Genomic DNA, 136302 nt, shown 5'->3' on the forward strand with positions numbered 1-136302 from the left:
AGTTCCTCTATTCTTTCGGATGTTTGTGGTTCCCGTTTCCATTCTCAGACCAGAAAGAGAGTGTTTCTCTTGGAGTTCTTTCTCTCTACCCGTGGAGCACAGTTCTGGGTTTCAGTCTCATTTTGATTATAGACCCTGGGGGGACATTGTAGGAGGGGAAAAAACATGGGAGACTCACCCATGAATCAATCTTATTTGGACTTTTGGCTTTCCTCTCCAATCTTCCTGCTACCATCCCTCCCCCGCTCCCCCCCCCCCCCCCCCCCACCACCACCACTCTAAAGTCCTTAATAGCACCTTCAGATATTTTGGCTGTCATTTTTAGTCAAAAATGGGAATAACAGGGTAAAGGGTACTTATGCCATTTTAATCGAAACCAGAATGAGTAATGGCTTTTGATATATATGAATTTACTTACAAAGGTATTATGCTAAGTGAAAAGAGCCAATCTCAAAAGTTTGCACGGTGCACGAGTCCATTAATACGGCATCTGGAAAAGGCAACACTATAAGGAGGTGTATTCGTTTTCTACTGCTTCATAATAAAGTCCCACAAACTTAGTAGCTTAAAACAATACACACGGATAGGATCTCACAAGCTACAATCAATGTGTCAGCCAGGCTGCTCTCATCTGAAGGCTCAACCAGGGAAGAATCTCATCCAAGTTGTTGGCAGAATTCATTTGCAGCTCTATGATTGAGTGCCTGGCTTCTTACTGGCTATTGGCTGGAGGCCAGCCTCAGGTTCTAGAGACTGCCCAGTTTCCTGCCACATGGCCTTTTCCTAGGCAGTTTCACATAATTGTTTGCTTTTTCCAGGCCAGCAGGAGAGTATCTCTTGCTTTAGTCTGCTAGGTCTAGAGGCCTGGTGCATGAAATTCATACATGGGTAGGGTCCCTAGGCCTGGCCGGCGATCAGGGCCGATCAAGGCCTTCCTTCCCCTGGCTGCTGGCTGCTGGCCAGGGCCTTCCTTAGTTCCGTGTCACCCCTGGTGGTCAGCGCACGTCATATCGCGTGGTCGAACTCCCGGTCAAACTCCTGAGGGGACAATTTGCATATTGGCCTTTTATTATATAGGACTAGAGGCCCGGTGCACAAAAATTTGTGCACTGGGGTGGGGGGGTCCCCCAGCCCAGCCTGTGCCCTCTCACAGTCTGGGACCCCTCGGGAGATAACGACCTGCTGGCTTAGGCCTGCTCCCGGGTGGCAGAGGGCAGGCCCAATCCCTAAGTGCAGCCCCTGGTCAGGCTCAGAGCAGGGCCGAATGGGGAGTTGGGGCGCTGCCCCGTCATACACAGAGCAGGGCGGATTGGGAGGTTGCAATGCCACCCTCAGTCATGCTCAGGGTAGACTGATTGGGGGGTTGGGGCACCGCCCCCTGTCACACTCAAGGCAGGGTCAATGGGGAGGTTGCGGCGCCACCCCCTGTCACGCACAGAGCAGGGCCGATCAGGGGGTTGGGGCGCTGCCCCCTGTCACTTACAGAGCAGGGCCCATCAGGGGGTTGAGGAGCTCCCCCCTGTCACTCACAGAGTAGGGCCGATAGGGGAGTTGGGGCACCGCCCCCTGTCACACACAGAGCAGGGCGGATCAGGGGGTTGGGGCGCTGCACCCTGTCACATTCAGGGCAGGGCCAATGGGGAGGTTATGGCTCTACCCTGTCACACACAGAGCAAGGCCCGTGGAGGGGGGTTGGGGTGCCACCCTCTATCACCCACAGAACAGGGCCGATCAGGGGGTTGGGGCACCGCCACTGTCACACTCAGGGCAGGGCCGATGGAAAGGTTATGGCTCTTCCCCGTCACACACAGAGCAGGGCCGATCAGGGGGTTGGTGTGCCGCACTCTGTCACACACAGAGCCGCAGGGCGATCAGGGGATTGGGGAGCTCCCCCCACTACCAGGCACAGAGCAGGGCTGATCAGGGGGTTTGGGCGCTGCCCCCTGTCACGCTGATCCTGGTGCCGGGAGCCTCGCTGCTCCGCTGATCCCAGTGCTGGGAGGCATATTACCCTTTTACTATATAGAATAGAGGCTTGGTGCATGGGTAGGGGCTGGCTGGTTAGCCCTGAAGGGTGTCCTGGATCAGGGTGGGGGTCCCCACTGGGGTGCCTGGCCAGGCTGGCTGAGGGGCTGAGGGCTGTTTTCCGGCTGGCAGTTGACTAAAAGCTCCCAACTGCTCCTTGTTTTCTTTTCTTTTTTTTATTCTGGGCCAGCTTTAGCTCTGAGGCCTCGCTGCTGAAAACATGGATACAATGTTGCGGTCCGGGGCTGACTGACAGCCGGTTTTGTTTAGCTTCTTATTTGCAACATAGTAATAGTTGCTTAGAGTTGCAGTTGAGAGTCCGGCAAGTGAGGCGGGAACGTTGGAGTCTGCAGTTCCTGGAGGAAGCAAGCCTCCCTGCTCGCTTCAGTGCATGGCTGCCGGCCGCCATCTTGGCTGACAGTTAATTTGCATAAGGATACGCTGATTAGCCAATGGGAAGGGTAGCGGTTGTACGCCAATTACCATGTTTCTCTTTTATTAGTGTAGATAGTATAATCAGGGGACTGACCTTTGCTATGTAACACAACCTACCCAAGAAAGTGACACTGTATACGTTGGCCATATTCTGTTGGCTAGAAGTAAGTCACAGGTCATGCCCACACCCAAGATGGAGAAGATGATTTAGGGTGTAACACCAGAGGACAAAGGTCATGAGGACCTTGTTAAATTTATACCTACCAGGAGAAGAGAGAAGTGGTTGCAAGAAGTTAGGGGTAAGGGAAGATTTGACTACAAAGGAGCAGCCAAGCACATTCTCCTAGATGATGGAACTGTTTGTATTATGATTGTTTTGGTGGTTACATGAATCTGTACATGAGTTAAAACTCATAGAACTGTATACACTTGCACACAACAATTTTAATGGATATAAATCTAAGAAATAAAGATGGATGAATGTCTATTTTTCTCACAGTTCTAGAATCTGAAAGTCCAGGCTCAAGGTGTCAGCAGGATTGGTTCCTTCGAAGGGTCATAAAGGAAGATCTGTCCCAGGCCACTCCTTGGTTGGTATATATGATTGTTTCCTTCCAGTGTCTTCACATCATCTTCCCTCTGTTGGTGTTTATATCCAAATCTTCCTTTTCTTACAAGGACACCAGTAGTATTGGATTAGAGCCCACACTAATGACCTCTTTTAACTTAATTACCTCCATAAAGTAATTTTTACTCTAAATACAGCCATATTCTGAGGTACTGGGAGTTAGGACTTTAATATATGAATTTTGGGAGGATATGATTTAGTCTATGACACTGATCTGGTGCAGTGACTGGAAAAAGAGGGCCCAATAACTGCTCGTTGAATGTATCAAAGACTGTTAGAAGACAGCAGCTGGACAACAAGACTGCTGCCTGAACCCTCCACTCTCCTTAATGTCTTCTTGCTGTAGTTTTAGTGATGGAAGTCCTTTTTCTCTAGCGGGAGGGGGGAGTTTGTGGCTGTGGAGAGATAGTTAGCAGAAAAACAATGCAAGACAGACCAGCCTAGAGTTGGGTTTTATGGCCACCACAGGTCTGGCAGACTCTGTTATAAGCCCTGATTTATTGGAGCATAGTTAGAAGTAAAACAATCAGATAAGTATGAGTACATTGCTACAGGCAGGGTCCACTGGGACCTGGCAGGCTGGGCATTCCTCAGATAGGGTGCGTCCTCCAGCCACAATTTTCACTTAACCTCAAAGTAATGAGTACTCAGAACTCAGGCCCTCAAAAGTAAGGGGGAGACACGAGTTTTCATTAACAGATGGGAACTCCATTGAAATGTTAAAAAGCCAAGAAGGCCTCTTTAATTCAGCTTTACACATTAATAACCAAAATGAAACAAGAGCACATCTAATAAAAAATGCAAAATAAAATCCTTTTGGTCTCAAATATATTTAACTACTTAACTATAGATCCATTTATTCCTATGATTTCTGCCTACGATGTAAAAGAATGAGAGAAAATTAACCAATTCAAAGTTGTTGAATATATGACCTAGTTTTAATTTCTATCTAAAGCCTCAAAATGAGGCAATTACAGAAACAGTAAACATTTAGGATAAATGCTGTTTTGCCAGGCTATTCTTTCCTTCTAATTTCTGGCTTTCAAATTTTAAAAAGGCATTTTAATATTTTGAGATAATTTTTCCTAATTATAAAGGTAATACATATTCATCAAAGAAAGTTTTAAAGACACAGAAAAACATAAAACACATAATCCCACCCTCAGAAAGACCCATTATTAACCTTTCAGTGTATTTTCTTCCAGTCTTTCATTTACATGTTTAAGGTAATGTTGCGATTATTCTCTATATAGTATTTTGATTCTGACTTGGCATCATACCAATCTTTTCTGCGTGGTATTAAAATTCCTTGTAAACATCATTTTTTCTTATTTACTTCTTTAAAAAATACTTCTTTTAGGGGGTATTTCTTATATTCAGCGAGTACACAAAACTTAAGGGTACAGATTGATGAGCTTTGGCATAGGTATACACCCACATAACCACCATCCAGATGTATAAATAAATATTTACAAACCTCAGAAGGCTCCCTTTTGCCCCCTCCAATGTTGCCTATTCTTGAGCTTGATTTAAGAGGAGCCATATCGCAAGTGCTTTTTCATAGCTGACTTCTTTCACTAAATATTAGCTCTATGAGATTTATCCATGTTTTTGAGTGTTCCAGTATCTCAGTGTATCAACACTTATTTTTATTATGGAGAGGCATATGTGTGTATGTTTTTTAATTTGGGGCTATTATGAGTAAAGCTACTACTAGCATTTTTGTACCTCTTTTCAGACATAAGCATGCATTTCTGTTGGGTATATATCCAGGAGTAGATTTGCTTTATTATGTGGTAAATCTATGCTTACCTTTGGTAGATATTGCCAAATCATTATGCAAAGTGGTAATCAATTTACCCTCCCACCAGTGTCATATGAGAGTTCCAGTTATTCCCATTCTCAGCAATATTTGGTATTGTCAATCTTTTCATTTGAATAATTCTCCTGAGTATGTAGTGGTTTCCCATTGTGGTTTTAGTTTGCATTTTCCTGGTGACTAAAGATGTTGAGCAACTTTTCAATTTGGATATCCTTTTTGTGAAGTGTCTGTTTGGATCTTTTGACTATTTTTCTATGGGTTGTCTGCCTTCTTCTTATTTATTTGTAGTTCTTGACGTTATATCCTGGACACAGGTCTCCCATCTGTAGTTGCTGTTTCACTCTCTTAATGGTGTATTTTTTATGAATGAGCATTCTTAATTTTAATGAAGTTCAATATATTCATCTTTTCTTTTCTGGTTTGAGCTTTTTGTGTCCTGTTTTTAAAAACCTTGAGTCATGAAGATAGTCTCCTAAAACATTTTTAAGTTTATAAACCACCTCATTATCTACTCTTAAAATGATTATCTCCTCAAGATAAATTCCTAGAAGTGAAATTTACTGGGTTGAAAGGTAAGACCATGTAAATACTCAATGATCAGCGACCTCATGCATGCCCCATACTGGGGATGGAGCCCACGACTGGGCCATGTGCCGTGACCAGGAACTCAACCTTGACCTCCTGATTCATAGGTCAACGCCCAACCACTGAGCCATGCTGGCCGGGTAAGTTATACTCAGAGTAATGATTACTGTGATTTTTCTTAAGTTTCCAGTTTTTGGAGGTTAAGTCTGGACCAGTCACTTTACATACATGTTTTTTTCTCATTGAAAACCCACAACCATCCTGCTCTTAGCATTTATAAATGCACAAATAGGGTCAGAAAGAAAAAGGAGTTTGCCCAAAGGCATATGGTTAAAAAGAAGCAGACTCAAAACACCACCTAATTCCTGTGCTTTTCGGCTGTTCCCCACCTGCCAGCTTGGTAGGTGTAATAGAAAGCTTCTGCTGGCTCCTTTCTCCAGCCTGTCCCTTCTGTCCCCCTGCTGTGTGCCCTCCCCTTTCCCTCCTCCCTCACCAGGCAACCCAAGTCAACCAGCTCCCTGGCTTTCAGAGCTCAGCCAAAGGGGAGGGACCAGCAAGAGATTAGAATGAGGAAGGAAGAGTGTGAATTCCAGGTATTTTTTCTCCTCCCTATGTACCTCCTGACAGAAAGTCTCAGTTCCTGCCTGGAGCTCTCTCCTCACAGCCAGGTTCTGACAATTAAGCTCTCCTATTGTCCCTTTAGTGGAGTGATGTGCCTGCTGTTTCTAGCCAGAATTCTAGATTCTTTGTAGTTTAATTGGGACCTTGGCTGGAAGAATCACTTGAATGATAGCAAGTTTCAACACTGTCCCATCAACTCACCAATATATCAACTACTTCAGCTGAATTCTTCTTCCAGGTGTGTACTCGGTCCACCCACCCCAGGTAAGGGAGTGGCCCTCTCCCTGCAGGTGCTTGTCTCTCCTATTTGGTTACTGTGCAACTTGGACTCTCCAATTGGCTTCAGAAAAGCTTTGACTTTGAAGTTAGTCAGCCTCTTCTTGTTTTAAGAACAGGAGTGATGCTCCTTCCAGCCCTCTACATCCTGGATGGAACAAACATTTTATTCTGACATAGCTTCAATTTTTCAGAAACGTTGCAATTATATGATGCAGAAAACTCTTTTGTACTCTTAACATTTGGCGACATTTGTTCTGTTATTCTCTATCTGGCTATTTCTATTCTGAATCATTTGAGAGTAGGCCACATGCCTCGTGCCCCTTTACCTGTTAATTTTTTGGTGTTGATTTCCTAAGAATAGGGTTATTTTCTTATATAATTACTGTAGCTATCGAGTTCAGGATATTTAATATTAGCACAATACCTTTATCTAATCTATAGTACATATCACAACTCTGTCTGCTATAGCAGCCCTTGTGAGAGAGGCAAGGCATTTGGCCTAGATCTTTTCCCCCTCAATCTCTCAGATGAAATAAAAGCCTTAATGTGTGTGTGTGTGTGTGTGTGTGTGTGTGTGTGTGTGTGTATGTGTAGTGGGGGGAAGGGGATGAAGACAACAAGCACTGCTTCCTTAGGGCATTGTGAAAACCCATTGCCGCTGGGAAAGAAATCCCTGTCTGGGGAGGGACAGGATTGTGCAGAGCCCACAATTGCAGCTGGAAAAGGCCAGGTGGAAAACTGGGAAAGCTCTTCACCTCACCCCTATACCAGAGACATGGTGCATGCCTAAATCTGAGGCTCTATGCCCCCCACTACCAAGTTAAAGGTTTTAAATAATAAGTAGCAGAATATTAGGAGAGGAATAGGAGAGAAACGACATGGTCAACTGACCTAAAGCTCAGGATTGAACAGATATTGCTCTGATAAACCAACCCTCATCCTAAACACAAAGTGTCCTTACTGGAATTTGCAGCTTTGGTACACCGAAGGTAACTATAGTCACAGTTCACCTCAAACCCAGTCTAATGCCTATGTATGTTACTTCCAACCCCCACACTAACGCTAGCTCACGGATCTAAGAAACTCAGAAAACACCAAGCTGGATACATACCAAAACAAACAAATAACAGAGAGAGAAAGAGAGAGAGAGATTATATTCAAATTATTAAAACAAAAGAAAGAGGAAATCTTAAAGTCAACATTACATACAGAAAAACAAAAATAAGTTTTAAAGCAGATTTCTCATAAGATAATGGAGTGACATCTTTAAAGTGCTGAAAGAGAAAGCTTTCAACCCAGAATCCTATATTCAGCAAGAATATCTTTATTAGAAGTGGGAGAAAAAGAAAAGAAAGAAATACTTTCTCAGATAACATGCACTGCAGAAATTCATTGCCAGCAGAACTACTCTACAAGAAACATTAAAGGTAGTTCTTCAAGCCAAGCAAATACAACAGACAGAAACTTGGATCTACACAAATAAAGCAAAATAGTAGTAATGTATTTATTATATGTTTAAAGTATATGTAAAACAAAACATGTGACAAAATAACACAAAGGGTGGGAGGAAAAACATGAAAATATATATATACTAGTATACTAGAAGCCCGATGCACAAAATTCATGCAAGAGTAGGCTTCCTTCCCCCTACTGCTGGCACTGGTAGCCCTCTGGCACCCAGGACCTGGGCTTCCCTTCAGTCGCCGGCAGGCCCCGGGACCCAGGCTTCGCTGCGGCCCTGGCTTTGTCAGGAAGGACGTCCAGAATGATGTCTGGTCTAATTAGCATAGTACCCTTTTAGTATATATATATATACATATATATATACACACACACTAGAGGCCCGATGCACGAAATTCGTGCACTGGAGAGAGGGAGTTCCTCAGCCCAGCCTGCGCCCTCTCCAAGTCCGGGAGCCCTGGGGGAGGGGGGGATGTTGGGCCTAAGCTGGCAATCTGACATCCTTAGCGCCGTGGAGACAGGAGAGGCTCTTGCCACCGCTGCTGCCACTTGCCAGCCCCTGAGCCCAGCTTCTGGCTGAGTGGGGCTCCCCCTGTGGAAGCACACTGACCTACAGGGGACAGCTCCTGCGTTGAGCATCTGCCCCCTGGTGGTTAGTGTGCATCATAGCAACCGGTCATTCTGCCCTTTGGTTGATTTGCATATTAGCCTTTTATTATATAGGAGATATATATATATTTTCCAACCACTACATTTTTTTAAATCTTCATCTAAGGATATGTTTTTTTTTTAATTGATTTTAGAAAGAGAGGAAAGGGGAGAGAGAGAGAAAGAACCATCAATCTGAAAGAGAAACATTGATTGGTTGCCTCCCATGCACACCTCCGGGGATCGAACCTGCAACCTAGATATGTGCCCTGACTGGAAATCGAATCCACAACCTTTTGGTGTATCAGATGGTGCTCCAACCAATTGAGCCACCTAGAATTTTTATTAGAAGATCTTGGATTCTTATGTTAATCCTCTATTTTTTCTCATATTATTTCTCCTACATTTCTGATTTCCATCTTTTTAATTTAACTTCTTGGAGATTTTTTCAATTTTATCTTCTATGCAGTCTATTAAAGTTTTATATTATAGTTATATCATATTTTAAATTTCTAAATGCCCTTTCTTGTTCCCTGATTATTCTTCTTTTTTATAGACTCCTGTTTTTATTTCAGAGTGAGATGTCCTCTTCTAACTTTTTGAGAATGTTATTTTTGTTTAAGCTTCTACAGTTTCCTTTATTGTCTCTGTTTTCTCTGGGTTCCTTTCCTCCCCTCCTATTTGTTTTGCAATCTGACTTTCATGAGACCTTCCTTGACTGGAAGGGACTATTTCTATTTAAGAGCTAACTAAAACTTCAGAGTCCTGGAAAGATGGACTTTATTATAGAGTGCCGTTGGCCTTTCTGTGGGTTACTTTCAAAGTTTTCTAGAAATTTCTAGACCCCTTTTCTTTGAACCATTCAGGTTGTCCAGAAGTGACTCCATCAATAAGCATGAAGGAGGACGAGTGGTGACAAACCCAACCCATACGAAAAGAATGGGGGTGGAAGGGGGGACATGCAATAACAGGATTATTGGAATCAAAGAACATGGTGGAGTAAATGGTAGAGGGTAGGAATTTCTTCAACCCAAATAAAGTGATAAAAGTTGGGGAAAGTTAGTATAAAAACTGGGGTATGGCCCGGCTGGCATGGCTCAGTGGTTGAGCATCAACCTATGAACCAGGAGGTCACAGTTCCATTCCCTGTCAGGTCACATGCCTGGTTGCAGGCTCAATCTCCAGTAGGGGGCGTGCAGAAGGCAGCCGATCAATGATTCTCTCTCATCATTGATGCTTCTCTCTCTCTCTCTCTCTCTCTCTCTCTCTCCCTTCCTTTCTGAAATCAACAAAAATGTATTAAAAACAAAACTGGGGCATGGAGAGGTATTAAATGTGAGGTTACTTGTGTTGTGGAGACAGGGCAGGGCAGAGGGGAAAGGGCCTACAGCTCAGCCTATGCTGGTCACTTACTTTCCCTATTGCCAGGCCTGCGCTCCACTTCCGGCCACCACTGCACCCCAAATCGCTACATCTGAGCCTTCACAAGACCAACTACATCATTTGTGGGACCCAGGGTGAAATATGCAGAGGCCCTTGCTCAAAAATTAGTAAGAAATTTATGGAGAAAATGGGAAGATGTTGGTCAAAGGCTACAAAGGTGCAGGTATAAGATGAATACATTTTTCAGCTGGGTTTGTCACCACAACCCTCCTTCATGTAGGGATCTGCTTAAAGCTTGTGAACTGTTCTCACTTTGCTTTTTATAGCTGCTGACTGCTTTGTTTACCAGGTTGACCTTGGCCGGGAGGCTGGAGAAGCAGCCACTATTTCTGTGTCTGAACTGTTTGGTGAGCTGCCTACTTTTCTCTCCTCCCTTCTGTTTGAGCTGCCAAATTCAGGCCTGCAGGTTTGGAGAACCCAGATCTGAACCCACCTTCCCAGGAGTCCCATTACTAACAAGGGCTCTCAGTGACTGGGAACCCACTGGGAGAAGGGGCACACAAGCTGCTCCAGGCCTTTTGGGCACTCATGACAGAAACCCAGACAATAGAAGGTTAAGCAAGAAAGTCTTGGCTAAGGTCAATAAGCCATGACAAGGCAAGTAGAGCAGACCTCAGAGACAGTAACAATGCATTCTCTCCATTCATGTTTTGGTTTCTTTCTTTCTTTCTTTCTTTCTTTCTTTCTTTCTTTCTTTCTTTCAATATGTTTTTATTGATTTCAGAGAGGAAGGGAGAGGGAAGGAGAGAGAGAAACATCAATGATGAGAGCGAATCATTGATCGACTGCCTACTGCACGCCTCCTACTGGGGATGAGCCTGCAACCTGGGCATGTGCCCTTGACTGGAATTGAACCCAGGACCTTTCAGTCCGCAGGCTGGCGCTCTATCCACTGAGCCAAACTGGCTAGGGCCATGTCTCAGTTTCTGCCTGCACAGGGCTCTCATTCTCTCACACGCATGCACACGCCAGAGGCCGTGGCCCACAGTGTCAGAACCCAAGCAGAGCAGCCATTGTACTGTCTTCTACACGAGGATGTCTTTGGCTTTGTGAAGGTATCTAAGCTATTGTTCACAAACCTAGAGGTATATACATACATGAGGATTAGTGGTTCATTTTATTATATACATATATATATATATATATATATATATATATATGGTGTATTTTTTATTGATTTCAGAGAGGAAAGGAGAGGGAGAGAGAGAGATAGAAACATCAATGAGAGAGAATCATTGATCAGCTGCCTCCTGCATGCCCCCCCACTGGGGATCGAGCCCACAACCCCGGCATGTGCCCTTGTCCAGAATTGAACCCGGGACCCTTCAGTCCAAAGGCCAGCACTCTACCCACGGGGCAAAACCAGCTAGGACTCAGTGGTTCATTTTAAAAGGCAAAGACCAGCTCTGTAGTGCTTCTGAGAGAGTGCTTATCTCCTTGGACCTTGAGTGACAATAAGCAAAGTGTGAATGACGTCGGAAGGAAACGCAGAGTACAGCAGAATGCCGTCTGCATGGACCTTTGATCCTAGTCCACCTGGGCCAGCTTTGAAATGAGCTAACTCACAAACATCGGACATACTCTGGAGCTGAGGCATTTTTTTTTACTGCACCTGAATAAACAAAGAGTCATGAGATCGCTTCCTCATTTCCCCTCCATCAGAGGTCGATTCCTTTCTTAATAGGCATACTCATGTTTCCAAATTCATATTTTCCCTGCCCACTATTAAAGAATGATTTAATAGTATTCTGATGCCACTTGACAGAAGAGGTAAAATTCCTAGACCCATTGGAAGAAATAATACATACTCCAGAAAGAAAAGAAAGTAGGAAATGAAAAATTCTGAGGAGGTGACTAGAAATAAACCTTGAATCAAAATGTTCTTGACTAGAACAAAAAAGTAGCAGAGAAGAAAAAGTGAAGAAACAGCGTAGTATTGGAGAAATACAACTGAATGAGAATCTATACTGCCTTCTGGAATAGAAACATGGATGGATGGATGGATGGATGGATGGATGGATGGATGGATGGATGAGATAGGTAGGTAGGTAGGTAGGTAGGTAGGTAGATAGATAGAAAGAGAGAGAGAGAGAGAGAGAGAGAGAGAGAGAGAGAGAGAGAGAGAGAAAGAAAGAAAGAAAGAAAGAAAGAAAGAAAGAAAGAAAGATAGAAAGAAAGAAAGAAAGAATTAATTAGTGGATCCAGGCATGATCAATGGCTTCTTATATGGCAGAGTTGAGTGAACATTATCTCAAACCCACTCACAGATGTCCCCAGGTGCTGACTTACAGGAAGACAAGTAGCCCTGCTTAAAAGAGAACAGAAACATTTTTTACTATTTGTAAATTATTAGGCAGGAGACAGAAGCCCTAAGGAGTATACATGGCATTGTTGCTGCTTCTTGCAAGCTGTCTATGGGACTCTGGGAAAGAAATAAAGAAGGGGACTGGTTTTGTAACAGATGGCACGGGGGCATTGATCATCCTGGACCTTAACATAAAGGGCCAGAATGAGAATTCCCTAACTAGAGAGGAAGTGGATCCCACAAAGATAGGGCAGAACAGAGATTAGTTGAGCTTCTCAGGAGAATTTTTAAAATAAAGTGTATTATTTTTGGTTTGAGTGGAGGAAGATGGCGACTCCGGGCAGCTCGGGGCCGGCCTGCTGTGAGGAACCCCGAGTGCGGCAAGCACGGCTGGAGCGTTTCTGCTCTGGCCCTGCCTGGGCTCCCTCACCGCTGTCCTCAGCGGAGCTAACCCGAGAGTGTGGCGCGGGCTGGGCCAGGTGAGGTCTCTCCCCTCCCGGGGCTGCGGCAGGGTGCGTGACCTGAGCAGGATTCTGATGGCGCTGGATGAAGATTCAGACCCATTACCGGTTCTCGCTTGCTGGCAGGGACCTTGTCCTATGCTCGTTCCTTTTTGAAAAAACTTTTTGTTGTTCAAATGCTCATATAAAAGGCTGGTGTCGTTTTTCTCAGGAGGGAAGTCGGCTTAACGTCTTGTGATCTTTTTCTTTTTAAAAAATATATTTTATTGATTTTTTACAGAGAGGAAGGGAGAGGGATAGAGAGTTAGAAACATCGATCAGCTGCCTCCTGCACACCCCCCACTGGGGATGTGCCCACAACCAAGGTACATGCCCTTGACCGGAATCGAACCTGGGACTGTGGTCTTTTTCTTGAGGGATGATGGCCTCCGTTGGAATTGTGCTGTGGGGGATGGTGGAGGGGATGGCTTTGGGTTGGACACTCCAAACATCTTTTGTAACTTAAATGTGTTTTGCTGTGCTTAAAATAATGACGTCATGTGGACAGCTACTTTAAAGGGAAGTGCCATCATTTGGATTTAAACATTCAACATTCGCTCTGTAGCTTCTACAGTGAATAATGATGCTCTGTGCCAAGTTCCTAACTTTGAGCCTATTCATCTGTGTAATCTGATTGGGCATCCTTTCATTTGTATGTAGTTATTTTATACCCTGTGACTGCCTTCGACATGCCTGGTATAAATATATTACTCAATCTACATTGAAAAATAAAATAAAGTGTATTTTTTGTTGTGTGTTTTTTAAAATAAAGAGATTTACAAAGAGGAAAACTAAAGTGATTCAAAAGTCTACTGTGTAGAATAAATCTCAATGTTAAACAATAAATAAAGTAACCTAGACACTTGTGAGAAAAGTTTAAACAGTACCTTAGAGATTTTTAGACAAAATATGGATGAGGATGGAGAGAAAAAAGCAAATATGGCATAGAAAGAAAAATAAGAGGGCGGGAGGTTCCCAATGATTCTCATGAGGAAAGTAGTTGAGAAACAAAATTATTACAGCCTCGGTTTCCCTTACAGGGAAAAACCAATAAGGGAAATGTACAGTTTTAATAAAATAAGACAGATATGATAAAATATATTTTACATTTTTATTTATTTGTTTTTAGAAAGAGAAAGAGAGAGAGAATCATCAATTTGTTGTTCCACTTATTTATACATTCATTGGTTGATTCTTGTATGTGGCCTGACTGGGGATTGAACCCTTGAACCTTGGTGTATCAGATGACACTCCAACCAACTGAGCTACCCAGCCAGGGTGGTATGATAAAATTTAAAAACAGAACATAATGGAAGAGCTTACTTTATTCAACAGAAACATATATCAGATAACATATCAAGAAAATGTGCAGTGACCGTCATGAAGTGAGTATATTTATCAAGCACATAAAATGTGTTAGAAACTGGTCTAGATGTTGGAATCCAACACATGCTCTCAAGGAGCTTAGAGTCTACAATCTCAAATGGCTTTTCTATTTCAACCACATATAAGTCACCTCAAATTGTTCCAGTGACTAACTAAGGACATACCTAGGAGAAAGCTGTTATTCTCTGAAAGCACAGTCTTTTTGAGAACACACACAGAAGAGGGAAAGAAGGGAGCACAGTTAGACAGATGTGTAAGAACACATCAGGAAGAATAGAGCCCAAAAGGGGCTGGATTTTTTTCTTAGTAAACACTCTTTAACTACAGCATACATATCCCAGAGCACAACAATCACAATTCTATTGCTCAACTCATTTTCACAAAAGGAACACACCTATATAATAAGCACCCAGATCAAAAAAACAGGACACAGCCAGCATCTCCAGAAACCTCATGGCTCCTTTTAATCATTGCATACCCCGAACCCCACCCCTGGCCAAGGCTACTATCTTGATTTCTAACACCATATCTTAGTTTTGCCCAAAACAGTTCACTTTCTTAAAACTACTTTGCTTGGGTGTAACCTACACATATTTAATGTGTAAAATTAAGCACCACCAAGTCCAGGTACTGACCATTTATTTCTATCATCCTTAAAAATGTCCTGTGTCCTTTTATAATCCAGCTCTCCTTCTTCCCCTGTCCCCAGGTGACCTCTGATCTGTTTCTGTCAGTATATGTTAGTTTACATTTTGCAAAATTGTAAATGGCATCATCATGGGGCAACATGGGATTGTATACTCTTTTTTTTGGGGTGGGGGTGAGGGATTCGGCTTCTTTTACTCAATGTAATATTTTAAAATTAATCTATGTTGTTTTGTAAATCAATGGTTTGTTGCTTTGTATTGAAGAGGAGTATCCTATGGTATGGATATACCACAATTTGTTTATCCATTCACATGTTGAGGGATATTTGGTTTGTTTACAGGCTTATGGGTATTACAAATAAATTTGCTGTGAGTATTCATGACCAAGTCTTTGTAGAAATATAAGCTTTCATTTTTCTTGGGCAAATTCCTAAGAGGGGAATGACTGGGTCATATTGTAGGTGTGTTTAACTTTTAAAGATACTGTCAAACTGTCTTCCAAAGTAGTGTACCATTTATATTCTCAACAGCAATGTATGGGAGGTGGCAGTTGCACCACATTCTCACCCATACTTGCTATTACCAGTCTTTCAGAGTTCAGTTATTCTATGGGAGTATAGGAATGTCATTGAGGGATTCATTTTTCTGATTACTAGTGATGTTAAGCACTTATTCATGTGCTTCAGAGCCATTTTCATATATTCTTTTCTGAGTGACTTTTAAAAAAATATCCCAGATCAGCAAAAGAGAAAAAATAAATGTTCAGAGGCAAGAGAAGGAAGAGTGGATAATAGATGCAGTGTTGACTGATAATAAGGACAATGCAGATTCTGTAACACCTACTTTGCTTTAGTCCTCTATTTCAAGGAGAAAACTCTTCAGGTTCAAAGGAGGAAAGGCGATCTCATATAGGAAGAAATAGCAGATCCATAAGACAAAATGGAAAGTGAGGAAATGACCTAGTGGTCTACCAATAACCATTTCCCTCTTTTTTTCTTTAAAACTTCCAAATCTTAGCTAGATATAGGGTAACCAACCTCCCTGTTTGCCCAGGATGCAGGACTTTCAGTACTGCTACTGGAAAAGACTTGGGTAAACCAGGATGAGTTGGTCACTCTAGGTCCTTGGTTACCCAAAATGAAGATGGTTATTTCCCAGCCTCCCTTTCAGCTAGATGTGGCAATGTGATTAAGTCATGACCAATGAAATAAAAGCCAAAGTGATGTCTGAACTTTCTGGGTTGTTCACATTAAACAAAAGAACATGCTTTGGCCAGTGTGGCTCAGTTGGTTGGGCACCATCACGTGTACCAAAAGGCTGTTGGTTCGATTCCTGGTAAGGGCACATGCCCGGGTTGTGGGCTTGATCCCTGGTAGGGGGCGTGCAGGAGGCAACAGATTGATGTTTCACATCAATGGTTTCTCTCTCTCTCTCCCTCTCTCTTCCCCTTTCTCTCAAAATCAATAATAAAAAATCTTTTTAAGAAAGAACATGCTCTCCCCTTTCTTCCTTTCTGTCTTTCCACTAGCTCAAGTGAAGAAGTGAGAGAAACCATCTTAAATGTCAGATAGAAGCAGCCCATTAAGAATGCCAGAGCAACAGGAGAGAAGGACACGGAGTCCCTGGTTATTATTAAGCTGTCGTAACAACCAGATGTGCTTACCCAGTTTTTATTTGAGAGAGAAATAGACTTAGTTTGCTTAAGATCCTGTATTTTAGGCCTCCTTTTACAGCTGCCTACCTAATGTAGTATTTAAGAGCTCAACCAGGTAGGCTACATTATTTCAATAGATTTAAATATTTTTTATCTTCAAAAGAGGAGAGAAGGAATGGTCCATAAACCCCAAACTGGTGAGTTTCATGGCACTCTTGGGTCATTTTCTAGGATTGATTAATAAAAGAATGTTGGTGAGTCACTTGAAAAAGGCTGCAGAGATTGCTAGGCTCTAAAATGGTTGTACCAAGAACAAGTCTTGTTGAACTGGTCTTGGATTCACTCTTTTGCGATGGTTGCTATACTGGTGGGTCAACAAAACATGCACTTGTAACAAGGCTACTGACAAGGACATACATGACATCCATGCAGATTTGTTCTTGGTACAAGTACAACAAAGTTCATTAATAACTGGTTGAACAATCACACCCATAAGGTATTGGGTAATACATGAACATCAGCATGGAAGCACATTTCAAGAGGTAAACCTGATCTAGCTGAACATTTTATCTGTGATTTGGATGAATAGATAGTGAAGTACTCATCAAGTTGTCAGACGACAAGAAAAACCAGTAAATTCTAATGTGGACAGAATCAGGACTAAAAGTTCTTGCGGGCTAGAATGGCAGGATGAAACTATCAAAGTAAAGTGATAAATGTGCATTCATGCACTCAGACTTAAAAAAAAACTCACACCCATCCAGTAAGATAAGAAACCAGGGAGATATGAATTAGTATTAGGTATGGAGAAGAATTTTGACAGTTTAGATGATGACTCAAAATGAGTCAACAGGGCAAAGCTGAAGCAGCTCTGACTGACTGCATTAATGGAGGACAGTGTCTGCCATGGGAGGTATGGCTCTGCTAGCAACATTCAAAGTGGTGGTTCTCACGCCGCAATGTGAAAGATACAGAGACACAGCTTGAAGAAGTGGGGACATGAAACTAACCTATGCAGCCACAGTCCCTTACTCTGATGCTCACCTTTCACTCCTCTGTCTTACCTGACTAGCCTCCTGCTTCTGACTTTTCGCACACCACTCTGTTCCCGTTACTTACTCTTACGTATTGGTTCTTCCTGCTGCTCTCTGCTTTGGGAACTCTGTCTTGCTGACCTGAGACCTTGATGTCAGGGAGACTGGGTGGACAAAAAAGTGGAGGAGCTAAGGGTGAGAGTCACAAGCACTTCCTCTTAAAGAGGTATCTGTTCAGATTGTGAGATGCATCAAGAAAGTAGTCAAAAGTAGCAACTTTTTAATATGTTCTTTCCTCTGAATTGTAGAAGTTGCTGTGCTTCTGAGAACGAATGGGTAAAATGAGCAGTATGATTTACTACATACCTTAAATAACTCTCCTAAAGAAACAAACTAACCCTGCTGAATACAAATTTAAAATACATGTATTTATAAATGCATCACAGAACTTACAGTAAAAAAGCCTCACAAGCCCTGGCTCAGTAGTTCAATTGGTTAGAGTGTCCTCTTCACACGCCAAGGTTGCAGGTTCGATCCCTGATCAGGGCACAGATTAGAGTCAACCAATGAATGCATGAATGTGTGGAACAGCAACTTGATGTTTCTCTCTTTCTCAAATCAATTTTTAAAAATTATTTTTTTAAAAGCTTCACAAGCCAAAAGTAAAATGAAAGTTGAAATCCAAGTGGGAAAGATAGCCTGGGGGCTGGCTTTCCTTTTGAGGCCACCTGCCTAACCCTGGTGACCTTGAGCTTTCATTGGATACCACTTCAGGACACAATGAACAGAAAGCTCAAATTCAAGACCTATCTTCACACTACCCAAAGCAATCTACAGATTCAAAAGCTCTCTGGAGTCTCTAACCTTACATTGGAGGTTAGAATTTCAACATATGAATTTGGGCGTGGGGGGCAACACAAACATTTAGTCTATAAGAGACACTAAGACAGTTCAGTGGAAGAAAGAATAATCTTTTCAGAAGTTTGTTCTGGGCCAACTGTATATTACATGGAAAAGAATGAATTTGGACTTTTATTTCATACCATATACACAAATTAACTCAGAATGGATCTAAGACCTAAATGTAAGAGTTAAAACTGTAAAACTCTTATAAGAAAACATAGGAGCAAGTTTTTGTGACCCTGGGTTAGGCAATAGTTTCTTAGATATGACGTGAAAAGCATAAGCAACAACTGAAAAAGGAGATAAATTGGACTTCACCAAAACTAAGAAATTCGTTCTTCAATAAACACCCTTAAGAAAGTGAAAAGAGAACACACAGAATGGGAAATATATTTGTAAATTGTATATATGATAAGGGACTTATATTTGGAAAATATAAAAATCTCTTACAACTCAACAATAAAGACAAATAACCCATTAAAAAAAAAACGGACAAAACATTTGACTAGACATTTTTCCAAAAGAAGACATGTATGTACCAATTAGCACATATAAAGATTTTCAATCTCATTAGTCATTAGGAAATTTTTAGTCAAAACCTTAAGGAGATACTACCACTCACACCCACTAGGATGGCCATAATAAAAAAGATGGAAATAAAAGGTGCTGGCAAGGATGTAGGAAAATTGGAACTCTCATGCATTGCTGGTGGGAATATAAAATTATCCAGCCACTTTGGAAAACAGTCCAGTAGTTCCTTAAATTATTAAACAAGACTTACCATATAACCCAGTAACTCTATTCCTAGGTATATAACCAAGAGAATTGAAAACATATGTCCACACAAAAACTTGTACATGAATTTTCATAGCAGGATTATTCATAATAGCCAAAAAGTGGAAACTGCTCCAATGTCTATCAACTGGTGAATGGTTAACAAAAGGTGGTGTGGAATATGGTACGTACAATGGAATATTATTTCACAATAAAATGGAATGAAGTACTGATACAACATGAATGAATCTTGAAAAAAATTACGCTAAGTGAAAAAAAGTCAGACACAAAAGGCCACATGTTGAAGGATTCCATTCATATGAAATGCCCATAACAGGCAAATCCATAGAGACAGAAAGTAGATTAGTGGTTCCCAGGAATTGGGAGGAGAGGGGAAAGTAGAGTGACTGCTGATGGGTATGGAGTTTCTTTCTGAGGTGATGACAATGTTCTGGACATTGATAATGCTGGTAGATGCACAACTCTGTAACTATACTAAGAAACACTAAATTCGTGCACTTCATAAATCCTAAAAGTTTTCATCACAGGGAGAAAATATAGCTTTTATTTTTTATTTTCTTCTTTCTTTTATTCTTATTGTACCTATATGAGAAAATGGATGTTAGTTGAACCTATTTGGTAATCATTTGCAATATATGCAAATCAAACCATCAAGCTGTATGCCTTAAACTTATACAGTATTGTATGTCAATTATTTTTCAAAAATACTGGAAAAGACAAAAATATATAAATTTGTGCACTTTAAAAGGGTGAACTTTTTGACTTATGAATTATATTATAATAAAGTTGCTTATAAGAATTATGATTGATATTAAAAACTCAATAGTTGTGGGTAAAACTACTGGAGGGAATAACTGAACTGGAATATCAATCTGAATATATGACCCAGAATACAACAAAAAGATACAAGAGATGGAAAATGTACAAGAAAAGCTGAGTCATGGAGGATAGAGTGAGAACATCAAATGTGATGTCCAATTAGACTTCTAGAAGGAAAGAAAAGAGAGAATAGAGAAAGGCCATATCAGAAGAGATAATGGCTAAGTATTTCCCAAAACTGATTAATGGCATCAATTCTCAGATTCAGGGATCAGAACAAATTCCAAGATAATTAGGGGAAAAAGAAAAGAAATTAGCACCTAGGCACATCATAGTTAATCTGCAGAATACCACAGACAAATCAAAGCTCTTAAAAGCAGCCAGGTAGAAGGTTTCTCCACAATATAGATGAACTATTGATACACTCAACAACTTGGCTGGATTTCAAAAATGTTATGCTGTGTGGGGGAAAAAAATCTCCAAATGTCACATGAGAACATTAGTCCTTTAGGGCTGCCATAAGAAAATGTCATAGACTGGATGGCTTAAACAACAGAAATGTATTTCCCCACAGTTTGGGAGGCTAGAAGTCTTAGATTAAAGTTCAGCAGGGTTGGTTTCTAATGAGGCCTCTTGGCTTGCTGCTGGCTGCCTTCTCATTGAGTACTCACATGGGGGTGCGCGGGGGGAGGGGAGAGAACACAAGCAAGAGACAGATCCCTGGTGTCTCTCTGTGTAAGGACATTCATTTTATCAGAGTAGGGCGCCATCTTCATGACCTCATTTAACCTTAACTACTTCCTAAAGACCCCTTCTCCAAACACAGTCACATCAGGGTTAAGGCTTCCACATACAAGGGGATACAATTTTGTCCACAGCACATAATATGATTCTATTTGCATAACACTTAAAAAAAATAGAGAGATGGAGAAGAGATTAATGGTTGCCAGAGGTTAAGGCTTGGGTGTGCCTATAAGGGGAAGCACAAGGAAGATTTTTATCATGATGGAACAATTCTGTACCTTCAAACATGTGGTCCTTACAAGACTCTACACATATAATGAAATGACACAGAACTATGCATACGCATTGAACCAATATCAACTTCCTCCTTTTGATATTGTACTATAGTTATGTAAGCTGTAACCATTGGGGAAAACTGGGGGAAGGTATAATGGGCCTTTCTGTACTATTTTCGCATCTTCCTGTGAATTTGTAATTCTTTCACAATTAAAAGTGCTTTAAAAAGCAGCCAGGAACAAAAGGCAGGTTACTTATTAATAAATAGAAATTTGACTTAAAAGTAATTTCTCAATCGTGCAATGGAAGCCAGAAAATAGTGGAATGCTAGCTTTAATGTGATGAAACAACTATTAACCTAGGATTGTATTTGCATTGAAACTGTCAAGAATCAAGATGAAATAAAGATGTGATCTGACAAACAGAAACAGTTTGTTACCAACAGATCTTTTTGGTTTTTTGTTTGTTTAATCCTCACCTGAGGATATTTTTCCATTGATTTTTAGAGAGAGTGGAAGGGAGGGGGAGAGACAGAGAGAGAGACACACATCGATTGGTTGCCTCCCACATGCGTCCTGACCGAAACCAGGGATTGAGCCTGCAACCGAGGTACATGCCCTTGACAGGAATTGAACCCAGTGCTCTAACCACTGAGAAAAACTGGCTAGGGCCAACAGGTCCTTTTTAATGTTAACACTAAAAGTTGTATTTCAGGCAGTAGCAAAAGATCTCAAAGAGAAGAGCTTAGATAGAAGAAAGTGTTAGAAAAAAAATTAATAAAACTGTCAGTAAATCTAAATGTTAAATTTTCTAGAAGAAATAGAAATAGTGTATATAATCTATAAATACTAGAGAGTAAAAATAAAGTGAAGGAGAAGCAGGATAAATTTTTAAAAGACAAGAAAGGAAAAAGAAACAAAAACAGTAAGATCGGACAAATAGAATGCATAAAGTAAGTAGTAGAAATAAATTCAAATATAATTCTAAATAGAATAAACTCCGTTTCAAAGACAAATTTTGCTGCACAGATGTTTAAAAATCTCATTAAATGACATTTTCAAGACATACCTAAAACATAAGGCACAGAGGGTTGAAAATGAAAGGATGGGGAAAATGCCAAAACAAAAAAATTGGTGATGTAACTGTATTAATATCAGACAAAATAAATGTTTAAGATTTCCTGTAGATATAAGAAAGAAATTTCTCAGGAAGCTATAACAAAAGTGAAATGAGTGACTCCTAGAGCCACTGAATTCCCCATCTCCTGAGAAACTCAAATCTGAGATAATGACCGATTGGTCCGTATGCCAGGGAGGACATTAAAACACCACAGGAAGGATAGGACTTAATGAACATAGTTTCTCTCATGGCTAGATTTCCTGACTAGTCATGTATCAGAAGGAAAGCTGTGACATTCCCACCTCATTAAGACTTTTTATGTCTAAAGTAAAAAGTCTGGTGCACATATGTGTATATATATGTAAGAGTGTATGCATGGTTTACACATTGTATGCGGGAAACGTATTTATACGTTTTACGTTGACTGGTAGTAGAGCGCGGGGCCCGCGCCGCCTGTTAGCGCGTGATAAAAACTACCCACAAACAATGTGTTTAGTGTATATGTACACAATCACATCCATTGTTAGGACGTCAATTTTCTCTGGTGTAAGATTTGTCTTCCAACCATTTGTTGGAGAAGGGTATGTTGAGAAAACTCTCAAAAGGAAATTGTACTGTGCTATCTCATCCAACTTAGTCAATAACAGTTAGCTGTCTGAGTTACTAATAGATATGCAAAGAAAGATAAATAGTGCAAGGCCTTGAGAATATGGCAATACCTTCTGAGGGTGGGGTGGGTGGCAACTGTTTGGCAGTAGCATTCAGCTGCTGTTTCGCAATACAGATACTCAGGTCTTTAACTGATGGATGATTCCATCCAAAAATCACAAAAAATTTTCTGGAAGCTCTCAGTACTTGAAGTGGGGAGAGCCAGTTCTACCTGTTCCGAGATACTTCCAAGGTGAGGCTCAGAGAGTCATATTTTTAACAAGCATCTCCAAGGAATTCTGAATCATACTAAGGACTGAGGAACACGAATTTAAGGTATCTCAAGGCTTTAGTAGAAAAGAAGAGGGCTCTTTTTCTGTGCTTTAAAATATTAATTTCTCTAGAATATCCCTTGTGGTTTTTTTAAAATTTATTTTATTTATTTTCCCCCTTTTTTATTGAATGTATTGGGGTGACACTGGTTGACAAAATTATAGAGGTTTCAGGTGCACAATTCTACAACACATCATCTGTACACTATGTTGTGTGTTCACCACCCCAAGTGTAGTCTCCGCCCATTACATTTATTGCCCCTATAGGCTCCTCCTCCTCCCTCCTTCCCCCTTCCCCAGGCAATGACCACACTGTTGTCTATGTCCATGAGTTTTCTCTCTTTTTTAAAATATTTTGCTCAAAACCCCCGCCCCCACCGCTGTCAGCTTGTTTTATTTTATTGTAGACATAGAGATTACAAGGACATTTGGAGATGGTATTCTCACTTTATTATTTTTTTAGACCATCTTGACTCTATTCCCAATCATCTCTCATTTATTCTCATAGACTTTGAAAGGAGATCATGTCATTACTCACTGTGACAGCAGGAATCTGGCCCCAGTAGTCCAGGTGATCTACAAGTGTATGTACAAGAAAAAGACAAAAATGATCATGGTTTTATTCTCCTTGCTGGTGTAGATACCTAGGTTAGGCGATGTGCATTCTATGATCCTAAAGGAAAGTATAGCAATGGTCTCAAAAGGACAAACCAAGCCAGCAAGTAGCTCATTGTAGATGTGATCAAGTACAGGACAGGCCAAAAAGAAGAAATGAAAATAATTCATTTCAACTTCTATGTCATTTACTAAATAAATGGCCTCTTATAATATAATTTGAAATATTTATTTAAAAATCGTTTTTAAATGACAGGAGAAGGGCTCGTAGAAAAGGTAACTTTAAAGAGGCAACAGAGCAATGAAATGGCTGACTTTGTTCCCCCCTCACAGTCACAGAACTTAATATTTTCACCACTAATGATGAACAACATAAACTGATGAACAAAAATAGACCCAGAGACATAGAAGCATCGAACAGACTGTCCAACCTCAGAGGGAAGGCGGGTGTGGGGGTGGGGGTAGGGTGGGGGTGGGGAGGGGCAATAAGAGAGCAACCAAAGGACTTGTATGCATGCATATACTAGTAAGCATAACCCATGAACACAGACAGTAGGGGGGTGAGACCATGTGCTGGGTGCTGGGAATGGCTGGGGAGAGGTCAATGAGGGGAAAAGGAGACATATGTAATACTTTAAACAATAAAGAATTTTAAAAAGTAACATTAATAAAATATATATATATATATTTTTTACCACTAGGTGCAAAAATAAATAACGTCTCCTCTTTATAATCCCATCAGGCACAAAACAAATGGCTGAGTTCAATCTGGTTTATTAAGAAACATTATGTAAGAGCCATTTAAGAATTCATTCTTCAGCCCTAGCTGGTTTGGCTCAGTGGATAGAGCATTGGCCTTTGGACTGAAGGGTCCCAGGTTCAATTCCAGTCAAGGGCACATGCCTGGGTTGGGGGCTCTATCCCCAGTAGGGGCTGTGTAGGAGGCAGCCAAACAATGATTTTCTCTCATTGTTGATGTTTCTATCTCTCCCTTTCCCTTCTTCTCTGTAGTTTTTTAAAAAAAGAAGTCATTCTTTAAGCTAGAGTGCAAATGTCCTATAGATTGAAGCTCTCTGAGAAATAATTGTGTTCCTTGAAACTCCATGAAAACTAAAAAGCTCTATAGCAAAGTCATGGCCTATATAAAACAAATTACATGCAGCATGGTTCAGAATAGCACGTGGAGGGTAATGAATGACTTAACATTCAAACTTTGTTTTCAAAATATTTGTTTTTGAGCTACATATATTTAGAAAAAGGGTTTCATTTCCTTCTTTACAAGTCCAACTATATTTCTTGATTCCACAGAAAATAATAGTGTTTTAATAGTACATAATTATAGTATTTTAAGTGTCCTTTATTGGATTTAGTTTTTTGACTCAACTTATATACAGAGCATAGACGACTTAATTATAGTTCCAAAACAGAAATGAAATGTTATAAACCTTCACAATGTATGAGTTATGAGATAGAAAGGGAAGAGAGGGAATGAAAGTATAAGAGCGTACATCTTTTTTTTATTATTATTATAAAGGTTTGAGAGATACTGTTTAAAGTTGAATGATCAAGAAAGTACTTTCTCTATGATTTAAGGTTATAAAGTAAGCAGAAGAACTACTTATAAGATGATATAAGCCTCTAACAAAACTTTGAGAAGAGAGAGATAGAGGTAGTGTTAATAGGCTCAATTCCTTATCTACATATATAAAAGCCAAGCAACTGGAATGACCAGTGCTACATTGTGCACTGCGGTCAGCCAACCAGCCCAATTGGGGGTGGGGCCGGCGGGCCAACCTCCTGCAGCCCCTATCCCTGGCCGGCTGGACCCCACCAGTGCATGAATTCATGCACTGGGCCTCTAGTTTTTGATAAGGGAGAATCAATAGAAACGTATGTGATAGATTGCATCATTGTTCCCAACTCTGCTCTCTCTCTGTAATTGTAATAGATTATACATTCATACTCATTGTCATATGATTTCTGCTATGCCTCCTGGTGGGGCCTATATCTGTAGTGTCATTCCTGCCCCCATTGATTCTGGACTTGGCTGTGTGAATTATTTTGAACAATGAAATGTGGGTGGAAGTGACAGAGGCTAGTTCTGAACAGAGGCTTCCAGAAGTATCATGTGTTTCTGTGGCTTCTCTTCAGCTATGGCCCTTTGCCACGGGGAGAACACACCCCAAATAATGATCACTTCTTTAGCCCAAGTCCAAAATGAGAAGACACATGGAGCCACACCTAGCCAAGTCAGCATTGAGGCAGCAAATGACTTGTGAGCTTGCAATATGTGTTTATTGTTATAAACACATATTGGGTGTGTTTTTTTTATGGCAGCAAAATTGACAAACACATTCTCTAAAGTTGATAAATTAAAAACTGGAACTATAAGTATATTATTTAGAGTTAGGGAGATATCCACCAGGAGAGGTAAAGGTGACAACCACGAAACAGAGTTAAAGGTAGTTTTGGTGATATTCTTGGGGGAGAGAACTAAAGTTTTTGTTTCACACCTTCCTGTCCCATTTGACTCTTTTAATCATATCTATGTATTACTTTTATATTTAAATGTACAAGTACAGTGCATACCATCCAGGAGGTAATACAAGCCTTAAATACATGAAACATTATGACAACAATATGATAAGGCAGCTAATTTGTGTTGGAAAATAAAATGCTACGGGTGATTAAATTATAGGAATTTAGAGGAAAAGATCAACCTGAATGAAGAGGTTGTGGTAGGTAGAGAAAATTACACTAGAATAGAAGCCTTAGGGCTTAAAATGGGTGGAGAAAAGTGGGCAAAGAAGAAACAAATAGCATAACAAATAGGAGAGTGAAGTGGTGGTGTGGCTGGAGCAGAGAATTCTTACAGGTGAGCTGTGGGCAAGAGGTCTGGGACTGGTGGAATGGGACCAGACTGTGCCGGGCCTGGAATGCTTGACTAATGTGTGCAGACAGAAACTGGCTTCACGAACTAGGTGTTTTAGGAAGACCAATATAACAGGGCTGTGTAGGACAGATTGCACTGGACAAAAACAGTCCTCAGAGCTAAAGCAGAAACTATCTCAAGGGTCATTTAGGCATGTGTTCTGGCATCTGCCAAAGTATTGCTATTAGTCAGGTGGCTTCTCTTACCACATCCCTTGGGCCTACATTTATAAAAAGCAGCGTTTCGCTCCCTTACTAGAAATATGTAGAATCATTATTTCGGTAGACTGGTGCCCTGTAGGACTAGAAAGATATGACTTGAGGAAAGAAAAGGCTAAGAAAACGTATTTCATAAATCTCTAAAAGCCACTGTTAGCTGGAAAAGACCTGCAGTCTTCTCCCCGCCCTGTGCTACTTAGAACGGTTTTATTGAGTCTCCCTAAAAGCCATCTAACGATAGCATTAATTGGTGTTCGCTCATAGTTAAACGTTTGGTCAGATTACTCTACATCTCTTTTGAACCAAAAACCTATCATCTCTCCAGTTCTCTTTATTTCAGGTCAATACCATTTGATTTCCTTTTGAGTAATGATGGCCCAAATCTAATGCCCACCAAGACTTGCTTCCATTGTCCTAGAGTATTGTACCTTAGATTTTCCTTCTATTCTGACTCCTGTTTTCCTTAAAATTACAAAAAAATTCATATTTAAGACTTTTCTTTTATTTTCAGTTTCTTAGGTTCATTTCTGCCAACTACCTTCTTTTAAAAAATATACATATATATTTTTTATTGATTTCAGAGGCAAAGGGAATCATTGATCGGCAGCCTCCTGCACACCCACTACTGGGGATGAGCTTGCAACCTGGGCATGTGCCCTGACCAGGAATCAAACCATGACCTCCTGGTTCATGGGTCGACACTCAACCACTGAGCCACAACGGCCGGGCTACACACTACCTTTTCTATTCATTGGCCACGGTCTGAACTGTGTATCCTGAGCCTCATCAGTTCACAGCCAGTTCACCTGCATTGCCTCAGGCCTGTTCTCACTTTCTCAACTTTTTCATTCCTCCATTCTTGCTGCTTCAACTCCAATGTGTCTCTGATATAGCAGTTCCCACCATTCCTCCCATTTTTTCTATATGTTAACATTATAGCCCATATAAATCTTCAGAGTACATGTGTGAAATTTCCAAGGAACTGCAATAGGTCTTCCTTTTCCTCTCTGTCTCAAGAAAACCTACTGGAATGCAAGAAACAGGAAGGGACATTTTTAAAAGCATAATCTGAAATCTGATCTAATTTGTTTTTAAACTTTATTCTCAGCTTCTGGTTCCAGACCAAGATGGAATCATGGATGGAGTACCCTTCAATTTTAAGAACCACTAAAAGTTCTGGACATGGCGCATAAAGCAAACATAAGAAGACTCTGAAATGTGGAGAGAAGAAGGCAAGTGACTAAGGACCTTGGGATTGAGGAATGACAAGGCAACATATTCCCTGAATTTTCTTTTTGCCTCCTGGACTGAGTGTTGGAGAAGCTGGCAACTGGAAACACCACGGGGACAGGTGTTTTTTAAAAAATCTCCAGGGTGGTGAGCACACAATACATTGTTCGATGGTGTATTAAGCACCTGGAACCTGTATAATTTGTTAACCAGTGTCACCCCAATAATTCAATAAAAAGAAAATAATAAAATAAAAAGGAAAAAGAATCCCCAAGAAAGGCTTGCTTTCTAGAGCCAAAGGGTCGGGAAAGAGGTTCCTAGAAAACTTTTATTTAAAAAAATTAAAAAAAAAATGTTTTCAGAGACAGGAAGGGAGTGGGAGAAATAGTCAGAAACACCAATGATGAGAGAGAATCACCAATCAGCTGCCTTCTGCACATCCCATGCTGGGCATCGAGCCCGCAACCCAGGCATGTGCCCTGACTGGGAATCGAACCGTGACCTCTTGGTTCACAGGTAGATGCTCAACCACTGAGCCACACCGGCCATGGGGCTTTTAGATATAACTATCCTGTATAGTACTACAGCTATTAGTGACCATTACCTGCCCATCCCTCACAAATGCCTACAATGTACTGCTCTTATCACTAGATCCCAAGCAAGGTACCTTCCTGCTTTTGATCCACCTTCAGCCCCCAGCCCAAGACTGCCCTCCCTATGCTGATATACCCTCCATGCCTGACCTTACCCATGATCACCACCCAATGGATGAGTGGACCAAGCACCTACCTCCCTTCAATTTGCCCCTCTTGCTGCTGGGTGTTAGAGCAGTGCCGTGGTCACGACAATGATGTTGTGTTGTGGGCAGGAGAGCTGGGAGAGGAGGAAGGGCACCCAGGTTCCTGAGGCTTCAGTCACAAGGCAGGGATGTCAGGTCTTAGGTTGGCAAAAGCAAAAAGAAAGAGTAAAAAAAAGCCTATCTAATAAAAGAATAATATGCAAATTAACCATCACCCCATCACTCTGTCACAAAGATGGCGTCGGCCACGGAGGTGGAGCGAGCAGGAGGCTTGGGTTGTACCTGGCAATGGAGGAAGCCAAGCTTCCCACCTGCCCTGGCCGGCACTGGGCTCCAATCAGGCTACAAAGTTTCAATTATAGAAGTTAAACAAATCCCAGGAAAAAAAAGAAAAGAAAAAAAGGACAGGCTGGGAGCTTGGGTAGCCAGGAGGGCGTGGCCAGCCTGAAAATGGCCCTCAGCCCCTCACGCAGGCTGGCCAGGCACCCCAGTAGGGACCCCCACCCTGAAGGGGGTGTGGCCAGCCCGAAAACAGCCCTTAGCTCCTCACTCAGGCTGGCCACACCCCCATGGGGTGAGGGTCCCCACTGGGGGGCTTGACCAGCCTGCAAACAGCCATCAGCCCCTCACCCAGGCTGGCCATGCACCCCAGTGGGGACCCTACCCTGAAGGGGGTGTGGCCAACCTGAAAACGGCCCTCAGCCCCTCACCCAGGCTGGTCAGGCACCCCAGTGGGACCACCACCCTGATCCGGGACACCCTTCAGGGCAAACCAGCCGGCCCCCACCCGTGCACCAGGCTTCTATCCTATATAATAAAAGGGTAATATGCAAATTGACCCTAACAGCAGGAAGACTGGGAATGACTGGTCACTATGACACACACTGACCACCAGGGGGCAGACGCTCAACGCAGAAGCTGCCCCCTGGTGGTCAGTGCGCTCCCACTGGAGGAGCTCTGCTCAGCCACATGCCAGGCTGACGGCTGTCAGCACAGTGGTGGTGGCAGGAGCCTCTCCCGCCTCCTCAGCAGCACTAAGGATGTCCGACTGCAGCTTAGGCCTGCTCCCCGCTGGCAAGTGGACATCCCCCAAGGGCTCCTGGGCTGCCAGAGGGATGTCTGACTGCCAGCTTAGGCCCGATCCCCCGGGGAGTGGGCCTAAGCCAGCAGGTGGACATCCTCCGAGGGGTCCCAGACTGCGAGAGGGCATAGGCCAGGCTGAGGGGCCCCCTTCACACCCCGAGTGCACAAATTTTTGTGCACTGGGCCTCTAGTCATATAATAATAGCGTTTATGCATTCTGCATCATGATCACCTGCTTCATGGCATCTGACTCCTATGTGGGTTTGTGTTTGCCGGTCCCTCTTTCAGTGTCACCTTCTTCTGTTCTTCCTCATCTGGTTGGCATGTTTGACCCACAGTTCTGCGTAACAGATCCCTTCTCTCCTCCTCCTGCCTACCAGGTGGGTCAATTATTCTTGGGCAGTTTACCCTGCTCTAGGCAATCTCCCACATCCCCCATTATAACCAATCAAGCCAAGGCACTATTCTCTCGCTTTCTAGCTAAGTGGGGACAAACAACCAGTTCTTATTCACAAGGTAGAAGAATATTAGTATTACTCAGATAACCATCATTTTAAAGAGGGCCTGATAGAAACAATGAAGGGAGTCAATCGCTCACCCAGAAGAGCAGATCGGTGTGTGTGCTTCTTAGGGGCTGTAGTGAAGAGGTGTCAGGGCTGGCTGACTACTTCCTGTGGGATAGTCCACCTTCAATGTGTCTCCATAATTAATCTTCAAGGGATTGAATTCTTCTATGGTAAAATCAGATATCATAAAAATCCAGGCATGAGAACAAATTATAAATCATACCATTACCCAGCCCAAAGGTAGTGCTCCCGCTGAAGCACACCTGCACTAGAGGAATCCCGTGGGTCAGGGCACAGGGCCAACGGAAACTAGAATAACTTTGGGAAAGATTATGTCATTGTCCTTACTTTGGATTCCCAATCTGAGCCCTTACACCCCCCACCCCCCACCCCCCACTCCATTGTAAGGCATCCAGTTCTTTTCCTATTTTCAGACATGCTTACCTTTTCTATCCCATTTCCAATTCTTTTAGTAAAGTGAAGATACATTTTTGAATAAATAGGAATAGACTTGAGTGAGAGGTGGAAGAGTAATTGTGCTTGGTTATACAACCAGTTGCAAAAAGCACATTTTAGTACCTTGTATTGTGCTACCAGCACACAATTTTCCACTTGTTTTAAAAGGATTTAAAAATTTTTATTGCAAAGAACTAGTTCCAACTAGATTAGGTACTATTATCCTGGGCTACTTGATGGCATACAGACCCCTACTCTCCCCCAAATATTTTGAAGTAAAATTTACATACCATAAAATTCACTAGTTCCAAGTACACAATTCAATGATGTTTAGTCAATCTATAGTCCTGTCACCACTACCACAATCTAATTGTAGTGTATTCCCATCACTCTGAAAAGATCTCTGTGTCCCTCTGTAGTCTCTCTATTCCCATCAGCCCTAGGCAACCACTAATCAACTGTCTGTATAGATTTGCTTTCTCTAGACATTCCATATAAATAGAATCATACAACACGCGCTCTTCTGCAACGGGCTTCTTTCACTTGGCTTAATGTTTTTAAGGTTCCTCTATGTTGTATCTTCTATTACTATTTCATTGTTTTATTGCTGAATAGCGTTCCATTGTCTGGATATATCACATTTTATCTACCCATTCACCAGGTGCTGGTCATTTGGATTGTTTCCACTTTTGAGGTACTATGAATAATGCTGCTATGAATACATATGTATGTGTGTTATGCACATTTTCAATGTTTTTGGGTATATACTGGTACTTAGGAGCGGAATTGTAGGATCATACAGTACTTCTATGTATAACTTTTTAAGAACCTAACAAATTTTTCCAAAGTGGATGTACCATTTCATATTCCCACCAGCAATGTATGACGGTTCTAATTTATCTCACCCAAACTTTTTTATTTTCAGTCTTTTTTTTTTTGCAGCCATTGTAGTGGGTAAGTAGCTTTCTCATTGTGGTTCTGATTTGCATTTTCCTAGTGACTAATATGATGAGCATCTTTTCATGCTATTTTTGCCATTTAAATATTTGCTTTTTTAAAAATATCTAGTCAAATCTTTTGTCCTTTTCAATTGATTAGTCTTACTGAGTTTTAAGAGTTCTTTATATGTTCTGAATTCAAGTCCTTTATCTGATAGGTGATTTGCAAATTTCTTGCTCCCCAAGATACAGTATTTCTTATTTAGATGGGTAATTTTAAGAGACACAAACTTCAAAGTGAAGTTTCCTTGTGGTATATTAACAGGTCAATGATTCATTTTGTCTCAAAATATTATATAAGTACTTTTAAAAAGCAACTTTTTACTTTTATTTTAGAATACTTGAAAAATGTATTAAGCACAAAACAGGATAGAAAAATTCCATAGATAATCTTTGGCAACATGTTTTGCTTACAGCCAGGCTGTGTGGTAAACACAGCATTTATTTAAAAATAAAATAACATTTAATTAAATTTAAATAACATTTTAAACACTAGTCTTATCATTCCAGCTCTTGGCTGGCAAGCAGACACATAAACCACTGAATGACTTAAGTAGACAGTTTATTAGAACAGTCGTTATGGCTCCTGTGAGTGGTGAGGGCCAGGGTTGGGTCTTCTCATCAGGGTGAGACACAACTAGGTATGGGATCAGTACCAAAGAGGAGTGTTTCCCACGTGGGCACAGCGAAGGGCTCCTCTCGGGGCAGGAAACACTTCGCTGAACTGCCCCCCTCTGCAGGCAACCGGGCGCTTTAGTCCCCCGAGGCCTGGCTGCGCCTTCCGGCGGTGCCAGTGCCGCTCGTGACCTCCCCTCTGGCCGCCCACCCGGGCCCTGGACCTCCAGCATCCCGGGCGCCGGGTGCAGGGCTCAGCAGGGCCGGCCCCGGCGCCGCCGACAGTCCTCCGGCTCCAGGTCCGCGGGGCGGCTGCGGGCGGCCCCACCCGGGTCAGGAGCAGCCCTGAGCTCGCCGCGGCCGGTCCGAGGGCCTCCTCCGCGCGGTGAGGGCACTTCATTTCCTCCCAACCCGCGATCTACTCGACGTGCAGCGGCGCGAGTCCGGTTTTTCTTGCTGCGGCGGCCTCTTTGTCTGGCGCGGGTTCAGGTGCAGACCCCCCGCCCCGGACGGCACGCCGAGCTCGTCGTACACGGAGCCTCCCGCCCCGGTCCGCGCCTTCCCGCGGGTCAGGGAGGCAGAGGTGGAGGCGCCGAGACACCGGAACCTCTCCGGTCCCGGGGGAAGCGCCGCGGCCCCGAGGTGGGCTCGCCGCAGGGGCGGGGGCGGCGCATCCGGGTGAGCGCGGCGCCCCCGCCTCCCCCGCGTCGCGCACGGCCCCCGCCTCCCCCGCGCGCGCCCCGCCGCGCCGAGAAGACCACGCCCGGGCGGTCGGAGCGGGCGGCCCTGCGTCCCGGCCCGCCGCGCGGAGGCGCCCCGAGCGAGCGGCAGTGGCGGCGGCGGCGGCGACCGCATGCGGTGCGACCCGGAGTAGCGCGCCCAGCCCGCGAGCCCGGCGCGGGGGCGGGAGCGGGAGGCGGGGCCCGCGGCAGGCCCGCCCGCCCGCCGGGGGAGCCGCGGGCAGTGGCCGAGGAGGCGGCGCGGCGGACGGCGGCCCGAGAAGAGCGCCCGCGCTCGGCCCGCGGGACCGCGCCGCCACCGCCCGGGCTGGCCCCGAGGAACGCCCGCGCCGCCGCCGCGCGGACCGAGGTGAGTGCCCCCGGCGCCCGGCCCTCCCGGAGCCGCGGCCGCCTGCGCGGGGCTGGAGGGGGTGGTGGGGAGGCCCGTCCGCTTTCGCGTCCCGCGTCCCTTTGTGGCCGGCGCTGCCGTGGCCGGGGCCGGGGCGCGGGCGCGCTCGGCACCGGGTCCGGATCGGGTCGGGATCGGGTCGGGGACTCCGGGGCTGCCGGCCACGCGGCGTCTCTGGCAACTGCGGCGAGCAGCGAGTTTCCGTCCTAGTTTGACATTGAGTTAGAACCGTTTTTCTTTAGAAGACGGAAGTTTGTTTTATTGACCAAGAATACAGCTAAATATGGCTCCTAGGTTCGGCCGGGTTGTGTGGGACTTGGAGCCCCGCTGCCAGGCTGACCCTGGTCGGGTCGGCGCCGCGGGGGAGGGGAGGGGAGGGCACGCGGGCCCCGGGCGGGGGCTTCCCGGCCCGCTGCGCGCCAAGGGGACCCGGCCCCGAGGAGCAAGGGTCTGTGGGTGGGAAGTAGCGGGCGTTCGGGAATGTGGCGGTCCTTCCTGGAAGAATGAATGAATGAAATGTCACTTGCTCTTCTCTGAGCAGTACAATGCCCACTTCAAGATTTGCCAGGAACTGTGATGACTTGCATTGTCATTGCCGCTCTTACCTGTTCATACTTGTGAAGTGAGGGTCCCCCCCTCCTCTAAACTTATGACCTTGGCCTGATTCTCAAAGCCATGGAGCTAAGCCCCGGAGCTAACCAAGCCGCGCCTCGCATTTTCTGGCTAAGTAGTCTTTGTGATTGTGAACTGTTTCTGGAGGGCAGAGGATGGTACCTTCATCACACCTTATGCTTAATACATTGACTTATAATTCTTCCTTCAAGAACCCTGAGAGGTGTGTGTATAGGGGGGGGGGGCGGGGGGGAAGGGGAGCGGTGTCTTTCCTCATTTCGCAGATGAAGGAGTTGGGGGTCCTAAGAAGTTGTAATTTTCCAGGTCACAGACTAAGCAGCAGAGTTGGGATTCACACCCAGGCCTTACTAATCCAGCACTCTCTACGTCACATCTGTGTCTAGACCTGGGTCGTCTATTGTGGTAGGCACTAACCACATGTGGCTAAATTAATTAAATTGAAAAAAATTTAGCTCTTCACTTGCACTAGCTACATTTCAGTAGTTCAGTAGCCAAATTTGATCAGTGCCTACTATTGATCAGTGCTTGTCTAGACTACATATCCATTTATTTACTCAGTAAATAAATATTTATTGAGTGCCTCCTCTCTAGGAGGCAGAGTCTTAAGTCCTGGGTATACTGTGGTGAAAAAGAGAGACAACATGCCCTTGTTTTTATGGTGCTTGCACTTTACATGATAGTTGAGGGATGTTTCCATGGTATTTCGGAGCCTTGCTAATTCAAAGTGGTTTGTAAACTCGCAGCAGCAGCCCTGTCATCTGGGAGTTTGGAAGAAATGGAGAATCTCAGGTCACAAACCACATTAACTGAATTAGTATCTGTTAAAGTGACTTAACAGATCACAGATGATAGAGCAAAGATCCATCTCAGCTGATTTGTGTTCACATTGAAAACTTTATTCAAAATACTGGTGATAACTGGTTGAGGAATGTTCTGATGGATTGTTTGGTGGGGCTTTTAAGACTCTTGGAAGCTTTCACCATTTATGCAAATACTTGTTAAATGCCTGGCTTCTCCAATAGAGTATAAGCTTTATGCGAGCAGAGATTGTCTTCCTAAACTTCAAGGTGCCTGTTAAGCAATGGGGCACTCAATAAATGCTTGTTGAGTACAATCATGTGCCAAAGGAAGTTTGAGTCAACAACAGACCACAGATATGATGATGGTCCCATAAGATTATAATGGAGCAGAAAGATTCCTTTTACCATAGCCCTCGGAAATTGTAGCACGACACGTTATTCATATGTTTGTGGTGATGCTGGCATAAGGAAACCTGTGCTGCCAGTTGTATAAAAGCATAGCACGTACAATTATGTACAATACATAGTACTTGATAATAAATGACCATGTTACTGGCTTATGTACTCACTATACTGATCTTTTTAATCGTTATTTTAGAGTGTGCTCTTTCTGCTTATAAAAAGTTTGCTGTAAAACAGCATGGAATGTTAAGACGGCAGCATCATCATACATCTCGTGTTCACCGCATCTCTTGATTGCATCATTTTCTCTTGTGCTTGTTTTCATCTCGTGTTTTGTATAGTAACATGCTGTAGAGCAGTGGTTCTCAACCTTCCTAATGCCGTGACCCTTTAATATAGTTCCTCATGTTGTGGTGACCCCCAACCATAAAATTATTGTAGTTGCTACTTCATAACTGTAATTTTGCTACTGTAAACAATATGTAATTATATGTGTGTTTTCCGATGGTCTTAGGCGACCCCTGTGAAAGGGTCGTTCGACCACCAAAGGGATCGCGACCCACAGGTTGAGAACCGCTGCTGTAGAGGCTTGTGGCCTAGGAGCAATAGACTATACCATATAGCAAAGGTGTGTAGTAGGCTATAACACCTAGGGTTGTGTAAGTGCACTCTATGATGCTCAAATATGACAAAATCACCTAAGGACACATTTCTCAGAATGTGACCCCATCCTTAACACATGACTGTATGAATGAGCATGCTAAGGAAGTCAAAACTAAGTAGTTAATTTCAAGCAATTGCAGGCTATGTAATTCTCATGTCATTAGGTAAGAGCCAAAATGAAAATAGATCTATATGTAGCTTTTCAGCTTCAGGTCTCAGCTACCCTGGCCTGAGTTGCACTCCTGACTGACTTGCCCAATCTCTCTCTTTTATAGTAACACTAGAGGCCTGAGACACAAAATTCATGCAAGAGTAGGCCTTCCTTCCCCCGGCTGCCGGCACTGGCTTCTCTCTGGCACCTGGGACCGGGGCTTCCCTCGCAGCCCTGGCTTCATCTGGAAGGTCGTCCGGAAGGATGTCTGGTCTAATTAGCATATTACTCTTTTATTATTATAGATAAAATAATAGACTTGAATCCTAATCATTTTTTAGTACCATATATATTTTTAACTAAATTCCAGACTCTATTTGGATTTCACCAGTTTTTCCATTAATATGTACTTTCTGTTCCAGGATCCAGTCCAAGGTACTACATTGCATTTAGTCATTGTGTCTTCCCAGTCTTTAGTCTGTGACAGTTTCTCAGTCTTTCCTTGTTTTTCATGACTTCAGTAGCTTTGAGTACAGCCAGATAGGATCATTCAGTTATGGGAAAGACTCTCGTATTCAGGAAAGTAAGGCAACAGGAATAACTCTATTTCTTTAAAAAAAATTTTTTTAAATTGATTTTAGGGAGAGGAAGGGAGAGGGGGAGAGAGAAACATTGATGAGAAACATCAGTCGATGCCCTCCCTACTGGGCATCGAGTCCATAACTCAGACATGTGCCCTAACCAGGAATCAAACTGGCAATCTCTCTGTACATGGGATAACACTCACCCAGCTGAGCCACACCAGCCAGGAAGACCTCTATATCTGCTCTTGTTTGTTCATGTAATATATACCTACATCTATTATGCTTATGTAACAACATACAACCTTAGTACTTTGCCATAACAGATTTCTTGGGTACCAGTTTCTACGTGGTTGTGATTCAGAAGGGTGTTAGAACATTGCAATTCTGAACCACGGTTTTAATATATATATAGTTTTTATTTTTATAATGGGTTAAGAGCTGGGCTGAGGTGAAAGAGTAAGGAAAAAGGAGAGATTAGCTAAAAGAGGCAGTAGATCAGAGAGGGACCAAAGTGAATGAAATGACATATAATGGAGGAAGAGTGGGGTAGCTGCATAGAAGAGAAGTAGGAGTGGATACTTTTTATTTGTTCATTACTTTAATGAATACTTTATTGAGTGCTTCTGGTGTGGCAGACCCAGTGCTAAATACTCAAGATAACTGGGGGTAGGACAGCACTAAACAAATGAACATGCAGATAAGTACATAATAATTGTAATTTGTGGTTAGTTCTATAAAGAAAAAGTAAAATGTGCTGGAGAGATTATGAATGGGAGGAGCTGCTGCTTTTGGTTGGCTGGGATGGTGAGGAAGGCTTCTCTGAGTGACACCGAACTGTCCCTGGCTTTTGGGCACCCTGCACACTTTCTGTTGTTTCATAGCACACATGTGCCTCTTTCTCCATAGGCACTGTGCTTATTTCTAGGTCTGGGTCTTTATATATGACTAGAGGCCCAGTGCATGAATTCATGCACTGCGGGGAGGGGCCGCGGGAAGATGGCCGGCTGGCCCTGCTGCCCTCAGTGCATGTCATAGCGACATGTTGTACCAGTCGCTTAGGGTTTTATATATATAGATTTCTTCCCAATATGCCCTCCTCTTCACCTTCACTTGTGGAAGTGCTACCTCTTACTCAAGGATTTACTCAAATCCCATCTCCTTTATGAAGTCTTCACTGTTGATTTGTGCCTGTGTTTGTCAGTCTATGGTGTTTGAGCATATGGTGTTTGAGGGTAGGGATATTTTCTGTTTATATCTGTGTGTCCTCACTTAGTCCAGCACAAAGCCAGAATTAATAAAGGTTAGCGTCGATCTGTTCTGAAGTGTTAACATTTGGATGATGGATCTTAGAGCAGTCGGGGAAGGTCCAGTTTTTTTGTTTTTGTTTTCTTAAATCTTTTTGTGACATAATTGTAGATCCACATGCAGTTATAAGAAATAATTCAGAGAGATCCCATGTACCCTTTACTCAGTTGCTCCCAACATATGGAAACAGCATGATTTTTCTTCTTTAGCCTATTTATATGATGGATTGACTTATTTTTGAAATGAGACTGTCTTGCAGCCCTGAAGTAAACCCCACTTGATCATGGTGTATAACTCTTTTTATATATTGCTGAATTCTATTAATATTTTGTTAAGGAGTTTTTGCATTTATATTTATGGGAGCATTTACACTATAAATTTCCTTCTCAGCACTGTTTCAGCTCTGTCCCACAGATTTTGATATGCTCTATTTTAATTTTCATTCAATTCAGTGTATATTTTTATTTCCCTTGAGACTGATAGAGTAATTAGAATTTAGTTATTAAGTTTCCAAATGTTTGAAGATTTTCCTATTTTTCTGTTCTTGGTTTCCAGTTTGATTCCATTCTGATTGGAGGACACACTGTATGATTTCAGTTCTTTTAAATTTGGTGAGCCTGCTTTATGTAAAGCTCAGTATATACCTGTCTTGGTATATGTTCCATGGACACGTGATTAGAATGTGTTTTCTGCTGCTGTTGAATGGAGTATTCTGTAAAGATCAGTTAGATCCTTGATGGTATTGAGTTCTATACCCTTGCTGCTTTTCTGCCCAGGTAGTCAGTCCATCAGTTGTTGAGGAGGGGTTTTGAAATTTTCAACTACATTTGTGCATTTGTCTGTTTCTCCTTTTAAGTTATATCCATTTTTAGCTTTACATAATTTTGCAGGTCTCTGGTGCATACACATTAAGGATTGTTGTGTTTTGGTGGAGTGACTCTTTTTATCATTATATAATGTCCTCTGTCTCTAGTAATTTTCTTTGCTCTGAATTCCATTTTATCTGATGTTGACAAAGCTACTACTTCTCTTCCCCTTTTAAAAAATATATTTTAATTGGTTTCAGAGATGAAGGGAGAGGGAGAGAGAGATGGAAACATCAATGATGAGAGAGAATCATTGATCGGCTGCCTCCTGCACGCCCCCTACTGGGGATTGAGCCTGCAGCCTGGGCATGTGCCCTTGACCCGAATCGAACCCAGGACCTTAAGGTTAAACAGTGAATGAAAACTTTCTGGGAATGTTGTAACATATTTTTCCATTCCTAGGAGTTAGCATGTTTCTCTCAATAAACGCTTTACCAATTTTTACAAGTCCCCATGCATAGCAGTGACTTTTAAAGGGTAAGAAAGTAGTAGCACTGTCACAGTGGGAGGCCTGACCACTTCAGAGATTGAAGTCCATATTTTGCTCATAATAAGACTGCAGCATTAATTTTAATTATTTTAAGTGTTTCCATGAAAGGGAACACTACCTGAAGTAATTAGGGCTGTTGTAGGGAGAGGACCCATGAGAATTTCAACAGAATTACCCAGATTAAGGGCATAAGAGAACTGGACTAGAAAATGGTGGTAAGACGGTCTCTGATCTGAAACTTGGGTGGGGAATAAGAAAGTAGAGGGAAGAAGAGTCTTTGACCAGGGCTGGAAATCCTTTGATGAGCAACCTTTGGGTCATTTCTGATAGAAAAACACTCCTGGAGAAGAAAGAGCTTTGTGGCAGAGCTTTTAACTGGAAACACCCTTAAGTTGGTGGAGGGAATGCAATACTGGCAGCTTATCAGCTGGTGCTCCCCCTGCTGTGGGCTGTTGCTTCAGAAGGGAAAGTTTGAGGAGGGGGAGTAACAGAACAGTGAGCTGGGTCTAAGAGGCTGGGATGCAGGCTATTGGTAATTGGAGATGGGGTTACAAAATAGTGTGTATAGCAGTGACCAGTGCCAGGCACCGTGCTGAGTGTTCTACTTATATTAATTTAATCTTTGTGACAGTATTCTCTTATCATTAACCTTGCTGTCCAGATGAAGGAACTGTAGCACAGAGAGGCTAAGTGGTGAGGCTGAGATCTGCACCTGTCCCTGTGTATTAACATGGCAGTCTGGTCCCAGAGTCCATGGTCTCACCCACCAAGCTAGATGGACTTGCTAGGATAGTTTTGGCAAGATTGCTAGGCTGTGAATAACAAGCAGAAGAGGATGGATGCTATTTGGAAGGCAGTAGGGAGCCGTTGAAGGGTTTTGATAAGAATATTGATTATTATGATCAGAATTAAGCTTTAATGTACATTTAAATAACATGATTGTTACCTTAAAAGACTAGGTGTAAGAAATGAGTCTAAAGCACTAGTTCAGTTGACTGTGTGTACAAGAGCATACATGTGCATGTTTAGAGATGGAATCAGATGTTCCTTTCAATGGGTCAAGAGGGAAGGCAGTCACTCGACCTCCAAGAAAATGCCATCATTAGCAGCAATGGAAAAAAAAAAGGAGAGTTTGTTTAAGGATATTAATGAACGTGTGTCTTGAGACTTGTCCAGCTGCAGGTGCCAGAGAGAGACTGTAGGTGGAACTAACCTGTAGGCATCATAGTTGTGGAACTCGATCTTGGGAGTCAGCAGTGAGATGATGGAAATAGGGAGTGGTAAGGAGGGCTGAGAAGTAGACCTGAGGGGATGTTTATGGTTGGGACAGAGGAGGAAACAGTCTTTTACATCCTCATACACAGTGAACAAAAGAGACCCGGTGCCCGCCTTGTTAATTATACAACCTAATGGAACAGAAAAAGGAGAAACAATTACGTAAATGGGGGAAATGACATTCCAACAGAGACCAGAGGTCAAAGCACTAATACAAAGAGTGTGGGCAAGAGGATTCCAGGTAAAAAGAAGGGTATGTGCAGAGGCCATGTGGCAGAAGAGAACTGATTCTGTTTAAGGAACTGAGAGGTCAGTGAGGCTGAAAGGGCACTGGTAGAGTCAGATGAAGGGAGAAAAGTCATTATGGGGCAGAGGATGCAGGACCTATGCTCAGTGCTAGCAAAAGGTTCTGAGCACCAGAGAGCCCTGTTTGGAATTTTGAGCAGGTCACCCCTCTGTCCCATGGAGAATGGATTTGGGGAGGGTAGGATGGGTGAAGGGAGGCATGTAGACCAATCAGGAGACTCTTGGACTAAAGTGGTGGCAGTGGATCTCTGAGGCCGAGGAGGCTCCAGTGTTTCTCTCAGCAAGCTGCTCTGCTGTCCCTGGCCTTCCCCTGAATGCTGCTGTTTTTCCCCTCAAGTCATGGTATCATGTTGACACTGTCAGTTTATCCACCTGTGTCCCTTCTGGACTGACAGTGAATTCCTTTGGCAGGGACCATCTCTTAGTGGCCTCTTAAGCACCAGTACTACCACCCGAGAAGTCATCAGTAAATGGTGAATAAATCAGTGTACTTACCTTCAGAGATGCAGGACGAACTCTAGTCAGGTTTTAGACCGAGTCTTTTACCTGTTGTTCTCTCCCCGACCCCGCACCCCAACCCCCAAACTTCAAGACATGAGTTGGCCAATAGCAGTATTACAGGGAGGATTATGATGACTGCTTGGGGCCGCATGGCATTCAGAGATGTTCTCAGATGTCTGACCTTTGGAGGGTTTACATGATTTCCTCAGGAGGAGAATTAGAAGAGGCAAACTCAGGAACCCCAAGGGAGGAGACCTTATGAGGAATGACTGGCATTACCATCCAGCGCTGCTTCCTCTGCTCCTGTAGTTTTAGCAGAGAGGGAACAGCAGAAATCTACCACAGGGGGGCAGGAGTGAGGGCCTGGTGGCAAGTGGTGACCACAGACTGGTCCTTAAAGTATTGTGGGGAGGAGGAAGAAGGAGGGTGTAGCTTGCATTGTGGGTAGTTGAGGAAAATATTTTTTAGAGTAGGTAGGATCAGAGCCAATTATTTGTAAACAGTAGGGTGTGACCAATGAGAGCCAGGGAAGTCAGGTGGATGAGAGTCAGTGTGGGTCTGACAGGGAACAAGGAGAGGGTATGGTGATGCCCTGGAGATGGCAGATGCCCCACTGTAGGGCTGACCATATCAGCTCCTAGGATTTTGCTGTTTGGGTGTGCTCACTCACTGCTGGCAGAGGATTCTTTTCGTTTTACCAGAGAAGCCAGAAATCCTGATTATCCAAGTGAAATGTCCTGATTTTTAATTGTTCTATGAATATCCAAGTTCTATGAATCTTTTTGGGGGCGGGGGGGAGAGGGACAAAACCTTCATCTCTGGGCACAGTTTGGCCTGAAAGTGACCCTGGGAGGAAGAGTTGGTGGAGTTGGTGAGAGAAGGGAGGAGAGGAGTATTTGTGGAACAAGACTTCCAAGGCTCTGGGAAGGGATGCAATTAAATGCACAAGTGGAGAGCATCCTTAGAGAAGGAGGAAGGGCTCCGAGAGGAGCCGAGGGACTGAGGTGAAAGTGAGGTGAGGGCACTTGAGTCTGAGGAGGTGAGACTTGGTAGAGTCAGAGGGCAGGACTGTGTTAGGTGGTCAGTGAGAGAGTGCATGTGTGTGGGGTGTGAGGGGAGTACAGGAGAAGAATGAAATGTCCTGAGCAGTAAGGGCTCCACCGGGCTAGTTAGCTTAGGTTTACAGTGGGCTCAGCCAGCCTTGTTTCAAAACTTTCTCTGTGGTGTTAGTGTCCTGGAAATTGAAGCAGAAAAAGTGAGTTAGTGGGACTTGTCTAGGGTTAGAAATTGAAAGGCTGAAAGGTCCATTAGGTAAGGGATTTTTTTGTGTAACTTCTCAGTTGGTAGCTAAGCACATGAAGCCAGAAACCTGCTTAGGTGGGAGAACAGAAGGTGACGAGGAAGCAGATGGAGAAGAGCAGGTTTGTCGGGGCCAGAGAATCTAAGTACCATATGGTCAGAGACTATGGTTGGGTTTGCGTCTGGGTTTGATTTTGACTGAAGCGTCAGTTTAAGATATCCATAGGCAAGTTGGTGTTGGGTCCCGGGACAGAAGACATCACCAGGTTCTGGCTGCTGAAGACAATAACTGTGTTAGAAGGCAGCTTAAGAGTTGCAGCCAATAGGGTGGGTAGGGGGTGGAAGTGGGGAGGAAGATGGTGAATCTAGTGCTGACATCAACACACTGGGAAGGTGGAAGGTGCTTTCAACATCAGACTCAGAATATAACGATACATCTTTCGGGAGTGTGATGTAGATGAAGTAGCAGATTTTGACTAATCCATAATTCTAAATTAAGTATTACAACATGCTATTATAACATTACTAGAGGCCCAGTGCACGAATTTGTGCACCGGTGGGGGGGGTCCCTTGGCATGGCCTGTGGGGATTGGGCCGAAACAGGCAATCAAACACTGCCTGACGCTCCTGCCTGCCACTTCCGCTCATCCCGGCCCCAGTGCGCCTGCCGCGGGCTCGCGCCCAGTCAGTCCCAAGCAGGAGAGGCTCGTGCTGCCACAGCGGAGCTAACCAGCCGTGAGCCCTGTGTCTGGTGCCCGTAGGTCAGCTGAGCGGCGCTCCCACTGTGGGAGTGCACTGACCACCGGGGGCGGCTCCTGCATTGAGCACCTGCCCCCTGGTGGTCAGTGTGCGTCATAGTGACCGGTCTACCAGTCGGTTGGTCGCTTAGGCTTATATATAGAGATGGGAAATATCCTACATAAAACACTCTCCATACTTAACAAATAAATAATACGTGAGAAGATTTGGAGTGATCCATTTTGCTTAGGGCAGGCAGGGTGGAGTCCGTGTGATTCACTTCAGCCACACCCACAGAGATGCTCAGTTACAGCCCTGACCTATTCTGATCTGATTCACCAGCAACTCCCAGACTGTGAGAAATGGCAGTGACTAACCCAGTCGTGCTGTCACCTGGGAACTGGAAGTACATGCAGAACCACTTGCTGAGGAGTCAGGGGCTTGGAAAAGGTCTTTAGGTTTCCCTTAAACTTTCAGCAGTGGAAGAGCATCATTTTGTGTAGTAAACTGACCATAAACCTATGTCAAGAAGCTGCTGCTGTTAACTCACCACCCTCCTAACAAAACTAAACAAAAATGATTAGGAATTTAGGGATGCTGTCATCTCATCTGATGTTCACATGCATAAAAATACTATCCACAGAGTAAGTAGAGTGTAACTTTTTTTTATGCATTATTGAATAACGGGAATTTTTTTTTAAATAGAAAAAGTAATGTGTATGTGGGAAAATATGCTGATAGTATCAAAAGGTATACAGTGAAAAGTAATTCTTCCATCCTAGTATTTATTTACTTAAACATAAATGGGAGTCATAGGTAGTTTTGGGCCAGATGAAAGTAGCTTCAAGTGTGTGTATGTGAGAACTGGAATATTACGAAGATATATGATTACTGAGCTAGAGGGGAAAGAAACCATCATGTGGTTTGCTGGTAAGCATTTTTTTAAAAGTTAATTTTGCGGTGCATTTTGAGAAATGGAAGAAGCTAAGGAAGTGTACTTTGGAGAGCGGGGGTGCCGTGAAGATCAGGGAAAAGAGGAGAGAGTTTAGGGAGAAGGTAGGACACTGGGTGTGTGATATAGAGAGAGGTTAGGGTAGATTATGTCAGCAGAGAAAAGTATGAAGTCAGGTAACGTGTGTATCTGAGTCCTGAATTAGAAAAACTTCTCCAGAGAGCTAAAAGCAGTAGCTTGGTCAGATTGGGTGTGAAGATACAAATAGGTAGACAAGTCAAAGTAGACTAGGATCTAGTGATGTGGACTGGGATAGTAAAAATGGAATTCCTAGAAAAAATTGTTGAGGACCTTAAACCCATATAAGCCACCTGGATAACTTTTATACTGTTCTCTGATGAATCTCTGTCCTTAAATACTATTGAATTGTAATAGAATTTCATTATGAATTTGAACCTTCTATGTGCTAAAGTGTAGTGAACTAGGAAAAAGGATTTCTACCAGAGTCTGAGTAAGGTGGGGAAGGCCTCCCCTTTTGTATCCTTGTATAGATAGCAGCATTGAACTTGAACTCTATATCGTAGAACTCTTTGAAAGAGGTCTCATAAAAACACTTACCCTAGAATTTCACCAAGCAGAAAGTTTCAGTGCGAAGTAGGTGGGCTCTCTTCCTCCCATGTAACTTGCCCGGGTTCTCCAGACCTTTGGGGTAGTCTCTTACATCCGTGCACGGGAATAAACCTTATCCCGTTTCTCATCACATCTTAGCCTTCTGCCTTCTTGAACTTCTTCTTGAGACTTACCTTTCTCATCTTCACAGAGCCCCACTTCCATTCTTGAGTCCCAGTGCATTCATGCTGTACTCCAGGGACTGATCTTAGTTCACTTCTTATTTGGGTTCTTTGGGTGAGGCAGCAGAATCCAACTCTAATTTAAGTAGGTAATTTATTGGAAAGGAATTGGAAACTTACAGAACTATCCCCACTGCTAGGGAACAGGTGGAAACTTAAGGCAGCTTCAGGGACCTGCGAAGCAGAATTTTAAGAATGATCTGATGAGAAGGTCACCCCTGGGATGAATGACTGTCCCCTGTATCTTTCACCTTTGCAAATTACTTGCTCATGAGACTCCTAGAGAGCACATCTGATTGGCTGAATGTAAGTCATGGTAGATAAACCAGGGATTTAGTTTAAAGAACCTCTAGGAATCCTTTTGGCCTCTATAGTGGGAAGAGAGATTCATCAATTTACAGTCTCAGCAAGATTATATAAGGCAGTGCAGAGGTAATTCTCCAGAAGGAAATTAGGAAATGGGGAAATGCTGGGCAGCTAAAAAGAAATGCCTCCTTTTCAACATCAAAAATTTCTCCACATCATAAGTAATTTACTTGTGTGAGACAAGTAATAGCTAGAATTTACTTAGTGCTATCCTCAGTATTTATACCGTGCCTGGTCTCATGCCTGTACATGCTGCCTGTTTTGTTGCACTAATCTTGTGATGTTTGTAGGTAACCACTTGGGTGAACCGCTACCTGATAGTAGGTATCAAAGCCAGGCACAAACCCAGGTAGTAATCTGGTACTGCATTGCCCTATGCCATTTAAAAAATTATTATGGATTAGTTGATACTTTTAAATAAGTTTGGATTTTATTAATTTTAGAGTATTTGTGTGTATTTTAAAATAGTAGTACCATGTTTCTCTCTTTCTCTCTCCTCTCTCCTTCTCTCTCTCTCTCTCTCTCTCTCTCTCTCTCTCACACACACACACACACACACACACACACACACACAATTATATAATTCAGAAAGAGTTAGGCTCTTTCGGCTGTCGATTACCGATCACTGCCTGTCCTTGTAGTACCCTGTGGTTCTCTCCCAGTCCTGGCCTCTCTTCTTCCCTGCTGTGTGGCAATCAGTGGTGGACCAGAGTAATCTAAGGTAATGATGGTAGTCCCATCCCCCTTGCTAAGAATTGATTTAGAAATAGGCATGTTACCATTTTAGACTGAGAAAATTTGCAGAAGCCTCTGGAAAAGACTTTTCCTTGTCCAAGGCCACCTCTCTTTGTGTAGACCAGTGGTTCCCAAACTTATTTGGCCTACCGTCCCCTTTCCAGAAAAAATATTACTTAGCACCCCCTGGAAATTAATTTTTTTTAAAATTTTAATAGCAATTAAACAGAAAGATATATGCCCCCAAATGCACCTGTGGCCATCACTGCCCCCCCTGGATCGCTGCAGCACCCACCAGGGGGCGGTAGCGCCCACTTTGGGAATCACTGGTGTAGACATTGTCATACATGAATGTGAGGCTCTGAGCTGCTGCAGTAATCTTGTTATCAAACCCACGGAGGAAACCAGCTCAGGAAGGTGACAGAGCTGAGAGAATCACCGAGGGATGGAGCTGGAGCTGTTAGGTTAAGCCAATCCTGAATTCCACCCCACTCCTGGACTAACAGTTATGTGAGTCAGTAAATTTCCGTATGTTTAAGCCATTTTGAGGTGTGATTTCTGTTCACTTTATGACATCCAGCTGATGGCATAAAACAGAATTGCAGTGGGAAGAGAGGTTTCTTCTGCTGGATGTTTAAAGTAAAATCACCAAAATAACATTAAATAGGCTAGTAGCCTAACCTGGAAGAATTAGAGTCAAAAGACCTGGGCTTAGGTCACCAGACCTAAATTTCCTATCGGTAATAACAGGGCTGCCCTGGATGAGCTGTAATGTACTTTTCATCTAAAATGTTTTCTAATTTTGGAACCCATGAAAACTATCTGGTAAACTTAATTAGGATTTAAGGAGATGGTTTTTAAAAACCAGTGAGCCATCTCAGCTTTTTACTATAATCTAGTAGCCCCAAAACACTTCATTTCTACAACTTGTCTCTAAGTAGCACTGGTAAAGTCCTTTTAATCCTCACTCGAGAATGGGTTTTCTATTGATTTTAAGAGAGAGTGGAAGGGAAGGAGGGAGAGGGAGGAGAGAAACATCGGTGTGAGAGAGAGACATCAATTGGTTGCCTCCTGCATGTGCTCTGACGGGCTGGAGATTGAACCTGCAACCTAGATACATGCCCTTAACTAGGAATTGAACCTGTGACCTTTTGGTGCATGGGCCAACGCTCTAACCACTGAGTCTGGTAAAGTCTTTTAACAGTGTTATTAAAACTTTTTTCTTTCTAAGGGCTTAAAACTAGTAGCACTTAAAAAAAATTGGTTTCATTAAGATTTTTCAGATTTTGTTCTTTGTCTCTCTGTTCCTTTAACTTTTTGTTGTGAACATTTTCAAATACATATAGAAGTAGAGAGAACTGTGTCATGAACTCCCACATACTCACCTTCTCACCTCAGTAACTGTCAACACTTGGCCGTCTTTAAACAAGTGGCTGTAAGTGCTTACATTCGGCTCTTCTCAGCAGGCTTTTTTCCAGCTAAACTTCAGAGCTAAAGCAGGTCTCCCTTGTTTTAAAGTTTCACTTTATTTAATGCTATCTTTTTTAACATCAAAAGAAGTTGCAACACTGAAAACAAGTCTTTATATTAGTAGGTGTGGTCAAACAATCCTCCTATATAATAAAGAGCTAATATGCAAATGGTCGTCATGCCCTCATGCCGTCACGCCATCACAGCTCAGACACTCAACACTGGGGAGAGAGGAATGGGGACCAGCCAGGCTGCAGCCCAGGAGAGGAACAAGCTGCCTGCCCCGCAGTCCCGGGCGCCTGCAGCTGAGGCCTGAGCGAAGCCGCCCGCCCACAGTCCCCTGCAGCTGTGGCCGGCCCGGGGGGAAGCTGGCCAGGGTCCTGGATGCCTGTGGCTGGCCATAGGGAGGGAAGCCTGGGTCCTGGGTGCTTGTGACTGCCTGGAGGAGGGAATCCTGGGTCCCGGGTGCGGGGTGAGGCAGAGGCAGTTTGGGGTGATCAGGCCAGCAGGGGAGCGGTTAGGGGCAATCAGACAGGCAGGCAGGCAGGCAGGCAAGCGGTTAGGAGCCAGCAGTCCCGGATTGCGAGAGGCAGTTGGACATCCCCCAAGGGGTCCCGGATTGGAGAGGGTGCAGGTCAGGCTGAGGGACCTCCCTCTTCCATGCATGAATTTTGTGCACCAGGCCTCTAGTTAGGAATATTTAGGCATTCATATTTGTACATGTCAAGGTGGATGAGTTATACTGTCCTAACATACATTCCCCAAATCTCAGTGGTTTAAAGCAACACAGCTTGTTGGCTCTGTTACTGGTTGGCTGTGGACTCTGCTCTGCCTCAGACCCAGCTGGGACCCACGCTGAGGGAGCCGTGACTGTCTTGAAGGTTGCCAGCACTGCCCCAGAGGGAAACAGAGCGGGGTAAATTGTGCAGTCTCTTAAAGCTTCTGTATGAAGTAAGGCATGCCATTTTGTTCACATGTCATTGGCCAGAGCAAATCACAAGGCTAACCCATTCTTCAGTGGGATGGAAAAGTGCAAATCTACCATGTGCCTGCAAAGAGAACCAGAAATACAGGGTGTCCCCCAAACATGTATACACACTGTAACAACTGATAGCTCAATTTTGAAAATGAAATATATTTTAATAAACATTGCCTTTATAATTATTCAAAATGGGTGTGTACATTTTTGGGGGGCACCGTATAGTTGGTGATAGCACTAATGACTCACACTATCATGACCAAATGGAAAATCTCATCTGCCTTTCACCTTTATGTGTAACAGCGAAGGCCTCAAGACTTGTTAACACTCTCATGGAACAAATGCAGGTGTTAAAATTAACCTCATTGTTTTTGTAGCTCTTGTTTATTTAAAAGCCACTTTTAGACCAGTTAATTAGAAAAAGTCCTCAGGAGAGGCAATTCCAGTTTCTAGATTGGATCCGGTTTTTTTCTGGAAGATACAGACTTTTCATTTCTCTGAGGTGAGGCAGTGTACCAGGGGAGGGCAGAATAATTTAGCTTCTTTATTTCCCATTAGAGGATGACCTTCCCCTCATCCTCTTTATTTATTTATCTATCTGTCTATTTATTTATTTTTTTAATGTTTTTCTTGATTTTAGAGAGAGAGAAAGGGAGAGTGAGAGAAAGAAACGTTGATGAGAGAGAAATATGGCAATGGGCAAGAGGCTTTCAAAAATAATTAGACAAGCTGATATTGAATGTCAATTATAATTGGAAAAAAAACCACCAAAAAATTAAGGCAAGCTGAATTCAGTGAATATAAAGGAAATACTGCATATTGAACAAAGGGTTTCTTCTAGGCAGGCAAGCTTGTTTCTGCATCAAAACAAAACCCAAAAAACCCATATCACCCAAAAAGATGCAGAAAAAGCATTGATTAAAATTCACTCTTTTAGGATACAGACTCACCCACACTAAGGAGAGAAATTTCATAACCTGACAAAGGACAGCTACAAGAAAACCTACAGCAAACATCATACTTGATAATGAAACGATAAAAATATTCCTTCAAAACTCAGCAAGAATATGCATATGTTCCTTGCTACCCCATCTCTGCAGCATTGCACTGGAGCTACTTATCAGTTAGTACACAGCAAGAAAAGTTATGAGACTGGATTGGCCGTAAGGAATGAGCAAAAAGAGTCAGTATTAACACTTTCATAGAAAATTCAAGTTCATACATACATTGTTAGGATTTATAATAGTTAGCAAGTTACTGACTATAAGATCAATACAGTAAAATCAGTTCTATTACTCTAACCTAGCAGCTCACAATAAAAACTGTAATAAAAATATTTCACAACAGTGTAAAAAAAAAAAAGAAAAGCTACCTAGGAATAAATATAAAAAGAGGTACCAAGATCTTTGTATAGAAAATTGTAAAGATGTATTGAAAGACACTAAAGACCTAAATAAATGGGCATATCATGGTTATAGGGAGAAAGACTATCTCTTGTAAATATGTCAATTAACCTGTCATTAATAAATTTATTGCTATTTTAGTAAAAACCCTGAAGGGTATAGTTATATTTGTTTGTTTTTGTGGAACTTGACAAGTTAATTCTAAAATATATTTGGAAAAGCAAAGGGCCAAGAATAGCCAAGATATTTCTGAAGATTTTAAGTTAATGTAAACTTTAATTGAATTAGTGTAGTATTAGGGCAAGGAGAGACTTACAGTTGGCAAAGGATTTTTTAGTCACTAACATACACACACGGCTTGTGTGCGAGGCAGTCAGCGAATGTCTCTCTCCCTCCTTCTCCCTTTCTGTCCCTTTCCTTCCTCTTCTTCCCTCTTCCTCTCCCCTCCCCTCACTAAAAACAAAAACCCACAAATAAACGTGTCCTTGGGTGAGGATTAAAAAATAATAATAAAATAAAAATGAGAACTTTTTTTAATGTAGCCACAATATATTAATCTTGATAAAACTAATTCCTTAATATCATCTAATACCCAGTCTATAGTCAGATTTCCCCAATAGTCCCAAAAGTGTCATTTGACTTGGTTTGTAGATTTAAAACTCAAACAAATCTACACATTACATTTGGTTTCTATGAAAAAAATCTTATGAAGAAATAAAGCAATAACTAGATTTTGTTATTTCTCTCCCTTTTCCTCCTTTCCAGTTTTTAAAAATACCTCTCCCTCCCTGAAGATTATGGTTCTTTATAATAAGACAATAAATTTTGCTATATCAGATAAAGGTTTCATCTCCTTTAAGACTGCTTTGCTGGATTCTTTTTTTATTTTAGTAATCAAGCAGTTAACATTTATAGGGCAGTACTACAGTTACAGCACAGCGGAAAGACAGTTACAGTTAAAATTAACTATCCCCTCAGTACTGTTAGGACTTTTCATTAAAGCTGTAAAGTTATTTTATATTCATTAAAAAGTGTATGCTCTTTGTTAATATTAAATGTATCATATTTTATAATTATTCCTCTTGAATTTATGGTTATAAACAGGAAGCTGTAACACAGTATGTGTGTTGGAAAATTTTGCTCATGACTTGATTTTTAAATTTTCTAAAGCTAAAATGGAAAAATGCCATTTGCAAAAAAAATTATCTTTTAGTTATAGTTCTATTGGTAATAAAGACAAATGTGCAACTGTTTAGTCTATGTAAGGAGGAAAGGAGGGATAACCCAGGTGTTTAGAGGTTTTAGCAGATTACAATTTCGAGAATCAGGTAGAATTTTAAAAAATAATGGAGAAGAAATGTTTTGAGTTATTGATGTGAATTAAATAGTATTATTTTAGGGACTTTAAAAACAATTTTCTTGTTAATTTTCTATTATTAACATCCTCATCACAGTGGTGTTTTGGGTTCTGAGATCAGTAAATAAATCCTATAATCTGCCCCCAAAGAGCAAAAAAAGTTCCAAGAAAAAGGCACTTGGGATGGTACATTTAGTGTGGATCTTAACTAGTAGCAGTGCAGAAGCAATCTGAGACTAGGGCAGCCGTGGGCAAACTATGGCCCTCGGGCCAGATCCTGCCGTTTGAAATGAATAAAACTAAAAAAAAGAAAAGACCGTACCCTTTTAGGTAATGATGTTTACTTTGAATTTATGTTAGTTCACACAAACACTCCATCCATGCTTTTGTTCCGGCCCTCCGGTCCAGTTTAAGAACCCATTGTGGCCCTCAAGTCAAAAAGTTTGCCCACCCCTGTACTAGGGAAAGACTGAATTGAGGGAGTAGAGCCTAGAAGAGCCATTCACAGAAATAAAAGGTAACAGACCAGAAAGTTGAATCAAATCAGCAGGAGAGAATGCAGAACAACCACTAAAGTGGTAAGCTAAGAAAATAAGTTAAATGTCATTAGGATGAAACCAAGTAAGAAAGAAACCAAATTAGGAAATAAAAAACCACAAAACAAAAATGGATGTACCAAATTGCTGACTAGTTAAGAAGAAAAGAAAGAATATATGTGTTTTGCAGTGTGGTACCTGTGATAAATCTATTCAGTAGAATTCATGATTAACTGGAGCACAATCTTTCTGTAATATACTAATAAATGGATAAGGATTTGTTTTTTTCACAGGGTAATTAAATATTTCAGATTATTACCATAGGCCAAAATCTACCCCATCCCAAATTTCTATTTTTATTTGGTCTGTCAAGCAAAATTTAAAACTTTTTAGATTTCAGAATACCGCTTCAGTTAATATCCAAGTAACATCACATAATGTTTCAAGTGAAATAATTCTCAAAAGAACCTTCAAGCTTGCAATTGTAAAAGACAAGTAACCTTCCTCTTAGGTACTTACTGTCCTTTGATATTTTTTCTTCTCTCCTCCCAGATGATTCAGTTGTGGAGGAGAAAAAGTATGGCACTGAACTGGGGGAATGCAAGGAGAAGGGAAAATGGGGGAAAGGGAATGACAACAGAGTTTCCATTTAGTCTGCAGATTGTTTTTGGTCTTTTCATCCCTAGGCCAGAGCCAGGAGACTGTGGTGTCTTGCAGTCTTGCTTGTTATCCCAACTGGCAGCAGCAATGCTGGAGGCGATAGTATAGTGACGGCTCTCTCCCGGTGCGGTTGGCCAATTTGTAGTGTGGGGGTGAAAAATAAGTTTCCCTTCCATCTTTCTAAGTTCTTCTGGCTGGACTAATAGTCAAATTAACATGAGTTAGGTTAACAAGAGAAAATGTCCAAGTTAGTTACATACATATATGTATGTGGAGGTTCCATAAGCACATGAGACTGGAGGACAGATTGGGCAATTGAGGTCTGGAACTGGGAGTTAAAAAGGAAAGTAGGGAATGCATGGGTAAACGAGAAAGCGAACACATGTGGTAAACAAATTCTTACTGGGCCACCTGAAACAATAGGACACAGAGGGGAGTCCTACAAACAGGCTTTGCCCTACTTCTCCCCTCTGGCACCGTTAGGGTGATGCTGCCATCTTTAAGCAGGCTTTTCTATCTGAATTCCTGAAGGCAGGTAAGGGGGGAGGTCAAAGGTTCTTTCTGAGTCTTGTGTTTTAATGAGCAGCTTAAAATCAATATTCCGAAAAGCATATTTTAGGGTGGCAAACTATGGTCCCTCACTAATGGTTACCCACCTCATGAAGTATATGTGTTGCCTTTTTGACTTTATCTGTTGGCTAACAGTTGTCTATGGGTAACATTTTAGAATTTGTTTGAAATCAGAGATGTAACAGATATTTTTTAATAAAGTTAAACATATGTATCTTTTACAGGTCACCCAGTAAGAGAGAAAGAGAACTCTTCTTTGTTCCCTGGGAATTATATTATCTCGGGTTTGGGAAGAACCGGGAGGTGTTTTTTTAAAATATCCAATCAACTTCCCAATCTTTCCGGGCTTCTGATGGGTCCATCCCCTAACCAATGATCCCTTCTCGGGTTAGACTGACAGGCCTCTGTGGTCAAGCACCTCCCTGTGCCAATTTGGCTTCTGTTGTGCATGTGCTTATCTCCCTCTGCTCCCCTCTCCCCCCACAGAAGGGCGGGGAAGGGAGGGGTGTTAATCCTGGGTGGGGCACTGCTGTGATCCCCTGAGTGTGTGTGAAGCTGTAGCTTCCTGGTGTAGCCAGCAGGCTTGTGCTCCCTAGTTGATTATGCTTAATAATATCTGATCCCTTTTGTTTCCTCCCTTTACTGATATCTAGCTACCTAGGGCAGTGATGGCGAACCTTTTGAGCTGAGCGTGTCAGCATTTTGAAAAACCTTAACTTAACTCTGGTGCCGTGTCACATATAGAAATTTTTTAATATTTGCAACCATAGTAAAACAAAGACTTATATTTTTGATATTTATTTTATATATTTAAATGCCATTTAACAAAGAAAAATCATCCAAAAAAATGAGTTCGTGTGTCACCTCTGACACACGTGTCATAGGTTCGCCATCACTGACCTAGGGTAACACTGACACTTGTGTTTTGGCCAATTTGATGAGGTCAGATTCATTTCCCTGAATACTACTGAGGTTGAGCATATATTTATATGTTCATTAGTTATTTGTGCTTTGCCTATTCATATCTTTTGGCCATTTTTACTTATGTGTTGTTCATTTTGATTTGGAGAAGTTTTTAATACATTCTGATTTTTTGGTTGATTATTTTTATTGTGGATATTTTCCTAGAATCTTTGGCTCTCTATGATGTCTTGGGTTGTATAAAAACTTTTTAATTTTCAGTTAAACTAGAAATTACTCATTTTTTTATGGTTTTTGCATTTTGAGTATTTAAGAAATTCTTCCCTACCCAAGTACATGAAGATATTTGCCTATATATTATTTTAAAATTTTAAATTGGTGTTTTGTATGGTGTGAATTAGGAATTTTATTTTATTCTTACATATGGATAAACATTTATTAAATAGTCTATCCTTTTCACATTAATTTGTTGTGCCATCTCTGACATATTGTTATCGGAGAATTGAGTGGACTGCCATTCTCCATTGCTAGTGGGAGTGGGGTTCTTGGGCTACTGAAGGAATAAGGATTTCCGGAGGACCCCATGGGAGGATGAGATGTGGCAGAAAGCTTTATTGCGTGGAATTATATCCCTCCGTTTCCAAAGTCCCCATTTCCCTTAAAACAGTCCTGGAAAGGGTGCAGCCTGGGGTTCAGCAGAGTTAATAGCAAAACCAGTGTCCAAGGTTTCCATTCCATGGTGGAGCGGGGTCCAGCAGAGCATCAGGCTAATTTTAGTCCATCAGTCCATTGTGTGTGGGGTCCATGTGGCCGTGAGCCACGTTGGGCGAATGCGGGAGTGTGACAGCCCCACTCCCTGCAGCAAGAGTCCCAAGAGAGCAAAAGGGCCAAGAGAGGGATCTCCCTTCATTCAGGAGTTTATGTATCTCAGAGTTCACACCCTTGCGGTGGCCACGCCTAGTCTGGCCAGTGGCCTGCTTCTAGGTGTGATGTCACCTAGATTCCCTGGGCATGTATATAGTCTTTTTTTGTCCAGTCCCTTTCCCTAGGATCTATGAGAAAAGACCTGGAGAGTGTTAAACTGCAACTTTCTGGCAAAGCTGTACAAATGGCATGCCTTTATTATCCAGCCTTCCCTTTGCCCTTTTTCTGTTAATTAATAACTGGGTTAATTACAGTGGTATCTATATATCCAGTCTGTATATTCATGTGGGTCTGATTCTGGACTCTCAGTTTCATTGGTCTTTTAATCTATCTTTGCCATTTTTTATCACACTGACTTAATTATATAGTTTGATTTATGGTAGACACTGCTCTTTCACCTTGTTCAAAATTTTGGTTTTTTTTTCTCTTTGCTCTTCCATGTGATTTTTAGGATCTGCTTTAAGTTCAATACAACGTTAAGTTTTAAACTTTAAGTTCAATTAAAAAATACGTTGAGATTTTGATTGGAACTGTATTAAGGTAGATCAATATTGAGAGAATTTACTTCTTTCTGTAGTAAACCTTCCATATGTGAACACGCCCTCTCTTCATTTTTTTTTTTTTTTAGGTCTTTCTAAACAAATTTCTAGTTACTATTGGCAAAAGAATTCCATTGGATTTTGTATGTTAATCTTGTATCCAGCAACCTTGCTAAACATTCGCATTAGTTCTGATTGTCTTTATTTTATTGGATTTTCGATCCTCCCCTCCCCCCTTGGTTCTTAAGTGTGTTTCTTTTTCTTGTTTTACTGTTCTGCATAGGACTTCTTGACAGGAAGAAATGATAGAAGGCAGCTTTTCCCTTTTTTCTAACTTTATAGGAATACTTCTATTACCAAAATGAACAAGGTTCCACTCACCCAATGAACAGCAAAGCCAAACACTGAACATTGAGGTTTGCAATGAAATAATTTAAAGCTGTTTTATTTGCAGATCGCCAAGCAAGTAGACAGAAAGTTATCTTAAAACCCAAACTTCCTGATGGCTTTTAATTAATTGTTTTTTTAAAGGCAAAGCTTGAGGGCTCTGGGGAACAGGCCAATATGTGGAAGCGTTGGTTGTGCAGTTTTTAATTGGAGGGCTTTGGAATGGGGCCATTTTTGGTAAGATATAATAAGGGGCTTCAGCACCAGATCTTCCTGCACCAGGAATCCTTCACTTCTGAACGGGTTCTGGTGTTCAAGTTTCAGTCATGTTCTGGTCCTTTGTATCCATGACTGGGATTAGGGGTTATGTGTCGGGGGGAAGCTAGACTTTGGTTCCGGGGGCAGCTGGAGGTCAGCATTCTCTCTTCTGCACATGCTTTCTTACCTGCATGAGGAGGTTTTGGTCTGTTGGCTGTGAAAGGCAACTCAGTATTTTGTTAGAAACAGGATAGGACAATTTTGAACTGGTTCTGTGGTTATGCTTCACCAGTATGTATTTTGTTTACTGTAGGCTTAGGGTCCCTATCCTTTATCAGGTTAACAAAGTTCATTCCTGTTTCTAATTTGCAAGGAATTCTTTGTTTTTGTTTTAATTATCATGAATGGGCCCTGGGTTGTCCTATTTCAATAAAATTTAAGTCTCTTGCAACTATGTAGTTCTACTTACCTGCCACCTCTATCCTTTGCTCTAATTTCATGTGTATCACATCTTTATATTAATAAGTTTTAATTACTTATGTTTTGAGATTTAGTCCTACCATTTCATTTTGAGCTTTCTATATTTGTGGGGTTTTCTGATTTTAAATTTGTTTTTTATTGTTCTTCCTTCTTTTTTCAACTTTGATTTTTTTTAAGTTCACATTGTCTTTGCTTAATTAGTTAACTTTTAATATTTGATCTTAAAAAGTCTAAAGTAAATTAAATATTTCTAACCTATACCTAAACACAGCAACCTTAAAATGCTTTAATTTCAATCACCATTATTCCTTCTTACATGGCATTGTTTTCTGGTGTTTTTATTCATTTAACAAATAATTTTTAACTCTTCTACCATGTGTCTGTCAGGTACTATTCCAGGAGCTGTAGAAATAGCATTGAACAAAATAAAGTCTCTGCACTCATGAAGCTTACAAGATAATTCACAAACTGATTCATATGTTATGGTACAAATTAGTGTTTGGTGTTAGAATGGAAAGGAAAACATTAGGAAACTAGAAAGAATAATGTTGGGATGGAGATATTGTTTTATATATGAGTGTCTGCTATCTTCAGACATTCCATAAAGTTTTTAGGATTCAAGTATGAAAAACATAATTCTCATTCTGGAGGAGCTTATAGTCTAACCAGAGAGTTCCAGGAAGAAGATACAGATATGGGAGCCATTAGTGCATGGCGGGTGAAGCTTTACAACTGACGAATTTCCATGGAGGGTGTGTAGAGTGTCAGGTCAGAGTGGAATGAGCCGGTGAAGAAGACAGAAGCATGGTTAGAAAAGTTGAGGGACAAGAAGTGACGCCGGGAGCCAGGAAAAGAAGAGATTATATTTTATTTATAGCCTTCCTATTCCAAAAGTAATCGAGGAGACTGAGATTTCAAGTAGAATGAGTCTGAAAAGGAGATTGGTTTTGGTAGTTAGGACATTACAGGGACTGATCAACAAACGGTTCTGTTGAAGTGAAGCCAGACTACACTGGGTTGTGGAGTTGAGAAGTTAGAGAGAGAATAAAGACTACTTGTTCAGAAGATGGTGAAGGAAAGAAGAGAGAGAGAGTTTGAGAAGAAGAGAACTCCATTAGAACTCAGGGCTGAAGTTGGTGTTTTGACAAAAATACAGAACAAAAACCTTGGAGATTTTGAGGATTTCATGGCCAGAAAAGAGCGTGGGCCCCTGGCCTGGAGGAAGTTCCTGCGTGGTCGTTTACTTGCCAGAAACTGCTCCCCAGGATCCCTGGGGGTTTCCATTGTTGATAGTGGCAATATATTTCCTAGTGTCTGAGTTGGTGGTTGAACTGAATACTGAAACCACAGTATTCTCTTGTAATTATTTCAACATATTCAAGAGATAAAAGTACAAACATGGGTAAACTCCCCCTGACGGTTGCTCTTCAGACTCCTTAGCGTGATAGTCAAGATTTGCCCTGTTCTGAACTCACCCCCTCAACCATATCTGCCGTGTTTGTCTGTTTGTGGTCCCCTAGACACTCCATGCATTTTCCTGCCTCCCTATTTATTTTAGCTCACATTGTTTTGTCCACTTGCAATATCCTTTTGTCTTTTCATAACTGAAATCAATTCCCCAATCATTCTCCCTACCACTTTCACTCCTCTGTGCAGTATAGCCTCTCATCACTTGGAACCTGTCGCAAAGATACGAAAGTATTTTGTAAATAGTGAAGTGCCACACAAACTTGCCTTGTTATCTCTCCCCCTCAACGGCAAGCTTGTTGAGGACAGGGACTGAGTCTTTCTTTAACATGTTTTTAAAATTGATTTGAGAAAGAGAGAGGGAGAGGGAGAAAAGAAGAAACACCGATTGGCTGCCTAATGCATGCTCCCTACCAGGGATCAAACCCGCAACCCCAGCATGTGCCCTGATCGGGATTGAACCAGTGACCTCTTGGTACATGGGATGACACTCAGCCAACTGAGCCACACCAGCCAGGGCAGGACTGAGTTTTTTTTCACATTTATCTACATCAGATTTTACTTGGCATAGTGCTTACATATGCTTGATATTTATTAAAGTTTGAATAAATTTGGATATGTGATTGTGATAGATTAATGCTGTGTCTAAGATGGGCATGTTATATACCAAGTTCTAGTTTGTAGCTATTAAATTTTTATTGAAATTCTGCCTCTAAGTAATCTCCTGTAAAAGTAGACTCCTTAATTTGGGTTCTCCACTGATTCACATCTTACTTTTTTCCTTCACAGAATAGCTGTCTGTCTAAATAAGTAATTGTAGGTTACAGAGTGGTGTCTTAGGATGTTTTTGACTATGGTTAAACAATGCAGGCTTTATCATCGCATCTAACAAGAGGTCCAGACATAGAGATTTCAGGGTTTGTCTGCTCAGTGACTCCATGTCATCAGGTTCCCATGTGCTTTCCATAGTTCACTTTGCCATCCTTATTGTATTTGTACAATGCCATGTACAAATAGTTTAGGCACAAATAGTTGTTTCCCTCATGACCTCAGATGGCTGCAGCACCTCGGTGTATCCAATGCTAGCAATTCCCAAAGGCGGAAACGAATAGGTTTTCCTCCAGCATCTCTGACGGAGCGTAACTGTTTCTGAAAGCTTCCCACCAGACTTCCCCTCAGGTGCCATGGGTTGAAATTTGGTCACTTCACTGGCAAGAAGATTGATCACTTGAATTCAGTTGGGGGTCTCATGCCTTGAAAAACATAGGGTCTGAGGGTGAGATAAGGCATAAACAATATCTGCCACAGGTGCTGTTTATGTGTCTTTGGCTTGCCCATCTGGAAAGTTAATATCCTCATAGATTTGTAAGAGGAGGCAAGTATTTCCACTGAGCTTGGTGTTGGTTCCAGTAATAATACTTTATCCATTGACTCACTCATTCATGGACTGGACATTAACTGAATGAATGCATTGTGTGCTAGGCATCATGCTCAGCATTGGGAGGTACGGCTGGTATAGTCCAATGGAATAGGGTGGCTGAGGTAAGGGGGGAGGGTAGAGTTATTCTTTAATAAACTGATTATAGGAAATTTATTTTTTAACAGGAGATGTGGGACATATGGATTTGGGATATGAATTCATTTGAAAAACCACTTTGGGGTAAGTTGAGAGCTGAGAGTGAATGACTTCAGGATTCCACTTCTTTTTACATTAGGGTTTGTTCTTTTAGCTCCAAAGGTTTCAAACTTTTGTTGATTGTACTTTATGCTGCACATACACACAAGAAAATGGGTTGTACTAAAATTCCAGTTTAGTAATTTGAGAAGTTGAACCACCAAGCATAGCTCAGTACTAATTAATTAGTGCATTCACTTTTCAGTAGGGAGGTTAATTTGAAGACTAAATGAAGACCAGGTTTAGAAATGAAAAGATATTGATTATATAGGGTTTAACCTGCTTGATCTTACCCAGTAATCCTGCCATGCGGACTGGTAATCACTCATAGAACCAGTGTTGAAGATAGAGGGTTAAAGTTTGTCTTAGAGTGTCCCTTTTCAATAATCCAAGTGGCTGTTTGAATTCTCATTGCATCCGTACAAATAGAAAAGGTTCCCAATTTTTGTTTTATCTAAGAAAGTGCTCTAAAATACTATTTCACATTTATTGACTGTGTACTATGATATCTGAGTGTGTTGTGCATTACTTCATTTGATTTTGTGTAATGGGACTATAAGGTGGTTATGGTTTTTTCATTTAGAAGCACAAAGAGGCCCACATTTATAGAATCATAATACATGTTGGAATTGAAACCAAGTTTTAATATGCTGATTGTGTAGTGGGTTCCCAAGATCACCCTCACAATCAATGATTCGCTAGGGGACTCACAGGATTCAGCATATATCATAATGATGGCTAAGATTCATTACAGTGAGAAGATACAAAGCAATATTAAGTGCGGGGGCGGGGATTGAGGGGTGAAGTCTGGGGGAACCAGGCACAGGCTTCTAAGAGCCCTCTCTCTTCTGTGGAGTCGCTCAGGTTTGCTTCATTCCTCCAGCAATGAGCTGTGACAGCAGTTAAGTGCTGTCAACTAGGGAAACTCCTTAGACTCTTTGCCAATGTTTTATTGGGGCTCGTGATGGAGGCACCCTCTGCCTAGCATGTACCAAAACTTCAGGCTCCCAGAGGGAAAGCAGGTGTTTTGCATAAACCACTGTTTGTACAAATAGTTTAGGCACAGTAGGGCACGCTTGTCCTTTAAGGTGAGTTTTGTGTCAGTGTAGGGAACTGTTTATCATTCAAGTTTCCAGACACCAGCCAAGGACCAACCTACAACCAAGTCTTTCTGAGGATAGCAGTCTCAGGCCTACTCTGTTAACTTTTATCCTGTACACCGATTCATTCATTTAAGGAGATTGTAATTATGATCATTGTAATTATGATCATTTAGCTTCTGAAAAATGAGAGAAGCAAGTAATGGCCAACCAAATTCTTTAATGGTGTTTGTTTTGTGGATCCCATGATTTGCTGGAAGGACTCACACAACTCAACATCATGTACTCAGGTTCAGGTTTAATACAGCAAAGGCTACAGTACAGGAACAGCAGGAAAAAGATGTATGGGTGAATGCTCCAGAGATCTGGCACAGACTTCCAAGTCTTTCTGCTATAAGAGTTACATGGACACAATTTCCTCTGTAGCTGTGAATGATCGAGACATATAAGATGTCTCTGGCAAGGGAAGCACATGAGTATGACAGTCCAGAGTTCTTACAGGAAGCTGGTCACACAGGCACATTTCTGCCATCTGGCCAGCCTGTTAACTGAAACTTAGAACCCAGAAGAGATACCAGGCACACATCATAAATCTTGATGATTACTTTGTACATTGCTAACATCCTGGTACATACTGACCCACTGCCTCTAACATCCTTAACCAGTGACTGAACTTTTTAGGAGTTCAGTTCTCAGTCTGGCCAGGGTTCGTTGCTATGGCTCTAGGCATTCCCCCAGGATTAGCAAGGACTGAGTAAAACAGAAATGCTGTGTTAACTCCTTCCTCACAGCATCCTACCTGAGATAAGGCTGCATTTGCTGAATGTAGTATTTGTGCTGATACAGTCTTTAGACTATGATATTCTAAATTTTAAGAAAAGAATTGACAGTAGAAATATTTGACAAATTTCACTTCTCTGAGAAGTTTGTAGAATATTTTCTTTTAGGGATTTATATAATGGTGACTTTTGGATATCTCATTTTTGTCCACAACTATTTATATTATATTCAGGTATGTTAAGGAACAAAACAGAAATAATGAAGTTAAAATGGTTAAATCAAGATATTAGAATTAACCTTTACTTCATGAAGGCCTTTTTTGTGAGGGACTTTTAAACAGAATGGGATTTCTTTTTTACAGAATTTGCAGATATACAGATATAGCAGTTTTGCAAAAAGAAAGTAACCCATAGTTTAAAAATTGCCTGATTCCAGCATTTGAAACCAATCTCTACTACTTTATTTATTGCTATTTGAAACCTGCTTTATATTATGCAAAAAAGAAAGACAAAGTATATGGAGAAAGTTCCATGCCTGAAAAAGAGAAGTTCTAAGTTAATAAAGTTAAGTAGGTTCCCTTATTGCAGAAATTCACAGAACCTTCAGTGCCATAATATACAGTATGAATCTCCCAGGGCAAAGAGAGCACGTAGCATTCCCCTATTTATTTGACCATAGACTTTCTTTAGCAAGGACTCTTAGGTTTGAGTCCTGCAATAACAGTATTCTTTAGAAGAACAAGGGAATCCATAAATGGTTTTAGGTAGAGGAAAGACAGAAAACAATTACAGAAAAAATTTACTTTAAAGAAAATCTTGTTGCAGAAGGTTTAGTGTCTTATATTGCCTTCTGAGAAAACCTGTTTAGAAACTTCCCTGTCTGGATGTCTTTTCCCTGCCAAGTTAGCTGAATTGATGTTTCTCTTATAATGTGAATGGCATGTCTCTTAGACTGGTGATTAGCAGTGTGATAAGAGCTTCTGTGGTGTGGATCATTGCCTTTATGCTTGTACCATACACAGTACCCGACACGGTATGAAGAACATAGTTGGCCAAGACTCAGTAAATATCTAGAGAGCATGTAATGAATTGTGACTCTAAAAGACTGAAACTGTTTTTAAGAAACAAAATATAGTAGACATAAAAGTTATTTTGAAAATCATGTCATTTTGTAAAATTTTTGGAACTTAGCTATTAGACTTGAGTTTAATTCCTCCTTCAATGCCAACTTCTTTTTTATGGTCTTTGTGATTTATTAAATGTACTTTCTCAAAACAGTAGAATTGTTCCACCCTAGTCATGTAAACAGTTTTAACTACTAGGTTTCTTTTGCAGTGGATGGAATTTTAAGTAATTGAGTGGTCAGCGTAGCTAAGGAAGGCCAATGAGTCAAGAGTAGCCAAGGCATTCCTCAAGAAGTAGTGAAAGGTGACAAGGCTTGCTTTACCATATATCAATAATTATTTTAGGCACTGTAGCAGGATACAAAATTAACACCCAGAAATCTATGGCCTTTTTATACACCAGTAATGGACTCACAGAAAGAGAAATGAAAAAAACAATCCCATTTACCATTGCACCAAAAAAATTAAGATACCTAGGAATAAACTTAACCAAGGACGTAAAAGACCTGTACTCGGAAAATTACAGGACATTGAAAAAAGAGATAGAGGAAGACCTAAACAAAAGGAAGAACATACCATGTTCATGGATTGGTAGAATCAACATCATTAAAATGTCCATACTACCTAAAGCAATCTATAGATTCAGTGCAGTACCTATTACAATACCAATGACATATTTCAAAGATCTAGAACAAACTCTCCAAAAATTCATCTGGAATAAAAAAAGACCCCGAATAGCCACAGCTATCCTGAGAAAGGAGAACAAAGTTGGAAGGATCACAATACCAGACATCAAACTATATTACCAAGCCACAGTTCTCAAAACTGCCTGGAACTGGCACAAGAACAGACATATAGACCAATGGAACAGAATAGAGGACCCAGAAATTGACCCAAGCCATTATACTCAATTAATATTTGACAAAGGAGGCAAGAGCATACAATGGAGTCAAAACAGCCTCTTTAATAAATGGTGCTGGGAAATCTGGTCAGATACATGCAAAAAAATGAAACTAGATCACCAACTTACACCATACACAAAAACAAACTCAAAATGGCTAAAGGACTTGAATGTAAGATGGGGAAACCATAAAAATCCTACAAGACTCCATAGGCTGCAAAATTGCAGACATCTTTACAGACATAGATCCTACGGCCAGAGAGACTAAGGAGAAAATAAACAAATGGGATTACATCAAAATAAAAAGCTTCTGCACAGCAAAAGAAACCATCAACAAAACAACAAGAAAGCCCACTGCATGGGAGAACATATTTGCCAATGTTATCTCTAATAAGGGTTTAATCGTCAACATTTACAGGGAACTCATACAACTCAACAAAAGGAAAATGAACAATCCAATCAAAAAATGGGCAAAGGACCTAAATAGAATCTTTTCAAAAGAGGACACTCAGAAAGCCAAGAGACACATGAAAACATGCTCAAAGTCACTAATCATCTGAGAGATGCAAATCAAAACGACAGTGAGGTACCACCTCACACCTGTCAGAATGGTTATCATCAACAAATCAACAAATGACAAGTGCTGGAGAGGATGTGGAGAAAAAGGAACCCTCCTTCACTGCTGGTGGGAATGCAGACTGGTGCAGCCATTGTGGAAAACAGTATGGCATTTCCTCAAAAATTTAAAAATGGAACTGCTATTTGACCCAGTAATACCATTTCTAAGAATATATCCCAAGAAAACAGAAACACCAATCAGAAAGGATATATGCACCCCTATGTTCATAGCAGCACAATTTACAACAGCCACGATTTGCAAACAGCCTAAATGCCCATCAACAGATGAGTGGATTAGAAAACTATGATACATCTACACAATGGAATACTATGCTGCTATAAAAAAGAAGGAATTCTTACCATTTACAGCAGCGTGGATGGAACTGGAGAGCATTATGCTAAGTGAAATAAGCCAGGAAGTGAAAGAAAAACACCACATGATCTCACTCATTTATGGATAATAAAGAACATTATAACCTGATGAGCAAAAAGATAGATACAGAGTCAGAGAAGCATTGAACAGACTGTCAAACTACAGTGGGAAGGCTGGGGAGTGTTGGGAGCGGGGGTTGGGGGGAAGGTAAGAGATCAACCGAAGGACTTGTATGCATGCATATAAGCATAACCAATGGATACAAGACACTGGTTGGGGGGGGGGGGGTGAGGTCATGTGCCGGGGGGTAGGGGAGGCCTGGGGAAGGTCAATGGGGGGGAGAAAAAAAAGAGATAATATGTACTACTGTCTGTAATACTTTAAACAATAAAATAAAATTTTAAAGAAGAATTCTTTTAAAGCTGTAATAAGACATCAATGTGGTGTAGGGATAGACAGACCAATGAAACAGAAAGTAGAACCCTAGAAACCAGGTTTGTAACAAAATTGGCATTGCACACCATTAGGGAAAGGATGAATTTTCCATAAATGGTACTCGACAGTTGGTTATCCACATGGAAGAAAATGACATTGAATCTCTACTGAAACCTAAAGCGTAAAACTTTAAAATGGTCTCTACATAGAGAAGAATTTTAGACTTAGAAAATGTGAACCATAAAAGACAGTTCTTATTAAGAAGATAAGCTATAGCCTGACCAGTGTGGCTCAGTGGTTGAGCATCGACCTATGAACCAGGAGGTCACAGTTCAATTCCCGGTCAGGGCATGTGCCCCGGTAGTGGGCTTGATCCCCAGTGGGGCGTGTGCAGGAGGCAGCCGATGGATGATTCTCTCTCATCATTGATATTTCTGTCTCTCTCCCTCTCCTTTCCTCTCTCTGAAACCAATAAAAACATATTTTGAAAAATTAAGAAGAAGAAAAACTAATTAGACTTCAGTAGGCAGAGGAAATGGGATGGCCAAGAAGGTCAGAGATGGTGGGGAAATGCAAATTAAAAGTATAAGATACCAACTTCACACCCATCAGATTGTAAAAAAAATAAAAGTTTGACATCAGTAAGTGTTGCCAAGGATATAATACATCCAGAGCTTTCATTTTGCATTGTTTTGCTTCAGCCATCTGGGTAAACAAATTGATCATATTTAAAATATGCATATCCTGCCCTAACTGGTTTGGCTCAGTGGATAGAGCATCGGACTGAGGATTGAAGGGTCCCAGGTTCGATTCCGGTCAAGGGCATGTACCTTGGATGCGGGCACATCCCCAGTGGGGGGTGTGCAGGAGGCAGCTGATCGATGTTTGTCTCTCATTGATGTTTCTAACTCTCTATCTTTCTCCCTTCCTCTCTGTAAAAAATCAATAAAATATATTTAAAAAAATATATGCATATCCTGTGACCCAATACCCCTAGGGGTATTCTCTAGATCAGGGCTCATAGTTAAAGGTTTTTAACAATTTTTAAATGGTTAAAAAAATTAAAATAATTTTGTAATTTGTGATATGAAAATTATATGACATTCATATTTCAGTGTTCCTAAATAAAGTTTTATTGAAATACTGTTGCATTTACTTGTTTACATATCATTTATGCTGCTTTTGTGGTACCAGATTAGGATGGTTGTGACAGAGATGTCCCACAGAACCTAAAATATTTACTATTTGACCTTTTGCAGAAGAAATTTGCTGGCCCCTGCCCTAAATAAATATGTTTGCATGTGTGTACCAGGAAATATGTTCAGGAATGTTCATAGCGGTACTGCTTGTAATAACAGAAACCTAAAAAGAACCAAATGTCCATTAAAAGTAGAATGGATAAACTGGGGTATGCTAAGCCAATGAAAATGAAGTAACTACAACTGTGTGCAACATATGGATGGATCTTGGGAACACAGTGTTAGAAAAAAAGTCTCAGATTTTTTTTCTATTTATAAGCAGTTCAGAAATAAATGTAAACAAGGCATTGTTAAGAGATACTGTGAGGTAAAACTATCAGGAAAAAGTAGAGTGATAAGTTCTGAATAAAGGTTGGCAGTGAGGAGCTGGGGAAGAGATGGTATTGGAGATGGAACTAAAGGTTATGTTCTTTATTCTTCAGCCAGCTGGTGGATCTGTGTTGTGTTGTGTTGTGATCCTTTGTTTCTATGATGAGTTTTTTACATACTTAGGATTGATATGTTTTTGTGATTTGGGGCACTAAAAGGATGAACCAGGACCTGCTTGGTTTTACCTATATTAGTAAGTTCCACTTCCCCACCCCCGCCATCCCAGATGTTCTGGCTATGTCAGGAATCCAATGGAAACTCTCATAAGCAGAAAAGGGGATTAAAGGAAGGACTCCTGGGTATTCACAAAAGCCAAGGAAGAGTCCAGACCCTCTGCCTCTTGATCTGTATGCCTCTGCTTGTCCTGCTCCTCTTGGACTGCAGAGTGTTCAGGAATGTTCATAGCAGTACTGCTTGTAATAACAGAAACCCGAAGAAAAGTGTGTATACATTTTTTGGGACACCCTCTATACTCTTGGGCTTTCTCTGTGTGCTGGGCAGTGTTGGCAGTCCTAGATGCACAGGCTCCTAGCTCTGTGACTCAAGAAGCCAGGGATGAGGTTCTGTGGTTGGCCTGGCTGGGTCATTTGTTTTGTGGTCAGGGGGTTGAGTCTGTTACCAGAAGAACCCTTCGGGGAGGACACGGAGAGCAAAGGTCAGAATCGTGAGGGGCAGGGAGCCACCTCAGTTTGTATCCATTTATGTCTATTCTTTAAGTGTTAAACAATATGTGGCATTTTGACATAGACTGTGAATATCAGTGCTAATTTGAAGCGACCATTAAGATATTTGATGTTGCCTAAGACATGATTCTCAGTGGCAGGGGTGGAAAGAGGGGTTAGAAATGTCTGTTGAGCATATTACTTTAATTAAAAAAAAAAAAAAAACCACATCAAAATACAGCATCACCATGAAAATCTCTTATGCTAACCCTTTATAGTCACACCCATCCCTTTTCTTTCTGATAAAGGCTTTTAAGACACAAAAATGAGACAAAATAGATATTACAGACTTACTTTAAAACATAATATTTCTACTATCTGTTCTGAATGACTGAACGGACACTTAACCCATTGGTAGTAGTAGTGTTTATTAGGGTTTATAGGTGGTTTTCTGTGTTTCCTAAATTCTTTGTATTGAACATGTATTACTTTTATAACTAGGAAAAAATATAAACTTTTAAAGGTATTGCTAAAAATTAAGTCAGTTTTATTACCTTAGAAAGTGACATTCCACTTAAGATACCAAACATTGAATGCTCTACATTGAAACATTCAAGCCCATAAATTTTGTAGGAGTCTATACCATTAGTATCCAAAATGATAAGCCTGTTCCCCCAACCTCTAAACTTGGGGTGACACCTGAGAAATAGAGTTAGAGAAGATCCATGTTTATATGGAATGTGGACATCATCTTGTGCAGGGGTTTGGGATTGGTTTTTACTAAGTCTTTGTTATTAACGCAGGTAGAATATGAATATGCTAATACTTGAAGATTTTTTTTTTTTTTTTTGCTAGTGAATAAGCCGCCTCAGTACTAAATTTTAATAATCACTTGACTCAAAGACAGTGGCAGAAATGTTGGCCTAAATACTTTATAGGAAGTGGAGAATACAGGTGTGCCCCCAAAATGTATATGCACTTTGAATGATTATAAAGTCAGTGTTTATTTACAGTTCATTTTCAAAATTTAAAAGAAACTACAGAAATGAATAATTTTCATTATCAATGCCTGTTTTCAAACTGATGATTGTTCTGCTAACTCGAAGCAATAGAATAGCAAACATCAAGAATCATTTCGTTTGGTATTTGTGTGCCCTCAGTTAGTTGACTGTTGCTGGTTTTGTACCGTAAACTTTATCTTTTATGTAACCCCACGAAAAGTCTAGTGGCACTTTAGGATTAATTTTCTTTGTTCAAAACTTAGTTTGGCTTCACCCATTATTTCAAATCAGTTAAACTTGAACTGAAAATGAAGTGACTTTTCAGCTGTTAAAGTGTGTGTACATTTTTTGGGGACACCCTACATACTATTGAAACCTAGGGGATTGTTGCCATTCTGACCTTAGCCAGCCAGTAGGTAATTGGCCAAAAATAGCTGCTCCTTTGTTTGAACATGATTGGCTTCAGTTATTGTCTATGCACAGATTTACTTTTGTTGGTATGAGGTGGGATCTAAATTTATGTTTTACCATATGGAAAGCCGTTTGTCCCTGTGCCAGTTTTCTACTCTGCTTTGTTGTAGCACCTTTTCAGTATTCCACACACATATGGGCTTTTTTTGAGTACCACATGGTTTTAGATACTTCTGCTTTATAATAAATCCAGTCCCCCAAAGCTTCATTTGTGTTTCATTTGAATTATATTAATTTATAATGTTACATGTTAATTTTACCTCAATAAAAAAAGAATTATACTAAATTTATAGATTAATTATTGAAGAGGCTGGGTTTTTTTCCCTGAACATGGTATATCTCTTCATTAGTCAAATGTTTTATATCCTTTGATAAGAGCGTCATAATTTTCTTCATGTCTTGCACATAGTTTAAATTTGTTCCCAAATACCTTAATAGTTTTTATAGTTATTTGGAATGTGATCTGTTTTTTATAGTCTCATTAGTTATGACCATACAGGAGCATGGTTAATGTTATGTTCATCTTGTGTTCAGCAACATTAATGAAATCATAAATTAGCTCTAATGGTTTAGCTATTGATTCTTTTAAAATTTTTGTATAGAAATCATGCTATCTGCTGAGATAATTTTGTCTCTTTACTTTCTAATTCTTACTTTTTTTTTCTTATTGCTTAGACCTCCAGTACAATGTCAGATTGAACTGAGAGTGCTTAAGTCATCATATTTATGTTACAGAAATTCCATCATTAAATGTTTACTATAGTTTAAAGAATTTCCTTTCTAGTCCTAGTTTGCTCTTGAAATTCTCTGTTGATAAACTCAATGGCTTTAAACAATAAATATTTATTTTCTCATATTTTTTGGATCAGGAATCAGGAACAGCTTAGCAGAGTGGTATTGACTCGGGATCTTTCAGGATGTTGCAGTCAAGATGTTGGCCAAAGCTGCAGGTACCTGAAGGCTTGCCTGGGCCTGCTTCCAAAGTGTTCATTTCCATGCCTGGCAAGATAGTGCTGATTGTTGGCAGGCTTCAGTTTCTCACTACGTGGACCTCACAGTAGGGTTCCTTGCGTGTCCTTCTGACAAGGCGCTGGCTTTCCCCAGAGCGTGTGATCTGCGGGAGAGCTAGGAGAATGTTTCATGACAAGCCTTCAAATCACACACCATTACTTCCACCATAGATTGTTGGGTAGAAGTAAGTTACTAAGTCCAGCCCACACAGTAGGAGGGAAATAATGCTCCACGAAAGTTCTTTTGTGTGTGGATTTTTTTTAGCCTCTTTGCCCCCACAAAGTTGCATCAGAGTAGAGGTTTCAGTGTGTATATCTTTGCCTTAGACCCCTCCTTTGAGCCCCAAACTTTTGTATCCAGCAGCTGTGGTTAACATCTCTCCTTGAAGGTATCAAAGGCACCTCATATTCAACAAGTCCAAAATCAAACTTAGGTTTCTTCCCATCTTGATTCTCTTCCTGCCCCAAAATTGGTCTTCATTTACTAGCTCATTTCTGTGATCGGCACCACTCTGTATCTAGTTGTACAAGCCAGGATTTCTTTACCCTCAGTAATCATCCTTAATCCCACTTAGTTTGTCCCTTAATATCTTACATCTGTCCACTTTTATCCAGCTCCACCTCCATCTCAAACAGTTTCCTCTTGTTTTCGATCCACTGACCTTTCAGTGTTGGGCTCCACTTGCTATCGATAGAGCCTTTGCTACCCACTGTCTGAAATGCTTATTTTCCCCTTAAATCATGTCTTCCTTAGGGAATCCTTTTTGACAAAGTCAGGTCGATTACGTATGTTTATAATACTGTATACATCCCTTCAAAGCATTTTCACAATTGAAACATCTATGTGACCGTTTGACTAATGCCTGCTTTTCTATAGCCAACTGTAAACTTTACCAAGGGCAGGGGGGTGTGTATTTTGTTCACTTTTCTATTCCTTGCATTTGAAACATTCCCTACATTTATAGAGTTTGTGTTTATTGAGTGAACTAATAAGTGAATGAGTAAGTTCTGTTTGAGAAACGGAACAAATGAAGTATATAATTAGTATATAAATAAAATATCCTAGGCTCTCCTTACTGTGTTAGAGGATAACTATAATCTTTTTGAGTCTTTTAGTTCTCCTGGAAGAGAGTCCAGCTATAAATTAAATAAATAGATCTACTGAAGGGTCTCCTATCTCAGACCTCTGCCTGGTCAGTAGATACAAAGTTAGTGACCCTAGGTCTAGGTGCCTGAGAGTGCTGGGTTTTGTTTTGTTTTGTTAAAGAATAGTTTATTGATTTTTAGAGAGAGAGGAAGGGAAAAGAGAGAAACATTCATGTAACATCAATCTGCTGCTACCTGCATGCCCCCTACTGGGGATCGAGCCTGTAACCAGGGCATATGCCTTCACCGGGAATTGAATCAGCAACCTCTCGGTGCACTTAGATGATGCCCAACTAACTGAGTCACACTGGCCAGGGCTGTTTTTTTCTTTCCTTTTTTTAAAAAAATATATTTATTTTATTGATTTCAGAGAGGAAGGGAGAGGGGGGGAGAGAGAGAGAGAGAAACATCAATGATTAGAGAGAGTCATTGATTGGCTGCCTCCTGCTCGCCCCCACTGGGGATCGAACCCGCAACCCGGGCCCGTGCCCTTGGCTGGAATCAAACCCAGCACACTTCAGTCCGCAGGCCTATGCTCTATCCACTGAGCCAAACCAGCTAAGCCTGTTTTTTCTTAATTTTTTATTTTTCAATTACAGTTGACATACAATATTATATTCGTTTCCGTTGTACAACCCAGTGATTAGACATTTATATAATTTATGAAGTCATCTCCCTGATAAATCTAGTACACATGTGACACCATACATAGTTCAGGTAAATACATCTGTGCTGCCCGCCATGGAGCATGCTACATAAAGTTGCCCTTGTAAGGGGCTGGAGCATTAACCTCAGCCTGGGCCTTCCGAGCATATGCTCATGTGGCTTTCATGTGGGTCATATTTGCTAAGTGTGTGTTTCCTCCATCTACCTCCTCTGAATGCACACCTCATCTGAATGCACTTGGCCAGTCTCCTAATCAGCAGTGACACAGGCCTTCGAGCCTGGTATCAGCTGCTCAGTGGGTGACTATACCTCTCTGAGGAACCCCAGGCTGCTCCAGAGCTCCCCAAGGTGAACTCCTTATGTACCAGAAATCTTTCTAGTCAAACTATCCCAAATGACTTTCCAAATTTGGTGACAGTTCCTCAAGTCATTTTTGTCATATTTTAACAGATGGGGGTGTGGAGTTTGGGTGGGAAATAGAAACTAAAGATCAGGGAAGTCTGTAAAATTACTGTCAGAGCCAACACTAGGCCTCAGATTTTATGATACTCTTCTTTTTCAATATTATTTCCATGAATCTGTTTCTGAATGGCTGGTGACTGTAGCATTTTTGGGATGGGACTCAGTGGCACAGAGGGACAATAATTAGCTCAATAAACTGCTGTAGTATAGGTTCCTAGGAGAACGCATATGTCTTTGGGCCTTGGGAACTGAATGTGAGTAGTTGAAATGAACTGGGAATCACTGGTTTCTTAAACTCCTGTGGCAATCAATGGCTTATCTTTGCCTTAGCATTTAATATAGTAATTGAATAGCAGACAGTTAAGCCTCCTGTGTTTGATGGACATGATATAATAGCTCACTTTTAATTTGCATTTTCCTAATTAAAGTGAATTGAACACTTTTCTACATGTTTATTGGCTATTCAGATTTACTTTCTACAAAGTGCCTGTTACATCCTTTACTTATTTTCCTGCTGGGTTGTTGTATATTGATCTGTAGGAGTTATTTTTGATACAATTTTAATGTTTACAAATATTTTTTCTAAGTCTGATCTGTAAACTTACTCTCCATAGTAAAATTTCATATGCATATTATTCTTACAATTCTTTACATTCTGAATTTTTAAGTTAATGTGGTTTTTTCTTTTTCTCTCTCTAGGTTATGAACGTGATTTTTGATGAAACTAGATTGGAAACATTTTCATGATCTTTGTATATTTATATATATGTATTTTAAAATTTTGCATTTGACTTAAAGTGCCATGAGAAAATTTGCATATTGCAAGGTGGTCCTAGCCACCTCCTTGGTTTGGGTACTCTTGGATATGTTCCTGCTGCTTTACTTCAGTGAATGCAACAAATGTGATGAAAAAAAGGAGAGAGGACTTCCTGCTGGGGATGGTGAGTGACATTTTATAATAGAACACTCATTTTGATAAGTATGTCACTGTTTTGTTTTTTTGTGGGTTTTTTTGTTAACTAATTTGGATACTATATAATTTTAACATTTTTAGATTAATAGTGATCCCTGCTTTCCTATATATGATGATCATATTTCCAAAAACTCTTTGATGGTTCTTCCAACAGTTAAAAGTGTTAAAGTATCATGCATAGAATGGCTAAATAGCTATTGTATAAACTTACACCCCTTTATTCTACTCCCATGAGAAAAACATAAATTAGTCATTTGTAAGATTTATTAAAGTACATTCAAAATTATGTCATCTGGCTTATATACATTAATTTTATTTGGTGTCATACAGAGGGAACCTATAGTTTTCTTGATAATTAAGTTTTCTAAAAGACGAAACATTACTACATTGTCATGTAAATGAAGTTTAACAGAAGTATAAAATATCTTTGTTCTCATATAATACTTTGGAATAACACCTTAGTCACTCCCTTATCAACATTGATTTGATTTTTATAAATGATTGGCATATAAAATTGTATGCCAAGAAAATAATTTTTTTTTTTTTAGTTCAGAAAATTGATGGTATCCAAACCCCATTTTAGTTACTTTCAAACAAAAATTTCACTGAACTCATTTTAAATTTACATAAAAGACTGGTAAGTAGAATACATAGAAAGTTAATGCTTACCATCTTTTTTGTTAAGTTGATTTTTTAATACTGCAAATGCATTCATAGTAAAAATATTCACTAACTACACACATTTTATCCTAGCCTTTTTGCCAAAGAAAAGTAATTAGTCCATTTAATTTATCTGGTAGATTCTGTAAGTCATATAGTAGTCATGTAACTTTTGATTAATAGTAATTTTAAATGTGGCTTTGAAACCTCAAGTTACCAATAAGTTAAAATATGTAATGTGGGCACTATAAGTATCAGATGATCAAGTTTGTAAAATATTGCAGCAGCAGGATTATATATGTTGTATAATTTTCCCTGATTCTTTACTATCTCAAGGCCAGAGTTTTTTACTTCATAATGATGGGAAATAAAAGTAGAAAAAAATAAACAATTTAATTTGAAATTTTAATTCCCAGATGCCTATCATTTGGCTTCAACAGTTGTCACTTCAAGGCTAGGCTTGTGGCATGGATACACGGATAACTCTTTCTCTTTGCTCCCTCTCCCCCTGTTGGTTATTACTGAAGAAGAAATTGGGTTCTCTTTTTCTTGTTTCCCAGAGTCAGGAATTGTATCCTTTGATGTTTTTTATCATGTCCTTCTGTGCCTCTGTTTCCTGTGAATTTGTAGTAGGTTCAGAGGCTTGATCAGATTCAAGAGTTCCTCTTCGTCCCCCGGAAGAATATGTTATAGATGGGGTTCTGTAAACAATACTCCAACACTGAGCATCATGAAAACATTCCCATTTTCACTTTTCTGTAAAGCATCATCTTAAATTAAAACAGGGCACAGGATATTTATAATCAGGGCCACTAGATGTCTCCCACTTACTCTTTGTTGCCTATGCCATGCACGAAAGATAATTATCAGGTCCAGAGCTCTGCTGCGTACTCTTGACCCCTGAACATCCCAGTCCCCAAACCTGCTGATTGCTCTTCATTTTTGGAGACAGGTAAGTAAGCTGAATTGATTTTAAGAATTAATAAAAAGTAATAAAAAAAGTAATGCCCCAGACAGGAATTTTCATCCCATTATTGTCGTCACTTCATTGTATATCCATCCCTTTTAGGTGGGAAGTTTAACACCCTTTTATCCAAATTTAATAAATCTAGAACCTATTCTTGGAATGTTTTTAACATCTCAAAAGCATATAACAAAGAATAAGATTGTGGGATTATGGATCTGAAATACTACTCTTTATGTATATATCAAGGTGTAACATTACTTCTGATAAGAATTATCTTTCATGATGCTCCACCTTGCATGGTGCTTATATTATGTCTACTGTTATCAATTATAGGATTTCACTTTTACTCACATATTAGTTCAGGATACAGTTATAAAACTCCTATAAGACACTGCTAAATTCCACAGAAGGTACATAAATTAATTTTAAAAACCCAGCTAAAAAGAGATCATAACCTGGTGGGGTATGATAAGGCAGGTTAAGCAATCATTGTAGGAAGAAATAGCAATTGGGCCCTCTCTCTTTTGGAAGCACACCTACAACTTTCTTCCCTCTGAGGTACACATCTTTACTTTTCTCTCCTAAACTCTAAGGGTCTTCATGAAACCTGTAACTGGCGGAGCAGCGGCAGCCCATCTCAGGCCAACCTCCTGAACCTGTCTCCACGGCCCCCTTTTTCTGACTTTTCAGTGAGCTAAAGCAGCCCACTATTGGCTCATGTCTTTTTATTTTTTTTTTTTTTTTTAATATATTTTATTGTTTACAGAGAGGAAGGGAGAGGAATAGAGAGTCAGAAACATCAGTGAGAGAGAAACATTGATCAGCTGCCTCCTGCACACCCCCCACTGGGGATGTGCCCGCAACCAAGGTACATTCCCTTGACCGGAATCGAACCTGGGACCTTTCAGTCTGCAGGCCAATGCTCTAGCCACTGAGCCAAACCAGTTAGGGCTTGGCTCACTTCTTTACTGTGGCATTTCTAGAGCCAAAGCAGCCCTGCATAGGTCTCTCCTATTGCTTCCATCCTAAGCCATTCCTTGTTTCACTGTCCCCAGCTTTAATAAATAAAAAAATACTAAAAATCCTATATAATAAAAGGCTAATATGCGAATCAACCAAACGGCAGAAAGACCGGTCGCTATGACGCTCACTGACCACCAGGGGGCAGATGCTCAACGCAGGAGCTTCCCCCTGGTGGTCAGTGTACTCCCACAGGGGGAGCGCCGCTCAGCCAGAAGCTGGGCTCACTGCTGGTGAGTGCAGTGATGGTGGCAGGAGCCTCTCCTGCCTCTGCCGGTAGTGCTAAGGACCCCTCTGGGGATGTATGACTGCTGGCTTAGGCCTGTGCTTCCCTGGACATCCCCCGAGGGGTCTCGGACTGCGAGAGGGTACAGGCTGGGCTGAGGGACCCTGCTCCCCCCTGCCCATGCATGAATGTCGTGTACTGGACCTCTAGTAAGAAAATAAAGTAGTAGCAGTTGGTTAGAGACATAAGAACTCTTAGATGAAATGATGTGGTAGCCAAGAGTAGTAAATGCACAGATTCAGAAAAGCTAGAAGCTAGGGAAGCCACTTTAGCTGGGCCTTGAAAGACAAGGTGTTGCAGAGATAGGGTGGGAAGGAGACGTCAATGGAGGGGGACCTGTGTCAGCAAAGGCACCAAAGCAAGAAAACATGAGGCATTGGGGGTTGGGGGGAGAGTAGTGAATTGCTATTTGACTGAGGATGAAGAACTGGGGAGAAGAGGGTGAAGAGCCTAGCAAGTGGTTTGTTTGGCAGGTTAGGTTAAATTTCACATAGAAAAGATTGGACTTTTGAAGACCATGAGAATAATAGTGAAGCCTATGCTTTTAGGGAGGTTAATGTGTAACAATATTTGAATGGATGTGCCACAGCAATGCAGTGATTCAGGTGTGTAATGCAGGTGAGAAGGTCTCAAGTCATAACCCTGGCATGAAGTGGAGGACAGGGCAGCTCCCAGGAGGTGTTGCAGGATGGGAGACCTGAGCTCAGAAATGGCTCTCGTTGTTGAAGGCACTGTTTAAGCTCAAATGTTATTAAAAAGAAGCATGAATTGATTGTTCTAAAATTGTTAGTTAAGTTTCCTCCTTATTCTTAGCTTTAGAGCCAGTACAAAAGCCTCATGAAGGTCCTGGAGAAATGGGAAAACCAGTCGTCATTCCTAAAGAGGATCAAGAAAAGATGAAAGAGATGTTTAAAATCAATCAGTTCAACTTAATGGCAAGCGAGATGATTGCACTCAACAGATCTTTACCTGATGTTAGGCTAGAAGGGTAAGTATCCAGGATGGTCCTGATAGTGTTTAATTTGAATGAAAAGTAGGTTCTGAATTCCTAATCAGTTGCACATTAGTGTTGACTGCTCCTAGAGTGAATGCTATATCACTGACTTACTACTTACCCCACTTAAAAATAATTAAACGCTGATAAAATAATACCTCAAGTTACTAGTGATCATTAGGACCATGTATTTTAGGCTTTGGAAAATAATTGTTTATCTTAATAGATTAAGGTGGTAGGGGGTTTTAAACTTCATTATTACCAAAACAGTCATAGTATCAACTTTCTAAAAAAGATTCTGTTAAGTTTTCTGCCGTTTAAAACAGTGAATTATGCAGTTGGAAGTGTACAGTTTACTGAATCTTTACATATGCATATACCTGTCTGTCTTCCAAATCAAGAAGCAGAACATTTCTATCACCTGCGAGTTCTCCCGTGTTCCTTTCCAGTGCTCCCACCCCGAGAGGCAGCCTTTGTCTTGACCTTTCTAACCATAGATGATTTTTGTCCTTTTCTGGTACTTTTCATAAATGGACCCATACAGTATATATTCTTTTGTGTCTTTGAAATCCATGTTGTTGTATATATCAGAAGTTTATTCTTTTCTCTGGCAGTGTAGTGGTTTGTTAATGTGAATATACCATAGTGTGTTTACACATTGGTAGACATCTGGGCTGCTTCCACTTTTGACTATTATTAATTAAGCTGTTGAGAACAGTGTTTAAATGGTATGATACATAAGCTGGTGCACTGAATTTCGGGCTTGCTGAGGACCCCTCATACTTAAAAAGTCTGTTTCATGCAAGCTGCTAATACACAGTCCTGGCCAACCATTGGGTGCTTATGGGAGAGAAGGGAGCACACAGTCACTACTACCTCTAAGTAGCCCTTTTATACCTTCTTGCTCCATCTCTGTGTTTTTATCCTCGTTTTAAATATTTTATCATGGAAAATATCAAATGGGTACAAAAACAGAGATAATAGTATAATGAACCCTCATATATTCATTACCCTGCTTCAACAATCCTAACAGTCTTGTATTATACCCTCTAAGATGTCCTCTGATAATCTCCATCTCTTGGTATTGATACCTGTGCCTGTCTCTCCATGTTGTACAAGTGTTGGTCTGTATGACCAGTAGAACACAGAACCAGTGATAGAGTATCACTTTCGGGATTAGGTTATAAAATGCACTGTGGGTTCCAATTTGGTCTTTTACTCTCACTTGGGTCACTGGCTCTGGGGTAAGCTCGCTGACATGACCGGAGCAGCCCTCTGGTGTGTGGCCTTTTGTGATCAGCCAGGTGAGTGAGGTTAGAAGTAGACTCCCCAGGCCCAGGCCAAAGGCCTAGCATGGTAAATATTACAGTATGTGTCTCTGAAAGATAGGGACTTATTAAAGAAAAAAAGAAAATCATGGTACCATTTTCATACCTAAAAATTCTTAACGTGATTCCTTCATAACATCAAATACCCAGTTAGTGTTCAAGTTTCCCTGGTGATGTCATGTACCTTTATTTTACAGTGTTTGTATCAGGATCCAAATAAGATCTACACATATCTACAGCTGGTAGATAGGTCTCTTAAATCTGCAGGTTCCCTCTCATCTTCTTTTTCCCCTTACAGTTTATTATTTGAAGACCAGGTAGAGTGTCTTGTATCTTTTTCTTCTTCTTCTTCTTTTTTTTTTTTTACTAATGATCTATCAGAAATTTTTTTGGAAAAAGTAGACTTCTCTTTCCTTATTGTGGATTTGACAGTATCTCTAAGTCATTCTGTTAGTTTATCTTTCAAGGCTGCATCATTGAATGCATTTAAGACAATTCATGGTATTGGGTTTTTTTAACCCCGTGTTCACTGTATCTTTATTAACTTTCTTTCCCCCTGGTTTTCGTAGTGCTATACCACTTTTAGTTTGTTTAATATTTTTCTGGTATGTCTATTTTTTTTCCTATTTTTTTACTTTCAGCCATCTGTATGATTTTGTTTTAGGTGTATCTCTACTAAATGGCTGGATTTTATACTTTTAATTCACTCTAATAGTCATTGTTTATAATGGGTTGAATTTGATGCATCTATAATTATTGTGACTATTTAGGTTGAACCATACAAAGTTGATATTCATCTTTTTTTACCTATGAAAGTGACAGTTTCATAAAGTTCAACCTAATAAATCTTGTTTTCTGCTTACCACTTTTTCATTTTCTGTTCTGCTAGTATTTGTGTTTTTCTGTCTCTTAGTTTGGAACCTAGCTTTATCTTTAGCTACATGCTTGTGCACATAGTGTACTTTTGATCTGAGCAGGCGTATTATTCTTCAGTTCTAGGACAGTTCTAGTAATAATCTCAGATGTTGCCACATCACTGTTTCCTCTGATCTATTCACCTGGAACTATTCCTATGTATATACTACAGCCTCTTAACCCATTGTTATTCTTGTCTCACTTTTTGAATTGTATCTAGATGAGTTTCTTATTACTGTCTTGATAGTGGCAAGGTCTAGGTCTGGCTCTGCTGTTTACTGGCTCCATGGCTTTGAACAAGTTGCTTGACTTTTCTGTACCTCATGATCCTGATGCGTACCCTAAGGAAAATAACAAGGGTTGCGTGAGGATTTGTAGTACTTTGAATACTTCCTGGCACCTGCAATATAGGCCTCCATTCAGGGAGTGAGCTGCAGTTCTCAGGAGCAGCTGACTCCAAGCATGCTTTCCCATCTCCACTCTCTTTTACTAAGCGCTGTCTGACTTCTGAAGTGTATTCACGATGAAATGTTAACTGAGAAATAGATGGATACTTAGCTATCTGTTGAAGCTGGACACAGCTGGCCAGCAGGTGATTTTCAGACTAATTCCCAGGGATAGAAAGATGAAGAGTGTGGGACAGCCCCTAGAGTGCAGCTCTTCACCTCTTTTCTGAATCCAGAAAAGCCTCACTTGTTCTCAGCCTGGCCTGGACCGGTGGTGTAGCCGGCCATGTCCAGGTCACCCTATGCCTGCCAAGAGCCTTTACTGCTTGCAGGGTCTCCGAGGGCATATTTCCTGAAGGAAAAAATAACACTGCTCCAGTGTTAAGCATTAAATAGAAGTAACAATCAAAGAATAACTTTTCTAATGTGTTAACCCCCCTAAGCAGGTTTAAGACAAATTCCAAGTCACTTAATAAGGCAATTTTATTCTATATAATTAGTCTCAGATGTTTAAAAAGTGATATCATTTATTGAATGTTTATTATGTTCTAGGCACTATACACATGATCATATTTAAGCAGTTGAGCAAAACGGTAGTAGCGTGCCCAGTTGCCGGTGGGGAAACTTGGAGAGATTAAATGATTTGTACCAAGGATGATTAATAAGTGACCCACATGAAATCTGTCTGTGACAAAAATGCACTCTTAACCAGTGTGCTTTGCCTTCACTCTTTTTGGGTTAGCTCTTGCCTGAATGAGCGTACGCAGAAGAGAAATTATGTAACATTGCAAAACACTGTCAGGCAGGTAGCCAGACATCTTAAGAAATACAGACTTGGCCTTGGTGAGTGGTAGTGACAGGCTAAATTTAGTGGATGGCAAAGAATACCTTGAAAGTCTTAGCTCAAAGGGACATGAGTAGAGGATAGATTACATGTATATATTCACTTCGCTAAGCCTGTTTCCTCATCTGTAAAATTGGCATAATACCTCTGTCTTATGTGTTGTTGTAAGGATAAAGTGGGATGATGTATATGCAACTCTTAGTGCCATTTCAGGCTGTAAGATGGTTAGGAGAAGTAGAGCGGGACTTGAACAGTTGAAAAATAATAGAAAAAATAATTATCAAGGGACTTCTGTTGTTCTACATTCCTGAATTATTAGGTATTTACGTGGATTCTATGGTAAGCCCAGTCTTGCTGAGATGAACACTATCCTAAGCAAATTTAATCTCTTTATTCCCTAAAACACTCCGGCAAGAGCTCAAGCTAACTCTCAGACCATACAGTGAATTTCCTGCATTAGAGTTTACTCAGTAATCCTTTCATTCACATATAACGAGTGTGCTCATTGTGTAGGCCACTTTTTAATCAGTGTTGTACATAGGGGCCATAAATGAAATCACTTGTGTTTTGACTCATTCTTTAAAAAACAGGGATTTTCAGTCAACTCCAACTTCACTCCAGTATATAACTCACTTCCATTAATAGCATCAGCCCACTGTGGTAGTGATTCTGTGTGCATATATTTTTGAGTGTGTTTGGTCTTTCTGATGATTGCATTTCTAGACATTGTCTTTACTAAACAAGATGCACGTTGATATTTCAGTATTGAGGAGGCAGCATTATGAGCTTGGCCAGCAGAGCATGGACTGTGGAGTCCTCAGCCAGGCCCTGCTATTCCCTGGCTGTGTCTGTCCGCTGGCTATGAAATGTAGCTCCAAGTACCTCACAGAATTATTGGGAAGCCTAATGCCTAGTACACCATAGATACTCAGTAAATACTAGTTCTCCTCCTTTGTGGAAGGTATATATTTGTGTAGATCCTAGTGGTTCTGTTGTTTTTTTGTTTTGTTTTGTTTTTTTTGTCCAATTGGATTCTTGAGATAAATTCAGTTTGGGATTATGACACAGCCTTAAGTACATTCTCCGTTAAACTGAATCAACAGAAGACATTCATCAGGAAGAGGTGCCTAATTGTAAGCATACAGTTGACCTCTTTAAAATAATTTTAATTTAAACATATAGCTTTAAGTAGGCACTGTTCTTTAAATATGCAACATTAACCAAAATCTAAATAAATGAAAAGTTACCAAGAGTCCCACCACTAGAGCACACTGTTTTTATTGTTCTATTGCCCATTCTAGTCTAGATTCATTCATTGTGCTATCATAACAGTTACTTTCTATAAAGGCATTTGCTTTGTCTCTAGGTGTAAAACAAAGGTGTATCCAGATAATCTTCCTACAACAAGTGTGGTGATTGTTTTCCACAATGAGGCCTGGAGCACACTTCTGCGAACTGTCCATAGTGTCATAAATCGCTCACCAAGACACATGCTAGAAGAAATTGTTCTAGTAGATGATGCCAGTGAAAGAGGTAAATTTTAAATTGTGACACCAATAATATCCTACACCGTTTGTCATTAATGATTAAAAAACTAGTTGCTATCATTTTCAACCCAGTAACTTTATACAAAACTTCTAATTTATCCTAAAAATAGTTGTGGCATTTGGACTTACTCAGATATGCAAAAAGAATTACACACTGTGAAACTTTAAACATTACTTTAATTAACTTTTAATTTGTGTCTCTTAATCTTATTTTAAAAAAGAAATAATGCTATATAATATAGACATTTATGCAGAATAGTGAATAAATCCACATAATTTTAGGATTTTCTCTGTGAGAAGCTGCAGCCCCGGGTCATTGGAGAGAAACTGGGTCTTACTTAGAACCATGACTGGAAAGCGTCAGTTCTGTGTCCAGTGGGAAGTATCCCAGGTGGCAAAATGAAGCCCTAGCGGTGAGCCTTAGTTCCCCCGATCCCGCTTAGGTTTTCCCATTTCACTCCATTTCCAAGTTCATTACCTGTAGCGAGGTGCAGAAAAGGATGAGGAAGGAGCCTGAGAAAAAGTGGTGTATGACTCTGATCTCATAATAAGACTATATTCTTCCAAGAATCTCAGAATTTTCCACAAACTTAGAATCCCTCAAACTGTTTCATGAAGTACTCTTTTGGAAAGGTATGTTAATTAAAAGTACCTTGGCCCAACATTATTTATTCTGCATCCTTCTTAGAGATTTCACACTACAAGCTAATGTAGGAAAGGCTTGGCTTAGTCCATCATTAAAACAGCCTGTTAAGTTCAGAGTTATCTGGCCTTTCCCAGACTCCCCCCACGCACATCTATTTGGGATTATTGTTGTCATGTATTCCCCCAATATTCCTAAACTCACATGAGAAAAACTTGGAGGGAACTACCAAAAATGGCTTCCCTTCCTTCCTTGATTAGCCTTAAACTTCATGACCTGTCACTTCTACTCTCTTGCCTAATCTTTCATTGCATCTGCTAAGATAGTTTAGTCACATATTATACCTTCTCCTTCCTGTGCTCACACTAAATATGTATATATAACCATGATTAAATTTAATCATTTCATACCCTAATTATTGGGAGCAGTTTGCCCATTAATAACAATTTAAAGCTTATTAGTTTGCTAGATTATAGTGGTATAAAGAAAGAATAAGTTATAGTCCTACCTTCTCACATACCTTATAGTTTATCTACCTAATCCAATTAAGGAGACAGTTTATAATCATGCAATAATAGTATAATATATAATGTGATTAATGTAAAAATTAATGAGAGCTGTTATAAATTAAGAATACACTTAAAACAAATAATTATTGTTGACGAAGTATAAACCTTAGGTGGCTAATTGATGCTAGGAGTTAATTAATCCTTTAAGAAAATTAACTGAAGTTCATTTAAGCAGTGATCTACACAAACATCTTTACTGACAGTGACTTGTATTTGGTTTACTCATACGTTGATATTTGCTAAATTAAATATTCCTCAAGGAGAGATATTTTTCTTCAGATGAAATGACTTACTTTCCCATTTCCTCCTTTGGTTTCTCTGTTACTCTATTGGGTGCCTGAGAAGGCTGTATGGAATAGTAAGTTTCTGTAGGATGTGGCCTAATTAGGAAGACTTGCCCAAAACTCTATAAAGTGGCAAAGAAAGTCACATATATCAGTTATTATTTCCCCTTCCTCATCTGTAGGAGAAAACATGGGGGAGGGGGCGGCTTTTCCTCACTGCTATACCTGAGCTCTTAGTCATTCAGCGGGGTCCCTAATTGTTACCAGCGCCCCCAGCAGGGATCTGCTTCTCCTTTATCATCCTGCCTAGAAAGCTCAGGAGCTTAGGTCACCATTTCTGATATTTGGGAACTGCTAGGCATTGTGTTTTTGTGGTTATAATTGTGGTCTTGCTATTCAGATTGAGAATTATCTAGTACTAGAAGTCTGGTGCACGAAATTCATGCAGTCGAGGGAGGAGGGTTCCCTCAGCCATGTTTGCTAGAGGGTGCAGGCCAGGCCAAGGGACCCCACTGGTGCACGAGCAGGGCTGGGGAGGGACCACGGGAGGGCTCCAGGGCATGTCCGGCCCCTCTCGCTCAGTCCCAATCGGCTGGACCCCAGCAGCAAGCTAACCTACCAGTCAGAGCATCTGCCTCCTGGTGGTCAGTGCATGTCATAGCGAGTGGTTGAGCGGCCTTAGCATATCATTAGCATATTACGCTTTGATTGGTTGAACGGAAGACCGGACACTTAGCATATTAGGCTTTTATTATATAGGATAATTTCCTTTGGCTCTCTTGTTTAGGTGGTAACTGTTGGGACCAGGAACCCCAGAGCAAGCTCTTTATTTTTAAGTAGCTCTCTAAGTTTGCTTTTTCCTCTTCATAAAGCACATCCAAGAACCGTCATTTCTCACCTGGATTGGTAAAATAGACTAGTTTTCTCAAATACACTCATACCCTCACCCCCATCCGCTCCCCATGCTGTGCTGCATGCAGATCAAGCCTTCAGACATGCACATCTGATCATGCCACTTCTCTGAGAATCTTTCTTCAAAGGTCTTTATGACTGGCTTCTTCCTGCATCTTCAGTCATATCTTAACCATTCCCTGCCCACCCATCCCCACAGCACAGTTCCGATGTTTACTCAGAATCAAGTTATTTTTAGAGAGGCCTCCTTGACCTCCCAAGATCAGGTTCTATTCTGAACATGTCTTGGAAGACTGTCCTCCCCCACAACTCTCACCAGAGATTTAATTGTTTACTTGTCTCCTGTTCCCCCACCTGTCCTCCAATTAGACTCCACACTCCAGGTCTGTCTGTACACTATGATCTCCTCATTGCCCACAGTGCCTATTACTTAGTGCACAGATTTATTTAATGAATGAATGAGTAAACTACCAGTCCGTTAATCCTTGCTTTTATGGCCTGTATGTACAAGCTTCCTATTGTGTAGCATGCATAGTCTGTTCATGGCCTCAGGACACTTGATTTCATAGCTAACCTGCTGAGTTGATAGTAGCTCCATTTATTAAAGAAGTATGAAGTAGACCAGTGATGGCGAACCTATGACACGCGAACTCATTTTTTTGGTTGATTTTTATTTGTTAAATGGCATTTAAATATATAAAATAAATATCAAAAATATAAGTCTTTGTTTTACTATGGTTGCAAATATCAAAAAATTTCTATATGTGACACGGCACCAGAGTTAAGTTAGGGTTTTTCAATATGCTGACATGCCGAGCTCAAAAGGTTCGCCATCACTGAAGTAGACTCTATCATTATTTCTATTCTATTGATGAGGAAAATGACACTTAGCTTTATAAACCAAGGGCTTGACCTCTGAACTGCTTTGTACATCCCATCTGTTATAACTTTACTGTTACAGGGTCTCTAGTAAAGACAGTCTAGATCAGTGGTTCTCAACCTTCCTAATGCCGCGACCCTTTAATACAGTTCCTCATGTTGTGGTGACCCCCAACCATAAAATTATTTTCGTGGCTACTTCATAACTGTAATTTTGCTACTGTTATGAATCATAATGTAAATATCTGATATGCAGGATGTATTTTCATTGTTATAAATTGAACATAATTAAAGCATAGTGATTAATCACAAAAACAATATGTAATTATATATGTGTTTTCCAATGGTCTTAGGTGACCCCTGTGAAAGGGTCGTTTGACCCCCACAGGAGTCGCAACCCACAGGTTGAGAACCGCTGGTCTAGATGAATCCCTAGTTCATGTCAGAAGTTAATGTAATTGTCATTTCAGGTTATCTTAAGATTCAGAAGTGATAGAATGTTCCTCATCCAAGATGACTATTGTGTTTTTCTCATTTTACACAAAAGGAAAGGGAGGTTCTTATTTAGTAGGGACTAGGAGTCAGATTTATTAGACTTTAAATTCCTTGCTCTTTCTAAAGTTCTGGCTAAGCTTTCTCATATTTTGCTATGAGCAGTGAAATTTCCCCTGCCACTCCCATTCTCTGACAACCTCACACTCCCTGGTGGAGAGATGCCTAGGCATCCATTTGTAGGCTAACAGCTATAAAGATATTCTAATCAACAAGATTCTCTTATTTTTAGATGACAATAGTAGCTTCTAATCACAGTCACCTAACATCCCCACCCTCCACCCCCTGTGCTCATTTTTGTAAAATGAGGCTTGAATAGTTACTAGTCCCCCACCAGCTCTGAGTCCATACTCAATGTCAACTGTTAGGAAGACACCTATTTCTTAACATTATTGCATGAAAGCCACAAACATGTCAAACTAAGATGTCAAGAAAATTTGTGGAATAGTAACTTTTTTGAGCTGCCAGACCAAAGAGTCATTTATTTTTCATTTTATTTATAGACAGGACAGAGCTCACACCCTTCCACAGGAGAGTCTGTCAGACTCTGGACATACAGTAATTCAAATGTGTGTCAGATCAGGCAAGTCCACAGTCCTAAGTTGTTCTCTCTGTAGCTTCCTGCTGGGATTTCTTGCTATGGATGAAAAGATGGGCTTCAAAGTCAGACAGACATGGCTTTAAATCTTAAATTAACCTCTTGACAAGCTGTGCCACCTTGATCCATTCATTTAATATTCTGAGCCTTAGACTTCCGAATCTAAAATTTGTGACAATCTCTGGGATTGGCACTACCCTTACGTTTTTATTCAAAGTATATCTTTTTGACTATAAGATTTGATTCATAAAATCACAGTATTGATCAGATAGGAGTTCTATTCCAGATATTTTTCAGATACTCTTTTTAGCCCAAATATATCAGGAAATATATTAGCAGCAATGGAAATGATGGCTCGTCTGGTGCAGTGGGGCATATCCCTATTTATTTCCATATTGAGTCATTCTGGTCTTCTTACTAGTTAAACAGACAAGATCATTTCACTCCTATTTGTCTTTCCCTCTCCATTATGTAGGAATCCCTTAGGATCCCCACTTTGAATACTTAGAGAACCCCTTATGATACACCTTGATTGACCTGTGACCTTCCCATTATTAGAGTCCTATGGGACAAAGCTAGTCATCGGAGTTCCAGTAGTTCCAGCTCAGGTGTTTCCTTCCCTAGAGAGATTATCCTCACACCTACTGTGTGGGGGCTACTTGGAAGGACATTGGGCCATTCCACCATCAATAGGTTCTCCGGCATGAATACCACGGAATAACCTGATCTGAAAAATCCTCTTTGCTTTCTAAAGTCAATTATGTACTTTGGAGGCCGGACATCCTTAGCTCAGGGTCATAACTCTGTCTGCATGGCTCTAGGATAGCTGTTAATTTCATATGCCACTTCCTCTCCCTTTCTCTTTTCCCCTTTTTCTCCTCACTTGCCCTTTCCTCTTAAAACCACTTTTACTGATGCCTACTTGTCTGTTAAGGATCTCTCTTTGCTCTTGCAATTACAATCCACCATTTCCCTTCCGAGCTTGACTTCATTATTATCTCCTGATAAAAGAACTACTAATAAAAGACTGCAGTAATCAATATGACAATTAGTTTCTACCTTGGAAGAAATCCCAAAATTTTCTGAACTCTAACAGCTATTGCATATGCGTTCCTGTTCTCTGTTGCGGTCTGGATTTAATGCTCTCGAACTATATTCTTTCTATTCCTGATCCGTATGCACAACTAGAAAAAGTAGCACTGAGCCTGACTAAGAACTGCTTAGAGAAATGTGGTAACGTGCCTGTCTTTGAGCCTGAATTCCAAGGCTCCCTCCTGATTCCTTGTGTAAAAAGGGAGAGGCAGCCCTGGTACTTTCTCTTGGGAGATAAAGGGTTTGGTACCCTCTCGCAAAGTGGGTTTGTGAGTCAGAGAGCCTCACTGAAGTGCTCAGGAAATATTTGTTGAATGAATATTGCAGATCAAAATTGCTTTACATCTAGATAACGCCAGTTCAGTTTTTCATGTTATTTTTGCTTTAATTTTTCAGACTTTTTGAAAAGACCTCTGGAGAGTTATGTGAAAAAATTAAAAGTACCAGTTCATGTAATTCGTATGGAACAGCGTTCTGGATTGATCAGAGCCAGGTTAAAAGGAGCCGCTGTGTCCAAAGGCCAAGTGATCACATTCTTAGATGCTCACTGTGAGTGCACAGTGGGGTGGCTGGAGCCTCTCTTAGCCAGGATCAAACAGGACAGGTAATTTTCTGGAGTCTGTAAACATGTTTTCAGTGTGTTTGTCCTAAACTACATGGTAAGTTGCAAAATTCTGTATTTGTGAATAATACAAAAACAATTTCCTCTGAAGTTTCCTTTAAGATACCCTTGAAGAGCACTCTAAGCTAATTATGAAGACCACATTCTAAAGTCTGGAAGGAATGTTTGCAAACTCTTGTTAATGAGGCTGGATTAGGAAGCATGCTGTTAAGATGTATACTGTGTATATACTCTGTTCACTGAGCAGGGCCAGAAGAGATGGACAGTGAAGTCAGGAAGAGTAGGGTAAAACCCTTTGCTTGTCTCTACTCTGTGAAGCCAGTACTGGAGCAGGCAGGATGTCCCATCTCGGTTTAGGCATGTCAAACTCATTAAATGAGGCATGTAACCTGCTGGCCAGGAGTTTGACATACTTGGTCTACATGTTTCCTGGAAATGTAGGACAGCAAGAAGTAGAAGAGGGTGGGGAGATACATGTTACATCCTGAAATGCTGAAAAGCACTATAATCCTATACAATAAATAGGTAATATGCAAATTATCCCTCACGCCCTCACAATATGACTGCCTATGACTAGGCCGGCAGGGGGGTTAGTGAGGGACGACCAAACGACTGAACAAGCAGGCTATGTGGGGCGACCAGGCTGGTGGGGGGGGAGGGTTGCAGTTGGGGGTGATTAGGCTGGCAGGGGGGATGTTGGGGGCAACCAGGCTGGTAGGGGGTAGTAAGGGGTGACCAGGATGGTGGGGGAGGGGGGCTTTAGGAGCAACCAGGCTGGCAGGGAGGGCAGTAAGGGGTGACGGGGGCGGGGAGGGCAGTTAGGGGCGACCAGGACGGCAGGAGAGGCTGTTAGGGGTGACCAGGCTGGCAAGGGGGGACAGTTAGGGGCGACCAGGCAGGCAGGTGAGCAATTAGGAGCCAGCGGTCCAGGATTGTGAGAGAGATGTCCGACTGCCAGTTTAGGCCAAAACCGGCAGTCAGACATCCCCCGAGGGGTCCCGAATTGGAGACTGTGCAGGCTGGACTGAGGGGACACCCCCGCCCCCACACGAATTTCGTGCACCGGGCCTCTAGTCTTAGATAATACAGGAGCAGCATTGGGTGCTGTGGATGCCCATGATTGTCTTCTTAATGCACATTTGTTAAAGAATATCTACTATTGGGCTCTGGCTTGGTTCTTGTATATCAGGAGAGCACCTGACTCTTCAGTTTGCTAGACCTCTATTAGTTGAATTTCTGCTTGTCCTCGCAGTTTGAGCTAGAGCCTGTCTGTGTCAACTTAACATTGAGGTTTAGATTTTAGCAGGCTAAACTTTTACTGGTCACGTGGAGCATAGGGCATGTCACAGCCATTACATCTATTCTGTTTGTTAGCAATTGCTGGACCTCAATTTCTACCCATTCAAAGATGAACAGGAAGCACCTACATTGGCGATGAGGAGATACAACAGCTTTAGGAAGTAATAGGTGACTGACTTAGGAAATACTTGCTTGCATAAAGACAACACATAGCCTTGATGAAGCAGGAGCCGGGATCCATGTAGAGAAGCACCGTGAAGTGACAGCCGAAATAAGAAAGGGGATTGGCTGAAATCATCACAGCAGCTTCCAGGTCAGGCTGTGTGGTAGATTAGGGATCCCAAGTAAGTTTCCCAGCTGGAAAGCTAAATGCTGGGTAAAATACAAAAATCAGTTTTAAATGCATCACTGACTTGGCAGCAAAGTAAGAAATTTTGCAGGTCTCAAAACAAAGTGAGAACAAGTGAGTAGTTCAAACACAAAAGCCAGCTTTCACTTGTACGTTTTCCGCTGAACTTGGGGACACTGAGCCTCTGCCTTGAAAGACAGGACAGGAGACAAAGCCTGGCCCTGCCTGAGTAGGAAGGTGAATAGCAAACACCTGTCTAGAGCCAGGACCCTGTCACCTGTACCTCAGTGTAAGTGAGGAGGGGAAATAAATCCCACCACCCCAGAGAAAATGTGCCTGCTTCAACCTTGGCATGGGTGGCAGAGGGGAAACAAATCTCTCCTAAGAATTTATACACAGAATATGGAAAATAGAGAACCAACTCAACTCGTTTTATGAAACTAGTATAACCTTAACAGGAAAACCAGAAAAGATATATGTTGAAAAATATTCAAACCTACTCATGAATGCTAATACAAAAATATCACAATACCAGCAAACTTGAGTCCAACTTAGAGGGAGACAATTATATATATTATATATGCACATATATATTAGTATGTACAATATTTTATATAAACACATACATATATATCATAGCATGATCAATTCATTTAGTTTAATATAAAGCCAATTTATATAATACACCCCATTAACACATTTCTGAAACTGATTAAAACTCTGGGACCACTTCAGTAGGTACAGAATAAGGGTCCATTTATAATTAAAATTACTTAGTGAACGGTTATAGAATGGAAGTTTACTAATCTGAGAAAGGACATCTTAAAAACAACAACAAAACTTTAGCAAGCAAACATCATGTTAATGGAGAAATGTTGAAAGTATTTTTTAGAAGATGTGGAACAAGATAAGGATGCCATGAATTACTACTGTTCCTCAGGATTATTAAGAAGCTGTAGATTTTACAGTGATACAAGAAGTAAAAGGTGTCAGGGTTGGCAAAGAAAAAATCAGTGCGCTGAGTTGTAGAGGATTTTTTTCCGTTAAGAAAAATAATTTTGCTGCGCAACTAATTGGCTGTGAGGCAATTTTGCCATTAAAAAGATGAAATAACAGGTTGACAGTTTGGAGTATTTTTGTTTGATTTCATTTCTCCATTGACAAATCAATCAACTGTAGTAAAAAAGATAACTGCTTGCCAGTTTTGGTTTGGTTGGTTGGTGTCATTTTCTTATTGACAAAGTTCTTGCAGTAACTCCCATTTTTATATAACCTTTAGCTAGCCCTCACATGTTTGTACAGTGACAAGTAGACATGGTAGTCTTAAAATAGTTAGCATTTCGCCTGGGGCTGGGGGCAAGTGGGGGCTAGAAGGGGTCAATGAGGGAAAGGGGACATCTGTAATACTTTCAACAATAAAGATTAAAAAAAAAGTTAACATTTCTTTCAGATGACAGTGGTTTGCCCCAAGAGTTGGTTTCTTATTTTCAAGCATAGCAGTAATTCAGGGCATCCTTATACAAAGCTAGCGCATGTGAGAATGTTCTGATTATACCAATCTAGTGCACACTGCAGCAGGAGAGAGGCGGAGGGCCCTCTCTGAGGTCGCAGGGTTGAACCCACATTTCCCCTGGGTCAAATCCACAACATAAAACCAGTTATTTGCACAGTATTGCCATGAAACTACACACATTTTAAACAAAATGTTTTAATTTTTGTATCCACACTTTCATGTTTATGTCTTGTTTTAACGTCTCTTTCTTGTGATTTTATTTTCATGGCCAATTCGTTATACATTGAAAATGCCTGAGGCAACGTTTTTAGCAGTGCTCACAGCAAAAATACTAGATGGTGGTGGTTTGGTGGCAAATAATGTAAAAGTATGAATGAAAAAGGGATGGAAGGTTATCACAACTTATGATGCTAGCTTGGTAGGATATAGCAGGTATCCCCTTTACTTCCCCATTGACCTCCTCCATCCTGCTCTCACCTCCTCCCCAGGCCTTCACTGCACTATTGTCTGTGTCCATATATGCATGTAAGTTCTTTGGTTAACCTCTTCCCCCCACCCCCTTCCCTCTGAAATGTTCTTATTTTAAAAACACTTAGTGTACTATTGTTATAGTAGGCCTCAAAAAGGGAAGTTTTGGAAGATTTTTAAATTTGCCTTTCTGATTTCAGGAAAACAGTGGTGTGTCCCATCATTGACGTGATCAGTGATGATACTTTTGAGTACATGGCGGGTTCTGATATGACGTATGGGGGATTCAATTGGAAGCTCAATTTTCGCTGGTACCCTGTTCCCCAAAGAGAAATGGACAGAAGGAAAGGTGACCGGACTCTTCCTGTCAGGTAATTAATTTGTCAAACATTTTCCCTAGAGTGTTACTGGCAGGGGATTGTGAAGCTTTGGGAATTATAAGGATTATAAGTATATTTTCAGAGACATGAAACATATGGGTACCTTATATGTAGTTAAGAGCCATCTTTCACATATATCATTACTTTAAAGAGGTATTTTTCCCCTTGATCAATTAATAAAATTAGAATTTTTTGCTTATACAAATCTAGTGCACACAAAAAATGTTGGTGACATGCATATATTCTTTCTTTCCTATATGAACATTTTGCAAATCTATAAGTCAGAATTTATGCTTTAATTCAGTTGTTAAGGATAATAATATTGATCTTAAATCAAACTACCCCTTAATTATAAGTGTTAATATGTGAAAATATTACTTAAAACTGGGTTCTTGTACCAAAATATAAGATTTTAAATTCAGACTAGCACCATCTGGATGATATTTACTGACTGGTAAAGTTTAGAAAGCTTGTTTTAAATATAAAAAGGACTAGAATTGACATATGTGTAAAAATGAATTTTCATTAGTGCACTTCTGAATTTCTTTTGTTCTACATTTGGTCATATATAGACTTTTTTTTTCCAGAAAGGGATAATAACCGTCCTGCTATTCACACTTTTTAACCTGAGAGCCTGAGCTTTCTGAGCCTTCCTAGGATTGATCCACATGCAGTTGCCGTAGTCATCGAGCGTGCCATCACAAGCAGGCTTTTTATGTTTCCCCATCCTGGGCTTCTCAGATCTGCCTCCCCTTGAATTCAAGCCCTGTCCTGGCAGAGTACACAAGAGGTGTCAATGATTCTGACCTCCTTCCTCTGGCCTGCTGGAGTTCTTTCCTAGTAAAGGAATTTTCCACTCCTACACTGACTAGTCAAATCACCATCTAAGCCAAGGGTTCCTAAACACTTGGTAAATGATGGACTTCTCTGCAAATCTAATTTAAGGAGGGGAGTGCACATATACAAACCGAAGATACAGCATATAATTCTAGGAAACTTAGAGATGCCCCAAACCCAGGTCAAGAAACCCCTGAACTAAATTCTCACTCTGGGTGTTGGTCTATTCCCTTTGACTCCTATGATACTAGACTTTCTTTTTCTCTTCTAAAATCAAACTAAGTCCTAATTTTTTGTGTGTGTGGAAACAACTATTCCTACTGGAAAAACAAATATGCCAACCTCACTAGGGCATGGAATGAGTACATTTTAGAGTTACAGAGGCGCCCCAATTCATCCTGAAATTTGACCTCCATGGTGTCTTTCTCCCTAAAACTTCATAGTTTTCTTCTAGTTGGAGCCTAGTTTTTCTTCACACTCATTCTTCAAGGAAATCAAATGTTTGGTAGTCATTTAATTAAACCTCCTTCTTATCATGCCTCTGCTTAATTCCATATTCCCACCTGTTCTGCATATGGGGGCCGTGTTTTGCGGAACAAGGCTCCTCTCTTGCCAAGGATATACCATACTTGGTGGTCAGGATGATGATCCCCGAAGGATGTATAGATTTTATTCTGTACTTCATCTTCTTTCCTTAACAGTTCCAGTCAGGTATAGGGAAAGGGCCCCGTGTATTTCAACCTGTTTAGTCTTATGTTTTTGCAGTATTTGCCTTCCTTTAGAACAGCGGTTCTCAACCTGGGGGTCAAACGACCCTTTCACAGGGGTCGCCTAAGACCATCGGAAAACACATATATAATTACATATTGTTTTTGTGATTAATCACTATGCTTTAATTATGTTCAATTTGTAACAATGAAATTGGGGGTCACCAACAACATGAGGAACTGTATTAAAGGGTCATGGCATTAGGAAGGTTGAGAACCACTGCTTTAGAACCTGGTGTGTTAGAGTTGCTCACACGAGTCTAGTGGGTTACCATAGCCGCTTTTAGAGTGGCTAGGAACTGTGGCATAGGTGGAGAGAATTTTGAAAAATAGCTTCAGTTTAAGGAGTTTCCAGGTGGATGCTGAGGAAGAGCCTGTGGGAGTGGAGAGGAGGACTGTGACGGCCTGACCAGGGTGCAGGTCATGTCTGAAAACCAAATAGCACAGCAAGAAACAGAGCAAGCCCCTGGAGGCTGCTATGAAAATCCCCAAGAGTGTGAGAATAAGCATTTATTCTGTCATTATAAACAGTTATAAAACAACTTTTTAAAACAAAAACTGATTGTGAATTTAAATTGTAATTAACGGTATAGTATTACGATTGAATTTTAGAACACCCACCATGGCCGGAGGCCTGTTTTCAATAGACAGAGATTACTTTCAGGAGATTGGAACATACGATGCTGGAATGGATATCTGGGGAGGAGAAAACCTAGAAATTTCCTTTAGGGTAAGTTCCCTTTGAAAAAGTAATCTACTTAACCTTAAGTATGGATATGGTTTAATTATTCATGTTATTGCTAAATAAAAAAATTAATCTTGTATGAGTTCAACCAGACTTCAGAGCCTTCAGTTCATAAAAAAGTTGGCGATACTATTAAGCGTTCATTGTAAACTATTTTAAGCAAGTAATTCAGTTATTTTAATAGTCTACCTATAAAACTTATACAAGATTTCCTATTTGTTTATAATTTCTGTTACTGAAGTAATTCAAGCCAGCTCTAAAAATAGTCAACATGTTATTCAAGTGACATTGTGTATTTCTGCAAATAACCTAGTTTTAGACACACAGCTTACGGTGGAAACCACACCGACTGCACTGTAATCTGAACCCGCTCGCTCCTTAGTGGACATCTGCCGCTTATATAAGGGGAGGCTCGGACTCCGATCCTCTGGAGATCCTAGTCAGCTTTCTCACTTTATGATCCTGGGAAAAGTGAAAGTACACACACTGAATATTTAAATTGTAAGCAGTTGGTAGATTTTTAATTTATGGAAACACTTTTTTGAAAGGAGCAAAAGGATAATTTCATTAACCCTTTGAGTGCCAACCAATATCCTAGGAACTATGCTAAAATTGCCAAGGCATTTTTGCTGATTTTACATCAGTTTAGGAAAAAAATTGTGAATCGCAAGTAAATGAAGTTACATATTCAGTATCTTCCACAAAACCGTCATCTTCACAGCAAGAATTGACATATTTAGCAATATCATCCTCACTAATAAAAGCAGACTTAGAACTGGACACTGCAGGAGTGCGATAGCGCTCCCGGCACTTTTGGCGAAAGACAGGATTGCGCTCCCCGGCACTCTAGGGTTAAATAAGCATGGGAAACCATACTTGATCTGTCTTTTAGCCCCTTTTTGTTTTTGCTTACAAGGACAACAGAGTGTGTTGTCACGGAGATTCCCAGGCTGTGTTTAATGTGCAGGCTGTGACACAGGTTTGGAGGAGGAGGAACAGACAGGACTCTGGCTAAATACTCCGTGGTCAAAAGTTTTTTTGACCATGAACCATATTAATAAATACATTATTCATTATACGCACACGGCACATAAACATTTCATGAAACAGTATGTCCTTGTTAGCAAGTACTGGTTGCAATTCATCAAATTTGAATTTATGATCCTTTTATGAGTCATGGTCTGCAGTTAGGAAAATACTGCTCTAGAGCTCATTATCGTTTCTGTATTAAGCCTTTAGCCTATCTTTTCTGAATTTAACCTTCACCTTCTGGTTTAATCAGAACCAAAAATTAGAGAAAGGTTTGCTCCTGAGGAAACATGGTTTTAAAAAGATCATGTCACTGGGGCTCTACTATACGCCTGTGAAATTTCAAGTATGAGATTCAGCAGATGCGAACAGATTTCTTTTTCAACAATTACTGTTTAAAACGAGTCTTCTCTGGTGTTGTGTTCAGATTTGGCAATGTGGAGGCACCCTGGAGATCGTTACTTGCTCCCATGTTGGACACGTGTTTCGGAAAGCTACACCTTACACGTTTCCGGGAGGCACAGGACAGATTATCAACAAAAATAACAGACGCCTCGCAGAAGTGTGGATGGATGAATTCAAGAATTTCTTCTATATAATTTCTCCAGGTTAGCATTATTTTACATTAGAAATACAAGTCTAACTTGCTTGTCCCTGATCCTAATGCCTTCTGAGGAGATGTAAGAAGAGGTAGAAAAGGCTTTGCGCAGAGGTGAAACACTTACCTACATAAATCACTGTAAGAAATAAATGAAATCACACACAGTATAAAAAGCACGTAGCAGCCCTGGCTGGGTGGCTCGGTTGGTTGGAGCATTGTCCCGTACACCAAAAAAGGTTGTGGGTTTGGTCTTTGGTTGGAGTACATACAGGAGGCACCAATCAATGGTTTCTCTCACATCACTGTATCTTTCAAAATCAATAAAAGCATATCCTCGAGTGAGGATTAAAGAAAATAGAGTGTTTAGCAGAATGCCTGGTATAATATATTATTAACAATAACAAGTTATCCAGGTCAGTATTGTAGAAATTACTGTTAGTCCAGGTGTTAACGTGTGTTGTAACCTAACAGCGATATTTAAAGTTGATGTGAAGTGCTGAGAATCTCCAAGCCAGTCCGAGCCCAGTGGTAGCATGCCTCCAGGGACTTTTCTCCAGACGTTTGTCTCATCTTCAGTTTTGTGGGAATAGCTGTTCGATGAGCTGGAAATCTGCCTGGCAGTGTTACCATTCCCTCCTCGACATTTATTTGGGCAAAATAAATCTTGATTTTTGTTTTTGCCTTAACATAGTAAAGTTTTCTGATCCCATATAACTTACATTTGTATTATTATTAGCAAGTATACCATTCTCACATATATTAGTACATTTTTTCCAAAGAAAAATTAAATTTATTTCCTCATTTTATACTTTGGGAAGTGGATCTATGGTATATCACTTGAATAGTCACACATCACCAAAATGGTGCCACTTTTCCCATCATCTGGCTTAGTTAGATGTAATACATAAATAGAAATATGCTACCGATAGAACATCAATAATTCAATCACTCATTTCTTTTAACAGGTGTTACGAAGGTCGATTATGGAGATATAGCATCAAGACTTGGTCTAAGACACAAACTCCAATGCAAACCTTTCTCTTGGTACCTAGAGAATATTTATCCTGATTCGCAGATTCCACGTCACTATTTCTCTTTGGGAGAGGTAAAAAAAAAAATAGTATCCTATGTGGTTATTATATTCTCACATATCAAAATCAATAGAGGTTAAACGTCCAACAAGAGGTACCTTCATATTAAAATTACATAATCATAAGTGTGGCAAAATTCTTATTAGTTGATAGTCTACCACATAACTTGAAACCTTATTGTTTTTTTATTGTATTTTCTTAAAATAAGAATGCTCTACCCTTAGCCTTTCATAGTTGGACTCTTGTTACAACATATTAGTGTCTTCCATAGACTTCTAATTTTAACAAACTGACCCATTTAGTTGAAACCATATACTCCTAAAGCTAATGTCCTAATGTTAATTAGCCTGAATCAAAACTTGAAGAACTTCAAAGTAAATATAATAAATTATAAAGAACTGACAAGGAAACTTGCAAGGCTATTGATAATTAATTGTATTTTTAATCTCATTATTTTTCCTTTGTGAGTTCTAAATCTCATTTTGGGTGGGGCGATGGAAAGAATGTTGGTAGCATGTTTGTTTCTGATGATGCCTTTAGTCATTGCTCTTAGAATTCAGCAACAAGTTTTCTTGAAACCTGAAATAATGTGCTTCTTAATGCTTATAATTAACACAGTTAGTTGTGCTTTGGAGTTTGGCCTTTGTATCTTTATGGGTGCCCATAGTATAGGTTTGATGTGAGAGAGACATGTGCCCTATTCCACAGTATTCTTAGTGTCCCATTCTGCCTCCAGCCCAAACTGTGCTCTGTGGATGGGAAATCCAGGTCCTTTTCTTTAACTGAGAGGTCTGGTCAAATCAAGGAATCTGTTTCAGGAGGGGTCCCATGGAGATTGGTAGGGACAAAGTCCCTGATGGCTTCAAGGGATCGAGGGAGAAAAGGAAGTTGAGATCATGAGTGGACAAGTCTTGGAAGAAATTTTGTTACAGAAAAAGCAGAGTGATGGGTGGTTGCTGGAGGGGAATATGGGGTTAAGGAAGAATTTTTGTTGTTGTTTATTTTTGCTATGATGAAACTGTGCTAATGCAAATGACCCCAAAATGAAAATGTGAATATGCTCAAATCAAGCCACTGATTGCAGGAGTTATGTGGGAATCAGATGGGAGGGATGCCTGCAGTGCACAGGGGAGGGAGAGTGGGGCAGTGGAGAAGGCAGTTCATCCATTGGTACTGGGAAGAAGGTAGAGGGAATGGGCTAGTGCCGGCCAGTTGTAGATTTCGGGGGAGAAGAAGCTGGTGGTTTGTGGTGAAAGTGTGAGGAAGTTCTAATGACTTGTTTGCTCATATAAGAGGGAAGAGGCAGCATTGGGGATGGGGATTGGGGAAAAGATGCCAATTAGAAACAGGATGTGGGAGCAGATAGATCCCAGAGGGAGTCGATGGTGGTGAGCTAGAGCAGTTTCAACCTGGTTGTGTTTTCTCCCGTGTCGTCCTTAGTAGTTACTGAGGCTGCTTCGGGGCTGAAAGTTCCCTACCTCTGAATGTCGTTGTGCTTTAAGGAATTCACCCTCAAACAACTGATGTGGAGTGTCTTGCCTCATTAATGAGCATCTGTTCCCTTTGCTGTAGCCTCATTCAGGTTGAGAAAGGCCCAGGGAAGGTGATGTGCCATGGGAAGATTCATAGCAGTTGCTCCTGCCACTTGCCTTTAGAATAGATAATGAAAAGGTGTTCTTTCCCTTTCAGCTGACCCAGTTTTGGACAGCACCTGGGCGTTGTTAGCTGAGCCAGAATATAGGTGTATTACAAAGAGCCACTTGTCTAACCCATAGCAGACGATTGCCAAAGCAAACTTGCCTTTTACCTGCCTCTTGCCAGCTGGCTTTCTCTATAAGGAACAGATTTAACCCTCTGTGGCCTGCTTGTTCTTAGCTAAGCAGTTGGCTTACTCTTGTGTACCCTTCATGGCAAGCTACACTACGCAGATGAAAGCTGATTGCCGGGCCGGGGCCAGGCGTTCTCAAGCTTGTGATCAGAGCTCTGCCTGCGTGAACCTCCTTCACGACAGCCTGGAACCTAGCCTTCAAGGGTCTTTTGTCAGACTCGGGCCCGGGAGACCTGGAATCACAGGCTTTCAGAGTAGGAAGGGAAATTGGAAAGTGTAAACTTCGTCTCTGATTTCACTGAGCCCAACTCTCCTAAGCTCCTGTAGGGCCTGGAACTGAATAAATGTGTTTCATTGTGATATCTAATAGCTGTTAATCCAGGAGATGAATATTCTAAACAACCACCACAAAAAGCAAGGAATTCCGACCCCTAGTGGGTTAGCCAGCCTCTAGACTGACCGTAGCTTCTCCAGGCAGATCTGACGATCCTAAGGTTCAGTGAGCATGAGCTCCATGTCTAGCACCAACCTGAGTGCTTCACAAATATTAACTCTTTATCCTCACATTAACACTATGAGATATAGGTGCTGTTCTCCCCACTTCACAGTAAGTAAGTTGAGGCATACGTAAATGGTTTAAACAACAGGGCAAAGGTCACAGCCACAAAATGGAAAAGACAGGATTCAAATGCAGGCAGTCTGGCTCAAGAGCCTGTATTCTTAGCCACTGATCTCATACTGTTCCTCACATCTAACCAATCTTTACCTTATGGCAAGGACTGAAAAAGTAACTCCATATTCTATTTTACTAGATTCCAAAAATCCTTTAACCGCTAACGTTGTCCCCCCTAATGGAGATGGCAAGATTTGTGAGGAGGCTAGAGTAGAAATGAAGGAACTTAGCTCTGGTTCTTACCTGTTTCCCAAGACTGAGTGCATTCACAATTATTTTCAACTCTTAAAGTGAAAAATAATATTTTAGAGATAGCTGTGTATACCTAAGTTGCTACTTCAGAAGGAACTAAAGATTTGCCTGATCTGTGGATAAGGAAGGGAAACAGACATTTATTGTGGGCCTACTATGTATTAGTTCCTACTAGGCTCATTGAGAGATCTCAGCACCCCTGAGACTGGTATCCCTGTTTTACAGGTGAGAAAATGAGGTTTTTACAGCAACATTTCCCATTACTGAGTAAAGAATGCTGCTATCTGCTGTCCCTCAGGGTGCTCACTCGGTTAGAAAGACAGGGGTGGGAGAGAGGGAGTGGATTTTGTGGCCCAAAATGTTTGGGAAATGCTATTTTTTTAATGTCCTCCTATACCAGGGGTGGGCAAACTTTTTGACTCGAGGGCCACAATGGGTTCTTAAACTGGACCGGAGGGCCGGAACAAAAGCATGGATGGAGTGTTTGTGTGAACTAATATAAATTCAAAGTAAACATCATTACATAAAAGGGTATGGTCTTTTTTTTTTTTAGTTTTATTCATTTCAAACGGGCCAGATCCGGCCCGCAGACCGTAGTTTGCCCACGGCTGTCCTATACTATCAGGCCCCTACCCTACCAAGAGTCACAGCATGTAAAAGGCTTTGAGAAGTCTTTTAACAAATAAACCTATTTAAACTTGTTTAACCCAGTATTTCCCAAACACGTTTGATTTTAAAATCCTTTCAGTGGCACGTGTATCCAAACCTGGCCAGATACTGTTGTTCAGATCGTGGTTTGGGGCATCACTGTCTTAGGATCCCGACCTGCCGATGGTTTCGTGGCATGTAATAGAAGGGTCGGAGTGAGGCCCAGGTCTGCATCCCCAAACCCACTCTCACTCCCACCCATCTGCCTCCAGACACTGTGGAAGTGCAGCTAATTCCCTGACCACCACAGTTCAGATATTGCTATGATTGAGGTAGAAAACTTCCTACTTCTAACAATTCCTCGCCCTTTGGCAGTCTCACAATTAGTTGTACGTGGTGCCTACAACTGTTTTGGTTTGGCTCATTGGCAGTTCTGGTTCTATGACTGGTATTATTCAGTCATAAAGAAATCCTATAAAAAGGACCATTCGTCTACAAACCTTCCCCTTTGACATAATTTAGATCCCCTAGGATGTCTACTAACTTGGACCTTCCATGTGCCTCCACAGAGGGCCCAGGCTGTGGTAGCAGCTTCCTAGCCGGCTTGTGCACAGTTTCTCTCATTGACAAGTAGCCCTCACAAAAAGTGGAAGACTTTTTCCTGTGTGTCAGCATGTAGTCCTGCACAGCCAGTGTTGTAGCCAGTAGCCACATGTGGCTGTTTAAATTAAATTCAAATTCAATGCCTCAGTCACACTAGGTACCTGTGGCTGGTGGCTCCATATTGGACGGCACAGATATAAAGCATTTCCATCATCATAGAAAGTTCTGTTGGACAAAGGTGGGGACATTAACACAATAGCCAATACAGGAGGCTGTTCATCAATCTTGCCATCATTCCATAAATTTCACCCTGCCCAGGCCCTAAAGTTGAGGTGTTCATATTTGCTTGTCAAACCCAGCGAATTAAAAACTCATAACTGCTGTATACCTGCCATAATCATCTTTATTCTCAAGTGATTTAGAAAATGTACATCCTAAAACAACTTTCTTAGGGATGGATTACATCAAATTCCCAACCATCCTGTCAGTAGTTATTTTCTGCTCCATTAGGGAGAACATCAGGAGAACATTTATATTCAGGAGTATCTACTCCAACGAGAAGAGCTCCCTTCTTTTTCTATAGCAAATCGGTCTTTTAGTTTGAGGTGACTCAATAATTTAGAATCTCAGTTGGTATTGGAAATCCTGATAATCTTCAAGTACTGTGTTACCAAACAAGGGGACTTCTCTTGTTTCTCTTTCCAAGATAGTCATCAAAATATCACTTGAAATGTGAATAAACCAGAAGAAATTCATAGTGTAATAAGACTACTGAGCACTTTGTGAGGATCTATCCTGTATATAAACCAAAGATGGGACAGAGCCCTCTAAGCGCAGGAGAACCCAGAAGCTAGCCCATCTTTTCCTTAGATTACACTTCAAAATCCTAACTTGTCAGGAGGTTCTCACTTTTTTTTTCTAGTTTTTGTCCTCTTTTTTTTTTTTTTTTTTCTTAGAAATCCAACAAAGGCAACATTTGACTAGAACCGTGGTCGGCAAACCACGGCTCGCGAGCCACATGCGGCTCTTTGGCCCCTTGAGTGTGGCTCTTCCACAAAATACCACGTGCGGGTGCACACGTACAGTGCGATTGAAACTTTGTGGCCCATGCGCAGAAGTCAGTATTTTGTGGAAAAGCCACACTCAAGGAGCCAAAGAGCCGCATGTGGCTTGCGAGCCGTGGTTTGCCGACCACTGGACTAGAACGTCCTTACATTAACCACTCTTAAATTCTTTCCTATAATTTCTCTTCTTCCTGATAACATGCCTGTACATTTTATGTCATTCTGTATTTTTCAACTATCAGCATTATACTTGGGAAAATCCTGTCTTATAGGAACTGAGTTTGAGATGAAAGGAATAGCAGATTGTTACTATTTCTGAGCTAGACTCTGAATAGATGCGTGGATGTGCATTGTATTACCTAACCCAGCACAGAGCCAGTTACCTCCCAGGTACTGTTAGGAAATTGATCTCAGAAGGTTTGGGTCATTTGGATTGAAGCCCAGGTCTCACTTATGCCAAAATCCCAGTTCCTATTCCTGACAGCCGTGAATAATAGTTTTTCACACCTATGTCTTTGCATCTTTATAATAATGCATATGGGCTTGTTAGTGCCTTATACAATATTGGAATAATATGTAGACTGTACATTTGTTTATAAAAAATGGCTTATTTGTGGTTTTAACTTTATCCCCAGTTTATCTACCACACAAAACTAGTTACATTTTTTTCTGTCTACATGACAAGTGTAGTTTGTCATATACAGTGGGGCCTTGACTTACAAGTTTAATTCATTCCGTGACCCAGCTCGTAACTCAAATTACTCATATGTCAAATCATTAAAGTGAACGAGTGAGACACGTGATGCTGGGCTGATGTTGTGGCGTTCACTGTGACGTTCGCTGCGCCAACTAGCGGTGGGGTATCTGAAGCTGGCTCGTAACCCGAATTTTAGCTCGCAACTCAAAGCAAAAAATCGGCTGAGAGACGGCTATCTCAAAAAACTCGTTAGTCGGGACACTCGTAAGTCAAGGCCCCACTGTATCTCCCTTTGGCCTACCTGCTAACATCCATAGGAATAGATTGAGGACTTTCAAATGTCTATTAGTTCACAATATGCTTTTAAACTGCAACGATTCAGAGGAAACAAACATATCAAGGGGCGTTGCTTAAAATACTCTTCCTGATTTTGATAACTGGTTTAAATTCCTTTTATGTAACTGATGGTCATCTAACGAAAGAGTGGTGTTTGCACCACACCATGATTATACTCCCAGTGAAGCCAAACTCTAAACTCTGATTAGAAAGTATCCCCATTGAGTAGCCTAAGAGCTCATCAGAGTAGTCATCAAAATTAATGTATCCACGGGAAGTTGTTAAATTGCTTTAAATTATTAGGCAAAATAGAGCTTATTGAACTAAATACAAATCCCAGAAGAAAAGCTTGGGGGGAAAAAGAAATAAGAATTTTAAGGATTTCTCTCTGAAACACAAACATTATATGAGTAAGACCTTTCTAGACCCCAGAATTTTAGGTAGACAGTGAATTCCGCTGCTGCTGCTCCACCCCACAAACTCATAGCCCTTACCTTGTCATGCATCTGAGGTTGTTTTATAGTAAAGTTTAGATTGATTTTAATGTGTGTGTATCTGTACCTGTGTGTCTGGTTAATCTCTTTCCCTTCTGATGTTTGCGTTATTCTTTGTCCCATAGATACGCAATGTAGAAACAAATCAGTGTCTCGATAACATGGCTAGAAAAGAGAATGAAAAAGTTGGAATCTTTAACTGTCACGGTATGGGAGGTAATCAGGTGAGTATTTTAGTAAAGCTTTAAAACGGATAATTTTCAGATTTTTCTGTTCATTTAATCTCATGATGTCATTCAGGAAATACTTTCCTACCTTTAAGGAGAAAATAATAAAGACCCTTAGGAGAAGGGAGCCTTCAATCTAATGTTTATTTTTAAGTGAAACATTTGTAAAAGGCCCCTTGTGAGAACTGTATTTACGTTGCTGTGCATGAGGTTTATTTTGCCCTTTTTCGCAAACAGATGACAGTCCTTGACAATACACTCAGTGTGTACATAGGAATTTTTTCTTTCCTCTGTGTAAAGTTAGTGGTAGCTTTTCTGAGTCACTTACTCTCTATTACATTAATAAAGTTCAAAATTGTGTTTCTTGAATTATTTGTTTTTTCCCCTCCAGATATTGGGTGTATAAAACACTGCCTGTACTGTGACAGCTTACATGGGGCATGCTTGTTTTTCAGGTTTTCTCTTACACTGCCAACAAAGAAATTAGGACGGATGACCTTTGCTTGGATGTCTCCAAACTCAACGGCCCAGTCACAATGCTCAAATGCCACCACCTAAAAGGCAACCAACTTTGGGAATATGATCCCGTGGTAAGTTATATGTGCATGAATAAGATAAAATACATAAAATGATGTGTGCTGTTGGGTATATCTATAGACTTTATTGCTAAAAAATGAACTCTTGGGGAATCTGAATATAGGTCAAATTGTTCTTATTCTCTAAAGATTGACAGGTGGGAAAAACAATATGCATAAAATAAGCATGTTTCAATCTCCCTGAAATTAAACTGGCCTTGCCTCCAGTCCCTGGGTCCTTGTCACTAAGTAACTCCCATCCCTCTGTATGCCCTCAAGCTCGCAGGCTTGCATGGGGGAATGGAGCAGTAAGTAGGCTCTGTAAGTCCTGCATTAAACACTTAGGTAAACGTAGCCCCAGTTAGTGAAACTCTGGCTCACGAGGATAGTTCAGTGACAACCCCCCCTCACCTCCTGTCTGACCAACCTCCCAGCTTGTGGTTTTGCTCTACGGTTCTGGAATCAGCATCAAGATGTCTTTTCTCTGGTTCTTCTTTTTCTGTTTACAAGCCCTAGTGTTCTTCTCTCTGTAAGGAAAGACTTGTTCTTGAAGTAAAAGACTTTACTTTCTGTGCGCATTGATCGATGGCGAGTGAATGGCCAGCTCGCGCCTCTGCTTCCCAGCCCCGGCTCCTGCCTCCACCTGGCTTCTCAGGGGCTCTGGATGCGGAGCTCCTCGTGGCTGTTGCTGAGCTGATGATGATAGTTTAGAAGCATCTTATCCACTGGCTTTAGATACACTACTGTTCAGTGTCTTCTCTTGGCTTTCTCTCTATTTCCTTTTGTGTGCTTGGCTCACTCTGCTTTTTCATTCTTTCCCTTATGGAGATGTCCAAAGTTATGACTTTGCCCATCTTTTCTCCATATATGTTGCCATATACAAACCCTGGTCCACTTTCATCACCAACCTGCTGTTTTCTGAACTTGCCCTGTATTTTCCCACTTTACATTTAAGATCATACACTTCCCTCTACCTAACAAATCATACCCATTCTTGAGGGCCCATCTTTGAAATCACTTGCATGAATCCCTACCAGAAATTAGCTCTGTCATAATTTAGTTATAATTGTCTCTGACCCCTCTAATGCTCTGCTTCTTTGTAGTGTTTATTTATTATCTACCAGTCTTTTCTGGACTATAGATTGTTAGATCCTAGAGGGCAAACACCATGTTTTATAATTCCTGGGTCTCCCTTCACCATGTAAAAATAACATTAAATAAAGCAATAGCCAAGTTAAAATTACCATTGGAAACAGCCTGAATATTCAGTTCCAGGGTTTTTCATGGTACATGCTACTGCCATTTTGGGTAGTACTGCGTACTGCAATGTGCAGTCTCTGACCCCAGACAGTAAATGCCAGTGGCATCCCAGAGTCATCGTGACAACCCAAGTGTTTTAAAAATTAAAAGCTCCCAATTAATGTTCATTAAAAAAGGACAGCCTGTCAATTAGGTAACATAAACTGGGGTTGACTTGTCTTAGTAAGCCTGCAGGTACGTGGCTTCCCGTGTGGATTCAGCTGCACCCAGCGGGGAGCAGTAACCGGTGTCTATGTTAGGAGTTCATTTTAATAAACCTAAATAAGTGAAATAATTTTAGAAATTGGGATGAGAGGACCAATTCCCCAACTAAATTTTTTGTTGTGTCCAATTTTTATATTTGTATTAACACTAACAGTTGACACTCAGAGAAGCTTTTCAGGGCCTTCTGGAATGTCTGAGGGTTTTGTCTTGCACGTGACCCAAGGCCTGGGCAGCAGGCAGTGTGCACGGGGACCTCCAGCTCTCTGTTCTGCCAGATCGCGTTCCTGGCTGCTGGGGGTGTTGCTAGAATATTGAGTTTTTCCAGCGTGAGTGCCATTTATCAGGAGCTTCCTCTGAGCTAGCACTTTCTGTACATTATCTTAATCTTTCCTCTTAACCGTTTCAGGTATTTTTGTCCCCATTTTATAGATGATGAACCTGGGGCTCAGAGAGGTTTTTGTTCAGGGGCAGTCAAGTACCACATACAACAGACCACGTATTACAATGGAGCTGAAAAATTCCAATTGCGTGACCCAGCGTTACAGCACATCTCTCACCTATTTGTGGTGACGCTGGTGTAAACCTACTGCGCTGCCAAGTGGTGTGATACTACAACACTGTACAGTACATAATACTTGATAATGACTGTGTTACTGGTTTATGTATTTAAAAATAACGAAATATAGTAGAGTCTACTCTTTCTACTTACAAACAAAAAAGGTTTGCTGTAAAACAGCATGCCGTGTTTAAACTGGCAGCAGCCTCATACATCCTGTGTTTATGACATTTTCTTGATTGCATCAATTTCTCTTGTGCTTGACTTAATCTTGTATTGTTTTCTATAGTGATATGCTGTACGGGCTTGTAGCCTAGGAGCAATAGGCTGTACCATATCGTGTAGTAGGCTGTAACATCTAGGTTTGTGTAAGTCACTCTTATGATGTTCACACAATGATGAAATTGCCTAATGACACATTGCTCAGAACATATCTCCATCATAAAACAGTCTGTGGCAGTAGTTGGTATGTGATAAATCTGGAATTTATTCTAGAAATGTCTGACTGCAAAGTCCTTTCTCTCAACAAGTAAACTATAGAACATCTGCATAAAAAACCACCACAACCATGCCGACTCTGGTCCAGGTTCTGTAAGAATTAACGTATGTAATACTGAACCTACAGTCAGCGTTGGTAGTAAACTATGACATCTGCACATGTGTACTGCCTTTGGCCAATTTCTACTTTGACCACAATACGGAATAAATGACTGAAAGCTAAAATAGTTGTATTATACTCAATCACTAGGTTTCACGCAATAGGAATTTTTGAGCTCCACTGTAATGTTAATTACATTAAAATAGTGCCGTAAGTAAAAAGTGAGATAAATGTATATCAGTAAACATATTTCACATTTCCTTTACATGTATAGACCCTTATAGGGTAACGCTCGATGCAGATTCCTACACAGTTGCTTTGGCATCCTTACCCTGACCAGGGCTGCTGAGAATCAGATGCAGTACTGTGAGTCAGTGTGCCTGCTAGCTCTCCTCTGGCCTGTCCTTTTAAAAGTATCCCCAAAACCAGCATGACAGAAGAAGGTACATAGCTGTATCTATTGGCCACTTACTAAAAACTGTTTATAAATCTTAGGATTCCTTATGATTTTGAATCTTCCAAAGGACCTGTATGGAAGCACAGGATGCATTTGAACAGCCTTATCATAGGGAAATGAAGCAATTTTGAAATAACTTTTTGAAAATAGGTTAAGGATCCTAAATTAAGAACAGCTAATCCAATCATATTTTTAGGAAACTGAAGCACAAAAAAGTAAAATTTCTCACAGAGCTTATGGGAGAATAGGACTTAGAATGTAGGTCATCTTACTGCAAGTCCAGTAGAATCCACTGTACCCCAGTGCCTTCTCCCTCCCACAGTTCCTGATGCTATCTTTACATAGATGCCTTTCTCCATTATTATTTACATAACGTATATTACCAAAAAAATCCCTTTTCTACTGAAGAATTCAATAATCACCAGAAACGATGGCTGAGATGTTTTTGTTGTTTTCCACTTCCATGTTAAGACTCTTTTTCTGTGCTTTTCAGAAATTGACCCTGCAGCATGTGAACAGTAACCAGTGCTTGGATAGAGCCACGGAGGAGGACAGCCAGGTGCCCAGCATCAGAGACTGCAGCGGAGGCCGGTCCCAGCAGTGGCTTCTCCGCAACGTCACCCTTCCAGAAATATTCTGAGACCAAATTTACACAAGAAAAAAATAAGGGTTGACTGGGCTACCTCAGCATACATTTCTGCCACATTCTTACGTAGCAAAAAAGGGACAGTGCTCCCTCCTGCGGGATGTGAGGGTTCTCAGCCAGTAAGACTAGACTCGCTCCTCACGCGCCGTGGACCAGCCTCCTGCCACGTAGCGAGACTGTGCACACTGATGTTTACAAGGTCGAAGAGGCTTTCGTCAAGAGTCATTGTAAAGACTATTCAGACAGTGAAACAATCAGCAACATGTGCTTCCGGAAAGCTGCGCCTCGGGGGGTCTGCTTGCACAGCAGTGGTTTCCGCTGGACATGCTGTCACAGTGAAGAATTTCCAAGATAAAACTGGTAGCCAGTATATTAATATTGATACAAAAATACATGAAAAGAACTGGAACCAGGTTCAAAATCATGAAAATAACATTTTTACAAAAAAAAACTATATTAAACAGGGTTTAAAGGAAATTAAAACAGAACTATGAGAAGTACAATTTGTTATAGTATAGTATCAAATTTCTATATAGATTTTATACCTCGGTGGGGAAAAACTGATTCCAGTGACATTCATTTTGTTTTCATCTGTGATAGTCATGGATGCTTTTTTATTTCTCCTTGGGGTGCTGAAATTGAGCTGGGGGAAAAGGCTCTTTGAACGTAGTTTTAATTGCTTTCTACAATTTTTAAAATTTGGTTTGTGGGCTGTTGGAATTGTAATTTTTAATTGCCTTCCAAAAATGGAGATTTAAAATAATGTCTGATCTCACTGAACAGTTAGATATCTCAGTTGCTCTTGGGTCAACTGGTTTACAGACTTTCTCACACACACAGATTTCTTATTAGATTTTCAACTTAACTTGATTCAACCGATTATGCTTAATACCCAAGATTCATCTACTGTACTACAGGTTTGTTTTCACAGCAATAAATCTTCAGTTTTGGTTTATGATTCCACTCAACAAAAGGCCTGCGCAAGTGATTTATTATTTGGGTATGTGGAGATGATGCATTTGATGGTTTTTTGGAAAACTGTTTTCACTCCATACTCAGATGTGCTTCATTGTCAAGTGCATATTTAGATTAGGTTCTTGAATTGTAATGAACTGCTGCTTTTTTAAAAAAATAATAAAATTTGACGGAAAATGTTTAATTGGCATTTTTTAAATGAGTTAGCCAAAGAAGTGCAGTTATTATTCCATATTATTAATCCTGTACTTCTTCCCTAAATTTAATTTAGATTAAATTGGTTTTCTTTTTGTTTTCTAATACTGCAAAATAACCTGAGTATCAATTAAAAGTTGAATATCAATTAAGTTTTAATCTCATAGAAAATCTCATTGTGACATTTTTCCTGATAAGTAAAGCAATCCATTGGCAAAAGTACATATGTTTTCCTTTATTTATAAGATTTTATTTAAGTGATACTCTTTTCTTTGATTATCAAAGACTTTCACTGCAGGCACTGCTATTTCTTGTGCCTAAGGATGTTTCTAAAAGTTGCATCACTAGATACTCCCAAGTCCAGTTACAGAAAGTTCTCATTTCCATTCAAGTTCATCAGTATCAAGCGCACGTGGATGCTTTAAGGTGAGTCTGTAGTACAGACTGCAAACATTTTGTCCCCAGGAAATTTGAAATTAAGCAGTACTGATGGAATTATTTTTCCTGCTTCATGTAGGCCTAATGCTTGAGTAAACCAGATGTCTAATCAAAAATTATTTTCATGCTCAGAATTTCAGCTTTTGTACTCAAGCATAGCTTGGTTTTCTTCCTTACTGTAAGAAAGCTTAATAGCAGTGTGATTTAAGGTTTTGTTTTGTTTTTTGTTTTTTAAGAGGGGGGTATGAGTGATTAATTCATGGGTACTTTTAGAACCTGTTAGATAACCCCATTGCCTTTATTTTTCTAATTAAAAAATTCCTAAATACTTTGAAAATATAAAATATTCCTGAATAGTTGTGCCTTACATTGATGTTATTTGAAGTTAAAATGAGTCCCTGATCATTATATCCATTTTTAGGTTAGGCAATATGCTAATTACTCTGTTATAAATCAAACTGAGAAGAAAAGAATAAATGAAAAAGAAGGCAAAGGATGAAAAGATGGGACTATTATTTGACCAGTGAAGAATACATAAATGTGACCAGGATAATTTAAATATCACAAATCTATCCACCCTACTCCAATTCCAATCCATTTTAATGTCTTTCTGTTCTTATTTGAATTCTTGGGGGGAAAAAAGTACTTTGTTCACCATCTGAAAAACAGGGCAGCACGTAGGCCATGTCTTCCTTTCCCTATTTGACATTCACTGAAAAACAGGTTCCTCTGTCAAGATGTGGTGCTCTTCTCATCTCCCAAGAAGAATACCAAGAGCAAGTTAATTCCAGAACTACGTGTTATTCAAAGGAGAAAGAAAATCAGAAGGTAATATTCCTGAGGGATAACGATGAAAGGAGGAATACAAACAGAATCACTTTTTACACTGTTTGGGAAATTAGATGTATTTCTAATTATATGACACAGCTCCCATTTGATTTCTTGAAGATTACTGAGTGTTTGCTTGATAAATCTACCAGGACTACACATTTTGCAGGATATGAGGCAAAACTCTAGATGTACTGTCTGTACACTAGCAAAGAATTCACAAGGGAAATTAGAAAACAATAGCATCATATAAGTTGCATAACTCAAAAGAAAGTAAGATGTATGCAACTTATATCATGAAAACTATAAGATGTTGCTGAGAAACTATAGAACACTAATAAATATATTATGCTCATGGATTGAAAGACTGCATAATGTTAAGATCTCAATTTTGCACAAATTAAGCTATAGATTCAGTGAAATCAAAGTCTTAACGAGACTGTCTTGTATCAATTAGCAAATCCTAGTCTATATGGAAATGCACCAGACCCAGGATAGGCAAGATAATCTTGAAGAAAAAATTGGAAGACTTACACTACTCAATTTCATGACTTGCTTTAAAAGCTATAGTGATTAAGAGAGTGTAGTACTAAAGTTAGGACAAACACATCAGGAGATAGAAGAGAGTCCAGAAATAGACCCACACATGTGTATGGTCATTGGCTTTTCAACAAAACACCGAGCAATTCAATAGGGAAAGTTTTTTAGTTGGAGCTGGAGTAACTGGATTATCTGTATGAGGAAAAAACATTTCTGCTTTCACACAGTACACAATTTATTCAAAATGGATCACAGGCCTAAATGTGAAGGGCAAAACAGTCTAGATGAACAGAGTATTTTCTTGACTCTTGGGGTAGGCAAAGATATCTTTAGGACACAAAAGACATTAACCATAAAAGAAAAAAATGATAAATGTCACCAATATTAAGCCCTTTTTCTAAAAGTGATACTTTTAAAATGAAATGGCAAGCCACAGCCAAGGAGAAAATGTTTGCAATACATGGAACTGACAAAGGACTTGTATGCAGAAAAACAACTAAAAAGCCATTGCAAAAGCAACACAGTATAAAAGAGATTTCAATTCCTCACTTAAAATAGTGGATAAAACAACCAGACAGAAGATCAATAAGCAGGTGGAGAAATTAACACTACAGAGTAATTTGACATAAATAGATACAGAACACTCCATCCAATTATGACGGAAGGCACATTCTTCTCAAGTGCACATGGTACACTCTAGAGTATACCACATGTTAGGCCACAAAACAAGTCAACAAATTCAAGAAGACAGATCAAACAAGGCATGTTTTCCTATTACAATGGAAGGAAGCTAGAGATCAATAGCTCAAGGAGAACTGGAAAATCCACAAATATGTGGAAATTAAATTATACACTCTTAACCAATGGGTCAAAGAACTCACAAGGAAAACTAGAAAATACCTTTGAGACAAGTAAAAATCAAAACAACATACCAAGCCTACAGGATGCCTGAAAGCAGTGCAAAGAGGAAAGTGTGTACCTGTAAATGAGTACTATAAAAAACCAGAAAGACTTCAAGTTAACAACCAAAATTTACACCTCAAGAAACCAGAAAAAAGGAAGAAAAAAAAACACCTAAAACCAAATATAGTAGGAGGAAGGAAATAATAAATATTAGAGCGGAGATAAACCAAATAAAAAATAGAAAAAAATAAACAGCCGAAACCGGTTTGGCTCAGTGGATAGAGCGTTGGCCTGCGGACTGAAAGGTCCCAGGTTCGATTCCGGTCAAGGGCACATCCCCAGTAGGAGATGTGCAGGAGGCAGCTGGTCGATGTTTCTCTCTCATCGATGTTTCTGACTCTCTATCTCTCTCCCTTCCTCTCTGTAAAAAATCAATAAAATATATTTAAAAAAAAAATAAAAATAAATAAACAAAACTAAGATTTTTAAAAGATAAACTAAATGACAAAACCTTAGCTAGATTAAGAAAAAAAAGATTCAAATAACAAATCAGAAATGAAAGGGGGGGGCATTACAACCAAGAATACTATGAACAATTATACACCAACAAATTGGATAACAGAAGAAATGGATAAAATCCTGGAAACACATAACATGCCAAGACTAAATAATGAAATAACAGAAAATCTGAAGAGACCACTGATGAGTGAGAAGATTGAGTCAGTAATAACAATAAAATGTTCCCAACAAAGAAAAGCCCAAGACCGGATGGCTTCACGAGTGAGTTCTACCAAACATTTAAAGATATAACACCAATCCTCCTGAAACTCTTCACAAAATTTAAGAAGAGGGTACACTTCAAAGCTCATTCTTTCAGGCTAGCATTACCCTGATACCAAAGCCAGACAAAGACAACAAGAAAATAAAACAATAGACAAATGTCTCTGATAAATATTGATGCAAAAATTCTTAACAAAATACTAGCAAATGTATAATTCAACAAAACATTAAAAGGATTCTACACCATGACCAAGTGGGATTTATTCCTGGAATGCTAGGCTCAACCTACAAAAATCAATTGCTGTAATATACCACATTAACAGAAATGAAGGACAAACCACCTAATCATCTCAATTGATACAGAAAAGCATACGAGAAGATTCAATACCTTTTAATGATTTAAAAACAATCAACAAACTGCCCTAGCTGGTTTGACTCAGTGGATAGAGCATCGGCTTGTGGACTGAAGGGTCCTGGGTTCGATTCCAGTCAAGGGCACATGCCTGTGTTGCAGGCTCGATCCCCAGTAGGGGGCGTGCAGGAGGCAGCCAATCAATGATTCCCTCTCATCATTGATGTTTCTATCTCTCTCTCCCTCTCTCTCTGAAATCAATAAAAATATTTTTTAAAAACCCAATCAACAAACTGAAAATAGAAACTATCGCAACATAATAAAAAGGCCCACAAGTATTATCATGAAAGATGAAGTTTTTCCTCGAAGATCAGGAACAAGACAAGGATGCCTCCTCTTGCCATTTCTGTTCAACGAAGTAATGGGAGTCTTAGCCAGAATACTTCGGCAACAATAACAAAAATCCAAATAAGAATGGAAGAAGTAAATTATCTCTGTTTGCAGATGACATGATCTTATATGTAGAAACTCAAGATTACACACATACACACACACAACCCTGTTAGAATAAACAAATTCAGCGAGACTGCTGAATACAAAATCAACACACAAAATGGCAGCATTTCTATACACTACTAGTAAACATGAACAATCTCAAAAGGAAATTATGGAAACAATTCCATTTATGACAACATCAAAAAGAATAAAATACTTAGGAATAAAACTGACCAAGGAGATAGAAGACATATACTGAAAACTATAAAACCTAGCTGAAAGAAATTAAAATTAAGTGGAAAGATAAGCCTATATTAATCGAGTGATTTAATATTGTTAAGATGTTTATACTACTCAAAGCAATCTATAAGTTCAACACAATACCCATCAAAATTCCAAGACCATGTTTTAAAAAATTTTTTTATTAAATCTTTATTGTTCAGATTATTACATTTGTTCCTCTTTTTTCCCCCCATAACTCCCCTCCTTCCTGCTCCCACCCCACCCTCCGCCCTCACTCCCCACCCACTGTCCTCATCCATAGGTGCACGATTTTTGTCCAGTCTCTTCCCGCATCTCCCATACCCCTTTTCCCCCCAAGAATAGTCCATTCTCTTTCTATGTCCCTGATTCTATTATAATCACCAGTTCATTCTGTACATCAGGTTATTTATTCACTTGATTCTTAGATTCACTTGTTGATAGATGCATATTTGTTGTTCATAATTTGTATCTTTACCTTTTTCTTCTTCTTCCTCTTAAAGGATACCTTTCAGCATTTCATATAATACTGGTTTGGTGGTGATGAACTCCTTTAGCTTTTCCTTATCTGTGAAGCTCTTTATCTGACCTTCACTTCTGAATGATAGCTTTGCTGGATAAAGTAATCTTGGTTGTAGGTTCTTGGCATTCATCACTTTGAATATTTCTTGCCATTCCCTTCTGGCCTGCAAAGTTTCTGTTGAGAAATCAGCTGACAGTCGTATGGGTATTCCCTTGTAGGTAACTGAGTTTCTTTCTCTTGCTGCTTTTAAGATTCTCTCTTTGTCTTTTGCTCTTGGCATTTTAATGATGATGTGTCTTGGTGTGGTCCTCTTTGGATTCCTTTTGTTTGGGGTTCTCTGCGCTTTCTGGGCCTGTAAGTCTATTTCTTTCACCAGGTAGGGGAAGTTTTCTGTCATTATTTCTTCAAATAGGTTTTCAATAACTTGCTCTCTCTTATCTTCTGGTACCCCTATAATTCTGATGTTGGTACTCTTGAAGCTGTCCCAGAGGCTCCTTACACTATCTTCGTATTTTTGGATTCTTTTTTCATTTTGCTTTTCCAGTTGGGTGTTTTTTTGCTTCTTCACATTTCAAATCTTTGACTTGATTCTTGCGCTCCTCTGGTCTGCTGTTGGGAGTCTGTATAATATTCTTTATTTCAGTCAGTGTATGCTTACTTTCGAGATGGTCCTTTATCACACCATCGAGGGTCTCATTAGATTTCCTGTACATCTCATCAAGTTTATTGACAGACTCTAGAAGCCTCTTGAGAGACCTCAAAAGTGTGGTTCTGAACTCAATATCCTCCCTTGATAGTTTTGTCCTGTTTCTTTGTCTCCGCATATTTTACGCTTTCTTGGTACACCCCCTAGTGGTCTTTGTGTGCAGTCTTATTGTAGTTAAGCCTTGATTGTTGTAGTTAATACTAGAGGGATTTGACCTCCAGGCCGACTGGCTGTGATAATCAGCTGTGTCTGCAGTGGAAGAACTTGTGTCCTCTAGGGAGGTGCTAATCTAGCCTTTGCCTGAGGCTATCCGGCAAATGCCTCTGTGCAGGGCTTGGGCAGGGTGGGTCCCACGGGATCAACAGGGCGGAGAAGGGAGCAGTTATGGCTGCTCTCAGTCCGTCCCCAGGGGCTCTGCCTCTCTGTCCCAGCAACAGCTGCAAACCTCGGAGGGACCGAAGCCAGACAGTCCTGCTTCTCCCATTTGAGTCTGGGTCCCTAGAGACTCGCCCGGATCTGGAGCTCTGAGTCTGAGGCTCCCTCCGGATTAAAACAGACAACCACGCCCTCAGCCACCAGCCCATGCAGCGTGCACTCCGCACCTTAGTATTTTACTTCAGCACTGCGCCTCCTCTGATTCTCAGTTCCTCCTAGTTGTAGAACTTCCATTCAGCCAGCCTTCCTGTGGTTCTGGATGATGTCTGTTCCGTCTTTTAGTTGTATTTTTGAAGTGGTTGTTCGAGGCAGCAAACTCCGGCATTAACCTATGCCACCATCTTGGTTTTTTTGATTGGTACATTCTCCAAGAGCATTTTTTTAGGCAGAAATAGAACAGCCTCCTCAGCAAGGTCACCAAGGAGAAGAGCCCTGTGCTTTAGGAGGCACTGACTGGCTGCAGAGGCCGGGTCGCCGGGAAGCTGCAAGCAGATGACCCGGCATCTCTGAAGGTCTGTGGGGATGCTGCTTATTTGCGCAAAGGGGGTCACAGCAAAAGAATCAAACTAAAGGGGGTGTCAAGTAAGAGTGATGGAGCCTCTAGTTCCCCCAAATGCCTGTGGAGTCCAGGGTTTCCCTTCCTGGAGGTGGTGGTGTCGGGTGAGGCAGGGTCAGGAATCCACTGTCATCCAAGAGTGTGGAACCCACTCACTGAGCAGCTCCACCGGAAGTGGCTCTGCTCAATCCCATACCTGTCCGCCAGCCATCTTTTGGGGCCTCCTGCATTTGGAAGGGGTTCCCTTAAGAACAAAACTTTTCCAATTCCACAACTTTTAGCCACTTTCTTTGTTCCATTCTGATGAAACGAAGGCAGAAGGGCTGCCCTGACTGCTCCAGCTCCTGCTCATGGGCCAGAAAGAATCTTCGCTTCATGCCCCTGCTGTGGGCCTTTGCCAGGCAACTGCGGCCCTGCACATCCTGCAGGAGGGAGAGGGGGAGACAGTCTCTTTTCATAGCTGCGCCATTTGAACAGCCAGAGGGGGGGCGGGGTGGGCGATGAAAGGGGAAGTCTGGCATTGTGGGAAGAGCAGAGGCTTTGAGGTCAGTCACCCGTTCAAACACACCTGTCAGCTAAGACACCTTTAGCAAGGCCCTCAACCTCTCTGGACCCTGTCTCGTCATCTCTCAAATGCCTGCCTCTTCGGGCAGTTATAACACCTTGACGGATGGCATTAGCAAGCGATTCCCCATCATCTGCCTCTGCTAGGCTGGTGCCTGTGGTGGGTGTGCCAGACCAACCAGGAGTGTAATCTGGTCCTTGGCCAGCCTATGACGTGATCTGACTCTAGCAAAGAGACATTTGAAACCACAAAGACGGAAACGAAACAGCAGAGTGTTTACTCTTCCATATTTCCATTGTGACTCAGCCCAGCCCACCTGGCTCCACCCTGCACCAGGGAAGGCTGGTCAACAGACCACAGGCAGCCGAGGGGATAAAGCGCTGGCTGGAGAAGGAGAGGCAAAGGAGGGAAAAGGAAAGTCCCAATCTCTCTCAGGACTGAAGACTCAAGACCTCTAGATACAGTACCAACAGAGAGTATTCAACGCTGGATTAAAAGTATAATTCATTTAAAAAAGTATAATTCACGGCAACCAAGTTGGGATTGTCTAAAATGTAACTAAGGGTCAATTGGACCAGTAGATGTTTGGTAAAACATTACTAGCAAAAACTTGTTGCAAAAGCATGTGCTTAATATATATTTCTTAAAAGCACCCTTGTGCTTTAATTAATATTTCAAACCAAAAGCAAAAGTTATATTTAGAGATAAAACCCTAGAGACTATGCTATTTAAATCAAACAAAACAAGGATGCCTGTGAGCACCATTACCCCTTAACAGTGCTCAGGAAGCTCTGGGCAATGCATTAGGACATGAAACAGAAAGGAGGGGCAAACATAAAAATAAAAATCAAGCCCTGGCTGGTTTGGCTCAGTGGATAGAGCGTCAGCCTGTGAACTGAAAGGTCCCAGGTTCGATTCCAGTCAAGGGCACATGCCCGGGTTGCGGGCTCAATCCCCAGTGGGGAACTTGCAAGAGACAGCCAATCCATGATTCTCTCTCATCATGGATGTTTCTATCTCTCCCTCTTCTTTCCTCTCTGAAATCAATAAAAATATATTTTAAAAAAACAAGACAGATGTATTTAAAAATAAATAAAAATCAACAATTTGCTGTCATTATTTGCAGATGATTGTCATTTATTTGTTCATTAATTCACCAAATATACCCTGAGAGCCTCCTCTACATCCCACACCATTCAAGGACTCAGAATGAGGCGGGCAGGGGCAGAGAGACAGATGAAAAACCAAGTAAACAAAAAGCAAGTACACAATAAAGAATGTGCCTTGGAGAAAACAAAGTGTCGGAGGGGAGGTGGACGCCTAGCTGCAGAAGGGATTTTGACCAGACCCTGACAGGTACAAGAGCAGGCCATGAGGCAACTGGGCAGTGCTCCAGGTGGGGACGCTGCAAGGGCAAAGGCCCTGGGGGTCAGATGTTATAGGCAGAATAGTGGCTCCCTAAAATGGCCAGGCCCTAATCTCTGAAACCTGTGAATATATTGGGTTACTCAGCAAAGGAGAGGTAAGGTTGCAGATGGAAATAAGGTTGCTAATCAGCAGACACAGAGATGGGGAAATTATCCTGGGTTATCTGGGCGGTTCCAACACAATCCCGGGTGTCCTTAATGTAACAGAGAAAGGCAGAAGAGCCGCGCTAGAGTGGCCCACTGTAATAGAGACTCAAGTGGCCACTGCTGTCCCTGAAGACGAATGGAGGCCACGGGCCACCAAACCAGCAGCCTCTACAGCTGGAAATAGTGAGAAAACAAATGCTCCCTAACATCTACAGAAAGGAATAGGGCCCTATTGACACCCTGATGTTAGGCCAGTGAAACCCATTTTAGACGTCCAGAATGAGACGATAATAAATGTGTGTGTTTGTGTTGATTTGTTACAGCAGCCACTTATAATGGTAGATTACATTGATCTATTTTCAAATAATGAGCTAGCACTACATGCGTGGAATAAACCCCATTTAGTCATGGTGTGTAGTTACTTTATAGACTGATAAATTGTTTGCTAATGTATGGTGAAGAGTGTTTGCATTTATAGTCACGAGGGATACTGGTCTGTAGATGTCTTTGTTGTGCTATCATCATGCAGTTTGGAAGCAGGAGAAAGCTCAGTTCATAAAAATGACTGAGATGTGTTCCTGAAAGAGACTGTGCAGCACTAGAATAGAATTCTTCAGCTGTTTGGTAAAAGTATCCAGTTAAGCCATTTCATCCTGGAAATTTCTTTTCTAGAATTTAAGCTACAGATTCAATAGCTCTAATAGTTGTAGGGCTAATTATCTGTTTCATATTGGGCAGACTTAGCAGTTTGTATTTTCAGAGGAATTAGTTCACTTCATCTAAGTTGTCAAACTTTTGTGTACAGAGTAGTGCGTAGTACTCCCTTATTATTCTTTTGATGTCTGCAGGGTCTGTAGTGGTAGCTCCTGTTTCATTCCTGATATTGGTTAATTTTTCATCCCTCTCTTTTTAAAAATGTGGCAGTCTTGCTAGAGGTTTATCGATATTGTTGACCTTTTCAAAGAATTTGTTTTGGTTTCACTGATACTTTTATATTATTTTTCTATTTTCAGTTTCATTGATTTCTGCCCTCATCTTTATTTCCTCTGTTCTGCTTGCTTTGAGCTTATTTTGGTCTAGTTTCTCAAGATGGGAGTTTACATTGATTTGAAACATTCTTTCTTATATAACTGGTGCTCCAAATTTCCCTCTCAGCACTGCCTTGGCTGTATCTCACATTTTGATATGTTTGTATTTTCACTGTCATTTAGTTCATTTTGTTTTTAATTACCCTTGAGATTTCCTCTTTAACACATGGTTTATTTAGAAGTGTGTTGTTTAGTTTCTAAGTGTTTTAGGACTCTTCTATTTTTTTCTATTATTTATTTCTCGTTTGAATCCATTATGGCGAAAAACAACAACAACCCATAATCTGTGTGATTTCCATTCTTTTAAATTTGTTGAGGTTTACTCTATGACCCAGGATATGATCTATCTTGGTAAGTGTACCTTGGGCACTTAAAAAGAATGTGCTATTGTTGGGTAGACTGTTCTAAAAATGTTAGATTCTGTTTTTTGATGATGATGATGATGTTGAATTCTATATCCTTGCTAATTTTCTAATTGTTCTTGGTTTTTTAATCTGTTTTTTTCTCTATTGTTTGGGTTGGGTAATTTTTCCTGTGTTTTTTTTTTAATTGCTTACATGTTTGTTTATTTTTTACATAGATGTATAAATTATTATTGTCTATGTTTTATATTTGAGATTCTTAATTTATATGTACAAATAAATATTTACAATAATTATTTGCCTGTAAATCTAAGGACCCCACCCCCACCCCCACCCCCCACCCCCGCCCATCCCTTCCCAAATAATGATTCTCTATTTGATGCCCATGTGCCCATTTGGGCTTTTCCTATCACCTCTAAACAGATTCCACCACCCTCCCATACTTGCTCTCCCACCTTCCCCCATGTCTGCTAATCTCAGGAGGCCATCTCAAAGCAATTTCACCACAGCCACGTCAACAAGACGACCTCTCAACCTGGCATCTCAAAGCAAGAAGCTCGGTACAGAGCAGCACCAATGGACAGCTAGCAAAAAGGTCCTGTCACCTTTCCCCAGACCCTTCAGTATCGAGTCTGGCTCTTGCCACCTATCAAGCAAACTCAAATCCTCTTTGAAACTTCCCCTAAGGGTCGACAGTCAGTCACACTGTGAGAGTAGCTCATTGAGGAGCCTTGCAAGGAATGAGGCTCATCCCAGGGGCCCTGCAAGCAGAGGGAACCAGGTTCTGCCCCATCTGAGGAGAGAACCTGGCCTGTAAGTACCAGGAGTCTCTCATTTCCCAGGATGCCCAGAGCCCAGGGGACCAAAGCCCCAAGATACCCGCACAGGCTCCAGGGGCACCAAGCCTACTCTCACCAGGGCCAAGGTCACAGCAAGGTTACATGATCACATCAGAAAATAAGACCTGTCAGGAGGGCAGAACTGGATGGAAGCCCACCAGATAGTATCCAGTGCTGCCAGCCTTGGACACCTTCCACCATGGCCAGTCTCCTCGTTATCACCGCACAAGCTGGGTGAAAACAAGCAAGCAAACAACAACAACAAAAACCCAGCCCTGACCCCCAGAACCCGGTGCACAGGCCTCAGCTGCTGCAAACGCACCTTGAACTACCCATCCTGAGAGAGCAGGCTTCCTCAATTTAGTGCACTTCACTCAGTAAGTTTTATGGGGGGAAGGGGGAGAGACAAATATGGAAACACATACCCCACACTCCTTTATTCACAAACACACACAAAAAACAAAACCCGGCCTACTCACGCACATCCTGGGCCAGCTGTCCCTGCGGGCAGTGAGGGGTCTGGAATTCCTCCCAGGAGTCCAGGCTGCCAGCGCCTCTAGCCTTTCCCCTGGAGAGCCACTCAGCCCACAGCTCCCCCTTCCACCCAGCGGGGCGCCGGGGAGGCTCCGAGAAGGGTGCACCCAGGCCCAGGAGCCGCAGCCTTGACCATGCTTCCCAGAGAAAGTCAGGTCTCGTAGGATCTCGAGAGACCCACGAGCCTGGGAGGGGTCCTGGGATGAGAAACACCTGGTGCCCAGGTGCTGAGGGCCCTCCTCTCAGACTCCTCCTTAAAGAGTCTGCTCAGGCCACCTATCAACCAAACCCCTGTTCTCATTAACGCCTCACCCACTAATGGGGAGCCACAGCGATACCTCCCTGCCCCTCCCAGGTACCAGGTCCTAGAGACCAGCCCATGGTGTGCACCCTGGCTAGGGAGGGCTGTGTGGAGGCTGGCACTGCCCTGAGGAAGAGCAAGAACATCCAAGGGAGGTAGCCAGGGAGCATCGACTCACACCCCCCCTCCCCCCTCCTCCCATCAGCCTCCCGGGCCACGTCCACCTGGGAACATCCCCACCTTCAGGGTACAAGTGGTATTTGCACACGGATGTAAGCACACAGCTGGCCAACTTGTGCCTCTTCCCCCAACCTGGCTCTCTCCTAGGTGTCTGTGGAGTGGAGTCTCTGTGGGGTTCTGGGAGGCACCCTGCACATCCCAAGGTTAGATACCCCCTGTCCCCTCACAACTGAGCCCCTGTCACCCCCAGGGATGCCCTGGAGGAAGCCTAAAGCAGAGTTCTCAAAGTGTGACCCATGTACTTGTTAGAAATCAAATTCTCAGGCCCCACCCCAGGCCGAATGTGTGAGAAGCTCTGGGGTTGACTCTGATGTGCTAAAGTTTGTGTTAAAAGGATAATGTTCAGCAAAAAGTAAAACTCTGACTCTAACAGATACGAAATGCACACGTGTAAAAGATTTTATTTAACTCGTTATTAATGAGGACGCCTGTAGGATATTACAATGTAAAGGAGAATCCCCAGAACAGATGCATGGAACCTGCAAATGAATCCAGCATTGGCTTTTCCACATTGCGGTGGGGGGGGGGGGGGGGGCGGTGGGGGGGGGGGCGGGGTTGTGCCTCCAGCAAAATTCCTTTACCTCCATAGATACGAATCGTTTTGCATGCTATCAGTCATCTGCAACTTAGAGTTATAAAACAGCACTTTGGCAATAACAGGCCAGAATCAGATACCACCAAAGGGTGGGATCGACACAATTGCTGTCATTGAAGCATATTTTTTCCCACACTGGGAAATCTGGCGAGCTGGGACCGCACCCTGAGGGAGGCCCAAGTTTCTTAGTTAACCCTGGAAACCCAGCCTCATCGCCCTTCCAGGGGAACCGGAGCGGCTCGGACAGCCTCTTAAGTTGCATGTTGCACCTTGACAAGGACTTCGGATTCCCACAGTGCAGACCATCACACCTTCAGAGTTACCTCCGAATGCCCCAAACGCGCTGGGATAAGCAGCTTACTTGACTGGCATCTGTCAAATAATTTGCTTCCAAAAGGAATGCTTTTGCCAGGAAATACCTGGCTTTAATTACTGCCAGACATTGCCAATCTTTAGAACAAATACCTACCGAAATGACTAGAACCGCCTCTAACACAGTGGTTCTCAACCTTGGCTGCACATTAGAATCACCTGGGAATCTTTCTAAAATCTTGATTTCTGGGCCTCATCCTCCAGAAATACTGTTTCTTTGTTATGGGGTGGGGCCACAACATTAGTAACAAAGAAACAGAATTTCCGAAGGATGAGGCCCAGAAATCAGGATTTTAAAAAGATTCTTGGTACCTGTTTTTAAAGGCAGGGTGCAAGGAGTCAGGGCTGCTGGAGGAATCCAGCTTTTGTGAAAGATGCTGTCACTGAGCAGGGCCCGAGTGAGAGTCAGGCACGGGACATGGCTGGGCCGGGCAGTCCACAGGAGCGGCAGTCACCTCTGCCCCAGCTCAAGGTGCACGACTGAGGTGGGAGGGAGCTGGGGAATGAGGCCCAGGTGTGGTTTATCTATGGAAACGGTACTCTCTGTGCCAGAGCAGGGCAAGCAGGTGGGGGCCAATGTCATTCCTGGATCATATGATGCCCCCAAAGCACTGAGAACCTCTTGGAGCAGAAAAGCTGTCCTAAAGTGGCCATACAGTGCCTGGCACACAGTAATTCCTCAGTCCTGCTGGCATTCACCATGCCCTGCTGGCATTCACTATGCCTGCTCTTAGGAAACCCTAGGCTTTATAAGGGGCAGCCGGCGCTCCTGGGGAGGTGACTGTGGGTCCGGGTCAGTGCAGCCTGCACACAGGCCCTGGGGACTGTTGCAGAAAGTGACCTTGAGTATTTGCTCTGAGTATTTGCCCTGTCTGGGGACAGGGACTTCGGGCCAGAGGAGTGGGAAGGGAGTGGGGTAGGGTACAACCCCATTCAGGCCTTCATTTGTTTAGTAAATGTATATATTAGGTACCTACTACATACAAGGCTAAAATAGCAAAAGGGCATCCAGGAGTTTCTCAGTCTGGGTTCCACAGAACCTTAGAGGTGCTCTGTGGAAACTAGATACCCCGTTACACGGGTCTGGGAGACTGTAGGTTAGACAACTTGAGGCAAACCTCTTGTTTCCCTGAGTCTTTCTCCCCAGAGGCGACTCCTGCCAGGGATGCAATCATGAAGGTACCGGAGCGCCCTCTGGGGGAAACACCTATGGATGCAATAGGGGTGGCTCCTCTAGGCCAATCCCCTCCTTTCAAGTTTAGGACCCTGATTCAGGAGTCAAAAAATCAGTCAAGTTCTTTGTTGTTGTTATACTTACCTGGCAGGGGAGATACCATGATCACGAAGTTCTTTGTTGTTGTTGCTGTTAATCCTCACCTGAGGATATTTTCCCATTGATTTTTGTAGAGAGTGGAAGGGAGAGGGAGAGCCAAAGAGAGAGAAACATCGATGTGAGAGATACATATCCATCGGGGCTCTCTGGGACTGCCCTTCCCTCTCATCTCCACCTGGGCACACCCTCCCCTCAGTCCTGGTTCTGGGTGGGATGGAGAAAGCACCTGCACCCTGTCTATACGCCCTGCCAGCATTCACGGAGTTGCTCTCTGAGGACTCAGAAGTGCACAGTAGCAGGTGAAGGAGTAGAAGAGCGGAATTTGAAACACGCCAGCCCCAACAGTAAGTTCACCGTGTCTGTCCTCCAGCACCTGTTGCCTGGGCTTGAGGCAGCCGGAGTCTGCAAGTGGATCCAGGGTAGCTGTGGCTGTGATCTGGGCAGTGCCAGCTAGCTGAGCAGTGTGACTCCAGTCGGTCTTATCAAGAGAATCCTTACGAGGACACCTGCACCAGTGACTCAACTGTCTCATCAGCGATGGTGATTTGTTCCCACAGTTTGCTGGCAGAGTCTGCAATCTGCCAGTCCAGGTCTTCCTATGGAGGGCCAGATGTAGCAAGGCTCATCAAAGGGAGTTGGCCAGGGTGACTAGGCCAGTGGTGAGTTCTGTCTCAGAGCAAATACTCAAGGTCACTTTCTGCAACAGCATCATCGGTGTCATCAACTTTGCTAAACCACCAGTACACCAGGCCCAGGAATTTAGAGGAGTCTTTGTGAGTCGAGGACCCCCTGAGTCGGTGGCTTTGCTCTAGGGGGCAGGGTGAGGGTACTATTTCCCTAAAGGGGTTGCTGTCACTTTTTAATGTAAAGCTGAGGGATTGGTGGGGCCAGGCCAATTGGCTCTTGAAAATGCCTTTTGCTAAGGGAGCCCACTGTATGGGAGAACATATTTGGCAATGACACATCTGATAAAGGGTTAATATCCAAAATATATAAGGAACTCATACAACTTAACAAAAAGAAGACAAAAAATCCAATTAAAAATGGGCAAAGGATCTAAATAGATACTTCTCCAAAGTGGACATACAGGTGGCCAAGAGACCTGAAAAAATGCTCAAAGTCACTGATCATCAGAGAGATGCAAATTAAAATGACAATGTGGTATCACCTCACACCTGTCAGAATGGCTATTATCAACAAATCAACAAATGACAAGTGTTGGTGAGGATGTGGAGAAAAGGGAACCTTAGTACACTGCTGATAGGAATGAAGACTGGTGCAGCCACTATGGAAAACAGTATGGAGTTTCCTCAAAAAATTAAATATGGAACTGCCATTTGACCCAGTGACCCCACTTCTAGGAATATATCCTAAGAAACCCAAAACACCAATCAGAAAGGATATATGCACCCCTATGTTCATAGCGGCACAATTTTCCATAGCTAAGATGTGGAAACATCCCAAGTGCCCATCAGTAGATGAGTGGGTGAAAAAGCTGTGGTACTTTTACACCATGGAGTACTATGCAGCAGTGAAAAAGAAGGATCTCTTATCCTTTGAGACAGCATGGAGGGACCTGGAGAGTATCGTGCTAAGTGAAATAAGTCAGTCAGAGAAAGACAAGTATCACATGATCTCACTCGTGTGGAATCTAATTAACAAAATAAACTGATGAACAAGTGGATCCAGAGACACGGAAGCATGGGACAGAAGGCCTGGGGGAAGGAGGAGGGGAAGCAAGCTCGAAGGGATCAATGGGGGTGGGGGCGGGGGCGGGGAGAAAATGCCTTTTCCTTTTGAACAGAGGGCTGTTGGGCTCTTTTCTCCTTGTTAGTCATTGAGTCTGAGTTGATCCACCCACAATGGGGATGTCTGGTCGAAGAGTCCCAAGGCATTCATGAATCAGGCATGTGGTTCCAACCGGAGCTTGGGAACAACTTCCTCAGAACAAACAAAGAAGTGGCTTGTCCGGCAGGTGGCGCCAGCATCCTAGGAAATGCCTCTGAGTAGCCGGGCAGCCATTGCATTTTTAACTAAAACGGATTTCTCTTTCTCTTGCTAGAATTCTGTATTGTTTCTGCTGGCCCCGCAGGGGTGGTTTGGAAAGGAAAGGATGAAGGGGAAGCTGCACTCCACATGTGCTTCTAGAAGGCCCTATAAGCAGCGACCCAGATGGGAGAATCCGAAGTGCAGACATGGAACCCCTTAGTTCTTACTATCGGTCCAGCCCTGGAAGCCACAGCCACAACACAGGAATCTGCCCAGGGCCCCGCCCACAAGGCCACTTTGATTTCCTTCCCCTCCACAAACTTCACCCAAACCCATCCATTGAAGTTGAGCTCTTTTTCTCCATGAGAGGTGAACCAAGGAGTCACACAAGTCAGGGACGACAGTGCTAGAGTCCCGCACACCAGGAGGCCAGGCCACCCCCGGGCTGGGAGCTCAGGAAGCGCGGGGTGCGGGGCAGAGGGGGGGTGGTGGTGTGTAGAACAGCACGCGGGGACAGTGGAAGCTGCGGGAAGAAAACAACGTCGGCTGGTTTTCTCCCTTCCTCCAGGTCTGTACCCGAGTATGGACGGTTCTTCCTTCAGTGTCTGGGGTGTGAGCTCAGGGGCGTCTGTGTCAATAACCACCTTTTCAACCTGCAGGTTTCAGTGCTTTTGGGGGGCCCCCAGCCCATGCCCACTGCTGAGAAATGGCCCAGACCAAAGTGTGGCCAGGGCTTCGCAGTGCTGGCACACACAGTGGGAGATAAAGGAAACAGCAAGAAGCTCCAGAACTGTCTTTCCCAGCACTGAACAAGCTATGCAGAGAGAATGTCAAAAATGTATTGGATAATTGAAACAGAATACTTTTTAAAAGCTTAAGTAATCAAAGGTACGAGAGGGGAAACAGGAATGAAAAACAGAGGAAACAAACAGAAAACAAATAATACAATGGGAGGCCTGTATCCAAACATCAATTACATTAAATGTAAGTGAAGTAAATGCATCAATTGAAAGATAGAGACTGGCAGAATGGATTTTTAAAAATGACCCAAGTACATGCTGTCTACAAGAAACTCTCTTCAAATATTATACTAGAGGCCTGGTGCACAGATTCGTGCACCAGTGGGGTCCCTCAGCCTGGCCTGCGCCCTCTCGCAATCTGAGGTTCAGCCCCATCCCCACAGGCCATATAAGATCTTTGGTTAATCTCTTCCCATCCTCCCCCCTCCTCCCTTCCCTCTGAGATTCATCAGTCTGTTCCATGATTCCATGCCTGTGCATTGAGCGTCTGCCCCCAGGTAGTCAGTGAGCAGCATAGCTACAGGTCAACGGTTGAATGGTTGCTTAGGCTTTTATATATAGAGATAGGTAGGGTAAAATATATATATGGAAAAAATTATACTAAGGAAGCCCTGAAAAACCAAAGTAAGAGTGACATTAACATCAAAGTAAACTTCAGAGTAAAGAAAATTACCACAGTTAGAGAGAGACATTACATATTGAGAGAAGAATCAATTCACCAAGAATCCATAACAATCCTGAATCTATAAGCATCTGAGAATAGAGACTCACAATGTAAGAACCAAAATATTGTTCAAGCAGAAAAGAAGTAGATATGTCCACAATTATACTTGGAAACAGCAACATTCCTCTCTATGTAATATACAGAAATAGTAGACAGAACATTAGCACGAATGGAATTGAACAATGCCATCAACTCACTGGAATTAGTTTATATTTATAGAACACTCCACACAACAGCAGACTACACGTTCTTTCCAAGTGCACACGGAACATTTACCAAGATAGACCGTATCGTGAGTCATAAATTAAATCTTAACAAATTTAAAAGGATTGAAATCATACGAAATATGCTTTCTGACTATACTGGAATTAAACTAGAAATTAATAACAGGAGGATAACTGAGGAATCTCCAAACACTAAGAAAAACACACTTTTAAAAAAGGAGTTCTCAAAGGAAATTTTTAAATGTATTAAAACGTACTGCCATTTGCAACAATGTGGATGGACCTTGAGAATATTATGCCAAGCGAAATAAGTCAGTCAGAAAAAGCTAAGAACTATATGATTTCACTCATACGTGGAACTCATGGACACGGACAGACAACAGTGTGGTGGTCACCAGAGGGAAGGGGGTGGAAGGGATTGTAGAGGGTAAGGGGGCCAGATAGATGGTGACAGAAGATGATTGCACTTTGGGTGGTGGTAACACAATGCAATATACAGATCATGTATCATAGAAATGTACGCTTGAACCCTATATAGCCCTATTAACCAATGTCACCCCAATCATTTAACAAAATAAGTGTATCAAAGTGAAAGAAAATTCTATATAACATCCAAATTTATGGGATATAGCTAAAGTGGAAGGAGAATTTACTGCATTAAATACTTATATTACAAAACGAGAAAAAGTCTCAAAGCAAACATCTAAGCTTACCTCCTGAGAAAGTGAGGGCTTTGGGTGTTTCTTCCTCCAGAGCAATTAGGAAAAAGAAAATAATAAAGAACATTTATTAATGAAACTGAAAATAGAAAAACAGAGAAAATCAATGAAAACAAAAGGTGGTTTTTTGAAAGACCGATACAATTGATGTACCTCTAGTCAGACTGACAAATAGAGAGGACAGAAATACCCAAGTCAGGAGTGCAAAAGGGAATATAACTACAGATCACAAGGCATTAAAACAATAATAGCATCTACTTGCAAATGAAATGGACCAAATCCTCAAAACCCACAAACTATAAAAACTCCCCCGATGTGAAATAAATAACTCAGATAGTCCTTGTAACAATTTTAAAAATTGGATTTGTAGTTTTAAACTGTACTTTAAAAATCTCCAAGCACTAAAGCTTTTGTTGATGCATTCTTTTATTATTTTTTTAAAATCCTCACCTAAGAATATGTTTATTGATTTGAGAGAGAGACTGAGAAAAACAGAGAGAGAGAGAGAAACATTGATAGGTTGTTGCCTCAAATACACACCCGGACCAGGAATCAAACCTGCAACCTTTGAGGTATATGGGACGTCGCACCAACCAATTGAGCCACCCAGCCCAGGCCATTCTTTTCTTTAAGTGCCTTCTTGGGATATAATTCACATACCACACAATTCAATTCTTTTATGTATATTCAGAGTTGTTCAAACATTCACCACATTTCAGAACATTTTTATCACCCCAGAAAGAAACCCAGTACCCATTAGTAGCCACTCCCCATTTCTCCCAACCTCCTAGCCCTAGGCAATTAATCTAATTTCCTTCTCTAAGGATTTGCCTATTCTGGACATTTCATATGAAAGGAATAATATTACATGTGGTCTTTTTGACTGATTTATTTCTCTTACCATAATATTTTCAAGGTTCACCCATGCTGCATCAGTTACTTCATTTCTTTTTATGGTCAAGTAATATTACATTGTATGGATACACCACCTTTGATTGATCCATTCATCAGTTGATAGATATCTGGGCTGTTTCCACTTTTTGTGGCATGATATAGCTACAAACATCTGTGTACACACTTTTATGTGGACTGAATGTTTTCATTTCTTTTGGGTATACACTTAGCATGAAATTGCTGGGTCAAATGGTAACTCTATGTTTATCTTTTTGAGGATCTGCCACTTTTCCAAACCAGCTATACCATTTACATTCCCACTACCAGTGTATGAGAGGTGTTGTTTTTATAAAAGTTGCTATTACCTGTTTTTTAAAAAATCCTAGCCATCCTATTGAGTATGAATTAACATCTCATTACAGTTTTTTTATAATATATTTTTATTGATTTCAGAGGGGAAGGGAGAGGGAGAGATAGAAACATTAGTGAGGAGAATCATTGATCGGCTCCTACTGGGGATCGATCCCGCAACCCAGGCATGTGCCCTTGACTGGAATTGAACCTGGGACCCTTCAGTCTGCAGGCCATCGCTCTGTCCACTGAGCCAAGCCAGCTAGGGCTCATTATGGTTTTAATTTGCATTTCCCCAGTTGCTAATGATCTTGAGGCATCTTTCCATCTGCTTATTAGCCATTTGTATATCTTCTTTCAGGAAATGTCTATTCAGATCCTTTGCTTATTTTTAAATTAATGTTGTCTTTTTTATTATTGTTTTGTAAGTATTCTTTGTATACTCTAGATACAAGTTCCTTATCACTATATGATTTGCAAATATTTTCTCCTATCCTATAAGTTGTCTTTTCATTTTCTTGGTGGTATCTTTTAAAGCACAAAAGTATTTAATTTTTATGAAGTCCATTTTATCTTTTTTTAATTTGTTGTTTGTGCTCTTGGTATTATCTTTAAGAATGCTTCTTCTAATCCAAGTTTATAAATGTTTATGCCTTTTTTTTCTATGAGTTTTATAGTTTTGGCTCTAGCATTTAGGTTTAGGATCCATTAGAGTTAATTTTTATGTTTGAAGAAGGGATCTTTTGTATGTGAATATCCATTTGTCTCAGTACCATTTGTTGAAAAGGCTATTTTTTCCCTATTGAATTGTCTTGGTATCCTTGTTGAAAACCAATTTACTTTAAATATAATAGTTTAGCTCTGACCAGTGTTGCTCAATGGGTTGAGCATCTTCTCCATGAACTGAAAGGTCGCTGGTTCAATTCCTGATCAGGGCACATGCCCCCGTTCGGGTTCCGTCCCCAGCTGGGGTGTGTACAGGAGGCACCTGATCAATGCTTCTCATGACTATATTTCTCTCTCTCTCTCTCTCTCAAGTCAATAAAAACATTTTAAAAATTGATATATAAATATATATAATTTATTTCCAGACTTTAAATTCTATTGTATTGGTCTATAGTCGACCCTTATGCCACTACCACATTTTATTGACACTGTAGCTTTGTAGTAAATGTGAAATAGGCTAGTGTAGTCCTGCAACTTTGTTCTTCTTTTTCAAGATATTGTGGCTATTCTGGGTTCCTTGCACTTCCATATGAAAATTAAGAATATAAATACTGTCGATCTCAGCCAAAAAGGCATCTGGGATTTTACAGGGATTGTGCTGAATCTGTTCATTAATTAGGGAGTGTTACCATCTTAAAATAATTGTCTTCCAATCTATGAACATGGATTGACTTTATTTATTTAGGTCTTCTTTAATTTTTTTCATCAATGTTTTATAGTTTTCAGTGTTCAAGGCTTACCCTTGTTTAGGTAAATGTATTCCTGTTTCACTTTTCTGGTGCTATTATAAATGGAATTATTTTCTTAATTTCACTTTTGAATTGTTTAATGCCAGTGTATATATTTTATATATTGATCTTGAGTTCTGCAACTTTGCTGACCACGTTTATTCATTTTAATAGTTTTTTAGTGCATTCCTGAGGATTTTCTCTATTCAAGATCATATCATCTGCAGTGGTTGTATCAGTGGTTTTTTTGTGAATTTGACTCCAGGGAAACAAAACCAAAAATTAACAAATGGGACTACATCAAACTAAAAAGCTTCTGCACAGCAAAGGAAACCATCACCAAAACAAAAAAGGCAACCAATCAAATTGGAGAAGATATTTGGAAATGATACAAAATGATAAGAGGTTGATACCCAAAATATAAAAGAACTTACATAACTTAAAAACAAACAACTCCATTAAAGAAATAGGCAGAGGATCTGGAATAAACATTTTCCCAAGGAAGACATATATGGTCAACAGGCACATGAGAAGACTTTCCACATCACTAATTATTAGGGAGATGCAAATTAAAACCATGATGAGCTATCATCTCACACCTGTTAGAATGGGTGTCATCAAAATAACAAAAAATAACAAGGGTTGGAGCAAATGTGGGGAAAGGGAGCCCTCTTGCACTGCTGGTGGGAACGTAAACTGGTGTTGCTACCATGGAAAACAGTATGAACCATCCTCAAGAAATTAAGAATAGACCGACCGTATGACCCAGCAACCCCACTTCTGGATATTTGCCCAAAGAATATGAAAACACTAATTCTAGAATATATATGGACCCCTATGTTTATTGCAGCATTATTTACCATAGCCGATATATGGAAACAACTTAAGTGTCCATTAATGGATGAGTGTCCATACATAGGTCACAACTTTATCCAATCATCTGTTTACATACACACGCACAATGGAATACTACTCTGCCATAAAAAGATGAAATATTGCTACTTGCTACAACATGGATGGATCTTGAGGGTATTATACTAAGTTACATAAGTCAGAGCGAAAGGACAAAAACCATATGATTTCTCTCACATGTAGAACATAAAACAAAAATGTAACAAGTGAATTAAAAAAACCAAACTTATAGATACAGACAACAGAATGGTGGTTACCAAAAGGGAAGATGAATGGGGTAAAGGGGGTCAAATATATAGTATCAGATGGAAACTAGACTTTTGGTGGTGAACACGCAATAGAACATCCAGATCCCAGATTTAATGTTGTACACCCAAAACTTATATAATGTTATTAAGCAGTGTTACCTCAATAAAAAATGATTAACTAAAAAAAAGATCATGTCATCTATAGACAGGTAGCCTGAGGGAAGATCACATAAGATAGTGCGTGGTGAGCTCTCCAAACATGATGGCTTGTCTCATTCACCCTTGGTAGGTGCTACTCTTCTCTTGCTCCCAGAGGTGGGGGCCTCTCTCCTCCGTGGTCAGTCCTCCGAAGGCGGCCTCTGCCAGGCAGGACTCCCAGGAGGTGAGCTGCGTGGGCGCCGCCCTGCCTGAACCAGTTTGCTCTAAGCCCTGAGCACCTCCTTCAGCCCCGGCACTGACCCTGGCTCCAGCCCCTTCTCCCAGGCAGAAAGCAACTCCAGACCCAAAATGTGCCCACTCCCTTGGTGTCTCCAAAATAGAGAAAGAAAAAGGGAGTGGAGGTTTTCACAACCCTGGACGGCCCTGGAGTTCTTCTTCTGGTGGGTCCTGGAGAGAGGGGGTCATTTGGGGAGGGGAGGAAGGTAGGCGAGAGTAACCCACCTTAGCTTAGGGTCCTTCCAACCAAATCCTCAATTGCTCCAAATAAACAGAAGAAGAGCTACATAAATGCTAATTTTCTATTAAAAATTTTAATGTAGCCCTAACTGGTTTGGCTCAGTGGATAGAGCGTTGGCCTGCGGACTAAAGGGTCCCAGGTTCGATTCCGGTCAAGGATATGTACCTTGGTTGTGGGCACATATCCAGTAGGGAGGGTGCAGGAGGCAGCTGATTGATGTTTCTCTCTCATCAATGTTTCTAACTCTCTATCCCTTTCCCTTCCTCTCTGTAAAAATCAATAAAATATATTTTAAAATGTTTTAATGTATAGCATTTTAAATGGAAATTCTGCACCTTACATATTACACACCTGTATAATAGTTTCCAAAAAACTCAGCATATTTATTGCTTGCTCACATGAGCTGGGCCCTCCTCCTGGTGCTGAGACCATGGCCCCACCTAAGGTGCCCAGTGCCGTGACAGAGATGGGGTGCGCTGTGCTGGGTGGCTTTGCCTGCTCCCTGACAGAGTTCACCTTGAATCAGTTGCTTCTTAGACTGGTCTGTGGGTTTGGGGGGCTTTCAAGCGCACAGTCTCCTCTTAGTCAAGGGCATAGGCCTAAGGATAACCGTGGGCCTTTGAACATACCCTGGGTCCCTGACTGCTCCCAGAGTGGGCCAGGCCTTGGTGGGGATGGAGACCCTGATGCCTCTGAGAGCAGATGGCTTCACCCAGCACCAGGCCAGGCTGCCTGCCAAGCTCTGCCCCAGCTGCCTGGTGCCCAGTTCTCTCCACACACAGGCTTGGGACTAGGGTCAGCCTCCTACAGAGCCGGTATGCCAACAGGCATCACTGTTCCACGCCCCCTCTTTCCAGCCTCTCCATCAAGTCAGGGCAATAATACTTCCTCCCCAGGGCCCCTGAAGGGTGACATGGCACCTGGCACAGCATGGGGCTCAGTAAGGATTGGTCACCTCCCCGCCTCTTCCTGCATGAGGCAGGAGGGTTCAGTGGTCAGCACTGGCAGGGCACGTCCCCTGAGTCAGGCACTGTGTTTGCCTCCTTTTGAATGAGGAGTGTGTCATTCAGGCCTTGGCTCAGGAAACCACATGTGCCCTGGGCTGTGGGCAAGGCCAGTTTCGGCTCCTCTGGACATTGTAACCAGGTGGGTCAGGGCAGGCCAGCTCTCGGCAGAGGACAGCTCCCCCTTAGCCCAAGGCCCTGTCCAGCGGATGCCACGGGCTTCTGCACGCTTGGCCAGTCTCAGAGGGCCCAGGGGCACGGGCACCATACCTGCCCCAGAAGAAGCCCCAGATATGCCCCAAGTGCCTCCCCAATCCCAGCTGATCACAGCAGCTGCACTGCAACCACACAGGGCTTCTCAGACTTATTCTCTAAGGTGAAAAATAGCAACACTGCTCTGGGCAGAGCCTGCTGAAAGAAGGGAGAGAGCATTCCCAAGATGCACTGCTCTTAGTCAGGTTTATGGCACATTTGCATTTAAATAGAGCCTTTAACTCTCTTTCTGAACTTCACAATAATATAGCCTTAAAGCGCTGACTAATAGCGCGGCGGGTGCTTCATCTTCGCTCTCATTTAACACTGATACATTTCTTATTATAGCCATTCCAGCTCAGATGACACTTGTAAATGCACGTTTTAAATGTGTTTTGTTCTTTTGGGGTCAAAAATCAGACGGTTCCTGGACCTGCATTACAGGAAAGGTGCTCATCTCACAGGCTGGCTCAGCTGTCCCAGCTCTGAGCTCTTCTTAGCAGCGCCATACAGGGAGTCTAGACAATTCCATCCTAAAACCACACAGTGATAGATGGCCAATAGACTTAGTGATGTGATCACATCGGAGGGTGTCTAAATGTGCTGTACACCTGAAACTAATACATTATTTCATGCCAGCTATACTTTAATAACTTTTCTTAGAAAAGAATACATACTTATAGTCTGGCCGGCATGGCTCAATGGCTGAGCATCAACCTATGAACCAGGAGGTCATGGTTTGATTCCTGGTCAGGGCACAGGCCCAGGTTGCAGGCTCGATCCCCAGTGTGGGGCGTGCAAGAGGCAGCTGATCAATGATTCTCTCTCATCATTGATGTTTTTATCTCTCTCTCCCTCTCCCTCTCTGAAATCAATAAAAAATACATTGTTTTAAAAAAAGAATACATGATTCTACACTGGAAAGAAAAAAGAAGTCAGCCAGTCATGTGTCCTGCCCTGCAGTTTCCTGGGGCTGGAACAAGGCCTCCCAGCAGCAGGAGAGCTCTGTGGGAAAGGGCCCCCAGCACTGGAGCTGGAACCCGCCCTGGGCATCAGCCATGGCCTCCGGACCTGGCTTGTACCACCCCTGGAGAGCTGATTATTAAATTTTCAGGAATAGTCCAAGCCAGTTCTTCAACAGTCATTATTAAAAATTATGTAAACTTACAAGGAAACAGATTATATTAAAAATGAAGGTAGACATACTCA

The 136302-nt window shown here is 41.3% G+C and overlaps 1 protein-coding gene across 4 annotated transcripts; it reads left to right on the top strand.

The window, feature by feature from the left end:
- Positions 1-33578: 33578 nt before the first annotated feature.
- GALNT1 (polypeptide N-acetylgalactosaminyltransferase 1) lies at positions 33579-111018 on the top strand. Of its 4 annotated transcripts, XM_070420991.1 has the most exons (13): positions 33579-33710; positions 60223-60277; positions 73368-73609; positions 77388-77562; positions 82468-82634; positions 88574-88781; positions 92629-92799; positions 95025-95142; positions 96614-96794; positions 97753-97892; positions 104599-104697; positions 105156-105290; positions 108904-111018. In XM_070420991.1, exons 3-13 carry the CDS (start codon positions 73471-73473, stop codon positions 109048-109050), a joined length of 1680 nt encoding a protein of 559 aa, XP_070277092.1. In that variant the 5' UTR covers positions 33579-33710; positions 60223-60277; positions 73368-73470; the 3' UTR covers positions 109051-111018. The 4 variants fall into 4 exon arrangements, with proteins under 4 accessions (XP_070277092.1, XP_070277094.1, XP_070277093.1 ...); XM_070420993.1 differs by lacking the exon at positions 60223-60277; XM_070420992.1 differs by lacking the exons at positions 33579-33710; positions 60223-60277 and adding an exon at positions 70317-70334.
- The last annotated feature ends 25284 nt before the right edge of the window (positions 111019-136302 follow it).

This window comes from Myotis yumanensis, unplaced genomic scaffold (assembly GCF_028538775.1).
Source record: "Myotis yumanensis isolate MYYU_CA2020_CCGP unplaced genomic scaffold, mMyoYum1.0.hap1 SCAF_7, whole genome shotgun sequence".
NCBI lineage: Eukaryota > Metazoa > Chordata > Mammalia > Chiroptera > Vespertilionidae > Myotis > Myotis yumanensis.

Excerpts from the sequence above, each read along its gene's own strand:
- GALNT1 (XM_070420991.1), top strand. The coding sequence starts at position 73,471 with ATGAGAAAATTTGCATATTGCAAGGTGGTCCTAGCCACCTCCTTGGTT. Across the intron at positions 95,143-96,613 it reads ACCTAGAAATTTCCTTTAGG|ATTTGGCAATGTGGAGGCAC; the intron begins GTAAGTTCCCTT and ends TGTTGTGTTCAG. Across the intron at positions 97,893-104,598 it reads ACTATTTCTCTTTGGGAGAG|ATACGCAATGTAGAAACAAA; the intron begins GTAAAAAAAAAA and ends TTTGTCCCATAG.